Source organism: Malurus melanocephalus, unplaced genomic scaffold (genome assembly GCF_030028575.1).
Source record: "Malurus melanocephalus ecotype Western Australia unplaced genomic scaffold, MMel_1.1 scaffold_482, whole genome shotgun sequence".
In the NCBI taxonomy this organism is placed as follows: domain Eukaryota; kingdom Metazoa; phylum Chordata; class Aves; order Passeriformes; family Maluridae; genus Malurus; species Malurus melanocephalus.
Genome location: NW_026623714.1, coordinates 16,291 through 158,575, shown reverse-complemented (window position 1 = coordinate 158,575; position 142,285 = coordinate 16,291). Strand labels below are relative to the sequence as shown.

Genomic DNA, 142,285 nt, shown 5'->3' with positions numbered 1-142,285 from the left:
ACACAAGCTGTTGGGAAAAAAAAGGAGTAAACACAGCACAAAAATGACAGGGAGCCTGTGAGCACATATGGAGAGAAGGCAAAGCAAGTTCTGGGTTTCCCACCCCTGCTCTCTTGAGTGCTGTGTTAAATTCCCAAACCAACTGCAGGCAAAGCCATCCAAAGCCCAGATGTTTTGCAGCCCCGCAGTGGGAATTGTTCTTGTCCCCAGGCTTCCATCACAACATTTTCATCTTTAGATCTTAATTAGCCATTTCATCTTTTGCCAAACTCTTTTTGGTTTTGCAGCCTGCACGTTGGGATGGGGCCGCCCTGGGTGCAGAATCCCAGCATCCCTCTTCCCACAGGACCATTCCAGTTCCCTCTCTACCCTCCAAGGAAATACACAGCAGCACATCCCTCCAGCACCCCAGTATGTTCTCCAAGTCATTAATTTGTATGGCCTTTGCAGAGGCTTAAAACTTTCCTTTTTGACTCCATAGCTCCAAAGCAGCGATGATAAAAACAAACAGCAAAACCCCAAAGCTCTGGGCAGAGGCTCCTCCTTCGGGGTGATCCCCTCTGGAGCCAGGCTGCTCCTCAAAAGATCACGGGGCACCTTCAGAGCTCTGGGAGGGCTCAGGAGAGGCTGCACATGCAAGGAAAGGGATGGGGATGTCCCTGTCCCACTGACCTCCAGCTGAGGAGGGAAAGCACAGGAACAAAGCAGGACCTGAAGCATCACTGAGCTCCTGAGTGACTCAGAGGAGGAGCAGCCAAACAGAGCTTTCTTTATTGATTTATTTATAGGGAATGAGATATTAATGCAGGACCTGTTGTTTGAACAGGTTTCTCCTGGCTGAGCTCAGAGAGAAGCCCTGCAGTGAGGGGAGGTGTGTGTGGAGTGTTAATCCCTGCCCGGTCCCCTCGTCCCCTCCTCGCTCCATCTGTTCCTTCAGATCATTCACTGCCACTCCTCCACTCCCTATTCCCCTTTCCCCACCCTGAGCAGGGAGTAGCTGGCAATTAAAAAAGTAGCAGGGGGGAAACGCTTCGTAATGCACATGATTATTCCTTAGTCCAAGGAATTTTAATTAGCTGTACACATGGAARACCAAGTTTTGCAGGTCAGACCCCACAGCCTGAGACCTCGCTGGATGCCTTCTCCTGCCCACAAGGTGCCTGGGATGYTCTGTTATTGCTGAGCTTGTGCCTCCAGCTTTCCCTGCAGCTTTATTATTATTTTTATGTCTTGAGTTTTACAATACACAGCTTTTACAGCAGGGTACTTTTTGCGATTTTTTTTTTTTTTACCTCAGCTTTGGTTTTTACTCAGCAGCATAACAAGGTGATGGGATTTATGGGCAGCTCTGGGTTTTCTGTTACAGCTTTCCTCAGCAAGATCATCACTTTTGCTGCTATCCTTGCTGGCCTTTTTCYCCAGCTTCGGTCATCCTCAAGAGTCACAGCCCACATTAGTCTCCAGCTGTTGTTCAAGCAGCCCAARCAGGGATCACACAGGAGCTGTTGCAGCCAAATAAAAGTTTCAAGAGCAGCAGGGTTTTAAAAGTCTTCTGAGCTCTTTCTGCTGTCATCTGTTAACACCAGTTTGAGCAAAGTGCTGCTTACTGGGGACAATGGCAAAAAGCATCCTTGGCTGGAGGGCTAAGGACTGWTGCAGCAGTCCTGGATGACCAGCTGGGGACTGAGAAAGCAGCCAAGAACTGCACAAAGCCAGGAGCTATAAACTGGAGAAAAAAAAATAAAATAAAATAAAAACAACCAGGGTATTATTTCTTAAATATGCCAAACCCAGGAAAGGTGTGAGCCAGTTCCAGTGTGTGCCTGAGCTGCTCCTGGATGAGCAGGGAAAGCAAAACCTCCACCCAAATGTGAATTTGGGTTTGTGACTCTGGGGACAGCAGCCCAGGGATCCTCACAGACCATCAGGGATGAAGCTCCCTGCAGTTTTCTCATGAAGGGAAGCAAAGAGCATCCTTCAGCCTGAATCAGGGTGAGAATTTGGGAGGTCTCTCTGCAGGCTGAGTGTGGATCCAGCCCCATCTCAGGAGCGGGAGTCTCAAAGCACAGCCCCATCTGCATTTTGCTGTAACTGGGCTAATGAGATTCACCACCAGCCCACCCACCCACGCACAGAGAGAGGACGAGCACCCACCAAAAACCTTTCACCCTTGATTTTGCRGAGTTAACACTTGAGATTTGTGATTTTATTTAGCTGGGCACCAAGRGGTGCTGGCACTGCAGCCCTGCTCCTTCAGCATCCTCCAGGAAAGCCCAGGGCCACAGCTCCCTGCTCACAGCCTCATCYCTGGCAGCTTGCAGACATGAGGGCATTTCGATGCTTTTGCTTACACTTCACAAATATTTCTCCCCATGTTTGTCCAAACATTGCATTTTTTCCCCTCAAGGGAAAGCCCCAGTAGCAACGTGGTCTGTGACAGTGYTGAGGCAGGTGCACAGTCTGGGGGYGTCCCTTAACAAGGGTGCATTTCCTAAAGCTGCTTTTTAGCTTGGCAAGCACAAGATYATCATCATCTTGCAATTCCCTGCCTGGAAAGGACCAGGGAGGAGTGGCTGGGGTTTCACAGGGGTGGCACAGCCACCACAGGCAGCAGTGACCCTGTATGGGATGGGCAGCTTTGCTCACCCTCCTCGTGGGCTTCCCCAAGCTCTGCTCCCCTCAGTGCCACTCCTCTCACCAACATCTCCATCCTAACCATCAAAAAAAAAACATAAAAAATGGGGAAATTCTGGAGGATCTGATTGCAGGGCCATGGAAAGCCTTTCCCATAGCAGGAGCTCCCCTCCTCACAGCAGCAGGGCACGGCAGGGCCGAGTCTGCCCTCTGGCAGGGTGAGAAATTGTTCACTGGGCAGTGCAAACATCCATCAGTTCTCTGCTGTGTCTCAGTGCCATGGCCATCCCTCCTAATTCCAGGGGCTCTGTGCAGGATCAGGCTGCTGGAAACCATGGCAGGGACACACTCAGTGGGCTGCTCACGCTTCCCCAGAGCCCCTAAACCAGGGAAAAGGGGAAGGGCTCAGTTTGGAGCAAAGGAGGTTGAGGGGAGATGCTGGGATGTCAATCCTGGCTCCAAGAGAAGGGTAAATGGGAGGATTGAGAGCAAGGGAGGGAATATTGATCAGCCAGGGCATTGAGAGAGCTGATCCTGCCCCAAAGCTGACAGCAGTGATCTCTGTGGTCCCTTCCTACAAAACCTGCCTGTGRAAAATAAAAAAGGTGATACCCATCTGAGATTCATTGGCAGCACATACCCTACACCAGCAAGGAGCTCCCAGCACATCTCAAAGCCTCCCTTCCAAAAACTGCAACCAGCCAGGCCAGCAGGACACTATTGCATTGTATTTGGGGGCAAAATGAGACATCTTGTGTGATTTCCCTGCAAAGGAGAAAGGAATTAGGGCTCGTTTTTGTGGCAGAGCCACAATGAATGCCAGAGGAAGAGGAGGGAGCCAGCCTGAGCTGGGAGCAAGGGATACTGATGGAGCATGGCAGAGGTGTCTGCAGGACCAAAGCCAAGCTGGGCTGGTGCAGTGAAAATCAAAAATTATATCAGGAAAATGACACTTCTAGAGTTAGCAGAGACTTGAAGGGAAACCTCAAAAGGGTGCTTGTTGTTAGCAATCAAAAAACAGGGGGCAAGGATGCGGGGTAGAAGCAGAGCTGCAGGGGCTGGTAAAAKAAACTCATAATTGGTATTCATCTTTTCCCAAACTGGGGACTCAGTCTGGGCTGAGCATCTCCGTCCTTCATCCCACAGGAGAGTCACAGCAGCTCCAGGAGGAACTGTGCCTGTSCTCAGCAGCTTGTGGTCAAAATGATAATTAAAAATAAGAGGCAGAAAGCAATCGCAGCCCAGGTGAGCGAGGTGAATTTCCTACCAGRAATTTCCCATGGTTACAGTTTGCTGCCTCTAATGCCACTCTCATAAAAATGAACATTTTTAGCTTGGGAATATTTCAAGATTGATGAAAAAATATGAGTTTCCTCTGGGAGAAAGGGTKGGAGAGCCAGAGACATTGCCTAGTCCCATTTCTGCCTTCAGGGAGAAAACAAAATTAATGGGCACCGGTTGAGCAGTCACAYGTTGAGCTGAGAAACCCCACTGAGCTCTCCTAAAGCTTTTTCCACATGTGCTGAATATCTCCTCCCATGAAAAAAAYAAAATCTGATATTGCATTTCACCCCAATTCAGGTATAAAAATCGCTTCAAAACCACATTCTTGAGCGTGGGGTGGGGTTTCATTTCCCAGCTGGCAGCAGATGCCTTCTGTCAGCAAGACCTCTGCTCTCTGCAGCCTGCCCCAGTGTCACCAGTTTAATTAGCTGCTGCTCCCAGTGCCTGTGGCTCAGCTTAACTTCATGGGGACAAACCCTGCTGTGCTGGATTAGCTGGACTCCTGCTTGCACCAGGGAGAAATCAGGGCTTTTTCCCCTGGTTTTTTTTTTCCCTAAACTTCATGCCTGGCAGAAATTAAAACTCAGAAGCTGGGCCCAGTTGGATTCATATACACCTTGGTCACTCAATCTTGTTTTTTACCTAAGGCAGAAAATAGAAATAAAAGGGACCTAAGGGAAATGAATCCTCCACTGAGCCTTGATGTGCAGCTTTCCAGGCTGCTGATATCTGCCTGGGAGTGGGGTTAATACCCATCACGGGGACTCACAGAGGGAAGAGCATCCTCACCAGGTGCAGGAGGGACAGAGAGGGGCCAGGAGGGCCACATGGGGTAAAAACCACAAAGACTGGCTGGGAAAGCTTTTATGTTCAAAAGGAGCCAGTTGTAATGAAGAGAAAATAGGAAAAGTGATGTCAAGAAAGAGAGGTGCTTGTTCTTCGTCTTCTGCTCGCTGGGGCAGGGTGGGAGGGACTGAAGAAGCAGCAAGAACATTTGGGGCTAGACAGCAGGGAAAGCCTTCCAGAGAGCAGGGAGAGCCTTCCAGAGAGCAGGGAAAGCCTTCCAGAGAGCAGTGGAACCCGGGGCAGTCTGTCAGAGAGGAGGCAGACATTGTCACCTGGAACAGCCCCGCTGTGCTCTCTGTCCCTGGGCAGGGCAGAGGGAGCTGATCCTGCCTGGACACAGCTCTGGACCACACAAACAGCATGCTGAGGTTACAGTGGCTCCAATTTCCACTGGGTCAGCCCCTGCCTGACTCCTTGGGGGACACATTTACAGCCACTTTTTATCACTTTGTCACTTGGTTTCCCAAAGAGCAGCAGCACTCACCCAGGGCCTGGCATCCTGTGAAGGGAGCTAGATTCACTGAGCTGAGAGACAAGGCTGTGCAAAACTGCCTGCAAATCCTTCATGGGCTCAGACAGCAGAGGGGATGGGGAAAACACCTTGGAAAGGTTGGCTGAAGTGGAATTTTTCTTCCTTGGCTCCATGAACTGGATCAGGAATCTCATAGCACTAAAGTGATCTCATCCTCTCCAAAAAGGAAGAAGATAGGTGATGTCCTTTTTCCCAAGAAGAAGAGCAGCACCAATGGGCCCAACTGCATCCATCAGACTGCCCTGCATTTCCCTGCATCCCACAGCCACGTCCTGCTCCTTTCCCAGCCTCAGCCACCAGCCAAACCTGCCTCAACCACACCAAATCCCCCAAAAACAGCAATGAGCAGCAGTGACCTCAGGAACAGGGCTTCATCTCACTCTCAGGATAGGGAGGGATGTGCAGGAGGGGGTCACCCTGCTGCTAAGGAGTTTACCAGCTTTTTATGGTGCCTGATTTTTGTCATCTGCAAAGCTATCAGCYGAAAACGTCAAATTAGTGCTGTTAGTCCACTGTGCAGCTCTTATCTGCGTCTCTCAGGATGGAAGACACTTCAAGATGATTATTGTTCCCCACTGCTCCTGAAATGAAATTGGCCCTCCCAGAGTGCTAAAAGGGAACCGAGAAATTGTTTGCCTGAATTTGCATGAAAAGCCCTGGAGATGTAATGAAAACGGGTGACAAGCCCGGTGTCACCTTCTGCCAGCCAAGTGACAGAAGGAAAAAATTCCCTTTGTGTTTCTGCTTCCCTCTAGGGCCTCAATTCCCTCTCCTGCCCTTTTCCCCCAGCCTGTCCCCAAGCTCCTGAGCTCCCTGCATGTCCCTGCCCCATGAGTGACTTGGGGCTGCTGGTTTTGGAGCCTGGGTCATATTTTCCCACCCAAAATCTGGGATATGGACCCTACTCCCAGACCCTGTGTGCCCAGGGTTCAGCTCTCCCACCTTCACCCCAGGCACAAAGCGGGATCCCCCCTGTTCTGGCACACCTGCTGTAGCTTTTCCCCAGTTTAGGAAGTCTTCCCCAGTTTGGGAAGCCTTTTCCCCAGTTTAGAAAGTCTTTTCCCCAATTTAGGAAATCTTGCACCCTGAAAAGAGATGCAGGAACACAAATTCAGGTCACAACCACTGCAGTTTGATATTTTCCTTTTGATTCACCTGTTTGGCTGTGAGAAGGCAGAGTAACCTTTTCCTGMAGGTCAGGCTGTGCTTCCTGGGCTCCTCCTGATTGCCATGGGACATCAACCCAAAGCTGCTGCACTTTGGATGGGACAGGAGCAGCACAATGGGGCTTTGCTGGTAAAAAAAAAAAAAATCTCCCCAGTGCTGGGCTCAGGGCAGTATTTCAGCAGCCAGCAGGGCCCAGATGGGCTCCAGACCCCAAGGCTGGCCCAAGCAAGCTCATACATTTATTTGTGTGTGTGTTTGCCCAGGCTGGGCAGGCAGCTGGCCCGGGCAGAGCTGCAGCCAGTTTCCAGCAGGGAATRTGCTCACAGATCCTGGTTTGTGAAATTGCTCATTCCCACCAGCCTCGTGGTGCTGCTGCCTTCATCCTCCGGTGCTGGTTACTCCTTGCCTTGTGGCTTTGCACCCASAGCACCTTTTTAGATTTCATATTCCAGAAGGAGGCATGGCAATAATGATGCAAACCGAGTTGAAAGCTCAGAAACCCAAAGGAAAATAGTGAGATCACAGAAAATGTGAATAAAATGTGGAAATCYATGGTGTGTTGAGATTGAGAGAGGAGACAAGATCTCTGCCTCGCCTTGCCAGGGCAGTGCTGAGCCATCTCCACCCTGAGGGTTGTGCAAGCTGCTGTCTGACAGTCCAACCTCATCAGCTTCTCTATCCCAAAACTTCAACCCCACATGGTTTTTGCCTCTTCTGCCTCTGGCCAGAGGGCTGCTGGAGCACTGGTACAAGATCTGCATGGGTGGAAATGCCTGGAGGTGCAGGGAAGAGCTGTTCTGCAGAGCCCTTAATCCACTTTGTTCTCTTTTAATCCATACACAAGGAAATGTCCTGGAGGCAGGACCGAGTTTTCTTCTCCTCCCATCAGCAGGGGAGGGCAGACATAAGCCCCTGCCAGCAGATGGGTGGGAAAAACTGTTTCAGAGGTGGAGAGGCCAGTGGTGAACCCCAAAACAGTGCCAGGGCAATGCCAGGAGGTGTTTCCATCCCTCTGGATTGCTCCCACAGGATCTGATAGAGGGCTCCCACCATGGGGACCAGGTGGGACATCACCATATCCCTTCCATCCCACACCCTGACACCTCTGCCCCAACCCCAGCACCATCCCCTTTCCCAGATGACATCTCCCAAGTGCAGACACCAGATCCCACGGGGTGTTTTCTCTGGCTCTGTGTCTGTCTCGAGCTCCCTGCCCATCTCCACTGGCCACGGGCTGTGGAGCATCTCACAGGAGGCAGCACAGCCACAGCCACGCCAGTTCTCTGTGCTGCTGCCTGGAGAAGCTGTGCTGACACATTTTCCCCCTTCCCTGCTTTCCCACCTCCAGCAGTGGGAGTTTTCTTGCTGCTTCACCTCCCACAGCCAGTGAAGGTGGGATGTTGTGTGACAGCAGCACTCAGGAAGGGAAACTGAGTCACAGCACAGTCAGGCTGGTCACTGGAGGGGGACATGGGAGGGCAGAGAGTGAGTCCAGCTCGACTGGGGCTGGAATGGGCACAGCAGGGACCTCCCTGAGGCAGAATTCGTGTCCATGGAGGGGAATGAACCTGCCCGGGGCGAGGCAGGAGGATCTGCAAACAGCCATCACAACCCTGGGAAGGTGTCTGTGCTCCGGCTGGCTGCGAGGGGMAAAATCAGATGGAAAAATAAACAGCTGGGAATCAGGGGGGATCGTTCAGAGTCAACAAATGGACAAAATGGACCGGTCACAGAGTCAGGGAAGGAAGCTCGTGGGTCAGTGGTGCAATGAAAGCAGTGGTTACAGCAGGAAAATGTACAGACGTGTATAGGGCCAGGGGAAATCAAACAGTGGTACTTATGGAACATATGAAATGTTAAGAATTCAAAAAACAACAAAAATACCAGGGAAAAGGCATACCCAGAAGGGTTAGGGGCAATAAGAACAGAGTTTTTTWAAATTGTATTGGTATTGTTACAGGCAAATGCTTAATAGAGATGACAAAATTGCTAATGATACATAACAGGCAGAAACAGGCAGCAAATATTTCTGTTTGGTATTTGGAAATGAGCAGGCAGCTATATTTGTCTCACGTCAAGCTGCTGAAGCACTTTCTAGTTCATTAATTATGTGGCCTTATTAAATATCATCTGCCAGGAATAAACACTGGAGAAGTGGCAGGCCAGGGTGCCTGAGCTCTGTGCCCTGCCTGAGCCAGATCCTGGAGAGAAGCCCAAACCCAGGGATGCTGCAGGAGGAAAAGGTGAGCTGGCTGCTGGAGAGGGAACAYGGGATGACCCAGATCGGTGCTGCCTGCTCAGCCTGGCTTTAATCCCACGCAAAGTAAAAGGCGAGCTGATGTAAGATTCAATTAATAAAGAATTAAAGGATAGAAATCTAATTAACGCCAGTCCGCACGGTTTATGGAAAACAATGTCTTGTCAAACAAAGCTGGCTCGTTCCGTGCTGTGGGGYGATGTCTGGTGAGCAGAGGTGACTGCAATGCTGCACCAGCCCTCAATTCATGGGGTCCCAGCTCTGAACTGGAGGCTGCCTGGTTCCCCACAATTGGGGGTAGCAGACTGTCAGCAAAGGGTGTGCAGCCAGGGTGAAATGTGGGGTGTGAGCAGCYCACAGCATTGCAATGATTCCTGCCCTGCAGAGCCTGGCTCCTGCCCCACAGGCACAGTGGGGCTGTGGTGGCATCAGAGGGACTCTGCTGCCACCTCTCAGCTCCTCATGGCTGGGGTTTCCAGTGTTAACTGAGGCAGGAGACCCTCGGTGGCTGCTCCTCCTGCAGGAGATACCCTGGCTGTCCCCCTGACCATGTGTGAGCTGAAATGACCTCACTTCAACTCCTGCTCTTTGTACAGTCAGCCACCAGCTCATTTCCCGCTTTTTCTTTATTTTTTTTTACCTTGTTCCTTGTTTCATTATTGCCTTGTTCCTTGTTACGCCTCAATTTCTTTTTTCCCCTTTGTTTCAATCAGGGCAAACCACATATCGCAGATGCCTGCATGGGGAGGGAGCTGTGAGTTTTTCAAAGCCAGGAAGATGCTTCATTGAACTCTCTGGGGTGCAGAAGAGGATTTGGGGTGCAGGAGGGGTGTTCTCTTTCTCTGGATGTGGAACTGAGGTGCAAACAGGCGCTGGGTGGAGGAAGCTCTGATGATGGAGGCAGGGCAGATCTGTTCACAAACAGCGGTCAGTCCTCTGCTCTCCCTGCCCTGCCAGCACACACACCCCCGAATTAGACCCCAAACAAGGCACAGGGAAGGGGACAGGTGTCTGTGTCACATCCAGCAGTGCCATGGGCCATCCCCCAGCACAGTGCAGAGGCACTCAGGGCTTTATGGGCTCTGGGCAGGGATCACTCACACGCCAGGGCCAGGGGATTTATCATTCGTATTTCTCCCAAGCTGCACATCACTCCGCTTTCACTCCCGAGCAGGAATTACCCTTACAGAAAACACAAACATGTTCTACGAAGGCTGGCCCCAATCACCTGTGCATCACCTCGAGGTGCAGCAGCAGAGGGGACAGCGAGAGCCGCTTGCAGGGCGGGATGGGCTGGAAAAGTCCCTTTATCACCGGGAAGGAAATGGAGAGAATCGCTTCTGCTCCAGGCAGGTGAGCAGAGGGACGAGGGAACCACCGGGACATCCCTGGTGACTCTGGGGCTATCAGGCTGGCTGGCCACATCGCTGCTCAGCTGTCCCCTCCCCGGGCACGCTGTCCCCAGCAACCCGTGCCCCCCAGCGCTCCTCGGCATCACTTYTATCGGCTCAGCCCGTTCCAACCTCATTGCGATTCCCCGTCCCCGCGGCTCCTCCTGACACCGGATCATTTACAATGCCCAGGAGGCAAACACAATGACTCATTATTATTAGTTAATGAAGCATCCAAGCACTAAACCCACAGTCTGCCGAACGGATAAAGAGCTCAGGCTGAATCCGATTTAGCACGCATCTCTCTGGCTCCTCCGGCAGCGATGGAGCCCCCGGTCCTTTGCCCGCCTGTGGGAACAGGCAGCAGGCAGGGAGAGGGGTCCAGAGCATCAATCCCAATGCCAGAGCTGCCGAGGGATGCTGGCTGCTCCTGCTGTGTCACCTCGCAGGGCAGAGACCACCAAAAAWGCTCCGATATCCCTGCTCCTGCAGCAGCAAATCCCTGGCACAACGCTGGCTCCAAAGCCACCAGGGGACAAGGGACCTCAGGGGACAAAGGGATCCTGATCCACATTCCAACCCTGCACCGAGGGGTAAGGGCAGGGGGAGGCAGGAAGGACACGACACGTCCTTGTCTGGCAGCACGGATAATGCAGAATTTCTCAGGCTGCATCTGCCTTCCCAGAAGAATAAATATTTGATAACAAATTACTTTGAAGATAATCCACTTAATCCTTTGCCATGTCTCCAGGTTTCAATATAATTAAAGCGTGATTAATGTTCTAAAGAAAARCTAAAACCCCATGCCTCTTCTTGCCCCCTCTCCCCAGGCTGCAGGGGATGGGCTCAGCCCATGACAGGGATGATGGGGTCCTACCAAAATCGCTGCTGGTGGCCAAATAAAGTCCAGAATTGGAGCTACACACATCCTGCATGGATCAAACCACCGAGCTTGGAGCAAGGACAGCACAGCCAGATGTGCTCCTGGCACAGGCAAGGGCTGACACAGGCATGCAGCTCCCAGGAGCTGCTCATCCAGATGTGTCCCTGGATTGGGAAGGGGCTTCTGACCCCATATCAGCTCCTCTCAAACTCTTCCCCCATCCTCTCACTTTCATTAGCCCTTGTCCCCTGCCCAGGGCAGCTGCTGTCCCACTGGTGTCCCAGTTTAAGGCTGTGGTTTGCAGAGCTCTTCTGCATCTCCCAAGGGCTGATGCAGCTCCAAAGCAGGGCTTTCATATCCTCAGTCCTTTAACCCCACCTCCACAGAGGCAAAAATGCATCATAATGGTATCTTGGCAGGGAAACACACGTGACAGTGCAGAACCGTGTGGGCTGGGGAGCAGCAGAGGGGAGATGTGTGGGCTGTGCCCTGCTGATRGAGTGGGATCACCTTTCCACTCCTCAGGCACTGAAACCAGGGTTGACTCAGTTGATTAAAAATAGAGAGTGAGGGGAGGTGTGAAAGCCAAGGGGGAAAAAAAGGAAAACACGAGGAAAATAAAGAAAAGCCAACCAACCTCACTAAGACAATCTGCGTTCATGTCCCCAAAGGTCCTGGAACTGGGAGGTGGGGCGTGGCAGCTGGGGTATTTTGGAGCTGAGATACCTCCAGGGAGCCATGGTGGCATCTCCCTGATGCTCCCAGACGTGGCAGCAGTGCTCCCCATGGGGATGGTGGCAGCTCTGAGCTGTCACACCCCATAGCACGCAGCAAAGGGGATCCCAGGGATGGGTGTGGGGGTGCTGGCAGCAGGKGACACCACTGGAGCTGGAGGACAGGACCCTCCCTCTGCTCCTCACTTCCCAGCATGGCTATCAGGGACTCAGACATTCAAAAACACCATGAGATGAGGTGCATCCTTCACTCCCARCAGTGTCCCTTGTCCTGGAGCTGTTTGCAGCAAACCCAGGCTGGATTTTCTGGATTTTGCTGATCAGTGTTGAACAAAGCTCCCTACAGACCATCACCACAATGTCCCTGGGGCCACATGTGTGTCCCCTACCATCTGGCAGAGCAGAGGGGAGGTTTAGGGTTAGGGAAAGAGGCAACCCTGGCTGCTGACACTTAGATATTCCACTTCTCTCAAGCAAAGCAGCTTTCCCAGCCAGCACTGGGAGGATGGATGCTGCTGCATGCAGCTCTGCTCTTGGTCCTGCACGACTGGTGCCACCACCTTGTCATCCCCAGGGAATTCCCAGTTCCAGGAGAGTTCCTTTCCTCCTGAATTCCAAGGCTGGATGCCCTGAAGAGTTCCCAGCTCCAGCACAGTCTCTGCAGGGAGACAGCTGAGCAGCCACAGTGGTAGAGCTGAATTGGGGTTCTTGTAGGAGGTGATCCTGCCTGGGGACATGGCAGCATGCCATGGGCACACAGCCTTGGCGCCAGGCATGGTAAATCAAAGCCCAGCTGTCCATGCCAGCCAGGGGAATACCACGCTTTGCCAGCATCTAATGAAGATACGGATCCTGGCTAAAATTAACACTGTGCTTTCACTGCACCAGTCCTGGCAGGGCTTTTTCATGTGCCCCGGGATAGTTGCGTCTTCAGGTCAATCCTGTTAAGAGAAGCTTTGGAGCTCAGCACCATTCATCATAAAGTTAAACCCACCCTGAATTCAGGGAGCATGGGAGAGCAGCACAGAGCTGCACTTATCAGACAGTCCAGCTCAATCAGTGCTGGCTCTAAGGACCCAGACAAAGCTGCAGTACTCAGAATGTGAGCTTTAGCTATTGAATGTCAATAGYTGGCCAGAGCTTTCAAGCATCAAACACAGCAGGCATCTCTCTGCAAGTCAGGACACTGCCCTGGAGCTGCTTCTGCAGCCAGCATGTGGGCAGGGAGATGAAAACCTGCTGAAGGGAAGCAGCCAGGTGTCCAAGCCTGCCAAACTGTCAATGGAGAAAGAGTTACACTGCTGAAGGATCAGTGATTYGACAGAGATGGCAGTTTCATGGCTGGGATGAAGCACAGAGCCGTGGTGGGGGAGCTCTGCCGTCGGGGTCCRTGCTGCTGGAAGCTCTCGGTGTGATGCCGTGCACCAAGAGCAGCGTGGGTTTCCAATAAAACACTGCCAGTTTCTGCATCACAAGCTGCAGGGTTTATATTGAATGATAATGATAATGAGACGGGATAAAACTCAGCACATTGCCAGTTTTTCTCTCGCAGGTGCTCAGCTCTGTGCAGTCTGCAAGGCAAGAGAGCTCTGCTCCATGTGTTTTGCTTTTGCTGTACCCCAGGGTAGTCCTGAGGGAGGGAAGGAACAATTTCTTTCACATGCCTTCCTCCCTGCCTCTCTCCTCCTTCTATTTTCCCCATTGAATTTGGATCCCCAAACAGAACCAGGCGAAAGAAACTCCCCTGGTGGTCTCTGACTGAGCTCACTGCAGCAACGAGAGTCTCTTAGGAGCATCCTCTGGGCTTTGTCTCTTCCTTTATCCCACCTGGACAGCCACAGCGCAAAATACCAACAGAAAAGGGGCTGAAAACAGCCTCAACCAGCACCTCCCAACACCACCTGGCAGTGCAGGAACCCCAAAGTCCCTTCCCTGGCTGCCCTTCCCCACTGCCCCCAAGCCCTGGGATGCCCCTGAGGGCTGTGCCCACACTGAGGCACACTGGGGCTCACCCAGAGCAATGCCAGCAGGCAAATTTTGTATTTATTTCCCTGGAAAATACGTCCTTAACGGGCAGTTAACATTATGCTTAAGTGACAACGAATTACACATTTCATTTAAGAGCAGGCACAAGGAACAGTGTAATTCCCTATAGACTAATGGTGCATTTCTCCTCACAGACAGTCAATTAAATATTTAATCAGCACAATAGCCAGTTAAGTATTGTATATGGCCATAAATACAACCCAATACATTTCCATGCCACATTAAGCTGAAGCTTGTAGACACTTGTCTCCCCAGCATCAGGCACGACAGCTCGGTCAATGCATCCTTYGGAAGCAGATCCTATTTATTTTCTGTCATATTAAGCAGGCATCATTTCTGTCCTGTCCCAGACAAGTATATTAACTCCTCAGCAGCACCGTATGAATAATCTGCATCAAATTGTGGAATGGGGGAAGATTCCTGCCTTCCTGCTCAGCAGCTGTTTGTGAGGTGACTGCAAATTTATTTGGATAATTTCTCTTTGGGTCGCATCCTGGAGCTGCAGCAGCGGCTGGAGGGACACTACTCTGTGCTCATCAGATGCTTTACAAGAGATGAAAGATTCAGCAATTAAAAACACAAGCTAGGAAAAAAAAAAAAAAGGGGGGGGAAGGAAGAGAATTCTGCTTCTTATTTAATGGAGAGGGTTGAGGTTAGAAAAGCATTAAAAATTAGGCTTGCAGACAGGGTACTGCCAGAAGGAGGGAGAGAAGGAGGAATGGAGCATAGGGATGGCTCCAAGGACACAGCAGAGCACAGGGTGTGGGTTCTGGGTGGTGGCACAGAATGGGCTGTGGGCACAAGTGGGGTCCCCATGGGGAATGGAGCTGGCCCCAAAGCAGAACAGTGCAGGATCTGGCATGCAGGGCCAYGTCCARGGCAGTGCCCAGAGAGAGAAACACRAATMCCCCTTTCCCACSCTCCAGGAGCTGTGCTCATTCCACCTGTGTCTACWGCCAGGCTTGATTTCTGCTCTGCCTGCCTTCAGCCCCCACTTCCCAAGCTCTCATCGGCTCAATTATAACGGTGAGAATAAACCTATTTACGGTGCATTGTTGTAAAATGAATCAATAAACCTGCAGCAAGCACAAGGCCACATCCTCGACACCCTGAATGGTTTTTTTTTTTTGTGTTGGCTGCAGCAGGGGCTGCCTCCCACATCCCCCCTGAGCCTCTCAGGCAAGGACTGTTTGCCAGCACAGGGGTCATTCCTGCTACAGAAAGTTAAACACACGGGTTATTGACAGATGATTTTCTTTTCTGTCTTCTGAGCAATTTCAGACACAAATTAAATCCTGGTTTTAGTTTTGCCAGCCACAGTGAACAGTGCTGGTAAAGCAACAGGAGGAAGATGAACCTTTGTTTGTGGGGATAAGCTGCACCTGGAAAAAGGATCTTTGCTTGATTTCAAGAAATGCACATAACAAGAGCAGGCTGAGATACAGCACCTAAATATGGTGCAGAGCTCCCAAAAATCAGGGAGCATTTAGCTAGAGGAGTACACCTGGGTAAATCCTGCAAAATATCACTGTACAAGGCTTTTCAAGGGTTGTGAGCCACCCTTTGGAGAGCTGGARACTGTGAAAAGGTGGTGTGCAAGGAAAGGTCAAATTTTGGGAGGGACACCAGTTTTTGGTTAATTTTACCCATTTTAGAGCAGTTTCTGCAGAAATCTGCTACATGACACAAAGGTTTTGGGAAAGTGGGGACTGTAACTTGCTGGAGACCAGACAAGGCACCCCGGGCTGGGTGGGTTTAGAGCAAGCTGTGGTGGCCAGGGCTGTGACAAGGGGCCTCACGAGCTCACAGGGATTCATTCTGCCCCGTTATTCCATCCTCAGCCAGGCTAGCAATGTGCTTGTGCTGACTGCACCACCTTGGCTGAAGCACAGCAAGGCTCTAAACCACAAAAACACCCTCAGTTCTGTGCCCCCCACCTTAATTAAAGCCTGAATTCCATCAAAAGCCAGTTTGATCCTAGGCACGGGGAGAAATGGAGCTGGGAACCTGCCCCCAGCCACCCCCACTGGCTTCCTGCTAATAAATCCCCTTCCATTAGGAACCAACAGGCAAGAGCCAAGGGTGGTTTACGTTTTTCTGTCTCTGTTGCTCTCAGCTCAACCTCTGCAACAGCTGCCAGGAGCCATAAATCACCCAGCACAGTCCTGGAGCTGGGGATCAGTGTCTTGTAAAACAAACATCTTCCAGATTTTGTWGCACCTGATGCTGGTTACAAACTGTTGGTTGTCAAGTTCTTCCTCTTCCATTTATTTCCCAGCCCCTCATCTCTGCTGCTCCTTGTCTGCTATATATCTTCCCTTTATTGTTATTTCTTTCCCCCCTTTGTTTTAATAACTCTTTTACTGTGGATTCTTGTAAAAACAGCTGCTCCAGCCAGTAAAAGAAAAAAAAGAAAATATTATCTCGAAACAGATGCCCTGGCACTGCTTCAGCTGAAATATCTTAGATTTATAATTCCTCTTCAGTTCAATATTGATTCAGAATAAAGCAACTCAAAACACACTGGCAGCTCACATCTTTTTGTAGCYTTCTCCAGCCTTTCTTCTTCTCTGCCACAACATTTCTTTTCTCTTCATCCACACAACTAAAACATGTGGAGGAACAAACCAATCCAAGCTGATGAGGTACAGCCAGGTGCCTGCAGAGCAGAGGGTTTATGTGTGTGGAAGCTCAAAGGAACGATGTCAGCTCATTTTTTATTGTTTTAATTTCTTTCCTCTTGTCCAGCATCCCTCCCCGAGTCATTGCCCTGCGTTTGAGGGACTTTGGGAGTCCCCAAACCTCACAGGGAGGCAGTGGCAGCCTGGCAGCCCTGAGCCAGAGCTCAGAACTGGCCAGAGGAGGTAACTGGGGCCATTCTCCTCGGGATCTGGGTGCAGGAGCCCAGGGAATGGGCACTGAGGCTCCTTCTCAGCCCATCTACCACTGAACAGCTGCACAGGCATCAGCGAGGCTCAGCACCACACTGAGAAGGAAACATCAGCATTTCCCTTCTATAAAGTGCCTGGAGAGCTCCCACGGGACAGGAGAAAGCTGTCTCAGGTCACATGTCTCAGTCTGTGCTAAAAAAGCTCATTTAGGATGCATGTGTTAAATRCAAGGCACCAGATGTCCCTAAAGCCTGGCTGTGAGTGGCTCCAGGGCCACACCAGCCATCCACCAGCACACAGATTTCTCTTGGCTGACCCCACACCAATGAGAGACTATACCTAAGTGCTCAGTGGAAGGGTTGTCTGGAGCCTAAAAGAGGAATCTGTTCTTTTGAACATTTTCCCAAACTTTAGGCAATGGCACCTACCTTTACATCTCAGTTTCTCTCAGGACTATTTGCTTTGGGACTGGTTATACCTGGCCAAGTCCAGGTGCCTTTGCTCACCCCTGAGAAGGCTCTGCCAGTCCCACAAGCTGTGTCYTCCCAGTGAAACTCTCATTTGGGTACTGTACATTTATTCATTTCTTCTTTAGCAGAGGTAGCCTGGGCTCTCTTCAGCTTGTGAAAACTCAGATGGTCTCCAGTGTCACATCTTCCCCAGATATGGCACCAGCCACACTCTCCAAGCCCAGCAGAGCCCTTTGGGATCCCCCTCAGGTTCTCCCCTGCATTCTCTTCACCCCCTGGCTGCCTTTCCCTTGGAGGAATTGGCCCAAGCCACAGGCAGCACACCAAGCCCAGCAGCCACATGTGCTCACCTCCAGCCAGGCACTACAGAGGCACAAATTCAGCAAGAAAGGCGTCAGTCCTATGCTAAGGTGGGAAATGTCACTTCTAGCAAAGCCAGACTGCTGCAGGGGTTTTGATTTGGGGAAACAGCTCCAGCCCACGGCCAGGCTGTCTGAGCTGAGCAGGAAGCTCAGTGATTCCCCCGGCTCTGTCACACGGCAGAGCTGACAAACCCTCGAGCCATCATTTGCATCCCTGTGCCTGGAATGGCAGAAATGCTTCTAGAGATGCTCCCAGAGGCTCTACATGACCAGAAGGGCTGCTCCCCGTGCTGTCTGCCTGCAAATTCCAAGACAGAGCCTTGTGTCAGAGTGGGTGATTTCCCCAGCAGACAGGAGGGATGGGAGGGCGAATGTTTTTAGCAAGCTCAAAATCCACCTTCACTGTGTTGGCCCAACCTGAAATACATGCTAGCCACAGAAAATACCACTGGCAGGAGCAGCTTTCTGTGCTGAGAGTCCCCAGCTGGATGCCAGGCACAGCCTGCTGTCACCAGCCAGCCGATGTCCCCTGCCCTCTGCCCCGTTTGCACCCCAGCAGAGCACATGGACAGTTCTGGAAAGCCATCAGAGAATGGCAGCAGTGAATTTCCCTGGCTCTGCTCAGCTCTCAGCATCTCTGGTAGGGTTTGCAGCTTCAGTGTGTCACATTTTCGGTGACACAGGAGCAGCCCCAGGACTGAACCCTTCCRTGAGGTGTCAGACCTGCCAGCCTGGGAGGTGGGGCCCGTGACCTGCCTGAGGTTTGTCACAGCGTCCTTGAAGTCTGCTTGTGCAAAACAACTGGGATTTAACAAATTGGCAATCTGTGAGAAGAAAAAAAAAAAAACAAACCCTGTTTTGTTGAAGCATTTCCAAGCAGCTCTGCGGTCGCTGCATTTTTCTTTCAAGAACTGATGTGTTGGCAGAGATGCACAACCCCTGTGCAGTCCCCCAGGGTGGCCTCTCCCTGTCTGGCATCTCCTGCCTCTCCAGCTCATCCCCAGTTATTCCCTCTGCTCTCCATCACCACTGTGAGCTCCTCTGCCACTCAGCAGTTCCAGGAATGTGCAAGGGGCAGCCTGTCCCAACGCCCACARCAGGGACTGGGGCTGTCCAAACCCAGGGAAGAACAGGGTCCCATGGGCAGCAGGATGCTGTGGGAAAGGCTTGTGACCCCACAACCACTGTGTCAGGAGCTGGCAGAGCCAYTGCCAGCCAATCTGGGATTGTCCTGATTTGATTGTTTGCTGGCAGCCTTCAGGGTGCCAGAGGATCACACACACAGCCAGGACACGCTTAGGGGCTCGGTGATGGAGATTCATTAGGCTTWTTGCACACCCCATTACACAGTTATGGGGCTCTCTGCGGCTCTGACACAGCTCTCTGGAATATCTGCAGTCACACTGCTCTTCCTTGGTCTGTCTGGGTTTATTTCAGGGGGGAGAGGGGGAGCTGGGCATGATGGTGGCTGGAGAAACAGTCCATGTGGAACTACTCCCATAGGAGAGTCCACGCTTTTGTGATCTCTGTGCAAGGAGCAGGGAAATGTGATTTTCCAGATGAGAGCATCTCTCCTCCAGCACTGGACCCATTTGCTGTGTTTTCCTTCCCCTCTCCCTTCTCAGGCAGCCCAGCAGCAAAGCAAGATGTTGTTCTCTCAACCCCGGTTCACCCGGCTCCTCCCTTGCTTGCTTTTCTGGGCAAACCGATGCGTCAGCTTCAGGCTGAAATCCAAGAGCCCCAGGACTGACTTTCTTTCTCAGTTTCCAACTAATGAAGCAAGCAAATACCACAATTGCATGTGAGTGTTCTGGGGCACTGCAGAACATGAGCCCCTTGGTTTGTCTCTGCCCTGGAAATAGGGGACCCCCCAACACCACCCACTGTACAGTGACCACACAGCTCAGGCCAGGGCACTTTTCTGGCTGTTGTGTCCCCTCTGCAGCCTCTCTGGGATATGGACAGCATCAGCCTCAGGCCTTCCTGGGTGGAKGAATTTTCCTGTCTCCTCTGAAACATTTTGGTGTGTTTCCCAGGAGGGCAAGTCTGGGKAACCCCATGGGAAGTGCTTTGCCTCACAGTGCTGTGTACTCCGAGAGGATGGTTATTAGCACACTCAAAGCAGATGCCAGTTATYTTTCATCCTGCTGTATCCCCCGGGAATGAGGCAGAAAGCTCTGCACAGGGTTATGCACAGTAGGCTCAAGTCTTTAACATGGGGCTGCTGAATTAACAGCCCACAGCCCCAGCAACAGCAAAGGGATGTGACAGCCACAGCCTGGGATGGCTCTGGTGCCTCATGTCAGCCCTGCAGACCCACCTTCTGAGGGACATGGATATGAGATTGGCTTTCCAGGCTCTCTCCAAAGGCAGCAGCATCTCCCCTCTGTTCCTGCTCCCACCCCAGCCCAACGCTGGTGCCTCCACACTGTCCTCCCTGCAGAGCCCAGGGAGCACTGAGAGCCTGTCACAGTGAGTTTTCCTGATGGTCCCAGGTTAATCACTGCCTCTCACGCACGCAGCCACTTAAGGCTGTTGTYTGCTGCCCCAGGAGACTCATTACAGGCTGCCTCACAGGGCAGGGGGACAGGAACAAGGAGGATGGGAGGGATGAACAGCAGACTACAGGAGGAGAAGAAAGGACATTTGGGATCTTCAGGTTGAAGGCTGCACTGAACCTCACCTCTCCAAGTGCGAATGTCTGGTCCAAGCAAGTCACTGCAGCATCTTCTCAGTCAAAGAAGGGAAAAATTCCTCCAAAGGAGATGCTGCCTTCTCAAAATGCCTCTTGGGACTGGGCCTGCCTCTTCATTGRCCTCCAGATAATCTCTGTGTACTTCTGTACATCAGAGTTAGTTAAAATGTAACAGAATCTAGGTTGAATTACAAGATTCAGCTGACGGGAGGTGTACAATTCCTTACACAGTGCCTTTGTGTGTCTCAGAGGCCAGAAGCTTTATCAGGCTCTGAAGCAATAGAAAGAACAAGAGCAGCCCTGGGGATGTGAATAAGAAAACATGAGGTATCCAGCCCTCAGATGATAAGATAGGAATTCATCTCTAAAAGATCAACAATTGGTAATATACACTGAGCAGCTGAGCAGCTCCATCCCTGGCTGAAGGCTCCCTGCAGCCACAGGGCAGCCTGGAGGAGTGAGGCTCCTCGGAGATGCAGAGGGCAAAGCCTTTGAGACACAGCTGAAGGTCTGCCCTGACCCAGCAGAACTCATCCCACAGGCCTGGGCAGCTCTGGTGTCACGGAGATCTTGGCTGTCCCTGTCTGTGACCACAGATCAGCACCACAAATCCAGGGAGTGCCTCCCCTCCCCTCCCCTCCCAGCCTCATCCTCTCCTCCCAACCCACACCACGTCCGTCTTCCTTCTCTCCTTCTCAAACACAGCTTTTTCTGCCTTTCCTTTTAGAGGCAGAATATAAAGGACAGAGGTCCTGGTTTCCTTCTGGCTCTTGAACACAAGAGCCCTTGGAGAGGACCTATTTTAAGAGAGGAGAGCCTTCCYACTGCTGGCAAAGCAGCTCAGCAAGGGCAGGCTCAGTGCCGTGCCCTCCAGTCGGGCACTTGAGACACCTGCTAACAGCCACTCCAGCTGCCAAATGCTCCTCCAGCAGTGGCAGAAATCACTGTCTGCAAGGCAATTTCTGGCAGGATCCATGGGGAAGAGGGGGGAAGGTGAAGCCCCCACTGCACACCCCCTGCACTGGCTCATAGCGTGGGGACAGCAATGCCACCTCGTCCCTGGGGTGGGCAAAAGCTCCTGCAGGGTGGCTCAGGCCCCCTCTAAGGCTGGACATGTTGTGTTCTCAGTCCCGAGGGCTGAAGAAGCAGAAGGCTCCCATCCCAGGCTCCCCTCACTGGTGGCAATCTTTTTTTGCTCAGTATGAAAAATCCTGAAGCCGGTTTTATGTCAGATGCAGAAGGCAGGGCAAGATTCCACTGAGGCCACTTGGCACAGATTGTTCTGTGCTTGGAATCCTAAAATCATTCCGGTTGGAGAAGACCTTTAAGACAACMGAGTCCAACTGTTAACCCAGCACTGCCAAGTCCACCTCTAAAGCAGTCCCAGGCTGGTGCTCCAGGGTCACATCTCATCTTGGAAAGCCCCAGTGTCCACTCCAGCCTTGCCTGACAGGTCATTCCCTGCTTTTTTGATTCTCCACTTGGGAAGGYGCTTCTTGACATCTGTTCTGAATTAGATTCTCCTCTATTTAGGTTTTATAGCACTTGTTCCTCTCCCCTTGGTAATTCAGTTATTATCTGTATTGCTTAAGTTTTTAATCACTTCACCTAAATTTTCTTATAACCAGCTTTGTTTACCCCTTCTTATATTTTTTTAGCGCTGGGTTAAGCATCTTTATCCTGATTTCTCCTTCCCACATGGTTATTTTTTAGTGGTGTAAACAGAGTCTATCACACTAAGAAAATAATCTGTTAAAAGAGAGCTAGAGCATTTAAGTCTTCTTGATGCACTGCAGATCCATCCTAAAGAACACTTTGGACCCAAGTGATGTTTCTCTCATCCCAGAATGCAACCAGCAAGCTGGAAGAAGAGCAGACCTATCCTTCAGGTTCAGCTCAGTGATGCAGAAATGAGCTCTGCTCACAGGAAAACTGGAAACCTTGCCTGAAATCAGCTCTTTGTTGCTCTCACATATGTGTTGGAGAGTCTCTTTAAATTCCTCYTTGTCAAAACCATGCAAGCCCATGGCGAGCCCGTTTTAAGAGCTGGTACCTGATCCAAGCACTAATGGCTGCTACAAGAAACAGAAAAGTGAGGCTGAAGGCTACGATATTCASAGCTGCCTTAATTATTAGAGCGTGAGCTTGCAAATCCCTTGAGAAGCACGGAGAGTGTTGGCCTCAAAATTCACGGTGTGCTCAGAGAAGCCAGGGAGTTTTGGGGACATCTTGACTGCAGTCTGTCTGCCTGGCTCCACCGGACTTGGAATGAGTCCGATTCATTGCAGCAGCTCTGAATTCAGAGCAGAGGGAGCAGACAAGGCTCATTGCCTATTCCAGCCAGAGAGACTGCAACATTTGTGGTTTTCGGTTTTTTTTTTCTTTAAAATAAGGTTACTTGAGTAGAGAGCCAGGAATGGCTCCTCATCCCTAAACTGAGCCCCACTGATAATTATGCACAAACTGTCAGGGCTGCTTTGGAAAAAGCAGTTCTAGAATTAAAGCAGCCTGACATTTGTGCAGAGCTTTGCCTGCAGAAGTGTCCTCGATGACCACCAGAGTCCAGAGGGGAGAGCTGGGACCATTCAGACTCTGCACAGGGCAGCAAGAACTTCTTTTCTCAGCCACTAGTGTTCCTGAAAGTTGGGCAGTCTGGCCAAGAGGGCATGGATTCACGTTACTCCTGAGGAAAAATACAATTTCTGTGCAAAGGAAATCTCTGGATGTGTAGGAGCATCTGTTTGCAATGTGGAATGCACGAGGGTGACATCCCTCCATGCTTCATGTTCTGCTCTGGTATTTATCCTCTCAGCAAGCCATCACTGCCTCATCTTCCAGGACTGTGCTTCAGCTTAGACATCAGCAATTTCCCCTGCCACGGGCAATCAGTGAAATTACCTGATTTAAGGCCAGAGGAGTCAAAAATGTTACACTTTGGAAAACTCTYCTCACAGCTTTATTGCTTTTTCACCTTTCCAGGCTGCAGACCCAGTCACTTCTTTCATTTTGCACCAGGCTGGAGGAGAGACCACTGGTGCTGGCACCACTTTCCAAGCAGCACCCTGAGCATCCTCCACCAGCTTCAGCCACCCTCTCCTGCCCTGCACTGCTGGGCTCTGTTTGYCCAAAGTAAATGCAGGCAGATTTCTCTGTTGACCGTGGGGATTTTGCTTGCTCAGGTGGATCACCATTTTTATTTTATTTATTTTTCTGCTAAAAGTCTGTTCTATGCAGATAAAACCCCAGGTCAGTCACAAACAACTCCCAGCCAGGACACAAGGATTCACGGATGTTGGTGCTGTCTCTCCATTTCTTGGGAGGGATGGGGAGATTGTTGGATGCTCTCCCGCAGTGACAAGGTTTGCAATTTCTTTTTAAAAGCCTGTAATCATCTCACTTCTGTGAGCTATTCAGGCATTTACATTGTTTTGCAGCATCTTGAGTGCTGGCTGGAAGCAGCCCCAGGTTTTGGGGGAGTGCAGCAGGATGGCTGTGGGGGCTGTGCTGACAGRCACCCCCACACTGAGCAGAGGAGGGCTTGCTCCTGCCCACAGGTGAGCAGGTTCCTGAGCATTGTCTTTTATCGGGAAAGAAAAAAAAGGGGAAAAAACCCCAACAAATCAATTCTGTTCACAGGAGAMTCGAGCTGAACTCCAACTAATAAACACCGAAGGATAAAGAAATGCCACAAAAACAAAAGTCCTGTTGTGACAGAGCCACGGCTGAGGTTCATTCATTTTTTAGAGATTGTTTTTCCTTTTCTCCTCCTGGCTAAAAATGATGTTTTCAGAAAAGAGAAAGCATCACCAGCATACAAACACATCTCAAAAAGGCATAGGAGCTGACTTTCCCTGCGGGTGCAGCCATCTGACACAGGACACAGTGTGGGCACAGAGACCTGGATGGGAGCTCCCTAACTCCATCCCCTACAGTGCTAACCTGTACCTGCAGCACCTGTGAACCCAAGGAACAAAACCTAGCAGGCTCTTGGGTGATGTTTTTCCCCATTTCCCCTTGCAGGTAAGCCATCCCTCTGATGGGTGATGTTTTTTCCCCATTTCCCCTTGCAGATAAGCCATCCCTCTGATGGGTGATGTTTTTTCCCCATTTCCCCTTGCAGATAAGCCATCCCTCTGATGGGTGATGTTTTTCCCCATTTCCCCTTGCAGGTAAGCCATCCCTCTGATGGGTGATGTTTATCCCCATTTCCCCTTGATAAGCCATCCCTGTGACAGTGTTTTCTCCCCCTAACCCATGCTGTGAGGCTGGCAGAGCACCTGGAAGCATGGAAAGCCAGCTCTTTTCTCACTTAGAACCATTTAGCACAGAAAGGAGTGATCCTATAACAGTTCAGCTCACTTGCAGGGATGCAAAGGACTCCCTGCTCCCCACAGCCACCCCTGCACAAGTTCCAAGGTCGAAATKCAGCCCTTCACAGTGAGTCCTTGCCCTGAGGAGCTGCAGTCGGAGGAGACCAGAAGGCAGGAGAACACTGATTCCCCAAGTCTGTGCCATCTCGTCTCCATGCTGTCATGCCATCTGTGGGCTTTATCCCAGCAACTCCTGTCACATCCACTCCCATTAGCATTTTTCAATGCTCTCCTGCCCTTTCCCAGCATCTGCTGACCAAATCCCTTTGGTCAACGCTGCTCCTCATCCTTCATCAAGGCTTTTAATTTTCATGATGCCGTTACCCACTTTTGCTGCACTCTGCCCTGCAGGAGGCTCAGCACACGAGCTGCAAAACAGGCAACCCAGCTCGCTAGCAAAGAGAGCTTCCAGACAGGGATTGAGCTGCTATTAATTTAGCCTATATTTGTTTTCAAAAGATGCCTGGGGAAGGTACAGCATTTCCCTTTCCAGCTAGAGGCTTAACAGCCACAGGCTTTCTCCTTTCTCAGAAATGTAAATCCATGTTTATTTTGCATGTACCCGATTAATCCCCAAGGCATTACATCCAACAGGCCAAAATCAGAGCTCTGTCTCCACCAAAACACTTCAGGATAATGAAGAGAGGGAGACATGCTTTACCTTTACTAGAGGAAACATCCATTTATTTGGGACTGAGGCAGCTGCACAGAGTATAAATTATTTTAATTGGTAARCTCAACAGGACTCACTCCCCTCTTAAAGCAGAAAGGAAAAACCTGGAACATCCATTTCCAGAGTGATCACTGAGGARCAGCCAGACTTCAATTCCTACGAGGCTCTTCAGAGGGTTTGRTCGTTCAGGATGCTCTCACATATACAAAATACTAATCTACCTGCAGCACCAGCCATAATCTGTTCCCAGCTAAAACTTGTGCAACTCTGCTGAAGCCAATTTATGAAGCAAACATTTAATTTAGCGAGCAGGCACACAATCCTAAATTTAAACATATGTCAAGCCAGCTAGTGGCTTTGTTTTAATTAACTCTCAAACTTTGTGGTTGTCATTTCTTTATATAAATGAGGATGTTCTGCCAAGGGCAGCCTGTAAACCTGTGTGCATCCCGACWAAACCTCCTGCTATTTCACAACCACTTTTCAAAGAGCTCTTGCAGAGGCAAGGGGATGTGGATGTTATTRTAAGGGTCCATATGGCAGTACACTGGCACTGCAGTATTAAATCAGAGGTATTGTAGCTTTCCAGCCCGGATTCTCACAGTACCAGGTAATGTATATGTAGCTTTATTGTTGTACAATTTTAGTGGCTATGCATTATTCAAGAGCAGCCTAAGTCTCTGCACTGCCGGAGGTGATTCAGCGATGATAAAGGGAATACGCTTTGCTCTAAAGGCGGGAGTGARGGGATTTCACGGGTCGCTATCTCCTCCACCCACGGAGAAACAAAGGCAGCATTAACACTTCTGGTAAAGAAATCAGCTGGCGCCAAATCCTCGTCGATAATTAAAATGAAGGTACAAGCTGCCTTAACGTGYAGTCAGACTTAGGAACTCTAACCTGCTCTCTAAATTAAATGCTTTCCTTGATAATTTGGCTCTCGCAGCAGGCACTGAAATCTGCTGGAAGATGCCATCTAGTGGGTTATGGAAGTTTATTTAAGTTTAAATCCACTTGCTGGTGTGGGGCGAGGGTGGCAAAGACCTGCAGGTGCTGGGGTGCAAAACGGTTTCCGTGGACTTCTTGTTGTCGCTCTAGGAAATTAGACATTTCCCTGCGGGGCTTTGCATTGGAAGAGAACTAATATTTATTTTAGCAGAGCCCAGCAGGGCACCGGATTGTCACAGCTTTGCTGTTGACACAGCCGAGCCTCACGGCTGTTGTGCTGGCAGAGCATCTTCCTGAGCGCTCTTCATTGAGGAAACGGATCCACTCCCCGTTTTTGGGAAAGCTGTGCCGCCATTGATTTTTTCCTTAAAAAAAACCAAACCCACAAACATTATTCCGTGCCTCTAAATGACGTAGTTTACATTATACAGAAACCCCTTAATTGGTATTAACCTTAATTGGTATTCGAATAAACAGCACTGTTTTTTTAATGCGCACTGTGGATGGGGATGGATTTGGAGCGATCCCGGCTGTCGGTGAGGCCGGCGATGGCATCTCCAGAGTCTCTGCTGGCCACTGCCTCGTCCCCCGGCTGCCGTGTGTCCGTGGGGCGAGCTCCAGCGCTTCGGGGACCACCCGGACCCTTCGGGGAACACTCACAGCCCTTCACCTCCAGGCTGCTGTGCTTCCCCCAACCCAAGCCCCGGGTCCCCTATAAGGGGGTCCCTCCCTTTTTAATGTGTTTTAAGCCAATTAACCACCTCGACTCGCACACCGCCATCCCGTTCGAATGCAGGCACCCTGCCGTGCCGCGGCACCCTCGGAGCGCCGTTCTCAGGGAGTCATTAGCGGGGAGTCATTAGCAGGGAGCAATTAGCGGGGAGTCATCAGCGGAGGGTCATTAGCGGAGGGTGATTAGCGGGGAGGAGGCGGGGCTCGGCGCGGGGGCGGGGCCTCCCCGGGCGGTGGGCGTGGTCTSGCTGGCCCCGCCCCCGCGCGGAGCGGAGCGGAAGTGCCGGAGTTGCCGCCCGGCGCCGCCGCCGAGCGCGGGCGAAAGTTGCGCTCCGGGAGCGCGGYGGGGGCGGCCGGACCGCGCTCCCTCCTCACCCGCGGCTCCTCATCCCCATCCCGCTCCTCTGCCCGCTCCCGGCAGCCGCTCCGATGCGGCGGAAGCAGAAGCGGCTGCTGCAGGCGGTGGGGCTGGCGCTGGCCGCCCTGGTCTTTTTGCCCAACGTGGGGCTCTGGTCCCTGTACCGCGAGCGGCAGCTGGAGGGCGGCGGCGCGGCCGGAGGGGACGGGGCGGCCGCCGCGGGGGCAGCGGGCGGCGAGGCGCCGGTGAGTGGCGGGGCTCGGGGGGCTGAGCGGCCCCGGGGGTGCAGGGGGGGCGCTGGGTGACGGTCGGGGGGCTCCCGTGGGAGCTGCCGGCTCACGGGGCTGGGCGCGACCCCTCCCCATCACATAGGGGAGCTCGGCACGGGAGCGGGGCCAGGAGAGCCGGACATCCCCAAAAGAGGAGGGGGCAAGGGAGGGAAGCCGCGGTGGGCTCCTGTGTTCCCCCAGGAAGGAGCTGTTCTACGTATCCTGTGCCTGGGTTGGAGSGGGAGCGCCAGTACTTTCTTGGCAATTCACGGGTGCGGGGACGGGAGGSTCTGCTCCCCTTTTTTTGGCTTAGSTTGGTAAGGGAATAAAGCCAGGTSTTTGCCTCTTGCGCCAAGGAGTGAGGAAAGGGAGCTTATCCCATCCGTGCGCAGAAAAGAACGCGGTTCCGTTTCCCAAGGGTGTGCCTCCGTGCCATTTGTCTTTACCTGCCTTGGGAAGGTGTGGGAAGCAAACATCACCTGTTACTCTGAGTYCCCGCAGAGCTTAGGGCGAGGGCTGGCAGAGAGTGCCGGGTGGAGCTGGAGGATTATGTCAGTGTAGGGATGCTCTTTTGGGAAAASAGAAGCGGGTAACTCTTGCTGAGAGGCAGAGGATGCCCGCTGGATACGTGGCCTGAGGATGTTGCAACACATGACTGCGTTCCTTTCTTGTCCCACTGGTGTAGTAGTAAATTTTAAAGCCAAACCTGTCTGTGTAGTGTGTGAGTCAGGRAGGCTGGATCACCCAAATTAGGCGGTTGGAAGCACGGTGTAGCTGCACTTACTTTTGGCTGCGTAATTGCTTTGTCCCCTTCTGGGTTTAGCTTTGTGCCATTAAGAATGATTGGGACTTGAAAGCTTGAGATGTCATTGTTGTAACTATCAGTTCAGCTGCCACTCTAAAAGGCTCTGCTTGTTCAAAACCACTTAAAACTCTTAGTTGTCTAAWTCTTTCCCTCCTTGGAGACTTCCTGCTGTAACTGCGCCGTAAAGGTGGAGARACCTGCTGTGACAATTTCTGCTCTGAGGGAGAGAAGGCTCTCAAAGAGCTGTAGTCAAACTGGGACTGGGCTCTTCTTTCCCACAAGAAACGCTTTTTCAAATGCAAGCTTTTTTTAAAATCTGGATATAACCAGGCTCGTGTCCCATGCTGGTGGGGAAAGGGATCAGCTGTTGCCTGTCATAAAACATAAATTTGTAGCAGATCCTCAAACCTGCACAGAAGTCCTTTTGACGTGATCGCACAGTGATCRTTCTGAGCCTGGAGTTCCTGATGTTACTGCCTTATGCTTGTATTTCTGTGGGATGCAGGAAATCTCTTTTGCATGACTGGTAAAAATCAAGTCCTGCTGCATAGCTTCACGTGCTGTGGTGTTAGGGCGAAATGAAGACCTTTGTAAAATTATAAATTCTCCAGTGGTAAAGAGGAGAAAGTTGGCAATTATTCTTAGGAGGCTTCAGARTGACRAGTWGACTTTTATGGTTTTRGTCTTCCAAAATTGTCCTTGTGCTSTGAGCTTTGGGTTGGTRTAAGGCTGGCAGTACCACTCTGCTGAATTTTGTGTCCTTGCAGCATTCTCGGTGTTCAGATATCCTGAGCTGCCCGTGTGGTACACAATGCCTCCTCCATTTTTCTTTATGTCTCTGTAAAGTATGGCAGCTGTCAGTGAATTGAGATCTGCTTTTGTTTTGATGGTGTGTGGAGCTGGGCAGGAAACGCCTGTGCGGCTCGCGGGTGAATTCGCAATAAAACCTCTCTGCACTTGTGTAAATCAGAGTTGCTGGGTTTTAGGCTGAAGGCTTCATCTTCCAGTGTAATTAACRTGGAGTTATGGGCTGCAGGGGGTCTGTGAGTGAAGATATATTTGTGTCATAGGCCTTTTTTTTTTATGATCTGGCCCTGAAATAATAGCTCCAGTTATACTGAGCAAGGGAAAACATACCCTAAAGGACAACAGGCTGTCTTGGTAAAAATAATTTCAGATGTAGCAGAATAAAAACAACTCAAATGTGATTTTGTTTTTCTGTTTAGYTGTGTGGGTTTGTTTTACTGTTGTCATAGAGGTATTTGCCAGCTGACTGCAGAGAGTTTTGTGGGCATCCTCACAATCAATGGTTCCAGTCTCTTTTCCTTGGTCTCAACAAGCATTCATGGGTTTTGTACTTACTAATCAACTTCCAGCTTGTAAATGAATATGTTGTTTGTCTGCTTGTTCCTGAAGCCATTTGGAAGGGCTGACTTATTAGTATAAAAACTCCAGATGATAGGACAGAATATAGTGAAAAAATATATTCASAGCAGTCAGGAAAGATTTTCTTCTGTTTCTGGCTTTAATTTGCTTTTTTTTKGTGCAGGSTAATCTTTGAATTGAGGACATTTCSTRTGTATTACAGAACTGAGCTTTTCAATGAAATCTCTGTCCAGGCTCATTCCTTCTCTTTAAATGGTGTCTGCTGTTTCAGTGAGTAGTTTTCTTCCTCAGAGGAACAGCAAAAMGGGAGAAATGGTTTTAAGAAACAGCTGAATTAAAGCTCTAAAACAATTCCTAGAACACTGAGTTGTGATGCTAAAATTTTGAAGTTTAAAGCTGCCTAGGAGTTTTTGTTGTCTGTCTGTGCTGCATGTTACCTTCAGTAACATGGCAATATATCTCAGTAAGGTGATTTGGCCTTATTTAATCTTTCTAGTGCCTGAAACAAATGTGTCAGAAAATTAAGCAATCAGAAACCACGTAAATGTATTCTAGGAAAAAATTACTCGAAACGGTTTCTGTGGAAGTGCCTAGGCAGCTAATTGCTTCTGTATTTACATGTTCAGGGGAAACATTATGGTGGCTGAAAATAGTGTATTGCTTTAATAAAGAGGGTGAGGTCTGTGCTCTTTCCTTCTGCCTTTGGGTTTGTTCTTTTGCAGCTCTGTGGGTGCTTCTTGCTCCACAGAGGAGAGATGGAGAGAAGTCATCAAGGTCTTGGCCTCAAGGTCGTGCTGCAGATCTCAGTAGAAAAGCTGAAGCTTTGAGTTAGTCCTCACTTAACTGCTGTGTGCTCAGAAGTGGCCTGTGTCACTGAACACAGTGGCTCAGCAGASGAGATGATCTGGGAAGTCCTTTTTTTCCTGGGGTGTGTAACAGGTTTGGCTTTAATGGGGATGGTGGCGTCGTGGCACTGAAGTATTTCTGCTGACAGCTTAGAAGCTSCTCAGACTTCATGACTGTACTGTTTGCTCACCACTATGTGTGTCTCGGCATGCTCGTGGAATGCAGATTGACTTTTCTGTAGATTCATCTTTTTGGTTTTTTTTTTTTCTCACAACTATTCAATAAGTAAAACCATACGATCTGTGGGTGTGGGGGTAGGAAGAAGCGAAAGGAATGCAGCTATTCCTTTTGTCTCTTGGATCTGTGCTGTCTGCCTCGGAGGCTGCTGAGCATCCTCAGCCGAAATGTTTAATTGATGTGGATGTAGCTTTGCAGTGTGTTACCCGTGGATGAGTGGGACTCTGGGCTGGTTTATGCTCTGGCTAATACCAGTATTTACGTGGCTTCCAGTGCTCTGCAGAGCTSCTGCTCTGCACCTCTGTGGTCAGGCTGGAGATCCGCACTCTGTGTGAAACCTGCTGTTCTGGGAACGTGGCATTTGAGCTCGCAGAGATGCTGAGCTTGGATGGTTTTCTTTGAGTCGCTGGCTAAAAGCACCGTGGCAAATTAGCTGCCTTTGGTGGCAGGGCTTTTTTTATCTGATATGATGAATGCTTTATGGAGTCGCCCTGTAGCTTGTTGTAGCAGTAATTTGTGCTCTATAAATTAACTCGGGAGCGTGATGGAAGTGTATAAATCACATCGGTGATTGTGTGGTGCCCTCTGCTGCCGGCCGGCTGGAGCGAKGTGGGGTACACCCTCCTGCTGTTTCCTTGGCTCTGAGAAACCAACTGCAGGCTTGGAAATGGCTTGGGAGGATGCTGCTGTTGGAAAGTTTGGGCTGATAAACTTTGGCTTTAGTGCGATTGAGATTAAAGTTTGCAACCAGCATTGCTGACAGTGCAGCCCTGGTGATGATCTGAGTGGGGAGCAATGCTGCTCGTGTCCTCCTCAGCTCAGGAAGGGATGGGCTTTGCCACTCTGTCACCCCCTGTGACATTGTCAGCGTTTTTCAGTGCCATGGTAAAAGCTAAGAGGGAAAAGGATGCTTGTTAAACAACAGGCTCAGTGCTGCCAAGGCTGGGGAGAGAAGAGAAGGGCTTGGGAAGATGGAGAGGAAAAACCTCTGCCAGCCAGAGGCAAACAGAACACCCAGTTTGCTATAATTCATAAGCAGATTCCTTGGGCAGGTAGGCTGGTTGTGTCCTGGACCTTGCTGCTGCTCCTGTCCAGGGCCTGGATCCTCGCACACCTCTTGGAGGTTGCTGTGTTTGCCAGGCACTCAGCTGRTGGAAAAGGAAACTTTGAAAAGCTTGTTTTTGTAAGGATAGTGTAAAACAATTGGCATCTAAGGACTGGAGTGCAAGTACTACAGCTGAACAAGCCTGTTTTAATTTAAGAATGACTGATTCCCAGTGTGGGCTGCTCTGAAGTTTATCACTTCAGTGCACTTGTGAAAAAAAAACCAGCATTTCCTGAGCTGGATAAGTGTGTCCTGTACTCCTGATTGGCAAAGTGAGCTGAAGTGAAGTGTCTAAGCCATCTCACAGCCGCAGAGTGCAAAGTAAAATTTGAAAATATGTTTATGAAGAAACCGGAGCTTTCAGTGGCCTTAGTCAAGGTCTCATTGTGGCAACACAGAGCTGAATGAACAAATGGGCTGTACTGTCAGTTTCCTATGCTGTGTGAAAATAAAAGGTTTATCATCCTTCTTATCATGGAGCAGGTCCTCCTGTTATTGGAAAAGTGGTTCTGTTTCACTGTTCAAACATGTTCCATGTGTACTTAATTGCTGCAGTGGTGACCTTTATTCATGGAAAGAAGATTTCTGCTGCAAAACTTTTTGACTCCTGGCTAATCTCTACTATGCTTTAGGCCACTGGTGAAAACCATAATCATGTGCTGATCTCCAGAGCTGTGTCCTTTTCCTGTAAGAAAATTAATCAAATTGAGAGTGACAACAGATTTAAGAGCAACCACAATTGTAAATKTCCTGGCAGATAACTGCCAGGTATTTGACTTAAGAGGACTGAAAAACTAACAGGAAGTTACTTATTACCGGTGAGSAGGGCTGGTGAAATTAGGCAGAAAAATGTTATCAACCAGACTTTGTTATATGGTGTCACCTTCCACKCCCTGTTTGAATACAGGTACAGGTGTGCCTAGAAAAAGATAAAGAACTTCAGTTTACCTTCCTGTCATTCTGTATTTGCTTCCTTGCAGAGCCAACTGCAGCCTTGCTTACACTGTGTAAGAACAGACCCTGTCTGACTTTGAGGAAATTGTATCCAGGTGTTAGAACAATCTGCCCGCTGCTCCTGGTTTTTTTTTTCAGCCTTTTCCCGTGCCAGGTGACACAGGCAGGCAGCTTTCAGCTTCCTTCTGGGGACTGCAGAGCTGCTGGGGTGCGTTCAGAGTTGGTAGGAGGGATTCTGCTGTGTGCTGGAAACGTCAGTAAAACAAAAAATTGTGCTGCAGGAATTTGTTTTGATTCCCTGTGAAAGCAGCCGTTTTCAGCCAGTGAGCTTGTTATCCAGTGGGTTTTTTGGGTTTTTATGGAGCATACCTCACTTGGAGTGCAGTGTGCAGAGTTCCGTGGCTCTTCAGCATGGCGTAAACAGAGCTGCTGTGGGATTTGCCATCAGAGGACACTCATTCTCTGGTGTCCATCATGCTTCCCCATCCTGTTAACTCTGTGGAGTAAYCTGAGTTAACAGGGTTTTTGTTCAATAGTAACGTGAATAATGCACGATTCTGTGTACGCATGGGGAGAGAGGTGGTTGCAGTGACTTGGTGCATATGACATTTTTTAATAGCAATAGGTACTCCCAGATCAAGTGATCTGAGTGTATGTGTAGATTTTTTTTTTCTGGATCACCTTGTTTAGAAAACTAGAAAGGCTGAATGGATTAACAGCTGGCTGTTGTGATAGGATACAYTGTGATGGCAAGCAGACATTAATGATTATTTTAATATTCATTTAAATATTATTTAAATATTGCTACAGTCAGACTGAGCTAGATTGGGAATTGTTACTTTCTGTTAATTTAATTTACTCTCTGTTCCTATTCTGGAATCAAATCAGGAATAGGCTTTCTACCTGACATTTGCACTTGGTCTTAACCTGATCTCTTGTCCCTGGACAGAAAGGTTTTGGTGAGTACTGGTGTGATTTGGCCACTTGTATTTTCCTTCCAGCTACAGGCTGGCCTGGGATTCCTCTGCTTCTAGAGAATTGTGTAAAAGGCATTCTATCTTGCCTTCAGGCCCCAGATTGTTTGCAGAACCAAAAGCTGTCGGTGGGGGTTTTTAGCAGTTCAGGGATAGTGTGAATCTGTTTATCATTTTTCACAGACTCCTGAACRAATTCTGGTGCCTGAGTCACTTTCAAGAGTGTAACAGTGTGATGCTTAATTTCCAAATCCAGGGATAATAGCCCCCACTTTCTAATTTTAAATTCTCATGTTCTGCTTTCAGACTGCCTTTTGTCTTGTGGGTGATGAATAAAACTTTCACATTCTCCGTTATCTCTTGAAGAGCCTGCTTGTGGTTTTCCCTTCAGGTCTGGCTGTTTTCATGACTTCTTGCAGCTCAGGGAGCTAGGAAATTCTGTATTTGACACGAAGCCTGGCCTCTCAATGGCAATGGTATCTGTTCTATCAGTGTAACCAACACCCGTGGTGGTATTTCCTGTGTTTGTGTTACCCTGGATGGGTGATGGATCGGCAACAAGGGATGGAGTGTTTATCTACACAGCTTTGTTAAAGAGTATAAGTAGTAGTGGATATCAAATTATGGCTGACTTGTCAGACTCTGCCTCTTTTGTTAGATTTAGAGGGTCTGGCAAACGATTGGAGAAAGCTGCAGATCAGTAAATCAATACGAGCACAAAGAGTTGCCAGGCAGCCCTCCTGTTCAAATGCCTGGGTAGAAGAGTAACTTCTTCTGTGTSTGAGATCTGCTGGCAGCTCTGCACCCCCTAAAACACAAGAAATGGGTTACTTGACATGTCTCCTTATTGTTCCATATATAAACTTGATAAAGCTGTAACTTGCAGCTTCAAAGAAGGGAGTTCTACCATTTTTTGGTCCTGAAATTTGCTTTTCTTTCCAAATAATTACCTCYCTTCTCTGCCCGTTTGCAGTTTCTCCATTTTCTCTAATCTTAGCTCTGGGTTATAAGAGAGCTCCCTAGAGCATATATCTATAATTAAGGCTTTTTAACCACTGTTACAGCAGAGCATCAGCAGTGCTCTGGTGTGTCCAATATCCAAGGGAGGAACTTGCTTCAGCAGCAAAGTTGGTCATTTTATTACAGCAAAAATCTCTCCTGTCCCACTCATGGAACTTCCTGTGACATTGTTTCATGCCTTCTCACATTGATAAGTTATCTTTCCAAAGCTGATGACCATTAATGGCTCATCTTGTGTAGCTCACAAGAATAAAAAGGTTTTATTTAGTCCGCCTGTCATTTTCTGGAAACACAGGCTGCCAGCTACTGCAAATCATGTCCCTCATGAGTACATTCAGAGAACTTGAGGGTTTAAAATGGAAACCCTGTTTTAAGCAAACTCGTGTAACTCATGTGGATATTTTGATTCTCTCCTTGGCCAGAAATAGAAAGCAAAGGAAGGGAAGTAGGATGGAATCAACGAAGGTTTTTCTGTGTTGTGTTGCCCAGCTTGGTGGAGGAGTTCACTCTTAATGTCACCAAATAAGGTGRCTGTGTCTTCCAGTCTCAACTTGTTATTCGTTTCTATACTTTAATAGTTTTTTCCTTTGCAATTAGCACAAGTAGCAGAAAGCAATTTCTAAAAACTCTTTCAAAACAGTGAACGCTGACATCCTTCCTTGTTAAGCTGGGCATTGCTTCTGCCCAGAAGTAGCCAATTTCTGATGAAAGCATCTCCCCTCACCACTAATGTGTATTTCCCATGTCTGTGCCATGTGTAGCTGATGTAGCAGTGACCTGACATCTTTCCCTGATGTAGCTTTCGAAGAGAGAAATTGTCCTGTTCTTCCATGTTGCAGATCACAAGACAATTGCTGAGGTGAAACTTCCRAAAGGCATTTCAGAATACTTCTTAAAATACACAGAAAATGCAGCAAAGGGGTTAAATTTCAAACAAAAAGAACTCGMATCTCAAACTTGGATGCCTGTAAATGAAGTCTGTCTTCCTGCTGTAGAGCTATTTGGTCATAAAAACAAAGGATTCACAGAAYAGCAGTAAATCAGTCTGCCTCCTGCGAGAATTTTAATTTTCTGGATGCATGAAATGTTCTTGTTTGAATACTCTTCCTTTCAAAAAAATCTGATTAGACTGGCATTTTGTCTTTGTTAGTCAAGGTCTTGTGATGCTTTGGGGCTTTACCAGATCTTATCTGGAAACACTGTCAGCTGTCCCTCCTCCATGCAGAGCTGCCTTGCTTCAGCCCTCCTGAACAACTGTTTGTTTTGGGTTTTTTTTTTTACAAGCTTAAGTTGCTATGAAAAGTTCTGCTCTGCTTGATCTCTAAAGCCTGAAATCCTTTGCTTGCAGTTATGTGTGCAAGCTAAGGTGACTTTTCAAAGCAAAGTCACTTTGTTCTCTGCTTATGATTATTCAGAAGATCTAATATTTAAAATCCCTAGTAGCCAGTGGTTTTTTTTGTCAGTGGAAGATCACATAGGCTTGTTTTCCTATAAATTATCTTTATGTGTGCTTAGATTCATTTGGGAGCTTACTTTTACCTAGTTGATCTCACTAGCAAGGAAACAATTTTTCTCCATGGTTGCAAAGGTAGTATTTTTTTTCTTTCTGGAGCTTCCCTAACATTTCTCAGCCTTCAAATGAAGTCCAAAGAAGAAATGTTCACAGGGACTAGTAAGCATGAGCKGTTTCTTAATAAAAAAAACAGGTGAAACAGAGTTTGAGTGTTCTTAACACTYAGACTAAAGTTTTCAAAGATGTCTTAGAGTATGATGTTCCTTTGAAAAATAAGAGTCTTAGTGACTTTGATCTAVGGTAGGATATAAAAATAACCACAACCAGGACTAGCATCCCATAAGATTTTTTTTTTTTTTGTTTTCTGAGTTTTTTAATAGTATTTTTTAAAGAGTAAGCAGCTCCTTCACTTCTGCTCAGACTGACTTTAATCTTAACTCTGCTTCCTTGGAAGTGGCTCTCTTTAGAGACTGTACTTTCAGCTCAGATAAATACAAGCAAAATATATTCCATCCCTGAAGAAAATCAGAACCCCAAAAACTAGATAAATACAGACATAAAGATGTTGTAAAAGGCTTTCATTGGGCAAGTAAGTAATTTTCTGTAACATTACAGAAGGTCACTTACATTTAGCCTGTCAGTCCRTGTTAGTCACTGTGCAACAGCTTATTCAGGATCTCAAAAAGAAGTGAACCCTGTGATGATCTCCTGTCTTCTCATTTATCTCCCAGGTGGCCTGTTGCCAGTGTTTGGTGTGTGATAGCCAAGKCAGAAGGAATAACTCCTTTTTTTCCTCTCCTGCTCATGTTGGTTTTGCTGATCCACCAAATCCATTCTGGGCTGCCACTTCCCTTTGATTCTCAGCCTGTGGCTTACTGTGTCAAAAATATTTAAAACTCCTATGGATATCTTGCTGCTGCATGCTGCCTTTTTTTTTTTTTTTTATGTCTGTGGCTGTTTTGAAAACTGATTCAAGGTACTAATTTAGCCTGAAAAAAACCCTCTCCCTTCAGAAAACCAGAGCATCTGCTCACAGGTCTTATTTGCAGCAGTGAAGAAGTTATATTRGTGCAGTTAAACTGTTTGCAGTGAGATTTCTCAAAATTATTTTGCTTGCTTGTACTGAGGGCATGGAAGTAAACTGTAAAAATATCTGCAAAGTATATTGGAAGTCCTGGGATTCTAATGTAGAAATTTCCAGAAATGGACCTGGTTATTTGTATGGAGACCAGACAATTATCCAGGATTGTTAGGATTGTTGCCCATTTCCTGCTGTTGCTGCTGATTTTTGGAAATGTGGTTCTCGACCCGTTGTGCCCCAGATTGTTTCTGATCTTGGGATGTGAATTGTGTGCTGTGCTAATGGGGAAGTGGAAGATTGGAAAAGTCTCGCTTACAATGTGTGAAGGTCCTACTTGTGTTGTCCTTGATTTTGATTGCTGCAGAGGATCTGTGCATAAAAGATAACGAGTTTTCATTCATTGTACTGTCATATTTTCTGCAAATAGGAACTTGRGCCGGCTGATTACAGAAAAAGAGTCCTTGGCAAAGCAATTACAAACTAACAAAGTGTCTCGAATCTCAGTCTGTGCCAACATCCTTTTCTGTGCATCTTGGCCAAAGCTGTTATCAGCATTAACTAATGCTGGTCACCATGGGTGAAAGGCCTAAGCTGTGGAAACAGTTGATGGTTTTTGGTTTTTTAAGGGCTGATATTTTTATAATAAGAGGCTGCTCCTAGTAGAAATGCATCTGAGAAGCTGTGAATTGACATACATGATCAGAGAGCACTGCAATTGCTGATAAATTAGCTAGGAATTGTCAGTTGTGTAAAAGAACTCAAATATTGGCTTAACCTGAAAAYGTGAAATTAAATAGAAGAGGACAGATTTTCTCTCTGGATACTTGAAAACAATAACAAGTCATGTGAAAACTTGCTTTAAAAATTATTTCTAGAGGGTATGAGTTTTCAAGCCTAATGCAGTGAAGTCTATTTTTATAGTCCTTGAAAACAAAACCTGACAGACCATATTTGCCAGCACTTACATTGCTCTGGTGACAGTGCTTCTTTTTAGAGCATGCCAGAGGAAATACTCTGTGCTGGAGCATATGTCAGTGATTAGTGGGACCAGTGCTGCAGGATGAAGTGGAAGAAATATGGTTGTGTGAAGAAAAAGCTGAATGGACAGAACATGCAAAATGTAGCAGTTTATCGGTTGAGTTTAGGGTAGGAATGGAAAACAGTTATTTTTAGGGAGAGCTGTACGTAGCTGACATGTTGTCTTCCAAATCATCGATGTTTAACTGTGAGGATGACTGGTGCCTTTCTCTCTGTGTTTCCTTTAATTTCTTCTTCATGTAGAAAACTGTTTTCCCTTTGAATTGATCACTGTACCATGCAGRTGTTATGTAATGCAGGTGTTTGTGTGCTCAGGGTGAACTGAAAACCTCAGGAAGTGGGAGACTTTGGGACCCAACTCCTTTTGTGAATTTTAGGGCTGAGGCATAGACTGATTCTGAGAAACCAGCTGARTCTCTCCAGACCTGACATCCTGGCTCCAGAATTCTTATCAGTCAAATCCCTGAGGTGTGTGGTGACATTTTGGTTCGGGGTGGCATTTGCCACCTCCTTGTCCCCCCAGCAGCATCCTTGGCTTCTCACACCTTGCAGAGGATGCTGAGGTCAGAGCACAGCTCTGGACCCCAAATTCTGCACGAGCCATGTGGGACTGGGTCCTTGGGTTCCAAATCCTGGGATGAAGGGAAGAGGAGGAGGATGGAGCCCTGCTGCCCTTCCTCAAGGATCATTGGTGGCTTTTACTCAAGAGCTACAGCTCTCAGTTGACTTTGCCTCCCTATTTCGACCATGCAGAATAACAAATAACTGTGTTCTCTGCAGGCAGCAAAGCTGCAAACAGGTACAGGTGATTCCTGTGCAATGCAGAGGCCCCATTATATATAAAACATATATCAGGACCTGGAGAAATCAGGTCAAAAAGCTGCCACACCCAAATGTTTTGAATTTGATCCTGCAGGTGACCACAGACCTCACCTACTCAAAGCTGGAAGCTGGAAGCCTTGTGATTTTTAGGTTTCTTGTATATTTAGCCCTTGACATCGTAGGTTAGTCATCAGTCAAATGCTGTAAAAATGTTCTGCTGCCTCACCCTGTTTTTCGTATCTTGTCACTTACGTTGGAGTACTCCAAAATTTTTGCTATTCAACATAAATGGGAGCAAAATGAAAGTGCTCTGTTCCCTTTATCACAATTGATGCCTGTACTTGAAYTTTGCTGGCATTTGTTTATGAAAACTGCTTGTTTTCCCCTCTGAAATGTTTTTGTCGGAGCAGCTCAATATAACTTGGATTGGGGGAAGTTGGAAGAGGTTAGAGAATCCCTGAAAACTAGAAAAAGGATGGATTAGACTGCTACACAGAATTACCCAGCTAGTATCAAAATTAGACTGCTACTGCAAAGTAGGCATTTGGCTGTTTATATTTAAAAAAATAATGCAAGAAGTTATGTTCAGTTAAAAGCAAGTTATAAAATAATAGTCTTGAGCTCACTGCACCTGTGACTTATCTGACTTAGACTTTTTTTTCAGAATTTTCCCTCACATTTGAGAGTTTTTAAAGCAATTTTAGGTCTGTTTTCTGTTACCCTGTAAAGTTCTTGCCTTTGAAAAACTCTTCAGATAATTGGAAAAACAGAATTAAATTCTTTGTGCCCTTTAGGGAAAAGTGAAGGCTTCATGAGGTTTGATTTGTATTTCTATAGCACACAGGAGGCCTAGTCAGAAGTCTGCAAGGAGAAAATAAAACACCCAAAGGCAGACTGCTTCCCATAAAGTAACTCCAGCTGAAAGTATATATTTATTTTCCTTCCCTAAAGTTKCTCTGTAGAAAACGTCTTAAAAATTGGATTGTTTGCTGGTATTTGTACCAAAAAAAAGGAGCTTCTCAGCTGTGCAATAATTAGATTTTGTACTGTGTCACCAGTACTTTGTGGATTTCTAAAAGGGACATCTGGGTTTTCACTGGTGACTGCACCCAGTGTTTTAAGATCTTGATRTTTTCAGTCTGATGTGTGGTGTCTCAGTTCTGGAATTGCTTCATACTTGAATGTGCTGTCTCAGGCATGAGATTTATGGATCCACTTTCCTCTTCCTTAGTTTGTCAGAGCTGCGAAAGGAACTGACTTTGAAACCTTGATTGTAGTTAATCTTTTTGGCTTTTTGCAACTGTTAAAGATCTAAACATTTAAGAGGAGCATAGTTCACCTCATTTGAGTCACAGCTTCACAACAATAGGGTGTCTTCAGCAAATGTTTTCAATCTTGTGGAAGTTGGATCTAAAACCTCTCAGCAGCTCCTCAGAAGAGGGACCTGGTTGGCAGAGAACACCCTGAAAACTGACTGGTTATAAAGTACTCTTAAAATTTAATGAAATGTAATCTAAGGTTTTAATTGCATGTCTGGGTTTATGCATTCARTGTTGACTTTAGCAATTCCACATARYACCTAATGGAACTGAACTCTTTGTGTAACAGTGAACCTCCTCCAAAAGATCTTCTGATTAAGAAATACTTCAAAAAGCAGGGAGGGAGAGACAGCAGTTGCAAAGATATCACCTGGTTTCTTGAAACTCCTTGAGTTTTAAGTGTCCTTTGTGGTTCAAAGTTATCTTGGCCTTGGTTTGTTATGAAAATATCCTCCTCACTGCTCTGCAGAAGGGTTTGGGCAATCCATGSYGAGTGTGGAAGAGATCCTGTGATCWGCAGCCAGAGCAGTGGAAGCATCATCCAGTGCTCTTTAGCAAACATACTGCAGAGCAGCTTTCCAGAGGGATTTAGAAACATCCCTTTCTTCATSCTCTGCTCAGGCAGCATCCTAATCCCAAAGCCAGTGGACAGAGCGGGCTGCGATGGGCAAACATTTGGCACAAACTCAAGGAAAGCTGATGGGCTGTAGKAYTAGAAGYTGGCATCYCATGGACCTGACACAGTGCTTGGCATGACTCTTTATCTGTGTTAATGGAATTGCCTGAGTGGCCTCAGCTTTTCCTTGCAGAGTCAGCAAGGTGGATGTTTCAAGTCTGTGGGGTTGAATATTTGCTCTCAGCCAGCTCCAGGGTGGGTACCACACTCTGGCTCTGCAGGTACACTGCTGCTGATGCAGGAGAATGGAAGCAGAGCTCTGAGGTGATGATTGTGTGTCTTCTCTCCCTCTTTCATGTGTCAGAATAGCTCTGGTTTCTCTCGTGGTGTGCAGTTTGAAAGGAAATGTCTGTCATGTAAACATTTTTGTGTGTATGTAACAAATTGTAAACACTGAGGTGTTTTGGTATCTTACTGCATAAGGCATCATCCAGAAACAGTGACATTGGTTAGATGGGCAGCTTTCAGCAAGAGGAAGGGGTCTCTGCTRTAATTTTTGCTGCTCCATCTATTTCCATCATCATTTCTATTGCTAGAAAGGGACTGGCTGTGCTTCAGAAAGGTTAGAGTTGAAAGAAGTTACAAAACAGCACCCCAGCAGGGTATAATCTCCTCAAAGTAATCTCTCGGGAACTGTACATACTTGATAAGGCATTTCAAGACATAAGCCTTCTCTAAAGAGTAAAGGAAAGTTCATTGGTATCCASACAAAGATCCTTTGGCCATCTGGACTTGACTTACTGTTGTCTGCTCTGCTCGTGGGTGAGGAAGTGCTGTCTGAGCTGTGGATATAAGGTGCCATGCAACACTTAAGCTCCCTTGACCTAATTCACTTGCTTTTTTGCCGGAGCATGGATTAGCAGTGGCTTGCTGGTGCAAAAGTAAGCAGCAGTTAATTCTTGTAAGTCAAGTCCTGTGTGACTGTGATTYGGGTAATGCCATCTCTGTGGAAAAAGCAGGGCAAACTCCTCAAATGGAACACGATAAAGGAATGGCAGGGGTGGTCCTGGAGGCAAATACAAGAGACAGACAAGTTGTGTGTTCAGGTTTGGATGATGCTGGCCGCTTTTGACTGCTGCTTTCCCTCTCTAAGTCATGGCTGATCTCAGCTCAGCCAGAGCAGACTTCCTTGGCGGCCTTAACACATTCCTCAGGATTCCAGATTGTTCTGAAAATGCTTTCTAAATGCTCTCTTAATTAAAGATTTCTCCRAGTCAGAATTAAGTTATTAAAATGTTCCAGGCATTTTCTAGAAGTCTTTTGAAAGCTGGCTRTACATTCCTTTCAAAGTTGATCTACTGCCTATTATGAGTTACAAAGTAATATTGTGCTGCTTGTGGGTTGTGGACAAGTTCAAATAAACAGATGATGACGGTTTTTTGCAGCGGTTTGCCTTTTTGTGAACTGACTCTGCCATTGAGTAACTCTTTAGGATTTTGCAATTGTATGCAACTGTGTGCCCTGCTAATTCTTTAGCAGTAATGGAAACAAATGTCTCGTGTTCCTGGGAGGGCAGTCCCAAAATCACTGTGTATGTCAGAGCAGGTAGTGCTGCATAAGACAATAAATTAACAGGCATCTAAAATGCTTTTGTTTTCTTTTGCAGAACTTGTGTCTGCTTCTAAAAGACTGGATGATCATACACAATAGATTTTTTACTATACAGAAAAATTGCCCTGTGTGGCAGGTTTTGCTCAGCCAGCTGTGGTGCTGCCAGTATTCATTGTGCTGCTGAGGTGATCTGAAGGTGATGAGTKCTAAAGACAGAGAAGTTGTGCTGTCCTGGGTCTGTCCCTGCTGAGGTTTGTGAGAACAGATGGCAAAACTGTGGTTTTTGCCTCAAAGCCAAACCCTGTCCTGGCTTCAGATGTTTGTACTGACATGGACTGAGTGCTGTTGTTCTGGGTTTAATTATGCTTTTAGTGTTTTAAAGGCACACTGCAAGTGTAAGTATTGTGTGTATCAAACTGAAAATGCTGTGTATTGGAGGGAAGTGGATTTCTGTAGCAGTAAATTGGAGTGCTTAGCTTAAAATATATCTTTGTAATAGAGCTCTGGTTCTGCTTCCTTTGCAAATCCAAGTTCTGCATAGGTTATGTTCTTCCTTGCATTTTGCAGGTAGTTTGGAGGAGCTTCAGTGGAGTTGTCACCTTTTCCTGGCACATGTAGTTAACTTCTCCATGATGATACTCAATCTACACTCAGCCAGTGTTAGGAAACCTTGAGTGCTGGTTCCAAGATAAAATCAGTGCACAGGTGTCTTTCAGAACCTGCAGGTGGCTTTGGCATTTTGCTGCTCAGTTCTATGAAGTTGCAAAAGGTTGGAAAAAAAAWTGAAATCAGAACCTTGTCAGTTTGTGTTGCCTCTGCTGAGACCCATGGGCAGCTGTGAAAGAGYTGATAAAGTTGATGTTCCAATTTTGTGGAATTTGGAAGAGCATGGCAGGTTAGAACTTGGTCTGATAGCAAATTAGTGGTTGTAGAGAGCACCATTGTCATGTACATCATCCCAAAATATTTTACAGGGAGTGAAATGTTAATTGTTTTCTGTTTGCTCTGCAGTCTTCCGGTGTATCAAAAGCTGTGCAATTATCTTTCCTTATTAAAGGTTCAGCAGTGGGAATGGATGACTGTGTCCATATTTGCTGTGCAATTACTGTTAAGTAATGGGAAAGCCTGCTGAGGGGTCAGTCAGCAAAAGCATTACTGGGAAACTGCAGCCATGGAGCACTTGGAAGCAGAAGACAAATCTTTAAGTGTCTTCTGTGTACTGAAAGAAGGATGGGAGGCAGCTCTTACAAACTTTGCACTGCAATCAGAGTCTAAGCAGCGAAGGCAGCGAGTGCATTAATCCATGGGACCGAGAAAAATGTTTCTTTTCCTAAGATAACAAAGTTTGACAGGGCTGTTTATCTCCCTTAAGTTTCCCAGGAGGTATGAACACAAAATATGTTGTGCTCAGCCTCTTCTATCACTGTGCTAGATAATTCCTTTGTAAAACATCTTACCCAGAGAGGTCAGGKTTTTAGCACAAGCCTTGCTCCTCTGTTCCTGCTCTGTTTTTGAGAGCGTTTTGCAGGTGTGCCTGGTTGGTGAGAGGTGCTTTCTCCAGGGCACCAGAGGTAAAGTGAAGTTTAGAGCTGCTTGAATTTAAAAGACAAAGCAGCATCATGGATGTGTGAACAGTGGCTGCTCTCTAACCCGCAAAACAGCAATTATTGGGAAGATGCAGTTTTTGGGGAAGGTTTGCATAGTTTTTGGAGCTTTTCACTACAATCTGAATTACAAGTTCTGTGTTCAGAGGATTTCCATTTGCAGGACATCACTCTCCCAATGCTCTTGCACTGTATCTRGCTGGTGGAGTGTCCTTAGGGACGTGGGGCTCTTCCCAATGGCCACAAAGTTGTGCTGAACTTTTGCTATTTGAATTGAACATTTTTGCCTGTCTCTAGCACAAGTTGTTCCAGCTACCTTCAGCCTTTCCATGCAGGAATGCTGATTTGGGCCATAGGAGCAGCAGCTCAAGAAAGCAAGATTTTCTTGCTTCTTTGCAGCAAGAAAATCCTATCACCTTGTTTGAATGGCTTTCATTCAGAGGGAATGGAAGACCTGGGTCAAAACTGAGTTCTTGACTGATTTGAAATCCCTGCTCTCCTGTAYGTCGTTTGAAGCAGTAACCGCTATTTATCTGAGATGAAGTTTAAATTTAAAACCCACAATGTAAATTACTTGGGAAGGGATGTCATTTCATGCACCCATAATGGTGATAAGCTGAATRAAATAATTGCAGGAAACTTAKTTCTGGGGGAGAAGCCAAGGGAGGTATTTTAGCYGTGGCACTTTTATGATAACTTCTGGAGCTTACTCCTCTTACCAGAAAGATTATGGATGTTTGAATGATACAATCAAAACCAGCTGGATTTGGGAAATTTTAAGGGGTTGTTTTTTAAAGCATTTTTTTTTATAAAAACCCAAGAAGTCCAATTAATAGAATTCAATTCATAGGAGCTTAAAAATTAATGGTAACTTACCTTATAAAATGTAGATCACTTGAGAGTAAAGTAAGAGCAGACATATGGTTTTGATTTTATTTTTTTTCCTTTAAACACTGGCACGGTACTAAGGCCAGACAACTTTATTTTCCTGATGCATTATAACCAGCTGCAGATGTTTTAGAYGTTATCGCTTCTAAATGGACTCTGACAAATGTCTCCTGGAAGCCAGCAGCTCTAAATATTACATGCACTGTATGCCGAGGAAATGTTGAAAATAAAAGTTTTAGGAATTAAATGTTCAGTGTCTGAATCAAGAAAATTTACTTTCTGCCTTTCTCAGGGGGATTTGCWAGCTGAAAACATTCTTTTGTGAGGCAGGCACAGATGTTAGTCAARGCACACGTGGAGACTGGAACAAATACTGCCACAGATGGTCTTGCACAGTGTGTTATTTACTGGCCCTCTGTTGCTAATACTGGAAGGTGGACACTTGAAAAGGTATTTGGGCATCTTACTAAATGCTGACCTGAAATCTGTAACAGGTGTACAACTATTCAGCATTAAGGCAAAAAAAAAAAAAAAAAATTGAAGTGTTTATTAAAACATATGGAAATGTTGTGTTTTGTGCATCAGTGAGCATGGCATGGCCCTCTGCTATAGAAACTTTYGTGATATTTCAGTTAGTCTGTTCAAGATTAAATGGTTTTAAGTAAAGATTTTTTTGGTGCTGCTTGTCTTTTCTGCATAGCTTTGAATCCTTTGAGTCACCCAGAAGGACATCTTCACATACATACAGGATACAAAATGTTGCTTGCATATCAGATATATGACATTGTAGGGGGAGAGGGACCATATGAATATTGACACGGGAATTGCATCTGATGTCCTTGACTTGCCAAATTCAGACAGCTTGATTCATCACTGCATAAACCATTCACATTCATTTTTCCATAYCCTGAGAGAGAGTGGGAAAATATCTGTGCTTTGCTGTAGACACCTCATTAACATGTGATTCCATATGCAGCGCCGTGAGTTCTCAGGTCAACACAGAAGAGGAAGGAGGTGTCCTGAAAGGACAGGCTGAGTGACTAAAGGCTGCAGGCTGAAAACTGGGTAGTAGAAATACCTCTTCAGGCAAGGATGTGCCAAACAGGCACYACATCTGATAGGGCTTGTTCATTTGTTAGCTCACCAAGTAATGGTGGCAGTGATTGCTTGAAATTTTATTTGGAGTCTTGCCAAAGTAGAGTTTTAAAGGAAAATGGGGATTGTTGCAGTGTTATAAAAGGTATTTCAGAACAAGGTGTGTACTTATTTTATGTATAAAAGGTTAATGATGCATCCAGTTTGTGCCACACAGGGCGACCAAAGGGAATCTCCTTGCCTGTCTATGTTACCCCTAAAGATCCTTGCTCCAGCTTTGGGCAGTTGAAATATAAGCCAGCTCGTGCTCATTGGAATCCCTGGAGTCTGCCTGGCACTGGGGAGCAATTCCAGCAGCAGATTAGGGCTGGAGGCATCAATGGGTGAGTGCTGAGCAGGGACCCGCGTGCTTTGCTGGGAGAGCCGTGGCACAGTGCCCTGGGTGGGAGCMGAGCCCAGCAAATGCAGGTCTAATGATTGGGATTTTGCTATTTCACATTAGTGTTTAAAACTGCTTAGATATAATCCCCCCAGMAAATCTCTCCATGCTCAGAGATGGCGAGCATTCGCTGCTGCACGCTGATTTTTAAGTATGAAACTGGCTACACTGAATTCTTGTGCAGCCGAACAAAGGCTCTCGCTGGTGCCTGGCAAAGAGGAGAAGTTTTCATGTCTGATTCTGTTTGTACAGGARCATAAAATGGGTCTTTGTGTTGATGTGCTGTAACAAATGAAACATTCAGGCAGAGGTTTGGGTTGATGTTCTCCAGTTGTGTGGTGACTCTGGAAAATCAGGGAATGTATAGATCAAATCCTTGGCAAGGAGGAGAACTTCTGCTGAATTCAAGGAGTCCAGGGCTACTGGTTGCATGTGTTGAGTTGGACATGTTTTGTTGGCTTACAAATTATTAGTAAGAAAGTTTATACATTGAAGGTTGATGTTGATTATATAAATCTTTTCTTAGTGGTTGCACTCCTGAGCTACAAAGAAGTTTTTTCCCTTGGTCACCCAGGATATTTCTACTGTCTCCAGAGCTTGCTATGGTTTCTTGCCATGACTTCATCAGAAAAAMATCTCAAAGATAGTACATGCCCCTCAGCTGCAGCCATCTGAATGTTCTTATGCTCAGAGGTCCCTTTTCTCTGCTGTGTATGGAGCCTGAATCCCTKGCATTTCTGATTAAAAGACAAGCCACAGTTCATTTTCTGAAACATCAGTCAAAAGCACACAGTATTTTTGTGCAGCTCTCAGAAGATTGATCTGAATACTCTGCAATCCACAGAAACTATGAACTTGCATTTTCTTCAGGAAAAGAAAATGATCCCACCTTTGATGGAAGCTAGCAGAAAGTTGGCTTCTATTTGGCTTGAAAGAATTTGGTGTGCTTTCTCATCTCTGTGGTCTACGAGGAAAATCTCAGCTCGTTTGAAACAACTACTGCTTTTCTAAAATGCATTTRAAGGAATTTTGGAGGTTCAAGTGTTTGATTTTCCCCTGTCACTCATCATGTACTGTAGTTTCTTCAAACTTTCCCCCTCTTGGARGAAATGTTCAGCTTGCTGCAGGGAGAGCTGCTACAGAAAGTGTTCCAGACGGTCAGGAGAGTTCTTACAGAGGATAGAGGATTAAGTGATGAAGGCTTTTATAACTACATGAGCATTGAGTTGTTTTTGGCTTTTTGGGTTTTGTTTTTTTGTGGTTTTTGGTTTGTTTTTTTTTCATGCCATGATCTTTCTGAAGCTTGCAAAGAAGATTAAATAGAACGGTGTTACTGTGGGGTTGTTGTTTAATCGGGCTCTTCTTTGGTTGTCACTGGGATTAAAATGTTAACACAGGCTTGATGCAGTTCTGGAAACCAAAGCAAGTGCCTGTTGAAGTTTTATATGGGGAAGGTGGCTTAAATTGCAAGAACTGATTAGACTCAACTGTTTGGAAATGTTAAAATAGGTGTACTGAGCAGACAGAAATGTGTGGAATTTCCCACCTACTAGTAATTATTTATTGATTCCTTTAAGGCTGGCACTGAGGTTTCCCTTCTGTTTTTACAGAAACAGCTTTCTGCTTTAAAAGGTTTTAACCTTTTTGGTTTGATAAGCCTGAAAGTTAGGGGGAGGTGGAGATTGATACATGTTCCTGTATGAGGAAGCATGAAGGTGTGAATTTGACTTAAAGCATGGTAGAGATGGCAGGAAGAATAGTAAATTAATTGCCTGAATGTGCTTTGCTGCCTGAAAAACAACGATCCAGTAACCAGGGTGTGTTAAGGAGGGCTTTGACAGGGGTTGTCTCAGTAATAGAGGCGATTTTATGATCTTGCCCCTGTTTTCCAGCTTGGTTTGCCCTCCATTTGTGCTACTACAGCCCTGGATGGGCTCTTACTGCAACCAGATCGATGAGATAAACTGGATTTGAGACAAGAAAAAAGCCTTTAAACTGAGTTTAGCTTCCGAAGATGATGGGTATAGAATAGCAGTGTAATTCAGCAAACTGGTTTTGCTCAGCTGCRTAGAGCAGACAGACTGTTGGTCTCACCTCTTCAAAGAATTTGCAGGGATTTACTTCAGACCATGGACAAAAGTGTCAGGATTTATCAATCTAAGATTAGCTTTACTTGAAAGTACAGAGCAGCCTTGATTTTTGTTTTGTTATGSGAATTGGAAACTAATTCCACTAAATTTCATGTATTAAGAATCTTACTTTTTACTTTTTGGYAAGATTGACATCTCGTCCTTGCAGTAAGAGTTATGGTCCTTCCTCCTCTTAATGTAATTTGTGAAAATCCAGTCCTACGTAGGCTCTTCTGAGCAGCCATCCTAAATGGGATTACTGGAACACTGACATTTATCTGAGCTTTTTGCTTTTATAATTCATAATAGCCAACTGCTCTGGCTTAGGCTTTTTGGGATGGTAGACTTGTCTTGCCTSTTTGCACAGTTGTAAATTTATGGAAATACATAAATATTTCCTAATCTGGGAGCCTCATATGGACACTTAAATCTTGAAGTCTCTTTGCTTACTTCAAGTTTCAAGAGATGTTCTTAGAAATAAAAAAAACACTTCATGGGTGACCTCTAGAATGTTTTATAACATGAGGCATGGGRAAATAGGTCTGGTTGAAGTCAGCTGTGAAGAGGTACTGAGGGAGAAGTGGCACTTCTCTCTTAGGTGGGTACTGAGGAGGGGTGAAAGTGTTTCTTTGCTCTGTCTGTGTGGTGAAGTGAATTTAGATGCATCTGAAAGACCACTCTGGTTGGCAGCTTGCTGTGAAATAGCAAGGCTGACTTTTAGTATGTGTTAGATATGAATTATGAAGTGATCTGGGTCCATATTCAGTGTGCATCTCTTAATAGTGTAAAATTATTCAAAGTTGACTTGTTTCCATGCATTAAATGTCTGGCATATTTATGATTCACTTGCCTTTCTAGCAAAGGTGGCAACTTTAAAATCTGACATTTTTTCTTGCATTTTGGGAAGGCAGTTGCTTTTTTTTAAAAAAAAAAAAAAATTACTTTAAAGTATGTAGCTTTTCTCCCAGTGGTCTTGCATGTGCTGACACCCAAAACTAGAACTGAACGTAATGGATTTGGGATCCAGGCTAACGTTCTTGGGCAAAAAACACTTGCCATGTAGCATCATGTTTCATGATCTCATGGGGAGAGACTGCTCACGGGATTAGGTGTGGCTGGCTGTGGTTTGGGCTGAATAATCTGCCTGTTTATTACTACTATTTTTGGTAGCCAGTGTGGTGCTTTTTCCCCTGAAACTTGACAAAGCAGCCTTCCTATTGCAGCTCCACTTTTACTTAAAAAGCCATCTTTCCTACCACAACCTGTCTCATCCATGAATCCTTACCCCGAGWGCAGCACTGCAGAGATGATGTTTTCCACAAGAGGTTAGTTGATTAAATGCTATGACAAATTATTACAGCTACTTGAAAGCAGTTGCTGCTGTCTTTAATTTTACAGTGTCAAGTCACTCTGTCTTACTTAAGCACCAACATTCTCCAGCTGCCTTTTGTTGAGGTCACTGTGCATGGCTCACCTGTAAACATCTTCTCTGGGAGGGGAGAACAGATGTTTCTGCCTCCAAAAGATGCTCCAGGCTTTTTGCTGCAGGAGATGGTCAGCAGGCTGTCAGAAGCAATCTTTATGGGCAGGCTGGTCTTTCACAAGGAGATGTGTTTACAGAGCATGAAATGAACATTTTTGCACAGAGGCAAATAATTGCTTACAACGGAGGCTTTAGTAGCAGATTTGAAGCTTGAATGGTTATTAGTAAGGTCAGCTGGAGCACACACGATGTCCATCTCCTGAGCAAAGTCGTTCAGAACTTTTTAACTGTTCTTTTATGCGGAAAGGTTTTAAAATGTTGTAATGTTCACGCCTTGAGCTTGTCACTTTCGATAAAAACTTGTGATACGCTGTGTTGCTACATCTATAGATATGGTATAGCTCCTTCAAAATATTTTTTTGAATAGAAAACTATTTTTTTTTACTTGTATGAAGGGAAGGGGGAACCCCCATGCCCATTATCTTAGTCTTGAATTATTTTCTAGCAGTACCTCAGCACTGGCAGGGCTTTTAAGAGTCTTTGCACAAAGTGTGTGTGAAACAGGCTGTTGTGATGAGCAAAAGGGATCTCTGTGAAAGCTTTCTGTGGTCAGGAGATGGGTCTGAAGGGCAACAGGTCTCAGGTGGTGCTGGCTGCCCCAAAATGCTCTGGTTAATGCTCTCACTCCTCAGGTCAGAGCTCTTCCTTGGGCAGTAATGAAAAATGGTTTCCRAAGAATGGCTATTGGCAAAATTAATCAGATTGATTCTTCACTTATGACACAGATCAAGACTTGAACTTCAGTCTTCCATGGTAATAAGACCAGTTCATCATCACTAATTGCATCTCTTTGTTCCCGGCAGTTTCTTCAGCCTCCTTACTCTCCTTCAAGGTCACTTCCTCACTCAACAGATGTGCAAGCCTGACAGAGCGTTTAAATCCCACAGAGCTTGAGGTAGAGGAAGTTTTTGTTGAAGCAGTTCTGTTTGATTGCAGTTATGGTCACAGAATTGGGGAAGTGACTGATGTGAGCTGTGAGTGCAGACAAACGTCAGAGCACAGGGAGCCTCTGGACACCACAGCWGGAAATGCTGCTTAAGGCTGGAGTGCTCCATTTTCTAAACATCTGGGCTGCTTCAGGAAGGGAAAAAATTGTCACCAAGGCTGTCGTGAAAGCTTCTTTAAAATGCTGTGTGTTACACCCATGATCTTCCCTTTGCTTTTCTATAGGGCATCATTCTCCAGAGGCAGTGGCTCTTCTTCCTTTGCTCACATTGTGCAGAGCAGCCTTCACCATAACCCCTTCCAGCAGATTTCTCCTTGTCTGTGCTGAAAGCCAGTGAACATGGCTCTTAAAAGGAACATCAGAGCATTGCCTGAATACTCCCTGAACAACTGTCCTTGAGTGCAGGGGAATGCACAGAATCTAGGATACAAGTGGTGTCTCACTTCCTGTTCCCATTAAAAGGAGGCTTTAAAWTAGTTTATGCTACTCTGTACAAAGCTGAACCAGAGATTCACCTTCAGAATTCCTCCAAAGAGGTGAAATGGAGCTCCCTGTGYGAGCTGAGCAGCAGCACTGTTTTGCCAGCGCTGTTTTTGCCATGAGGTGTTACACCATAAATTTTCAGAGGACTCCAGAGAGAGGAGCACACAATGAATTAGTCAGGCGCTCTCCAACACGACCTGCTRATAGCCTGCCCTCTCTGCAACAGCCCCAGCAGTGGGAACTTAATTCTTTTTTCCTGTTTAATGAGACTTGGTAGAACAAACACCTAAGCAAATCTGAGGAGTTWGTAGCTGTCATTCTCTGCTGCATCTCATGTATAACCATGCGTTTTATTTCTTTATTGATTTTTTTTTCCTTTTTTTTTTTGTCGATGCTTAAGCAGTATTCTTACAATATGAAGCAAGACTCATAAAAATACCAGATATAACATGTTCCAGTCAAATTGGGTACTTCTTTATTCTGGTATGAGAAGCTACAAAAACTGTATTTCAGAGGATGTCCTGCTCTACAGCAATTTTTCTCAGTCCCATGGAGCTTCATTATAGCGAGGTCAGATTATGCCGTAGAAAAGAGAATTTATATTTTATCATAGGGCTAACTTCTACGCTCTTGTAATGACCCTGAAGGACAGTAAATGCTCTAAATAATTCAGCTTCTTTGGAATTTAGTTCCACCATGCTATAGGAAGTAGAATAGATGTAGGAAAATAGAAAATATTGCGGTATGTTTTAATGTGATGCCTGAGGGATGCTCATGAGGATGTTTGGCTGCCATAACCCTATTCAGGAAGTGGACACTGAAAATTTCTGGAATTCAGTGTGTTCTCAAGGGAAACACCTCCCTTAAGATCCTTGTGATGAAATGAGACTCCTCACAGTCCAATTGCCTCTTGGCCCAAGGATATATTAATTTCTCATGTAGTTGAAGAGCCTCTTCCATAATTACATGTGTGGTATGTTTAATTTCATGTCTCTGCCTTTTCTTCTTTGCAGCAGTGTGGACAAGTGTGAGGGCTGTTTGTAATGCGCGTCCTTCCTTTTCTGCCCAGTCATCTCTRCCCTCATCAGCATTCATTATTTTGCATTTTTCTTTGTGTGATGTTTTTGTAAATATCTCAGGATGAAATTAGCTTTTTTCAAACAGCAGGACCAAGTTCCATACCGTCAYGATGATAGAACAGCTGCTGAACAGCTGCATAAAAAAATCATTGAAGTCTCACATTTGTATAGTTAATGCCTTCTTTACCCTTTGAATTGTATCCTAAATTTTTGATGCTTCTTTCTGTGGTCAGGACTGCCTTTGAATTTTAATCCCATTCTCCAGTTAGCAACATCAGCAGATTTAACAAGCCTGTTTTCCATTCCAGCATGGAAATCGATAGATAATTTTACAGGGTCTRGAAAGATTCTGGCACAGATTGTTTTGACACATGACCTGAATGTTTGCATCAGAATGTGTAAGTTTTGATTAGATTTGAGCGAATTCCAATTTGGATATTAACAGCAACAAGACTCGGTTTTACATCACTGAGTGACACCTCTCTTTCCTCTCCTGTCTCCCTGGTTGTTACCTCTCCCACAAAGGAGCTGCTTGTTTCTYCCTTTCTAATCCTGACACTGCTGTAGTTAGCAGCTGTTTGTCACTTTTGAGATGACATCCAAAAGTGATTTGTCACCTTCTAGACACATGCAATGTTTTGGTATCTGCATCCCCAGCCCTGCTCTTCCTCAATTCCCCAGAAGTGCTCGGCATCTTGCAGTTATTATTATATTATATATTAATATAGATTATCTGCCTTTCACAGGCAGCCTGACACTGTCAACCAGCTTCTTCCCAGACCCAACCAATTTATTTTTCCAGCCTCTATTTTCACCCAAACCAGGCTCAGTGGTCACTTCTAGAGGTCATTTCTAGAAGGAACCAATGCCCTACACAGAGTCCAACCCTCGATTCAGAACTCCACTGTGGATTTCTCCATCCTTTCCTGGCCTTGGGCAGCCTCACCCCATCCAGGGTGGTGGCATAGACAGTTAAACATCTTGGGATAGCATGAAGATGTGTGATAATCACAATTTCGTGCTGAGTTTGAAAGGAGGACAGTGAAGCTTCATGAGCAGCTTGCTTGGGAGGGGAGTTTGAAACTTGGGAAGTGCGATGAGATGATGCACAAACCGTGCCCAGGAATGAAAACTCTGCAGGGAGCTCTGCCAGGGCTTTTTGGGGAGGGAGGAGCAGGCAAAGGGTGGCAGACACTCTCTTTTGCTGGATACTTTTTTTTGGCACATCAGCTTTTAACTGCTGAGAAGCCTCTAAACATTTCTGGGAATGMAAGWTGTTTWTAAGGTGCCCAGAACTTGTCCATGRGATAACCTTCCCCAAGTGGTTCCTGGTGGGTTTTTCCTCCATGATGTGTGCATTCTCCAAGTCATCTTTGTGACCCAYCAGTGGTGACTTGGTTTCCTAGAAGAGGCTGATGACTGAATTGGGAATTTTGTGCAGTAACTCTGATTTTTGAGAATTAGGGARTTTTGTGCATTTGCTGGATGCCACATAGTGGTTGTCTGAGCAACAGTTAAAATAACWCCTTGGGAAGGAGAGGCCTGTCAAATGCTTTTTAGTGCTGATGTTTTCAGTTTAACRTAACACTGTCAAGAAGCATCAAGTTTGCCAAGAAGTTGGTAAGAAATGTAGTTTAAAATCTTCAAAAGAGCTAAAAGGGAAATAGGGGGATTCTGTTGCTGGAAACCAGAAAATTGTGGTTTTGCTGCATTGCTGCTAAGAAAAAGCTGTGCTGAGACTGATGCTGTTGGTGGGAATCAGGCAGCAAACCTGTTTTGGAGCCCTACCTGAAGTAATAATAAAAATTTATTGAAAACAATGATTTTAGTCTTTTTTTCCTAAACTAAAGCTGTCACGGTGGTTGTTRATTTCCCAGTGTCTGCAAGGCAAGTGAGCAGTGTCAGCACTGAAGGTACTGCATGAAAATAAAATAGAAAAATGCTTGTGATTCTTTTTTTCTTTATTGGAATAAGTGGGAACTATTTGGTTCAAGCTATGTGTAAGTATTATGCAGGCAGGATAATTGTTCCTGGTAGCAGGAGATATCCTCTGAAAATACCTGTAGGCCTCTTGATGGCTTAAGTTCTCCCCAAAATCCTTTTGGCTGGGTATTTATTGTGTCACCTGTCTGCATTTCCAGGGACAGTTTAGGGTTAAACCGCAGTCAGTCTGCTGAGCAAGGTGAGCTGGTACAGCRTGTCTGGGGATCATTCCCTGCTCAGGTGGATGCTCAAGGTGGATATTCTGACATCCTCTGGTTTTGGGTCTGGCTTTTCAACTATCTGGTTGGAGATATTTCAGTGATTTTATATGTAACTCCTAATGATGAGTAAAGGCTCAAGGGAAAAATAAAACTAAAATACAGATTTTATTTTTTTCCCCAATAGCTTTCAAAATTCGTCAGGGAAGGAACAGTTTCTAAGCATGAKATGCAGCTTGCAGTGGGAAGCACTGTGTCTGCTGACATAAAAMACACTCTCAGTACCTGGCACACTACAAAGTGGCAGCTACGGTTCTTATTCCAGTGTTTGAGTCATATCTGTCACGTAGGTTTTGTATGGATTGAATGTWTTTTTCCATAGCAGTGAATGTTGGGGCTTTTTTTTTAACTTTTTGGAGATTTCAGAAGAGCAGTATTAACCTTTCTGAAGCCAGTGTACTCTGCATGCTGACAAATCCTCACCCCTCACCAGGCATCAAACCTTCCATCATGTGCCCTTGAAATTTGTTTGTGTAGGTTTGGCAGCAGCCCAATTTCCATGAGGAAAGGTAAATATCTGATCTACACTGTCAGCTGTTGCAGACTGCAGCAGCTCCGTCAGGCTTATGGATGCCTTATGGTGCTCTGCCTGCTTTTTTGGGCAAAATCCTGAGCATTTCTGTTTACTATTATGAACTATAACTGTTGGCAAGCTTTCAAACTTCCTCGCTCATCTTGCCTCAGAAAACATGTTCTAGTGCAGTCTTGCTTGTGCCTTTATCACAAAGTGCAGGGCATCCTGACAGTATAGCCTGCACATTGGCAAGCCCCAAATGAAGTGTTTTTCTCTTGAAATGTCTGTTTCTGTGGAAAGTACACTGAATTCTTCCTTTGCATGTCTAGCAGGTAGATTTTGTCCTGTCCTTGCTTCAGAGATTGTTGGAGCATTAGCAGCCTTATCTTTTTTTTTTTTCTGTTTGATTTCTTTTTTTCTTTTTTTGTACCAGTTAATGTCAGTATATACCAGGACTTATACCCGGATTTCCCAAGGACCTTGTACCCAGCCAGGTGGATTTCATTGGACAAAGGGCACAAACTGCCATAGTTTCTTTCATCATTCAGATTTTTTTCTGTAAGCTGAACTAAATCAAATTTGCAGTCACACATTTGCCAGGTCCACCTACGTGCAGCACCACCTGAGTCATCATCTTATATTGGTGAAGTGCTGGGAATTTCACATCTGTGTAGGATTTCTGTGTTGAGGATATTCAGGATGCTCATTGTGATGTATTTTTAATGAGATTTCTGCTAATRTGATACAGGGTTTGCTTCTGTGCTTGTGTATAAAATATTTGGAGGTTGTATTCATCTGAGCAGTCCTTGATTGGCTTAACATTCCTGTAATCTGATCTAGAGTTTATAGCTCGAGTGCAGGGAATTCACCAAAATGATGGAATTAATAGGTTTTGTATCCTGCATTTTTATTAAATCTTAATGCAGATTATTCAAGTAYTTCTGCATATGCGACATAATCTGTAAGTCTTGCTGGAAAGTCAGATTTCAAAAGCAGTKCTCCAAAGTGTGTCCTGACAGGAATCCACTGCACCTTGTGGGCTGCTCAGTTGGGTTAAATGGGGTGTGGGTATCTGCAGACACATAGAAGTTTCTGCTTCAATCTCCAAACCAGCTTGCTCTTCCTTTCTGTGAATCTAGGGTTGTATTTAAGACAGCTTCAGCTAGCTCTGGATTCTGTGGAGAACACAGTGCATCTCTTGTGCCAGGAGTTGCAGTCCAAAACCCGCTCAAGGATGTGATAAAACACTAAATGTACTCTGGTTCCTTGGGAGAGCGCATCCAGTTTCAATCTTGCAGCAAGCTGTAAAGCAGAAAGGGAAGGAGGGAGGTCTGTAATCTTATTTTGAGAGGCAGTTCAGAGATAACTTTAGTCTACTCTTCATTTTKTGTGTTTGTTGTCTCCTGGCTGCTGTACCTCAGGCAAGGTGAGCGATGTGTTCTCTCCATCTCACCGGAGGGGAGCCCAGGGCGTGATGTATTCTTTGGGAATTTTGTGAAGTGTTTTGCTGTATCTTAGAGCAAGGTCAAAGAGATGTTCTCATTGCTTAAGGGGGAAACAAGGTGGTTCACCCCAGYTAAATGCCTGCAGGAGCTTTTTCCATGCTGTTCAGCACATTCCTGGGACAGGCTCAGTGTGGGAGGTGGAGCTGATCTGTCGATGGGATGGGCTGTAAACGTTTTAGTGAACAGAAAAGACRAGAAAGCTGCTGTGGGCAAATGAATTCTAGAACTAGGCCAGCTGGGGTTTTAACAGCTYGAAGGAAAGTCTGAGACTGAAACTGCTGTGCTTTCACAAGATGTGCTTCAATTCAGGRAAGAACTCGCTGCTTGGTGCTCTGTGCTGACCTTGGAAGGTGCTGTGCCTCTGCAGGCCTGGGCTGAATTAGTSAAACAGTGAGTTCAGAACAGCAGACATCCCAAAACTATAATACTGTATCTAAAGGTAAGCAAAGAACAAAGTGTGAGGTGTTTGGTAGAGACAGATGACTAAGCTGGATGTCAAATCACTGTCCTCAGCTGATGTATGCAGACTTCAATCACTGGTGAATCATGACTTTTTGCTAGATGATTTTTTTTTTTTTTTTGTGCTAAGGGGTTTAGAGCAATTGGTGTTGAATAAAACCTGTTAAGTGAAGGAATTTGAAGGGATGGGGGGAGTCTCAGTTCAAACAAGTACTGTTCTAGCCCTTGATACACAAAGCTTTGTGCATGGAAAAGCAGAGTCAGCTGAAAGCAGCAGGGTCCCATCCACGAGGAGCTGGCATTCTGCAAGGAACAGATTCCTTTAATGGCTCTGCAGTTCCCAAACATCCCTGGGCATTCCGCTCTGCTCTGCCCCTGTCTGCACTGATCCCTTCAGCTGGTTCTGCTCCAGCTGTGGTTTCATTCCCTGACACGGAGTAAGGACTAATCCAAGAGTGTCCTGAAAGAATCAGGCAGGATATTTCCGTACTCCAGAGCCTGGCTTCCTCAAAAACAGACACAAATCTGAATTTCAGTGTCAACTGGAGTTACAGGTGGRAAAGAAAATRATGGCCAGGTGGCAGCATAATTGGGGAAGTTTCAGGTCTGGCTCAAACCTGTTGCTTGGGTCTGAGTCCCAGCAAGCTATGAAGATGAACTCAGCTTTTTTGTCTTTGAAAGCACTTAAAAATTCTGCATGATGTGGTGTCATTTAGTACTGCGTTGCCTTTTAATAGTTCCTGAAATGTTGAAGGTATGGATTATGTTAATGTACCTTTTAAATTTTTCATGGACTGCAATAGCTTCAAAAATTAACCTTTTGAAAACACTTGGGTAGATCATACAACAGGCTTTTTGCAGCTTTTTTTTTCTAGTGTGCTGCCTCCTGTTCCAGTAAATGGGGAGCTTTGATTGACTGAGGTTKTGCTCAGCTTCCTGACCCAGGAGCAGCCTCCAGCTGATGTTGGTGATATTTTTATTTTTCATTAGCTCATCTGAAAGTCTCAGCTGTTTTCCTGCCAGCACAAAGGATGGAGGCTGTTTGTGCTGTGCGAGTACTGTACCAGTTTGTTGTTCAACACATGCTAATAGAGCTCTGGCAAACCAAGAAAAAAACTGCATTTCTTCATGGTGAAATATTTTTTCTGCCTATTTATTCATGAAAAGGTTACCTGCATTTAGCATGGATGGTCCTACCATCATTAAAACCTGCACTGCTTGCTGCAGTGATGGTGGAGTCCTCCTGGTTTCTGCTAGACCTGGCTTCCCTCACATTTTGTTTCCAGGAACACCTCAGGAATTGTAGGGTTTGGAAGATTGGGAAGAATCTGCCTGTAGATGTTTTCAGTTTCTGCTTTGCCATTGTCACAGAATGTGACAATGAGGTTGTACCCAAGTGTGTGCTCTTGAGTGTTCCACYGAGTTCACCTCAGGTTGCAAGTTCCTTTAATAAATAGAAGAATGGTTCCTATTTGCTCTGCTTTTCACTGTTGTTTTCCTTATTTTGGCATCTTTAACATCTTGTTGTAGGATATAAGTGCAAAATAGACTTGCTGAGGYGCAGGGGTAAATGAAGAGGTCTGKGRTGGARCAGATGTTCCCTCTGACACTGTCTYMRAAGGTCATGGGTCTGATCATAGCTCCTTGGTTTGAAAGAAAATAATAAATCAGCCAAACAAATGCTTGAACAGGGTTTGAGATCTGTACAGCATTATGGTTAATGTATATGCTTCAGCAAATCTTTTTTCCTCTKGTGTAGAAAACTCTTGGCTTGTGTCTCCATCCACACTTTTTTTTTTTGGCTGGAGCCAGGCACACTAAATAGTGATTAAACAAAAAATTAAAATTCCATTTTTGTGCATTTGGCGTTTGAACGCTGATCAATTGCTTTGGCGGCGCGTTAAGTAACAGCGTGGTAGACAACAGAAGGGGCTTATTTACAGCAATCTGTCTAAATCCATTTTCAATGTATTGCTTAATATGCCTTTCTACTTTAGTTCATTTTCCGTTTTTAAAAAATGAAGGCTGGAAGCAGGCAGGAGAACAGTTTAAGATATTGCTGGAGAAGTAATCACTCCTTAGTGGTAAACAACTTCCAGTTCTTAAGTAAAAGAAAATGTGCTGGAGCTGAAATAGAACTTATGGGCTTGTTGTAGGAGTTAATGGATGGAATTCAATGGCTGCTGCACTTACACAGCCTGACTAGATGATCATAATGAACCCTTCAYGCTTTAAAATGTGCTTTTTACATGTTGTTTACAATTGACCATTTAAAAAAAATGGTATTTTTGCAAAGTGGGAAGCTAATGCAAAGATGAAAATTGCTGACCTCTTTTATAGGGACAGAAATCTGGTTCCATAACATCAGTTTACCCTAACCATGCAGAATGGACAGCTGCAATGTTCCAACAATGGTTAATGCATTCCACAGATAAAATGTACATCAGCAGGGGTATGGTGAAGGGTTTGGACAAAAATGTTCTGCCTCCTAGGATGCAGTTAGAATTAATGAGAAATTAGATAAGAGTGGAAATTGAGATGAAATGCAGCATTACATGTATGACATAGCTCCCCATAAATGAGATGCTTGTTTAAGAGTTAAAGCAAAAGTCAGGCCTGGGAAACTTGCTGTGTTTTGCAGATTSCTGTGATATCACAGTCTAGAGCATTTGTTGAAGGAGTATCATCAAGTTATGTAATTTGCATAATTGAGTYAAATCCCATGCAGCATCCCTGAAGGAAACCACTAAAAAAAGCAACATTCTGGTCCCTGTATGCTGTGTCTGGATTTCTAGAGCTCAGACATCTTTCACAAAGAGAGAGGGGGAAAAAAAAAAGTCAGAAAGAAGGAAAAGAGCTTTTAAGATCACATCAATGTCAGCAAGCTGCCCGTTTTCCCAGTGAGAGGACTTTGAGGACATATGTGCACATCTTCCCTCTGCCCGTGGTGGCATTGTGCCCGCAAGCCTTACACACAGTTCTGCTGATAGTGGTGGCAYGAGATAAAAACTGCAGTCGAGGAGGGGCAAGGCAAATGTTTTCTTATTCCCACTTTTTGGTAGCCTGCTGAAATGAGGTTGGTCTTGAGAGTGTGGTTCTTAACCAGAAATACGATGCTGATCAGGCTGCTGCAGCTGCACCTTCCCTCCAGGGCTGTGTGGATGCTGAGGGCTGGCAAAGTCACCGAGGCAAAGACACTGATATTCCTTTCCTAGCACTGAAAGTCTCTTCAAAATTAATGTTTGGACACTGTTGACRGAAGTTGTCAGTGACTCACAGCAGACTTTTCAGTTAGGGTGTTTTAATAGCAACCYGCAAAACCAGTGTAAGCATTGTGTGTTTGCTTGCGAGGGATACAGTTAGAAATATTCTAACCTCTTAACATTTACCCAAGGTGAATTAAATATAATGGAGGATTCCAGTGTTGCATAAACTAAGGTAAATTCTCTGCCCATGACCAAAGAAAACTCCAGAATGCAGCATGTCTGCCGTGACCTGGAGTTGTGTCTACCCTTCAGGATTCTAAAAGCCATGACTTTGGAGGTTTATGTTGATCCAGAAGAGGTTCATGTTGTGTTTGTCCTCTTTTGGTGTTAGTTGTACAAGGCAGAAACACCATGAGCACCTAATACTGGCTCACCCTGCACAGTTCTCATTTCACTTTGTCCATGSCAGCATGAGCAAGTGTTGATCCTTGTTGATCCTCCAAGACTGAGACTGGACAGAGCCTGTTCCCCAGGACTGTAGGATCAATAACTCTTACTCCTTGTACCTCTGAAGCCCCAGAGAGGTCTCATTAACTGGTGTATGTGTTTCATGGCTTTCCCTCTTGCTTAATTTAAAGTTTACAAATTACCAACATGTGTGGCCTTGACAGGGTTAACTTAACCCAGCTCACGGGTGCTTTTGTGTGTAAATTTATCTGGGACTGAGGGAAGTAACACATTTGTGTGCTTGACTTTGCACAGTCCATCTGCCTGATTGCTACTGTGTGTAATACACTGAGAGTCTGTGATTTTTTTTTTCCTTTTTTTTTTTGTTTCCCTTTGTTTTAACAGCCCTGGAGGATGGTGTGCTGCTGCCTGCTTTCCCTCTATCTCCGGGTTTAAATTGCTTACATTAGGTTGTAGCTCGCTCTGGGGATGTTTACATGCACACTGCTGACCCCTCTGAAGAATGGCTTGAAGCTGTGCAGAAAATTCACTTCCCTGTACACATTATCCTACACGGAGCACACAAACACAAGGATCAYTCCAGCCCAGAGCCTGGGGGTGCTCTCGCTGAGCAGGGATGGCTGCAACTGCTTTTTTATGGCTTTTAGGCTGCTTTGGCAGTACAGCTGTATAAAGGTGAGAGATGCCTTCTGAAACAGCCCAGCGTGGCTTTCTTCAGAGGGTTCTGGAGATGTTGGTGTGAATCCTTTGGGGGGTGTTTTAAACCTCTCCTGTCTACTGGGAGCTGTTGTGGGGGGCAGCTCCAGATCCATCCCAGTGGTGTGTTTTGGCAGGAATGTGTGCTGCCATCTGGGACACAGGCAGCTTTGTTCCATGGGGTGGGGGTGAGAACTGAAGTGAGAAAACTCAGGGGTCGAGGTAAAGAGTTTAATAAGTGAAGCAAAAACCACCCAGAGCAAAACAAAGCAGGGAATCCATTCCCAGCTTAGGTGGGCTGGAAGGTGTTCAGCCTTCCCAGGAAAGCAGGGGGGATAAATGCCATCACTGCAAACAACCCCTGCTTTATGTGACCCCACATGGTTTGATATGTTCCTGGGGTCAGCTGGGGTCATCTGTCCTGGCTGTGTCCCCTCTCAATTCCCCATGCTCTGCCAGCTTCCCCTTTGAGGGCAAAACAAAAAGACCTTGACTCTGGGTAAGCCCTGTAATGAAAACATCCCTGTTGTATCAACACTTTCCAGCACAAATCCAGATCACAGCCCTATTCCACCTCCTGTGAAGAATATTAACTCTACCCCAGCCAAAACCAGCTCAGAGAGCAATCCCCATGGACATCTGCAGCAGTGGACACGGGTTTTCCAAGGGATGTTTTCAGATCAGAGTTCAGAGGGAGGGGAGCTGCCTCTGCAATTCTAATTTAGGTCACCCAGGTCCCAAGAAGCAGTGGGGTTTTAAAGACTCCTAGCAATGCCCTGTTAGAGAGATTGGATGTGTTTTTGCTGGTGGGTCTCAGTTTTCCCCTTTTTCTCTGGGGTGCCTGAATTCCCCACTCGCTTTGTGGGGGTTTGGTGTGGGGTTCTGCGTTCCCATGTGTGCAGTGGGTGCTGTGAGGTTCAGAGTTGTGCTCTTGTTCTTCCTTTTGGATCCAGTCCAAATTGGACACTCTGGCCATGCTCTCCTTTGCAGGATGGTTGGTGTTTCCAGAGCAGCTGCCTTTAAGGGATTTTCACCTCAGCAAAGGGCAGGAGGGRCAGTGGCATTGTCAGCAATTCCCCTGGAGTGTGCATTCAGTCCAGAGCATTATAAACAAGAGACAAAAGAGACTTAAAATATTGAGATTTCAGACTTGCCAGTTGTTCCTGTGCCCAGTATGATTCTTGTGCACAAGCCTAGTGCTCAGAAAGTTGGCAAAACTCTCCTGGCAAGGAGGTGCTCTGGTCTGTGAGAGCTTTCCAGGACTTTTCCTGGTGGAGGAGTATCCTGGCAAGGAGAGTGGTCAGTGAGCTGGCCTGGCAAAGAATTGTTCTTGCAAAACAGGCAAAAATTTCTCCCAGAATAGCAGTGTGCTCGTACTGGGAATGATTAGAAGGGTGGCTTTATCTCCAGGCAGGAATGAGCAGTAGTGTTTAATGGGACAGCTGGAAAATCACAGGGCAGGTTAAACAAATCAGTTTGATATTTATGTTTGGTGAGTTATGGTGAGCTCTTCCCTGACAGAAGAGTGTGGTTCATCAGCAGCTCTGCTGCTCTGGGGCTGCTCTTGACTTTTCCTGCATTATGTGAATCAGTGAGGCTTTAGCARTGCCTCTCATGAATCCTCTTTCCTCAGCAATTGTGAGTTTCCAGCCCGTGCAGTCAGAGGTGAGCTGGAAATGTTGGATTACTGGSGATCTTCATTTCCTGACTTGTTTTCAAAGCACGCGTGGCTTTTGAATTTCAGGAGCAACRTAATGAAATAGAAGCTCTAATTGGGTTCAGCAGCAAGAGTCTTCACAAATGACCTTTTAAATCTTATTTTGATTTTATTCAGGTGTAGTAGCATCTCATTAATAATGATCCTGCAATAGGTCTCTCATTACATCCTATTTAATTAACAAAAAGGCTGTAAGATGTATTGGATGTTTTCAAAGTGAAAATGGGAGTTTTTAATAGATTCCCTGATTAAGAAATACTGTTCTGCATACATGATGGTGCCCTGGAAAAATATCACTTAACAGCCATAGATAAAGTACTGTTCTGAGACAGGCAAAACTCACTTCCTCCCTYACCCCTTTCAGGCTAAAAACCACTTGCTTGTGATGATCCTGCCTTAAGGGAGATGTTTAATTTCCTCCTACAGGAAGGGGAGGAAGCTAAGGAAAGGTTTCATGGTTGTGTATTTATTACAAATCCAACTTCTTGTTTAAAAGGCATCATACRTGAGGCTGAAGAAAGACCCTTACTTTGCTGATGGACAAAGGAAAAAGGACTGGCACAACAAGGAAGCCATAAGGAGGGACTCTGAGCGTGTAGGTATGTGATATTGCTGTAAATATGTATTAATTCAGGTTATAACTTAGTTTGATTTTATTTGGTGGGCTGAGTGTAGAACAACATGTTCAGCTTTAGGGTCAAGGTGATGTTCTTGACAYGATGCAGCATTAAAGCCAATTCATCTGTTAATCTTTTAACTGTGCTAATCCAAATTCAATTCCTTTTCCCCCAATTCCACAATAACCATTTTGAGGTGAAAATGTATCAGTTAAATCTTGGTGGTTTTATGACAGGTGGAAAATTGATTTCTAAGAAACTACCCCCCCCCCCCAAAAAAAAAAAAAAGTACATATTCCTCTCCCAAAAATGGGAGATCTAGAAAGGAAGAATAAGAAAAATGTTAAAAGGAAGACTTTTAACTTCTATGATTTTCACAGCTGAGTGGTTTGTAGCAAAACTGCTTATCAGGTAAAATGGCTAAATTGACATGGTTGACACAGAGCACAAAACTAATAAAGGAATGTTCAGAGGACTATAAGATGCTGTTCTTTTTTGCTATATGGATTAGTTTCTGGCCTGTTAAGCACTAATTAGCAGTAATGATCTGTATTTACTTTCTGTCTATCTGTAGGAAATGGAGAACAGGGAAAACCTTACCCAATGACTGATGCAGAGCGAGTGGACCAGGCATACAGGGAAAATGGCTTTAATATCTTTGTGAGTGATAAAATTTCTCTGAATCGTTCCCTTCCAGACATCAGGCATCCAAAGTGAGTATACAATTTGCATTTCTACGAGTGAAGGTTTGAAAGCCCCTCCTAAATTAACACATCTGCAGGAATGTGTTCTTTTTAATTATGGACTGTTGTACCTTTGCTCATCAAATACAATCCTTGCACAGCTGGGTCCTGATGTTTCCTTAATAAAGGACAGTGTATAGTAATTTCAGTGGGAAACAGAAGAGATCCAATCTGGGGAAAAAAAAAAAATTTTTTAATTCCAAAAGACTTAAAGTTACCACAAACTTGCCACCCTGCTCGGAAGAGATCTTGAACATAACCCAGAGGTTCCAATTCTTGTGTTGGCCATTAGCTGGAAATGACCATGGGATGCTCAGGACCAGTACAAGATGTGAGTAGCTTCACTCAACTACATATGAGGAGTTTTATCAGGTTTATGGATTATTTTCTTGGACATCTTCCTCATAAAAACAGCCTCATCAGGGTTTACAAGCAGTTTACAACTAGTTGCAACTCAGTGCTGACTTTGGAGTTCACCTGGTTTTGGACATTGTGCTGTAGGATGGTGTTGAACTGGATTTTGTTYGAGCCAGAAGTTTTTCAGTAGCAAAAGTGCTTTAAAAAGTGTATAAACCCTYGTTTATACAAAGCTGAGAGGTTTTTAAATAGTTTGTGAGGTTTTTAATCTGAAAGCATTGTCAGACATTTGAATCTAAGCTGCTTTTGTAAAGCTGTGTTTATCACAATTTASTAAATCTGAATTCAACATCTACTTTATTCATGAGATACAAGTTCCAGAAGTCAGGTTTTATAATTTGTTAACTGCACAGTTGAGATATTACCTCTTCAGCTGTCACAGCAAACTAATCAAATACCCTGGCTTGACACCCTTTCTCARTATACACACATAAAACAAAGCAGTGAGTGTAGCTCCATAAATATTTTAGGCATGCAGCTGAAATGTTTAAACATTGGGATAAATCAGATAACTGAAGATGTTTGTGGATCAGCCCATGCTCAAGTTCTAGGAAATACAGTTTGAGTTTACTAATCTRAATTCCACCTGGCCTTCATTTACAGGGGCTGCCTTGGGCTCTGGGAACTTAAACATCAGATAATGCCAATATTTTGTTATCTGAGGGTTTAATGTGTTACCTCACATGCCCCAGTGTTTCCTGAAATTGCTGACTCGGTGTTCTGCTATTTAAACTTCTTTAAAATGTGAAACTTTTGAACTCCAGCCCCAGATAAAATTAATAAGTGAAGTGTGTGGGACACCAGCGACTTAAGCTGTGAATAATGATGCTGCTGCAGTGGTTTGCTTGTTGCTTGACACATCCTTTCCCCCAGTGTAGCAAGTTGTGATTTTGGGGGCCTGGAGAAGAGGATAAACATGTGCCTAAGGAATGCTAGAATTAGCTGGGCAGAGTGCAGCGTCACCCATAGTGGGGAAATGCAGTAAAGGAATTCACGACTGAAAGAGCTGCTGTGCATTCGCTGTGCCCATTAAAAAAAGATACACCATAATGGTATGGTTTGTGTTAGTTGGGAGGTTGATGAGGGCAATTTATTACAAAGTTAGGCTGAGCCCTAGTCATAAAGTCACAAGGCCATAAAGGGTATTCCAGAACGAAGGGAACAGTGTTTTAGAGCCTCTTACATTCAGTGAGGTGACAGAGACTCTGGAGATGTGCCCACAGACAGCAGTGAGTGTGAGGGGAAGGTGTGCTGGGGAAAAATGCATCATCTGTCCTGCCCTGAGCTTTGGGGCCACAGCTGGGCTTCTCCCTGGGGGGAAAGGACAAAGATGTGTGGGATGGCTTGTGTGGAYTTTTATATAGCAAATAATGTGTCACCTCTGCTTTCTGTTAATTGTGGGACCCGAGGAGCTGTGCTGGATCTGCCTGGTGCACACATACAATTGTTTGTTCCAACAGTCATGTCTTCCCCTGATAACATTTTCTTTAAGTGCCTCTAGGGTTTTTAATATTAAATACTAATTTTGCAGGTCTTGTAAAGCAATTGTAGATACAGTAGCTGGAGGGAAGCAATTTCTCTCCACGCTTAATGGTTAAACTTAATAGCTAAAGTTTCCCACTTGTTAAAGTTAGTCAGAAAATGAGAATTCACATTTAGGAAGAGTTAGAAAAGATTCAAGGGCTTTTGGTTCATATTTGGAATAGAAGTGTAGCTAGTAGCTGTTGGGAGAAGGTGAGGATGGCTGGATGAGAGCAATCCCTGCAGCTTCACTTTSCATCTTTCATCTGTGCATTGCARCCCCAGCCTGCAGGCTCTTGGCAGMCCCCCAGGACAATTCATTACACCCAGAATAAGTTACTGTCCTCTCACACAGGCACCAGAGGAGCTTCCTGTGGCCACAGATGTATTGAGCTTGTGTGACATAGGTGCATCCTTTCCCTGGGAAAGGTACCAGGAAAAAGCTGCCGCTGCCAGAGCYGCTTTCATTCCTGCCTGCCCTTCCGGGGGCCAGGGGGAGGGAATTGCTGAGTGCATGGAATTGTGCACATAGGGACAGCCTCCCAGGGGCCTGGCAGGGCAGAGCCTGCACAGGAGCTTGGTGGCTGTGCAAGGGGCAGACTGGACACAGGGCAGCTTGTSCTGCTGGCACTGTCACTGTGCCCTCCACACACCCCCACTCACACTGCCACTCCTGCTCTGCTCTGGACACAGGGGGCTCCAGGAATGGAATAGATTTCTGATCCCTACTGAACAGCTATGGGGTGGTGTTTAACCACAGTAGGTTATTATGGGGCCTTAGATGTTCCCTGTTTGACAAGGTACAGAGTCCACTTATGGCCACACCTGCAGGAAAATAAACACTGCRCTTCACACTGCAGGGTTTTCCTTACCAAACTACCTTGAAACCAACCCTACAAGGCAGGGTTCATTACTCCTGTTTCAAAATTAAGATAATTAATGCGCTTTGCATCATTTTGAGGAGTAAAGAATGAACTAAGTCGCTTGCTGGTCATTAATACAGAAGTGCTGGTGTGTTTTGGCAGCACCTTTTGACTTGCTCTGTGTGTGTGTCCAGCTGCAGGAACAAGCTGTACCTGGAGAAGCTCCCAAACACCAGTGTGATAATCCCCTTCCACAACGAAGGATGGTCSTCCCTCCTGCGGACGGTGCACAGCGTCCTGAACCGCTCCCCTCCCGAGCTGGTGGCAGAGATCGTGCTGGTGGATGATTTTAGTGACAGAGGTACGAGGGTTTGTGTGTCACATCCCCACCGTGTGATCAATGCACTTGCAAATCTGTGTACAATGACCTTGGTCCTCTGCGTTGTCTGCAAAATATTCTGTATTGTCTGCAAAATATTCTGTATTGTCTGAAAAAAAATCTGTGCTTCTGTTTCAAATAGTGGTCCCATGAATTTGTGGCAGCATCTTCCTTTTAAAATTACAGAATCACTGTTGGGCATAGTGACAGCAGAGGCCACGTTTGAGATCAGAGGGGCACAGTATGRACMGTAAATGTCATCTCCTTCCCYGAAGAGATCAGTAAATAGTCGCCAWAAACTCCAGTGAAAAGCCAGAGATGGAAAGGATAATCACTCAATAAAAATCTCCTATTAWTTTTTTTTTATCGGGAAGTTACTCTGACAGGATAAAACGTTGGAGATCTCTGCTGWACCTCACGCTGGCCTTTCACTCAAGGGTTGTCTAAACAGACCTCTAGAACTTTAATAACTCTTTTAAAGAATAATCTTCAACAGCTTGACCTTCCCTGGCAAGGAAACGCTCTCTTTTTCTTTTGCCAGCATTTCTTGTGTGCTGACCTGTTCTGGAGTTAAATATGCTGAGTTTTGCCAGCTGCCCTTGAGGTGCTGCTGAGGTTTCTCCCTTGCTCTGCTATTTCACTGCTTTTTGGGAATGGTGATACTGGTGCTGATCCACCAGCTTCTCTCACCCCTGTGTCTCATAGATGGAGAATCTTTGCTGCACATGAAATAAAGAGGATTTTGGTAATAATAGAAAYAGTAAATGTGGAAACCTGGCTACTGCAAGCAGTGTTTTTCCTGACAGATGTTATTTTCATATGTTTTTCATCTGGTTTTAAGCTTGAGAGCAAGGAAATTTTTGGTGTGTCTACGAAGAGGGCTGAGGAGTTGGCTAACAAAGTGACAGTAGAGTGAAGACAGATTTCTGGGTTAGTTGGTGGCTTCTGTGGTCTGCAGCAAACCTGAGGGGCAGCTGTGGCATTGCATTATTGGAGCTCCAGGACAGATGAATCATCATCTGCAAGTGTCAGCAGCCATTTATTTCTTAATTTGTTTGAAAGAGACAACTCTGTGACCTTTAGCAATAAACATTTTTCATCCAAAAAATGCTGTCCCGATGACAGCAAATCTTAACAGGGAGCAGCGAAAGCTTTACGAGTCATGTTTTTTAAATGTTTCCTTTGCTTTGTACTTGGAAAGTCAAAACGTGCTGGAACAACTTGCTGTCTGGAATTTTTAATTTTTTTTTGTATGCCTGCAGTATAATACAAATGGTCCAAATCTAAAAAAAGTCGAGAGCCTTACCTCACCCAGATTTTGTGCTGGRTTCAGCCAGATTGCTGTGGGAAAGGCCCCTGGTCAGCGGGGTCAGTCGGTGTGGTGGCTCCATCCCCTTTGCCTTGAGGTGCAGATGATGTTGTCACCTCCAGCAGCTCTTCCCTGACACTTCAGTCTTCCTCTCTGGGGATTCCCTTGGTAGGCTTGGATTAAAAGGAGCTGCTTTCCATCACGTGCCCTTGGTCCCAACAGAGGAGATATTGCAGGGCTGGTTTTGCTTTCTCTGTTGGCAGCCTCTGCTGTCAGTGTAACACTGCATTAAGACTGCTATAATGCCTTTTTTTTTCCCCCTACAAACTTAGTTGAGATGTGATGTAAGAACTTCCTCCCCAGTTCAAAACAGTCAGGGGTTTTCTGTGCAGAAGAATACAGGTTATATTGAAAAGAGAGACACTAATTCAATGAAGTGTTGTTGGAGAGCAAGAATTACCCTGCCCAGGGTTGCTGCTTCTTCCTGCATGGTTCAGCAAAACTGTTGGAGAGCCACACATTGACCTCCATGGGTTTGATGAACCTCAGCTGGTGCAGGGTGCTCCAAAATARTGCTTGCCCTTCTGGATAAGCAGAAATCAGAATGCAATGCATGTGAATTACCACTCTAGAATTCCTGATYGTAAAAACTCYTAGCTGTRGCAGTCCTGTGTGARTTTGTGGCTTCACTTTTAATTTCTRTAGYTATTCTTTAGGTCTGAGCTCAGTTAAATGAAGCCTTTTCATATGCTGGCTTGCAGGGAACTAATTACAACCCTCAGAGCCTGTTGTTACCAGAATGGCCCTAAGTAAACTAAACTGGTTTCTCCATGTGTATCAGTTTACTCCTGGGGACTGTCATGTGAAATTTGTTTGCTTTTGGAATATCTAATTACCATGCTGCTGAGTGGGAATTTGTTTCTCTTCTGTCCCAGAAATGGGAGGAGGAGAAGTGGAATTGCAGGTCGGTTTGTAACCCTGCAGGTTTTTCTACCAGCTCTGATGACATTTCACTATTGATGGCAGGCAGCGAGTAACAGGCAGGCAGTTCATGGTTCTTCAGGGTCTGCTTCAGTCCCTGGACCTGCAGCCTGAATTGCTGTGGTGAGAAATGGAGCTGTTCAGCTCTAGTGTCTGTCTTGTACAAAATGAATTGTTGGCCTCCACCTAATTCTTGCAGCCTGTGGACGCCTGTGCTGTAAAAGCTGTCTCTGTGTCTGCATGAACAGATGTAAAGCTGTCCTCTGTYTCTCATTAATAAATGATCAGCCTTAAGCTGGAGGAACAGAGGATAGCACAGCCCATTGCAGGATGTTTGTCAGAATGTTCTTTTCTCTTCACCTGGTGTTTGGTAGCACAGCAGTGGAACATCAAATGCTCCTGGTGAAAGGCAGAAGGCAAACCCTTTGTTTTGGAGGAGAAGTCTCTTACAGGGGCAGGTAGGACTGCAACAGGTACAGGATCACAAATGGTTGAGTTTGGAAAGGACATCTGGAGATCATCTGATCCAACCCTTGTGCTCAGCTACAGCAGGTTTCTCCAGATCATATTTATTCACTCAAATTTTGATAATCTCCAAGGATGAAGATTCCATAATGTCCCTGGAGAACCTGTTCTGCCGTTCAGTCATTCTGTCAGTGACTTAGTTTAAAAAAACAAGTAATTAAAAAAAACCCTGTTTAAACAKCATTTCCTGTGCTTCAGTTTGTGCCCAAGGTCTCCCAGGTCCTTTTCTGCAAAGCTCCTATAACTTATCTAGGAAACACCTGTAAAAGAGTACCTCTAAAACAAACTAATTGTTTGCATTTATGTACTTCTGGAGCAAACTGATATCATGGATTTGTCAGCCTTTCCCTTAATGTCAGCCATAGTAGGATTTTTACCTTTTCRCCCTTTGCGGCAATGGAAATTTTAAAATTATTCAAGACATTTGAAGCTTACTGTGTGCAGGAGGCTGTGACTTAATTGCTGAATGTCATTTAAAAGAAACATCTTGTGGTGTACTTGGGACTGGCTGTGTGCACAGAGGAAAGGGTGCACACCACACAGGGTTTATCTTATTTTATGGCTGAGCTTGACAGAAATCAGTGATTGTGGCTAAGCGCTTAAATTTCACATAAAAGTCACGTTTCAGCATTCAGTTATTTGCATATTGAGTGACAGCCTGTTCTTACTTGTTTTTAAGATTACTTTGGTATAAATGACAGTGTTTTAGAACAAATGTTGTCCCTTGTTGAAGAAGAGAACTGCAGCATCAGTCATCTCCAAAGCATGAGTTACATGCAAAGCACTGTGTTGGTACAGTAATAAAGCTGGATGTGGCAGCCCTGAAAATACTGCAGTCTCCAAACATCAGGATTGTTCTGGAAGTGCTAACCCAGCTGGGCTTTCTGCCTTATGGTGTTGCATGCTTGTGCAGTGGCAAGATGTGAAAAYTGAGCATCCTTCCCAGAGTAACCAGTCAAAATCTGTACCTGTCACTGGGAGGCAACAACAGCTTTCAGCCGAAGTACTCAAGTGTATTTAGYCCAATATGACATTGACATTTGCAGAGTGAACCTTCTGGCTTTTGCATTAAACATGGTCTGGTTTAGGGAGTGGTTATCCAGGAGGCTGTGTGAACACAGCCGTGGCTGCAGTGGATTTCAAGGAGACAGTTTTGTTCTGAGGGGTGTGTGTGAGAACTCGTTTTCCCTTGGGCAGTTATTAAGGAGGTTATGGATTTCAGCTTCATCTTGCCTGTTACCTTGAACCTTATCTTAATTTGTGAAAGCTTTTTTTTAGGATTCTATTTATTTTTTCAGCCATTCAAATTGTTTTCCTGTTCCTTCCCCATTTTCCCTCCCTTTTTCCTTAGCTGTGTGTGTTCAGCAGGGCTTTGTGCAGTCAGACTTGGAGCTGCTCTTTGGTGTTTGGGACGCAGTGAATCACCATGAGCCTGGTGTGTGGCCACTGCTCATTTTGGAAAGGCTTTTAGGTCTTTTCATGGAGGAGTTCAGGAGTGTTTTCCCCAAGCAGTGTCATCTCAGCCCTGGTTTTTTTTTTTGACCAGCATCATTTGCCCTCTCCCGTCCTGTCCCTTTGTGCCATTGCACCACCCTGGACTTGCAGTGGACATTTAAACATTCTTAGAGCCCTTCCTTTCCCAAATCAGATGGAGACACAACCCAATCCAGCTTTTTCCCTGTGCAGATAAATCCCTGTGACATTTTAAACCTCTCTTTATATTGCAATACAAGTAATTCTGGAGGTACAGGATAATCTGAACGGAAAACCACATGTGAGAGAGGCAACTTGGCTGAACCATGAGCAGCATAATTCAGTCTGGAGGGCAGAAGTCACTAAGAAGTGCAGGGAAGGTGATTAATGTGTCATTTGGTGCAGCAGCAGGTATATAGCAAATACAGCTCTGTTCCATTAACCACATCTGCCAGGCCTTAATTGAAAGAAATCATGTTCTTAGTATCTGAAATAGAAAAAGGTTTAATACTTGARTTCTTTTTGATCTTTAAATGGAACAGTAACGGATTTATGCAGCTAAAGAGATTATCTTTTCATCTTTAGGCACATGCACTGTAAAAGTTTTTTTTTTTCTCTTAAATGCACTAAARTGCATCTGGTTAGTACATCTCAGAATATGGAGTGCCTGTGCTTAGGACAAAGTGATGACAGCCTTTCCTGCTGAATTATCAATATGTTTATCTTAAACCATGAAATATGGAGAAGAAAAAGCCCAGCTCTTTTGGGCCAACTGTGCTTTTCCACAACCTTTTTTTAAGTGTTGCTTTCAAGGTCTCTTGTAGAAGTTATTATAACTATTGTCCCAAACAACTGATAAAAAGATTATTTCTGTAAATTAAGTCACAGAATATAGAGGGTTGTTTTCTTGTTAGAATTCATTGCAGACCATCACTGTTTAGATTCATAAATAATATCTTTGAGGTAACAGTGAAATAAATTTCCCTTTGGGTAAGGGGGAGAAGGTTGATCTAGGTGGAGAGATGTGAAGTTTCTTACCCAAATTTCAGTGTGASTCCCAGGTAGCAGAGCAGAAGAGGAGGGATATGGGTGTAGGGGTGAATTTGTGAACTCACCAACATCTTCCATAGTGAGCACCAAGGGGAACAATAAAACAAAAGCTGGTGCAGATGTCCCATTTCAGTTTATGAGAAGAGAGTGATTTGTTATTCTCCATTTCTGGCAGTGTCATGTGGGTGTGGGATACTTTAGATAACAGAGATGGAGTCTGCTTTAGATCAGAGATTTGGATGAGATTGGATTTTATGTTTTYCTTTTTTTGAATATTCATTTTTAATGTGTCTTTAATGTCTGTACTCATGTGTTCCCTTCATGAAGGGATGTCTAAAACCTGCACTGTTCATTAGGCAATGGYTGGGGAGCATTAAAAGTTTATTCCCTGGTGTTTTAAAAGGCATGAGGGCCTGTTGTAGTTGTTTACTGCAGCTTTGTTTGTGACAGCCTAAATTAACTAACCAGTTTACTTTTCATCATCTTCTATTTATTTCTCTAAGATCAGTTGCTGCAGCTGAAAGGGTCTTCTAGAAAGGAGATGAGGTGGCTTTAAAAGGTCCAGTTTACTGTGGCCTCTTTCTCAGCTAATTATTGTGTAGTGAAGGATGTCTGGCAGTCTAAAGTTTAAAAAAATAAATAATTGAGGAGCAGAGTTTCCATTACAGCTCATTAGGTAAATCTCAGTGCAKAGCTTGCTACTAAGAGACCCTTTGCATATGGCTTCTGTTTGAGGAACTTWGCAGGAAAACAGCTTTAATTTTATTCTCCTCACCTTGAAGTACATGTCCTCATCTGCTAGGAGTCAAAAATCTAGATATCTGCCAGCTGCAGTGCAAATCAGCATTTTAATGCTTTACAGCTGCTTCTCTGTAGAAGTTAATTAGAAATGTGATTCAAACACCCTCTGCCAGTGCCCATATATGATATCTRTTACTGGTAATCATAGTTTCTGCTATTTAAACCTGCATTTGGAGTGGTGTTAACAAAGCAGCTGTTCCACATAGGGACTTTATCAAAGTGGAAACTTCTCCACTTGGAGAAAATTGGGAGCTAATGCTGCTTCAATTGAAAAATAAAAGTGGATAAGCTAAACCWCATTCCTTTTCTAGTTTTAATTGCAGTGATGTAGTAAAGAAATGCCATTTTGTCGCTGTAGCATCAATTCCTGAGCACCACAGTTGCCTGTTCCCACAGCAGGGRTGCACTGATGGAACACAGGAGTTTAACTGTGCAGAGCAGGGGGAAGCCAAAGCTCCAGATTTAAAAGCAGGTACCTTCAGCTGTCARTCCTGCCCTGTCCTCTGTCATCCAGATAAAATTAATGTGTTACTTGAGAATGGTATTGCCCACAAGATGGTTTAGCTCTGGTATCAGTACAGCTGTGAACAGGCCKGGATTTGTGCTTCAGGATTTAATAGATTTATTGACCTTTCTAACAGATGTCACTGACTTGCTGTGATAGCTTCATTTCTTGTGAGTAAAGTAAATAAGAGTGTTGGAGCTGATGGTGAAGAGGTCTAGAAGAAGAGTAAAGTGTTTGCTTCTGACACGGCAGAGTTTGTTACTGCAAATCAATTGTGTGTGTTCTCCCTGCAGCTCTATTGGTAATTTTTTTCATTTGCCAAACACTTTTYCTGTTCTCTGACACACAGACTACAAAGACAAACCTCTTTCTGCTTTGTCATTCGTGGCTGTTAATGTTTGAGCATCATTGTAGGACTGAAGGATTATCAGTTAGTTTTCCAACGTTCCAATTTGGCTGCAACCCCAAAGCAAAAACTTTGTASTTCTCTGCTATTAATTTTAGGCTTCATAGTTATCCTTCCTCACTCAGACACTTGAGATCAGAGCCTTGGGAATCCAAAAGGGTGCGTTCCTACCAAATCAAAGCCACTTTCAAGTGAGTTACATCTTGGGCCTAACGGACTATTCTCTAACAAAACAAAAGTCTGGAGCAGATTTCTCTGTCAATCTGTGTGCTCTTCCTGGAATATTTCCTTTTTTAATGGTTTGCACAGAGYAAATACTTTCAGGCCAAGAAGTTCTTTGCCTTTATCTGCACTATTCATGTACAAAGCCAAATCTCCAAGGAATGGTTTGTTTTGGCATCTTCTTTTCCTTCCTTTTTTTTTTCCTCAGCAAAAACTCTGTGACTTTTAAGGCTTTCATCTCGCAGCTTTGATATGTTCCAAAATGGTTCAGTATGAACTGTCTTAACACTTCATCTGCCTGCATCTCTTCAAATGATGGTGAGTTTTGTCCTGCTGTTGGTTGTAGGTTTTAGGTTCATGTCATCATACACTGTGCTGTGCATTACTGTCAGCCTTGGCTTTATCCTGACATGTTCAGGAACAAACTTCTGAGATGCTTTTGCACCCCTGCTTGTCTCTTCAGCACCCAAAAATCAGCTGAATTGTGCAGGTTCAAGGCAATTAAAGATTTTCAGGGTGCAGGCATTCCCTTGGTTAAACAGCTGGATGGTCAGAGCTACAGATGTGGCCTTAAGATGAGCTGAGAGATTGCTTGGGTTGGAGGCAGCACTTGGGGCAGTAATGCCCTTCCTGCCAGTCACCATGGCTACATCAAGCTTGAGCTGAATGTTAAGTGTTCTGCAAGGAATTCACCCCCGTTTTGCAGCTATAAAGGCTGTGTAGGGCAAAAAACCTGCAGCTCTCCAGAGTGTGTGTGTCAGCACAGCAGCTCTGGGGTTAAAAGAATCAGCAGGAAACCACTGAGAGTCACAGAAAACCCTCTTTGGATGAGATGTAGTCAACAGAAGAGGGAAAAACCTAAGTGGGTGCTTTAATCTTGATACATATTTAATGAAATGGGAAGGGAGAAGAGTAAACTAATGAGAATGGCTTGACTGTTTCCCCTGGGAAAGATGGGTTCTGGCAGAAGGGGAAAAACTGATCTTGTGGGTTGGCCAGGGGGTCAGTGTGCAGGAATTAAGAAGTGATGTATACACCACAGGTTGGCTGCACTGCTCCCGAGGAACAAAAGGTGTTCAAACCTTTACARCACGAGGGAAAGATAAGTAAATGGATTTTTCTGGACTCCCCGGAAAGAAGCAGTTGGAATAGGCTCCTTTACAAATTAAACTTTCCTGAGAGATTAAGAGTTTATGCTGTTACTAAGATGATTACTCGCTGTGTATTTCCCTGCTTGGGAATGCAGTCTACTAAACTTTACTTGGGGTCTGCGTGTATTTATATGCTAATGCCGGTAAATGTGAATTTTCCCACTTCAAAATCACACCTTTGTCTTTGCATTCAGTACCAGTATTTCCTGAAGGATACCTGGGCAGGGTTGGGATRGCTCTGTAGGGTGGAGGAAGCACTGAGGAAGTTCCCTTTGCTAACTGAAGGAGTAACTGATGGTACAGGCAGGACAGCAGGAGTTTGTGCACCTGAATTTATCACAGCACAGGCTCACACCTGTGGTCTCTGCCCCACTAACTCAACAATCTGCCTTATTTCTTGAGCTCCACGCTTCTGCTTTTGTGCAGTTTGTTGTACCTGAAACAGAGGCGTGGTTTGAAACCATTTAGAAAGAGAACAAAATCAGTAAGGGTTTCAGCAAACCCTTTTAATCTTTGTTAAAGTCTAACCCATGCTGTATTACCAGGGGGTGGTACACCTTCACCTATTGTCCCATGCAGAGAAACTCTTTTCCCCCCCAGTTTTTGTTTGTAAAGTTGTGCTGAGACCCAACACTGATAGACCAGGCAGTGCAAACTGGGCCCCCTCCCCTTTTGGAGTCTACCCCAAAATTGTAATCAGTGAAGCAACAAATATTAATTCTCTCCCTTCCCAGGCCTTTTCCTCTTTGTAAGAAGACTCAGCTTGGAAAGCTGTGATCAGCCTAATCAGTTTTCTATTACTGAGACTGGTGCTCATAGTACAATTTGTTAAATCAATTTATTATCCTTCCAGCCAACTTCAGTGATCAGAGCGTGAAAACATTGAAAGAAAATTAAAACTAGTGGAAGTGCAGCCTGTTTGGATAACAGCACATTTTGCTGTTTCAAAGGATTACTCATCTGCACCAAAACAGGGARAGAAGTTAATTTCAATGATTTAGAATCTTCTATTTCAAGGAGGCCTGGCTTGCACATTGTGATAGATTCAGGAAGAAGTATAATTCATTCTTAAATTGTTAAACAGCATGTTAGGGCCAAGTATCCAAGTRAAAATGAATGGATTCATTTGTAATCTTAAACAAGTCTGTGTGTGGGAGGGTGGGGATGGCAGGCTGGGGTAGCCTGTAAACAAATGCCAGATGCACCGTGGCTCTTCAGGTTYTGGTGTTGGAAAGTAGCCAAAATAACCTGCAGAGAAGAGAAATGGTCCTTTTCTGCCTAAAATAGAATTCTGCAGATCCTCCAGTCCTCTCTTTCTGTGCCCTTCAGCAGGAGGGGGAAGTTCCCTGGATTTTCAGAGTGCAGTGGCTCTCCCATCTTTATATCTGCAAGATTCTGAGTGAAAACTAAAGCCAAGGACCTCAGCAGGAGCCAGGATCCTGCAGGGCATTGGTGTCTCCAGTGGCATCTGAGTAACGTGGGAAGGTGTCTGGGAATGTTTCTGATTTCTGGGTTGGGTTGACGATGCACATATGGAGGGCACTGGAGCTGCAGATGTGCTGTRCAGTGTGAAATTCAGAAACCACAGCTGATGGTGTCACATGAACCATGAAATGTTGTACTGGACAGGAGAAGTGTTTCTCTCATAGTTCTTTCTCAGCAYATAAATCTCTATAATAGTTTCAAGTCATGGCTGATACTTCAAATTAGTTGTTTTTTTTTTTCTATGGCAAATACTGGTACTCCCTTCTCTCTCAAAATCTGCAGAGATATTACAGGGACTTTAGGCTGTTAAAAAAAAATCCTTGGAGTCTTCTGTCTTCCTCCAACTTCTGCATATGCTTGGTTTTGAATTTCTTAGGTGCCTCTTCAGGTGGCAGAGTGCAATGTTGGAATGAAAAGTTGACTGGATATGAGGAATTCCAATCTTGGAAAGTCCTTACCATGCTGYAAGAGGTCACCAGACTGGTGGCATCTGAGGGCTGCCCTGCTTGGATGAGGCCAGCAGGAAGAAGTCCAGTAAGAACCCACAGAAATTTAACCTAGGAGGGGAAAATGCCTTATTTTGGAAAGCTTTAGGACTTCTTCTGTAAAGCAGACTGCCTCTTGAAGCTTCTCTGCTCTCTTCACACAGTTTTATTTAYAGCTCAAAGTAAAGAAAGCAGTAGTTCTTGGCTGGTGCTGTTAATGTATACACTGTGCATCAAGTTTATTGCAAAGTCTGTTAGCAAACCACCAGCCTGGTTTTTAATCTGCAGATAATCTTACTCTCATTTGTATTTTGGGCTGTGTTACTTCTCCCAGCATAGGTGCAGCCATTGGAATCCATCCAGTTCACCTAACAACTTWCATTAAAGAAAATTGCCCTTGTAATAAAAATTACTCAGTGTGACAAGATTCCATAATATATTTTTTTAAAGCTTCATAAAATTTTGTAGCAGTTAATGCCGCTTGTTTGGGTTTTTTTTTTAATTTTCTTTTAAAAGCAAAATTTGGCTTAATTGGGACAATATTTGAAATAGAATGAAATARCTATTTTCTGTCTGGGTGCATAGAAGCCAGCCTGCATGGCAGGAATAGCACAGGGATCAGGAAATGAAAAATCTGTCTCTGCTGTCTCTGCAGAATATTTGCCTGGGAAAACTCCATGGCTCCTATTCCTGTTAYGCTATAAAAATGGGGAAATCTCAATTTTTAGCTGCTTGTTCATGAATAGATACGAATCACCCGGTCCTCAGTCAGTGTAGCAGAGCAGCTGTCATTGTCACAACTGAAATGGCCAAGTCCAGGRATCTGTGCTCACCTTTTGGGGTGTGTGAGAGCAGATCCCAGGACATTCTTGAGTTCAGCAGCAGGCTGAGTGTGCTGTGCTGGTGCCCCTGGAGGAGTCACCTCAGCTGCCTTCAGRACTCACCAGAGATGAAATTGCACCCCAAACCAGAACATTTCAGAAAGGCAGGTGGTGCTAAAATGGAAATGGCAAGCACACAGGTGGGAGACAAACCTCTGGGGTCTTTCCCAGTCTCGTTTTCTCATTTTAATCAAAATAAAGAGCTGTAGAAAGTCTCTCTATATTTTCCGTTGCTTTGGAGTGTTTAAGACTTTCCAGTACTTTATAAGCTTGGTTTGGATAATGTGAGTATTGTGGGGTCTGATCYTCCAAGTGTCTTCTGCTATTATCAATCTCTGGCTATTGTTAGGGAAATCAGACTGAGAGTCTGTGTGATGGTTCCCTCTTTTATTATAACAAGCACCAGCAGCCACTCCTGTGTTTATCTTGTCTTGGGTACATTAAGTAAGGTCTGCATCCGGGCTTGGGCTTAGCTGATTTCTGCTTGAAGTGAGGATTGTTTGTTCTCTGCAATGAAACAATCTTTTGTGACAAGCTAACAATGGCAAGGGATGAGCTCTGATGTTAAACAGTGGTAGCTTTTTATTTTCTTTCTTTTTTTTTTTTCTTTTTTTTTCCTCATTTTAAGTCTACCCAGTGCCTCGGGAAGAAGGCAGCTGCACTAATAATGTGTCTGGTCTCTGTGGAARGCCCTTATTTGAAAAATCTGTAATTGAGTGGACAAAATTTCTGGTTGCTTGAGAGGATCTATTCAGAAGAGACCTGAAAGGGATGAGGGAAAAGCGCACCAGACATCAAGAAGTCCTAAGAGCTTTATTGAGCGGGGAAACCTMTGTAGATATTGTGGGACAATTAGACTTGTCAGGCAAAACACTAAAATGGATCTGTGRAAAAAMMAAAAAAAMTCCTGGGGAATGTTAAACAAAGCTTTGAACTGGGCACAGAGCTTGCTGGGAATAACTCAAAAGCAAGGAGGTGTTTTTGGGTGATCTTTGAAGGAAGGCACACAATGGCTGCTTCAAAGAGCAGGCACAGAACGTGCGTTATCACAGTGGCCGTGTCACAGCTGCCAGGTCAGCACCAGGGGACAGCTCTTCACTGGCTTAGGTTTATGTGCTCCTTTGCTCTTTTCAGGGAGCTGTTGCAATGCCCAGCCCTCCCTGGTGCCCTGCTCAGGGACAAGTTGCTGCTGTTGGCATTTCCAACCCCTGCCTTTCATGCCTGCTTTGGAGCTGAGGAAGATGTGCTGTGCACAGTGGAGGGGATGAGTTCCCTGTGGAAGGCAAATAACTCTGTGTGGTTATTTGTGCCCCCAGTCAAGTTTTGTTGTGTGGGATTTTAAGAACTGCTTGCTTAGATGGAACATAGTGGGTTTTGCTTCTTTCCTGCATCAGTTGCTGATGGCAGTGGGTGGTGTGGGGCATTAATGAACAATCCCTGGCACCCTCTGAATGGGGTTTGCTGTCAAAACTTCAGATGCCTGAAAGATCARCCCATTAATGATGAGGCCAGCATCAGCTCAGCCTATTTTCGGGTTTTTCTTTGCTGCTTCRCTCTTTGATGTAAAGACAGCTGTGTTCCCCTCTCTCTTTATGTAGACCAAACTTTTTATCTCCACTTTGGAACAAGCTGTCCATTGTTTTGATCACGCAGTGATCTTTCTCTGCAGCTCTCCTRTTTGAATTCTTGTTAATCGTGGTGACTGCCAGTGTCTGTGCTAATTCAGATGTGGCTCCAGTCCRTGTTCAGTAGCATAAATATTTCCATATTTAAATGCAAATCTCCTCTGATAAGCATTTAACGTTGCTATCCCCTTGCACGCTGGGGCTGTGCCTGCCTTGCAGCTTGAAGACGTGTCTGACTGGGCTTTTGCCTGGTTTTTATTTATGCATGAGTGGATGGTTATGTTGTGTGCTTTGAAGAAACCAAACACAACTTAAGTGCTCTAAATGTGGTTTATTTCTGAAAATGAATTCCCCTGAGTCTCTTTTAAGTTGCACTGGTTCTCCACAAGTGTCCAAGAATCTTGGCTCAGGGTCTGCCAGCTGTCTTCACTCCTTTGCCTCTTCCTCTGCTGCATTCTTTCTCATTCTATAATCTTTGTTCCTCTTTTTTTTTTTTTTTTTTTTCTCCTGTTTAGTTGCTTCTAAGGTTTTGGACCACCTTCAAAACTCTTGCTTAGGCAGTTATTTTTATACCTTTGCTTTAAGAGTAGTTATTCTTATTTCCTTTTCCCCGTTGCTACGTTTGTTACGTGTTGAGGCCGTACTTCCAAAGACATCTTCTGGTCCAGACAGAGCTGCACTTTAAAGAAATTCATTGTCACAGTGTGCCAACATCTCCTTTTCTCTTTCTCTTTTTTCATCTTCAGAGCACCTGAAGAAGCGCCTGGAGGATTACATGGCACAATTCCCAAATGTGCGGATCCTGCGCACCAAGAAGAGGGAAGGGCTGATCAGAACTCGCATGTTGGGAGCCTCTGTGGCCATCGGGGACGTCATCACCTTCCTGGATTCCCACTGTGAGGCCAATGTCAACTGGCTGCCACCTCTGTTAGGTGAGTGAAGGGCTTGTTGGAATTATTCCCACCTTCTGGTTTTCCCTTGTGCTGTGAGTGGATAAAAGAGACGTAAAATGTCATGGAAGGGAGAACAAACGGCAACTTGTAGCCTTTAATACAAGATTTTTTCTTTTCTGGAGTCCTGTGCTGTGCAGTAACCCTGTCATGTGCTTTTTTTAATTAAAGACCAGAAATCATATCCTTCTGTTTCCTCATTAAATGAAATCTTAAATAATTTACAGCTTGCTAAAAGAGTAAACTATCACGTGGTCATTCAACAGCTTGCAGAGAGAAATGGCTTTATGATATAGAAGAGATCTTCACATAGAGTTTTTGAGTAACTTTCAGGGGTTTTATCTCCTATATAACTATATTTAACTCCATAGTCTGCGAGCCTGTGAAAAATACTTCTTGTGAAGAGAGCTGCTGGTGTGTATTTGTAGAACATGGGCACCCTTTTCYGAGGCAGCACTTCATCCTTAAGGAGGTGTCAGTTCTTTTCAAGGATGATTAATTGAAGGGACAGTGCTGTCTGTGTCTGGTACCTGTCTGCCTCCGGCCAGCCCCAAAATCCTTCACAGCYCTGCTGGGAGTGACCTGTCAGAGCTCTCTGAGGTGTGACTTGCTCAAACAGGCTGTGGCAACAGCAGCCAAGTGGAGATTTTTAAGAAAGAGTCAGATTTCCCTCCAGGATTGATGGTTGGTTATCCTGTTGCTTTCACTGCAGTTTATATCTGGCAATAGTTTGAAACATTTGCAGCTTTATGAGCCCCGGGGAGGGAGGACAGAATTAGCTCCAGTGCCATTTAAATGAGAACACAAAGAGGATGCTTTGATTTTTAAAGCACAGAAAGGATTTCTGTGAGATGTGCTTTGGAAGCTGAAACATCATTTATCGCCTCTGCTCTGAGAGCTAACTTCCAACCAGAGACTGTCTCTGTAATAAAGTATTTAAGAAATTCCAGATGTTTATGCAGGAATTTATCCTGTGGTGTATTATTTGGTTGGAAGAAAAGGTTAGAGKGGAGGAGGTAACACTTGCATTTCTTGAGCCTGCTGAGAGTACTTATGGCATTAGTCTGAAACATTTCCTGCCAGATYCTGGCGTGGCAATTAGGGCTGGGTGGTGCAGTGGGTTACTCCCTGGATTTGAATCTGCACAGAGGGGTTCGTGTCCTGGTCACTTGTGGAAATGGGGATTGCTCACCGAGGACAGGAGGTCTGGTTTTAGCCTGRCAGTGAGTTATCTGAGGTTGTGTGCCTGCATCTTCCTATTCTGCTTCTGGGTGAKGGGTGCCTGGTGTTTTCCTCTCCATTATTGCAGAAGTAGCAGATAAATTGATATAAATAGGAGCATCTGCTCACGAGAGAAGCAACAGGAAGAAAGCTGTCATTCTTGGACAACTTCTTATTTTGATGCTCTTTTTTTTTTTTTTTATTTTTTGTAATTTCACGCTCAAAAGAACCAACTGGTGCAGGTTTTCTAACGGGTTTCTCCAATCCTCAGATCGCATTGCCCGGAACCGCAAAACCATCGTTTGCCCCATGATCGATGTCATTGATCACGACCACTTTGGCTATGAGACTCAGGCTGGAGATGCAATGAGAGGGGCTTTCGACTGGGAGATGTATTACAAGAGGATCCCTATTCCTCCTGAGCTGCAGAAACCTGATCCCAGCGATCCCTTTGAGTAAGTTCCTGAAAATCAGCGTGCTAAGAGCCAGCTCATGAAATAACACCCTGCTGCTGGGCTGGTTTGCACCTCAGCACAGTTAAAGTCARAAGCTGGTGTTAAGCTACTTGCTTTTTTGGCAGCTGTTTGCTTTGTTGGTTTAAAAGGAAAGCATTGTACGGTAGCTGGGAACGCTCTCCTTTTCATTGCTGTTTTTTGCCACGTTAATTCCTGCAGAAGTTAACATTTCACTGCAARCTCGAATGTGTAACGATTAATGTGGTCATTTACTACCGAGATCTTTCAGACATAACTTAGTATCCCCAATGCTCTGCCAAAAACAACAAACCARTGGTGGGTTGTGTGTCATTCCCAGGTGGGGGAAGAAGAAAACCTAGCAGAATAATTACAGCAATTTTGATGATTACAGTGCATTGCAGAAGTAAATCTGTGATCAAGTTGTGCTCTGCTGTTGCTGTGCTTGCCAACATTGAGACAGTTTTGCTGTCCTTTATACTTCTGCAGTGTTTAAAAAAAAAAACAAAAAAAGCCCAAAAAGCAACAAAACACTTTTTGAGGTCAAATTCAATCCTACAGCTGAGGCAGAGCACCATGTGTGGAGCATACAGGTGTTGTCCTGTCACTTAATGGTCAACTCCTGCCTGTTTGGAGGAGAGGCATTGGCTGGTTCTGAAGGGAGCCTGGTCCATTCCTCCTCCTTTGCAAGTGGGAAATCAGGAGATAACACCAAAACAACTGTTTAATGCTCTGACAGGGCCRTAAAGGCACCGGGAACACTGGGTGGTGAAAAGAATATTTGTCAAATCTTGCTTTGTTTTTTTAAATGTTTAGCTAGAGATCTGTGTCTTTGAATGTGTTTGTAATATGGAGTCTGGTTTTTCCTTAAGGTCTCCTGTAATGGCTGGAGGACTGTTTGCAGTCGATAGAAAGTGGTTCTGGGAGCTGGGAGGGTATGATGCAGGTCTGGAGATATGGGGAGGAGAGCAGTATGAAATATCCTTTAAGGTGAGCCACGTTCTCTGGAAATTACTTTTGTTTTGCAAAGTAAGCGTTTGTTTCGAGGCACAGAGTGTGAATGATCGATCTTGTCCTTGCTTTTGCGTGTGACTAAAGCTGAAAGAGCTGGGAGTAGTGAGACAGTGCACACACAAAGCAGCACTGATGGGARCAGYCMCTTGTGAGGGTCAGTTTTGGAGCAGGATTAGCTGGGCTGGCCCCATCTGTGGTCACAGCTCCCGATGTGTGTGCTGGTCCCAGCGAGGGTAAATCAGTTTGTGTGCAGCTCCCTGACTCCTGGCTGTTAGTGCTCATCCCAGAAAGGTGGTGAAATACTCTCCTCCTCGAGGCATGGAGGATTCCAGTTCCAAGAGGACCTCAGTCCTCAGCTTGAGTTCCCAGAGAAGAGAACATTCTCTGTAGTTAATCCAGCTGATTGCTGGCTCTGAGGAACTCAGGCCATTACTTACTCAAGAAAAAATCTTCAACAACTGGAGTAACAACTGTTGCTGGCAGTGACTTTGGATTATTATCTGCCTGATTTAGGGACAGTTCTGCTACTTACTGATTGACTGAGCTGGTCAGTTGAGAGCTCTAACGTTAAGAGTTAGCCAGCTGACCAAAAATGCATTCTAAGAGTAACAAACCAGTGTAACCCAGGATTGCTGGTACTGTGTTATGTTGGAATACGGCACTCTGAAATCCAACTTGGCAAACCCATCAGAATGTCCCAAACCCCTGAAGGCAGGTGGCCAATCTTCAGTGGGCCAAACTGAGTAGAGATTTCCACCTTAAGCTGTTTGGAATTTATTTCAGAGGTCGAATATTTAATTTTACGGGTGTCTGGATGCCACTGATCTGAGCTAGCTGACCTCAGCACGGGGCTGGGAGATGGCAGGGATGCTACTGTAGTGCACAGTTTGGCTTCAGCAGCTAMAATTCTGCACAYCTCCCCTGAAMAGTCACAGCTAATCTCTTACAAACCAGATTCCTGAATCTCCATGCCTTTCAAAGGATATCAACCCTCAGCAAGCCTTGTTGCCACACACACACCCCATGTGCTACTGGCCAGCAAGCAGTGGGAGAAAAGACTGATTTTGAGACAGTCTCTTCTTCCATCATTTGCTCACAAGAACCCATAAGTCACCTCGGATGCCCCTTGTCCTCTGTGGTGGTGGCAGGAAGGGAGGGGTTTGGGCACCCTCTTTGGGGGTGTCATTATGGTTTGAGCCGTTCCATCTCTGTGGTTCATGCAGTGAAATTGTGTGAGTGAGGTGCTCATTCTCTGCAGGAGGGGCAGCATTCAGCCTCTTCCTCTCAGAAAATGCTGGTTTCCAAGAGTGATGACAGTGGCTGGGCAAGCCCTTTGTCTCCAGTGCCACAGCAGACAGTCACACTGCTTGATCTGCAGGAAATAAGACTACTTCATTCATCTGTTTGCTTATCCCTTCTGAAACACGCTGTGTTTTATTTCAGTCCAGAGCTGGTAATTTATGGAGGGATAAATTTGCTTTAATTAATCTCTGCAAAGACCCCCTTTTCTCTTTCATTGTGCAACAGAAAAATGAAGTTTTTGCTGAAAGAGGCTCAGTGTATTTTCAGAAATTAAGATAAATTGATACATTCATCTGTGGCTGATAGATTTAATAATTCTGCTGGAATTGCAAGAATAGAAGGTTTGTTCACAGAATTTATGAAGCTATGACATTTCCTGGCAAGCTTAGAGCTACGTTTTTACCTTTAGAAGCAGACTGAGATTTTGTAGTTAAAGGTGCACTGTCAAATAATTTAAAGCTCTGGCTTTAGGTGTGGGGTACCCACTTTCACATTATTTATTATCTCATGGGAATTCAGATTCTAAGCATGCCAGATTTACAGCACAGYTTTAACAAAGAATCCATTCCTATCCCTGGGGGTTGTGGGTGCAGATAGTCTTCTCTGCTGCTGGTCTGTGATCCATTGTATTGCATCTGGCTTTCTCCATCCTCACCAGGAGTACAGGGCTTTTGGGGGGATATTTTGTGGTTTGAGGCTTTTTTTTATCTTAAGCATATTATCTTTTTTTGGCCATTCACGGACTATGCTTTGCTGATTTTGCCTTTATTTTAAAATCRAGGGCTCTGTTGCTGAGAGACTGGAAATAAACAAGTTTATTTAGGAGCCTCTTGCCTTTCCTTTTGGAAATCATACGTATTTGTGTTATCAGCTGGCTCTGCTTCCCTCTGAGCAGAAATATTCAAGCAAGCCAACAGAGAAAGCATCAGCGTTTAACACCTCAGAAAACATTTAGCTAGAGGGTGGATCAAATTCTAGAAGCCTTGCACCTTGTATGAAACATGTACATCAAACCCCACTAGAAAACATTGCATGTAGGAGGAGAAACATAAATTAGGTGAACTTTCTAACCTTAACTGGTGGTTTTTAGTTTTCTGAGTCTTGCCAATCCCTTAGAACAGAAATGTCTCATTTAGAAATGAGGGAGTTGACCTATCCATTCCTTATTCAAGCAGAAAACAGGCACTGCTTCCTTCTGTTGGTGTGTGTGTATCCAGAGCAGCTCGGTGCCTCCGAGCCAGCACTGCTGCAGGTCAGGCTGCTCCTGTTTGAGGTCACCCCCAAACACAACAGAACACAATCTCCAGTGGTGGTTACAGGTGAATTCCCAGGTGCTGACCTTGGAGTGTGTTCTTGTATTTTGGAAAAAGGTGAACAAGTGTTCACAACTGTCTCTGAGGGGTCTTTGTCACCTTTCCTTTCTGCTGCCTCATGGTTCCCCTGTTCAGTGGACTTCACTTTTTGCTTTTTTTGGAGTCCTTTCCTTACTTCTCCTCTCTTATTTTTCCGGGATTTTTAATCTTTCTGATCATATGAACAAAACTGAATGCTTTACCCAAAGTTACGATGGGCCTTTCCTCTTCTAAACRCAGTTTAATAGCTGCCTATGTAACCACTTCATTTTTTTGACAGAAATGCATTTAATTTGGAGCAGTGTAAGTGAAGCATGTAAACTGTTCCTCTCTCCAAGTGCTACTTTGTACAGCACTTATCTCTGCTCAGTTTTATTTGAGATCATGTTGCCTCTTTTTCTGTGTTTTTGTGGCTTCTGTTCTGTTTGGCTTACATAATCTTCACTCAACTGCTTCATGCTCTCTTCCWCAAATATATAGTCTAATTTTTCTGGTTATGGGGAAGCAGAAGAGTAAAAAGGGATGTCTCTTGTATGGGCATAAATATAGATGTACTTTGTATCTCAGATCTGAGTGCTGTGGTCCTCAGTCCTTTAATTGCACACTGTACTTGAAGAGCAAAGAATGAGAATCCGAAATGTCCCTCGCTAGGTGATAAACCATTTCAKTTTTAGAAATGTTTGTCTTGTAATTTAGAGATTGCAAAGCCTTCATAAAATTCAATGGGCTCAGTGCAAAAAAGCAAAATTGACAGTTGCCCTGAAAAGAACAATTAGAGGGGAGATAAAAGAGAGCTGCTCAGTATTTGTGGTCTTTACTTCTTGCTTCAGCAATTGGAAAGAGCCATTGCACTTTTTCTGGTGATTGTAGCTCATTGCCTTTTTCCAGATCCTTTTCCCAAACCATCAATGTGGATTCCTTCTGATTTCTATAGCATGAAAAATGTTACAAGTTTTCCAACAAATCCAAGTGCTTCATAACTTCTGTTCCCGTGTCTAATGCCTGCATCTCCTTTGCCCATGCCAGCAGYGTGTTTCTGATTCCCATTTTGCCCCTGGGCTCTGGCAGGTGTGTAGTTGGGGTGCAGCTGCCAAGGGATCCCTTCTGGCAGCGTTTTCCCTTGTGCTGCTGAAGTTAGTGCTGATTGTGAGCCTGCACTGCTTATTCCAGGCACATCCTCACACCACTTTCCAGCAGCTCACGTTTGCCCACACTGGAACAGGCCGGGCATTCTGCTGCTTTTTTTGTGGGTTTTTTTTTTAGCCGGCACATGCTGCTTCATTCTAAGGCTCTCAGCTGCAGTACAGGGTGGTTTCTTTCTCCCTTCCTGGTGATGCACAGATCAGTTTCAGACCATTGACTTGAATTTTTTGCTACTGTTCATCCTCTGCTTGGTTCAGGTTCCTGAGCAGCCTCCCACCAAGCAGCAGCAGGGAAGTGSTCCCCTCCAGTCCCTGAAATGGGATTATTAGAAAGTGCTGTCATTGCTCTCAAAAGCTACAGGTGGTGAGGAGGRGCTGTGCTGGTGTGTGAGAAGGTGCTGTGCAAACACACAGATCCCGGTGCCTCAYGAGCTGCCTTAATCTCTCAGAGAGCACCAAGTCCCAGCAGCAGGAGCAGCTGATGCTTCCAGTATAGAGGATTACAATTTTGTTGAATTATTGCCCTTGCTTTCATCCTCTCACCTACTTTGTGATGCAGAGAGCCCCCCTGACTTATCCTCTGTGTCCTTTTCTTCCCACCTTTCAGTGTGTGCTCACACAACCAGCCAGCTGSTCTCTGTTGGTCCATCCCATGGTCCTCATTTCTGTTGTGTCTTGCAGAAGCAGCTTYATTTTCAAGGCTTAACTATCCTTTGTGTTTTTTGCCCCTCTTGGGAAGCATTGACTCATCATGGTGCAGTGTTTGGAAACCATAAACCTTGTATACCCAGATAATTTGTGTTCACACACCAACTGCAGCATTGTATTGTGTGTTTGAGAGGAAAGGTTCAGCTGTCTTACCTGACATTGTTTTCTGAAATTGCAGAAAGGGAATTGGATCAGCATAACATTCCCATGTAGAGAATAGGTGGCATATTATCTGCTGCTTTCATAGCACACTGACTGAATCAAAGGCTCTGGAGTCGCTTTATGAATATGGAGTTACAGCTCTCCAGGCCTCTGGGAAGATGGAAGCAATATCACCAGTGTTACTTTATTTCCCTTGTGTAGTTTTTATTATTAGGGTGAGATTGTGGCCTTTGCTAAATCTGTTCCTTGTGCCCGTTGACCTCAGCGTAGCCAGGTTTTCTCTTAATTCTAGCAGATCTGTCAGCTGCTGGATTMCAAACCCAAAATGAAGATTGGCAAAATTGTGCCTGAGGAGGAAGAGAAATTTCCTGTTCCCTCTTGATGAGATCTGATTAGATTATTGTAAGCAGCACTGTCTGCCTGACCAGCTTTAATTCTTGTTCTTACGGCGTAAATGGCTGTTTGAAATCAGGTGCAAGTTCAGGCTCTGACGTTTTCTGTCMTATCAGCCAGGGAGTGAGGCAGGATCTGTAAAACAGCCAGAAGGAGCTGGTTCCCCTGGCCTGAGGAGAAGGCAGTAAGTGACAGTCAGTGCTGTGRGAAGGCACGAGGTGCTGCCCCACAGCCCAGCACCGATTCAGCTGTCTGATAGTGTGGTATTTTTAGCAGTGTACGTTCTGCTGTGCCCTGCCTGGGAACTGTACTCCTGTTTAAAAACAGCCAAATATCATAACTGAGTGGAAGTGTTCCCTCAGCTAGCACACAGCTATTCTAAGTTTGCTTCCCTTGCAATTACTCCTTGACAGACCCTTGGATGCAGTTCCCTGACCTTTAGCTCTGGCTTTCTAATGCTTTTGTCAGCTGTGCTTTACCAATGCATATCACGCTCCTTCCCTCTCCCCTTTCTTCCAGTTGTATAGATAAGGACTGGTAATTGTCTTTATGGAGGTTRTAATGAGTTCTGTCACCACACAAAGCAGCTCACTAATAAAATAAATCAAAGCAGCAACGAATGAATGGAAAGCATGCCTTTAAAATTAGATTTGTACTGCGGGTGCCATACTGTCACTTGCAGCGTGAGACGACGTTAAAAAGGCACTGAGTTGGCGAAGTACCTTGAAAGGGTCACTGAGCTCTGCTGGCAGGGATTAGGAAGCTTTCCCTTGCCTCCATTGCAGCATTTGGAAGTAAATATTTTAAAGCATGATTTGGAAAAGTGCAAGTCAAACTGATGTTAGATTTTACTTCAGTTAAGTGGCTTTTCTGATCACATCGCTGCATGTGTTCGTGTAATGTCTTCTACACCTGGAGTCTTGTATTTGCTCTTGGAGCTCCTGCCCATGGGTTCTGTCCAGCTTTCCCCTCCTGCTGCCTGTCCAGTGCAGGGCTCCTTGAATCAGTGCTTTTAGCTCTTCACCAGCTCTGCAGCACAAGGACAGCACTCTCCTCTCCAGCKGTACTGACTGCAGGGCTCTGCTGCTCACCTTGCACAGGGACATCATGTTCCAGGGAAGGGTGGGCTGATGAAAGCCTTTCTTGAGGCACAGGTGAGGCATCCTATGGGCAGGCAGCAAGAAAAGCAGACTGGTGTTTGCAGCCAGGCTGGTGTTACTCTGAAATACTGAGAGTCCCTCAGGCTGCCCTGCTGCAGGATGCTGACTGTGTGTATCTGTGCACGGAGCTCTGGGCTGCTGCTGCTGCAGCTTTTTACAGTTCCCAGACATTTGCAGCTCTTACAGCCTCACACAAACCACTTCTGTTACAGAAACACAAACCATGCCCAGATTATTGTTTTCTCAGCCTATCTTAATTTCCCAGCAGTGAAATCACGCTCTGGCCCTCTGCAGCCAAAAGCACAGTTGCTGCAGAATAAGAAGCATTTCTAATTCCATAAGAAACTTCACAGAAGCTGAGTGCTAGTTCGTTTTTCATCTCTTCTGCACCAGCCCTCTTAGGACACAGCAGGGACAAAAGGAATGAAATGCTGTGGAAGGAGTATTTGTCAACTTTCTTCTCATCTCTCTCACCCTAACCACATGTAATTAAGTACCTTGAACTTTAGAAGTTGCCTGTGAAAAACATTTTTCTAACTGAGAGCAACCAACCTCCATTAAGTTATACTCASTCAGCAAATGAGTGTAATTATTAGGGCCAGCAGACAGAGCTGAAACTCCAGAGGACTTTCGTGTCAGAGCTAATAATTATGCAGCAGTCTTGGCCAAATATTTCTCTTCCGAGCTAAGTATTTAATATTGTCGCTGTAGAATATTAATGGAATTGCCTGCTATGTATGAAGCTGTTGACTAAGCTCATTGTACAGTGAACTGTGGTGGTTCAAATTAGCCCCAGTGAACAGGGAGTTCAAGAGCACTGCAGCACCAGCCTGCCCAAAATCCATGGCCTTCAGGGCATTCCCGTGGGATCYGGGAASAAACAGAWGGGCAAAGGCAGTGCCTYRCTTCAGGAATTCAGAAAGTCATTTRTTTGGCATTTTAAAGGGTRCTTTTTCTTTAAGTATTGATTGGATATTTCTGTGGAGYACAGAAATGTTTCTTACACCTAATGAAGTAGATTGGTTGCTTTAGAAGATGTCTCCTTTTGTTTCACTTGTATGAAATTATTACATCCATGCTATAAATAAAGAATAAAAGTTGTTGCAGAGAGCTGGCACAAAGTGGAATCTTTCCAGATGGGGAAGGAAGCTTTKGGGCAAAATCTAGACATTAACCAAGCATCAAGGTAGTCATCTCCAGCTAGAACTGTGTTCTAGTGACTTCCTGAGGGCTTTTTTAAAGCTATTTCTGTGTTCACTAGGCAGAGATTTCCACTTAATTGTGARGCTGCAAAAGCAATGAATGAATGTMRGCAATGAAACCATAAAAGAGCAGTGATAACCACGGGAGAAAGTAGCAGTTTCTTCTGATTTCTGGCACTTGAACAGGCTCATGAATTCCCTGGAGCCTTTTGCATAACACATGACCACCTGTACCAGGGAGATGGCCTCCCTTTTACAGCCTCGTTACACAACCTACACCCAGGGTTTTTTATGGCAGSCCAGTTTAACTATTGTGGTTACTATTGCTGTAATAACATACATCAGTTTAAAGCGAGGTGTGTGCTGTTTTCTCAGCGCTGGGATTTTTTTCCCTGTTCTTTTCTGTATAGAAGGCTTGAGAGCTCTTGTGCTAAATCAAGGCTTGCTGCATGGCTCTAWGCGGGGAGTTACAGGATTTGGGGCTAAGGCAAGGAGGGGAGGGGATTTGGGAAGAGTGTGCTTTAATGTAAAAAATCTGGGTTTAAGTTTTTTTTACTACTTGGAAGTCTTTTTCATTTTTTTCCATAAAGCAAGACTGARTGTGTTTCTCCACTGTTCCACAGGTATGGATGTGTGGGGGTCGCATGGAGGAYATCCCTTGCTCTAGAGTTGGTCATATCTACAGGAAATATGTTCCATACAAGGTTCCCACAGGAGTCAGCCTGGCAAGAGTAAGTGGCAGTGACATTCCCCTCTACAATAGTCTGACTGCAACGTGACCGTGCTGTTGTCTACTCCCACCCCACAGTGGGAGGCAGATGGAGGGGTTTTGTCTGTGATTTGCACTGGTGAGTGCAAGCTGAGCAGTTTTGCAGTGGTGGATGCATAGCACAAAGGGAAGGAGAGAACCTGGGGAGCTGCAGAGGTGTGTGTGAACAGCTGTCATGTTCAGACATCAGCCACTGCTGGGTGCTGGGCAGGGACTTTGTGATCAGGCACTGGCTATAAAAACAAGATATGGCTTTATTTGTATAATACTTCAGTCATTTTATAGCTGTGCTCTCTGAGAGCAGCAGGCTTCAGCGTGGTGATTGGTTCTGGTGATTGAAAGACCTCTCAGCTTCAAGCATCACAGACCACTGAATGGGCAAGCTGTAATTTTCCACAATGGAATGTTCTGTGCCATCTTATTTCTTAATCTAGTGTAGCCCAAAGAGGAAAGAGCTTTCGCCTATCCTGCACTGGGTTTCTCCAGCTAATTTTCAAATTGAGGAGGGATGCATTGCCCTCTGGTGGGAGAAAAAAATCATAGGAGCTGGAAGGCTGCTAAACTAAAAACCTCAGAGAGGTGCCCTGCTGTTCTGCAGTCTTATGGCTTCCCAGTTTAATAGCATTACCCCAGTTACAGATTTGGATTTATTCCTGGGCCCAGCAATGACCTGTCAGAGCAGCAAAGCACTCTCTTGTCTGTGCCATCTCTTCAGGAGGGAGCTGGGTTTCTTTTGATGGAGTATTTGGCTCTTGTGTACTCCCATGGTGCTGGAAGGAGACAGCAGAGGTAGCCAAGRCTGTTTTATGACAACCAGCATCACACAGACACCTGGAGAGCAACACCTGCTCCCGCTGGGTGGAGGCTGCATTTGGGGCAGGGTCAGCACACTGCTCACTCTTGGCTTCCTCATTTTTTGGGAGTAAATATYTGCTGGCCTGAGCAGCTTCACACAGGGAGTCACAGCTGCATGTGGCACTTTACTGTGTGCCTGATGTTGCCAGAGAGCAGCCCAAGGTACAGCACTCTCAAGGGCTCTGTGACAAGCAGGCTGCCTTGAGAGCGTGGTGTTTGTTGCTGTCCTGGAGTTGCACAGTGGATTAAGCTTGTCAGTAGTACATGAAATGTGCTGCTGCCAGGAGGTAAAAACCCTTTGCTTCTGTTCTGAAGGGTCATCATTGCCTGCAAGTTCTGTATTCTCAGAGTTGTACCCAAGAAAATGGAAAGTAGTGCTAAGGAAGAGTATTGTGTACTGAAGCTTTCCAGAAGGGAACACTGCAAATCCCATTTCTAGATGAATATAAAAGATGCAATAAGAAGGATTTAARAAAGCAGCTTTTTGTCAGAGACCTTTGAATGTCCAGTGGTATTTACCAGCATCATGTTCTGACTAGTTTCCTTACAGAAAAAAAGAGGAAAAAAAACAACTTTTGATTAATGTTGTTTTTCTTAGCCACAAGGAACTAGATAAAATGGCCAAGTGCCAGGATTCTGTTTTGACCTCAACTGAAAATATCTTTCAAAAAGTCCCTTGGAACTAGAGAGTAATAAAAATAATCTTTGTCCTGAAGCTGGAGAGAAAGAGTGGATGTGAATGAAAATCCTCTTTGAGCAAAAACACGCGAGCTGCTCTGAATGCTAATGGTGGTTTGTGCAGCACTCTCAGGTGGTTTCCTTTCCCCTCTCGTGGTGCCCCACAGAACCTGAAGCGGGTGGCTGAGGTGTGGATGGATGAATATGCAGAGTACATTTACCAGCGCAGACCCGAGTACCGGCACCTCTCCGCGGGCGATGTGGCTGCTCAGAAGGAGCTTCGCAACAACCTCAACTGCAAAAGCTTCAAGTGGTTCATGAACGAGGTCGCCTGGGACCTGCCAAAGTTCTACCCACCCGTGGAGCCTCCAGCAGCTGCCTGGGGAGAGGCAAGTTTGTGCTCTGGTGTCTGCAGTGGGCAGGCAGGCTGTGCTTGGGGTTTGTGGGGTTGCCCGTTTGCCCCAGTTGCTGTGGGTAAGGTGTGAGAGAGTGTTTAAAGATCTGCTTGATGTTTCAAAACCCAAAACTCCTYTAGCATTGCACTGGCCTGATCAAAGCAGGCAGTTGGGCAGGCAGCTGCTTCTGTTAGTGCACAGCTCCAACGAGAATACWGACTTGGCTTGTTCTGCATGTTGTGCATTTAGTAGAAAGCAGAACATGCCAGAGGGAGGACTAGGGAGAGGCAGCAGCTGAGCAAGTGAAATCCTGTATTTCCAAAGGGCTTCACAACTGTGTTGAGCTACTYGTGTCCTCAGCTTTCCCATGTGAAAGCCATCCATATTCTTCAAAGTTAACTGTGTTCTGGGAATAGAATCACCCCAGGAGCAAGGCTGTGAATTGTTACACACAACTCTCATGGCCAAGTGTTTTGGGTTGCTTAAAGAATCACTGGCAAAGGTGTCAGCAAAAGCARSTTTCATATAAAATTGAAAGYATTGCAAAGTTTATTGGCAAGGTTCACTTTACTGCTTGCTAGATGGTTAAAGCACACAGAAAAAAAAGCAAAGTAAAATGTAAAATCAATCCATCTAAAATTAAAATAAACCAAAAATTACCTGGGTGAAGGCTGGCAATGGATAAAGGGCAGGGATAAAAAAGAATAAGGGAGATGCTCACAAGGTTGAGAGCAGACCCCTTTGCCAAACTTAGCCCTGAACTTGACCAACAGTTTAGGCCTAAAGGTTTAATTGCACTTAAGCCATAGCTTAAATGCTGTTAAATTTAARTTAAACAATTTAGCAAAAGATTCATGTAGAATTTACTGAAGCACAACAATAACTGACTTCCAAGCCCAACTTCCAAATCTTAAGTGCTTAAGAATTGAGGAGAGCAACATTCACTGTACATTTCCGTAGTAAATTCACTTTTACTCCTCAGGGAGGATGTGTAAGGTACAGACCTGTGAAAAATGGCCCCACCAGATAACCCCACACTGGGAAAAACTATCTTCATAAAAATACTGCTGCATTTTGAGCCAATTTGAGCCTTCTTTCCTGGTAGGAGTAGGAGTTCAGTGACTRATTAACTATTTCAGATACGCAATGTAGGAGCTGGACTGTGTGTGGATACCAAGCACGGAGCCCTGGGATCTCCACTGAGGCTGGAAAACTGCGTGAAGGACAGAGGAGARGCAGCGTGGAACAACGTGCAGGTAACAATCAGTCCTGAAAATCATTGACCTCTAAATCTGGGAGGGAGAGGTTCCAAGAGCCAATTTTTAAGGAGGGCCATTGCAGAGCTGTCAGGTACCCCAAGGCTCACGTGCTGGTTGTATTTTGGTACAGAATGTGGCTTGTGCTTGTGGCACAGGGTTGTCTGGATCCTGGCAGAGCTGTGCTGAGCTTTTACCTCTGCTTTGAAGTTCTGGAGTGAACAAAAGAAATGACAAGAAAACAGCGTGCCAAAACAATAAACCAGTAACAAGGCAGCTGTAATATGTAACAAAGTGAATATTAACTTCAAAGGTTGTGCTGAAAGAAGTGATAGAGGAGCATCATGCATATTAATGAGCCTGCAGGAGCATTCAATAACTGTTCACTATCATCCTCCTGACAGGAGGCAAATGCATTATAAACACCCAACTATTGCTGGAGAGAGATGAAACCAGCCAGGTTATAGATTCACCCTCTCAACATATGAGGTGCCAGAAACGACAGCTTTATTGTAACAGAAGGGAGGAAAATATTAGTTTGTCTAAACTGTAGCAGCTGAGCTGAGAAAGGATCAAGAAAACAATGCCTCTATTACAGAGCCATGCATAACTCTTCAGGGAATGGCTTCAGTAGTAGGAGACAGAGGGCTGTTGCATATCAATTTGATGTGTGAAAAATAGAAACAAAACCAATTTACTCAGGCACAGTCCAAAACTAAGCCTCCGTTGTGTCAGGAGGATCTTGAAAATTAGTTTTGGCTTATGTTTAGGAAGAGAATGTGGTTTGAACTTCTGTGTAGCATTGAGCCTAAATGATTGTGGTAATTTCTCTCTCAAGAGGGATTTAAAAGACAGCCAAGAACAAAGTAGTTTCTTTGTGCAAAAGTTTTTGGCCACATTGCTTCTAATAACAGCACCCCGATCTTTACTGGCCTTTCTGGCTGCCCCATGAGAGACCTCTGAAGAGAGAACCATTCCTCCAGCTGAGTCCAGAGGGGCGTTTTTTCCTCAGGGACTGAGAGGGAAGCATGCAGGCTGGTAGCCCTGCAGAACCACGTGGGCCAGTGCTGGTCACAGGGGACACCTTCATCAAGGCACTGCCAAGCACAGGTTGTGCCCAGTTACTGGAGCTAAAACTCTTCCTCTGCTCTGGAGTTCATTGCAGGGTCAGTAGAAAGGAGCATCAGGCAGCAATGCCCAAGTGTTTGCCCTTCCAACACCGTGTGGATGGGCTGGGAAGCTCTGGACTCCTGTGACTCCTCAAGGTGACTGCAGGCTGCCTGTGCAGACTCGGGTGTTCACTGACAGCGTTAACTCAGAGCTCCTGAAGATCTCTGGCTTTTTTCTGGCTGGGAAGGGCTGTAATTGGTCAGCTGCTCACTTAATCCTTGATGTATGTCTGCATTGCAGAGATGTCCAGRRCTGCTGTAGYACCAAGCTGACCAGMATGTAGCAGCACAGTCTCCTTTCAYGTGCTGTGTGACAGCTGGAACAGAGTCCCCTGGTCAGCAGTCCCTGTCCCCAGAAGTGAGAGGAGTTTTTCCTCTAGAAGATACTGTCCTTTCCCTGAAACCACAGGGAGCAGCATTCTGCTGGTGAAATCAGCCTAACACCAGCCATCCTGAGGGTCCTGTTTGTCCTGACAGGTATTCACCTTCAGCTGGAGAGAGGACATCCGTCCYGGGGACCCTCAGCATACCAAGAAGTTCTGTTTTGATGCCATTTCCCACAGCAGCCCTGTGACCCTCTATGACTGTCACGGAATGAAGGGGAACCAGCTCTGGAGATACCGAAAAGTGAGTGTGTTCTGTGTGTGTGGGCGTAGGCGTATTCTCATCTAAGGTGTCAAATTGCCTGAGGCGCTTACATTTCCTGAAAATGTCACCACTCGTGTTTTATTCCTTCCCTTGGTGTAGCTGTAATAAGAGAATCTGCAGACAGCTCGTTGTCATTGTAGCATTGATTAAAAAGAGGTGACTCCCCTGTCCCACTGGTTAGAAAGGTGAGGACCCCAGGGCTCCTGACACTCTGTGCAGTGTCCCCACAACTGGCAGTGGGKTGATGCAAAGCCCCTGTGCTTGCAAAGAGGAGTTCTGAGCACTGGAATGTCCTGCCAAAGTAGATAAGGATTTATTCATCCTCCTACTAAGCGCTGCTATTGTGGGCCACAGGTAAGTAAATTCTTGYCTGAGTGCCCTGTCCTAGTCCTTGCAATCTGCTGGCACAGTGCCCCGAGGGATGCAGCAGGATTCCAGCCTGGAGAGCCCTGGCTTTAGGTCAGCTTTAGAGTTTCCAAGTGCAGGTGTGAGGATTTGGCTGAATTCTGTTGGAAGGGGTGGGAGTGGACCCAAACTCTTGTGTGGAACAACTTCAAATACACCCAAGTGACACAATAGCTCACCTTGGGTTTTCAGACTTCTTTCTGTTGGTTTTAAAACAGCTTTTCTTCTCCACTTAAGCAACCTCACATCAAATTTCTCTCCTCCAGGACAAGACCCTGTACCACCCAGTCAGCAGCAGCTGTATGGACTGCAGTGAGAGTGATCGAAAGATCTTTATGAATAGCTGCAATCCTTCATCTCCAACACAGCAGTGGATATTTGAACACACAAACTCAACCATCTTGGAAAAATTTAACAGAAATCTTGATCTTTAAAAGACTGAGAAAATATATATATATATATTTTACAATTATAGTTTTTACTGGGGAGGGTTACAAAAGAAATTTTTTTAATACTTTTTTTTAAACACTTAATGAAGGTAAAAGGGAGAATCTCAGGAGAAGGTTAACTAGCAGGCCAGTCTTTATTGTGAAGATGCTGCATCCTTCTCTTCTGGGGATGGTGGATTTTAAAGGCTTTGCCAGAGCCACTTCTGTGCTGAGACTGAACAGAAACTCTGTTTTTAGAGGAGTCTGAATGTGTTTCAAATGGCTTTTTTTTTGCCTTTTTTGTTTTGTTTTATTTTCCACTGGGGYCTGGTGTTAAATGATTTTRTTATCCAGGACCCTYCAGGACTTTTTGTAGCTGCTATACCACCCACTGAATCATTCCCACATAGGTGCTTTATCTTCCAAACTCCATAAAAGTAAAATCTTGAAGATAAGATTTAAGCTTCCAATCAAAAAAAAAAAAAAAAAAAAAGCCATTATTGTAAAATGAAATGAGTATTTTTTTGCCCTGAACCAAATATATTTCAAACAGGTTGAATATTATTACTTTCCAAATCATAGCTCTGATGAAGGAATGAGCTCTAGTGGAAGTGCAGCCAAGTGTTGGGAATATGGCTGTTGTTATTAGCCATGAGGAATCTGGGTTTCTGGTCCATTCACTTTGCAGTCAGTTTGTCACTCGCTGTTGAATCTTCAAGGTGAAAGATTAGCAGAGGGTTTTTAAGTAATTGCAGTTCTTATAGGTGAAGATTTTATGCTAAGAGCCCTTGGATATCAGGTTCCAAATTTGCCTCTTACAACCTTTTTAGCACAGACACCTCCAGGATTTCTCAGAGTTAAATCTACTGCGTGAAGACAATTTCCATTCTTCCTTTAGAGGTTTGAAGGCTAAGTTAATTCACAGTCCGTGTGAGCAGATTAATTCATGATAATTAAGTCAGGGCTGAGATTAGCCATTGGTCTTTATCCATTTGTTCATCAGTCTGTAGTTTCTTGAGTCCTGTGGTCAGTAGTGTTCTAGCCTTGTGGAAATGTGCTATTAATCTCTCCTCCCAGCACCCACAGCACCATACAGTCTACTGTGAATGGAAATCTATTTGCTTTAGCAGAGATGTGGGAMTGATAGACCCATTTTACTGGTACCCTCTCCCTTGTGCAGTCAGTGAGCAGTGCAAGGTGTTACCCTCCTGGTTTGGCCGTGGGATCTGCCAGATAGTGAACCACGATTTTCTCATCCCAGGAGCTGGAATGTACTGACACTGAAGAATGAATGGAGGACCACTGGTTCAAGYCCATCTGAAGCAAGTATTTTTTTTTWAAATCTGGTTTAAAATGAAGCTGTTGCAAMAACAGATTTACTAGTTCCCCTGACTTAGTCTTGTACTGAATGGAGCAGTGGCATTTCCTGGTAAAAGCTGTAAATGATGATGCAGTGAACCTTGTGCATAGGTGCTGTGTGCATTAATAAACAGGATTCATTTACCAGGAATTGCCCAGCTCCTTGGTTTGTCTGGCTGCCCTCGGAGGGCATTGCAAGGGTAGGTAGCATGCAGCCAGCTCTGGGAGTGAAGGATATGAGACTCCTCTGGGATGCTTGATGAGCGTGGTTAGTGGAGTTCCCATCCTCACAGGAGCAGGGGAGCTCTGCTCTGGGATGTTCTTCATGTGAAAGCAAGGAAATGTTTCCCTGGTGTCCCAAAACAGGCAGGATGGCTCCCTCTGCAGAGCTCCTGCAGCAAGAAGCCCTTTGTGATGTTGCCAGTTGTAGAGTTGTGTCCCATGTCCCAGATGTGTTTGAGGCTGTGTAGTGCTGTGTCTGGCAGCTGGAGCAAACAAGGACACAACTGTCTGCCCCTTGAACCCTCCAGTCTGAAGTTTTGATTGGGAGGCTCAGAATCATTTCCACCTCTCTCATCCACACAGCTGAGGCCATGCCTGACCTTTTCTGCCAACTTACCTGGTCCATGCAGTCACAGAGCACAGGAAACATGAGCACTGCATCACAGCTGGGACCAGGCTTCCCAAATGCGTTGATGTCTAACATTTTAGGAGTGAAGAAAGAAAAAAAACCCTAGACTTCCTTTGTGACAGTTCTGCAGCAGTATTGGATGGAAGCGAGACCAGCATCAAGCAAAGTTGACATCTTAAGTTCTCAATTAGTACAATACATCTGTCATTAGAATCCCTTTTCATTTCTGTGAGAGACAGAGTCACCTTCCAGCGCTTTGTGTCTGASTGCTGCTTTCCTTAAGTTATTAATGCTCTCATTAGCTGAGTAGTGCTGACTGTGGAGCCACTAGATGGCCTGACTAGATRTCTTTATGAATGTTTTAATGCCTGTGGAACATGCAGCTGTTTGTCCAYGAACAGTGCTAGTTTTCTATAACTGGGACACAATCAGCATATTCTATAAATGGACTCTAGGTTGTTCTGCTTGCAGGTTGCAGCTTTGTGTGTCTTAGTTTTCTAATGAGAGGATTAGTTTCTGTTTCTGAAATGCACGGCTTGCTTTGCACTTGGGCTCACCTTGTGAAGAGAGCTCTGGCTTGGCTTGCTGGATTTTTGCTTCAGAGAGAGCTGCAGCAATGAACAGGTTTTTTCACCACTTGGTGATCTTAATTTAGAGAGAAAGGTCAGCTCTTAGCAGCTTGCACCAAAATATTAGGCAATACTTGAGGCAATTCCTGTTTGACAATGCACCACCAGTACACAGAAACCAGAGCTTTCCTGTGAGTGGTTCTGCCAGGTCCATCTCATTATGGTTGATCTGTTTTTTGAAGGTTTGGGATCTGATAAGAGCCTCACAAATTCTGTACACTGCTGACTAGCTCACAGGGCTTTGAGCTATTAATTATTTGCATCAGTTATACTTTTCAGTACCCTACAGGCTTTGTTAACTAATACAAAGACTTAATATAGCCAGCCATCCACTGATTGAGAAATATAAGCTGTATGTCATCATCTGCATCTTAAACTGAGCCTTTGCTGGGCAATCTGGTTAATTATTCCAATTACTTTTGGTTATTTGTAAGCAAAATTGCTAAAGCATGAATACATAAGCGAATCTTCACATCTGCATGCAAGCCAAGACTGGAGATTAAATACTGATGATTACCTAATGCAAAATAAGTTTTCATATTTTTCCTCCCAAAAGTATTGAGACCACCCCTCTCTTCGTGGCTGCATAAGTTTTGTTGTTTTTAAGTATCAGAATCCCAGACCACGGGGTGTGTGTTATGTTGCATAAAAATACTTTGATTTGCTCTYGAAGCTGTTGTTGATCTATACTGGTGCTAATCTCTAAGGCCTACAGACAGTAAATAGGTTTGGGGCTCTCATGTGTGCAAGGTGTCTTTTCTCATACCTAGGAAATTACTTTCTTTTTCAAACCACAATAGAAGAATGTGTGAGCCTTCCTGAAAGGGGAATACAGCATCATTAAAATAAAGATGTGCCTTTTTAAATGTAAATGTACAGCAAATGCTTAAACTTGAACCATTTCCTAGTGCCTTGCTGGACAAGAGAGGAGAGGGGAAGGGGTAAGGATGAAGAGAAGGCTTGACTCGTGCAGTGTTTGTGTGTGGTTTTATTTTTTAAATGTCTGATTTTTCAGTGTAAAATTTGCGTGAACRACAGTAATTCAGAAGCTCTTGGGTTTCCTCTGTTAAATCGATCTTGTTAATGACTCTGGGGAGGTTTGTCACTCCTAATAGGAAGACTTGGAAAGGTTGGCAGCTTCCTCCTGGTGTGCTGTAACAGCTGAAGCTGTGCTGGAGGATGTCTGGGTTTGCTGCTGGATGTTTCACCTCCTGGTGAAGGCTAATAATTTCATTGGTGTGTGGGATCCTTTATTTCATTTTCTAAGTATTCAAATCACAAAACAGTCCCAAAAGCATATAAAATCTGTAGCAAACGTGTCTTTTAGAAGAAATTTACGCCCTCCATCACTRGGAAACTTTTTCAAGAGTGTGTTAAAATTTCTAATACAGAAGTAGCAAGAAAGCAATTTCTCCGCCTAACTTTCCTCCTGGCTGGTTTTACAGCAGTCTGTGCACAGGGCTTTGCTTTTCTCTGTTGGAGTGTTCCAGTCAGCAAACTTTCCTTCTCCCAGCTGCACTGAGATCAGTGAACTGGGAGTCAGGCWGYACCAGCATTGCAGGAGCACAGTGCYCTGGCTCACATCACCCAGGGGAAACATTTCTAATAGTCGTATTTGGCAAGTGTGCAACTGCCAGGTGAAAAAGGAGAAGATTTTATGTTAAATTGTCTTTGAATATACAGACAGGGACGTGAATTGATTGGAGAGAACAGTCAGCCCCTGGCAGTCAGCCTGTCATGCTTGCAGTCCAAAGAGCCTTGGTAAAGCCATGTCAAACAGCCCAAGTGATGCTCGTGTATCTTGCATCCCACATCCACTCCCAGCTGCTGGAATTCATGGATACACTGTGTGATCTCACAGGATACACAGCAAAGGGGAGCTGGCYTGTGACTCAGGAGCRTGGGGTTCTKCTCCCAGGCTRCCATGGCCTGTTACTTGATTTTAAKCAAGGAAAGCCTGTGTGCTGCAATTTCCCAGCTTATGTAGGATTTACCTTTAAGTGCTTCATTTTCTGACCAAATGAGTGTTGAGTCCAGATTTTAAAACAAGCTGCAMATCCTCACCTGGTTTGAGTGGAGAGAGATGCAGTGGGTGGAGAATGGGAAATGAGATCTGAAATTTCCATCAGCATTCAAYGTAGACTTGTCAATTCATTTCATATTCCTCATTAACCAGTCAGATTGATTTATTCACATTATAAATTTCAAGTGTAACCAAAATAAGATCACCTCCTGCWCTGATTGCTACTTTGTAGTGCCATGCTTTAGCTTGGAGAATYTGTATGGAACTAGGCAGTGATAGCTCATGGAAACCCTAATAAAAAGCCYGTGTCTGTTTTTGACACTGCCCCTGCTAGCTGAGTACACTCCTTGACTGACTGCATTTGAGCTTTCTTGATGCTTCTGTATGACCCAAAAGGCTTCAATGATTCCAGMAGTTGAGAGGGATTTGGGAGTTTTATATAAAGCCACTGCATCTATGTGATCTTWAATATACTCGTTCAGCTCAAGGAAAAAAGTCTTAATCCCAGGTAGTAAACAAGCAAATGTGAACTTCAACCACAAAACAAGATAAAAACTGATCAAGCTAATAGCCTGAAACCTTAGCCCTTACGATAACAGCAACAAATAGCTTTAGCCTCCAGGGTGGAGAAGGGAATTGGTTTCAAAATGCATTCTCTAGGATCTCGGTGATTAGGTCTAAGTTTGTCTGTACCTTGTACTGCATGCATTTTCTCTGTAAAACTGGATGGTGCCTCTTGAATCAGTGTGTGTTTATTTTGTGCGTATTAGGACCAACAGCCTAATATCTGGGGGTGGTAAAGGACTTGTAGCACTTTAATGTAGTAGCTTTCATAAATTGGGAATCATTGATAGAATGCCTAGTGTTTTTAAAGTTGAATGGACTTCCTTTTATAATATATTTAAAATAAATTTTTAATGTGTTTTCTGAAAACTGTGTATGCAGATGTGACTGTCCCTGCCTGTTTTGCTCCAGTGATTGATTTCTATTTATGARAATAAGCTCAGCTACCCTGGTGTGGTGTTTCCCCAGCACAGGTTTCCTGTCACTCCATGCCCAAAGGTGCAATCCTGAAGGAACCACGGCTGTAGTGGATGATTTGTGCCCAGGACATCCCTGGGGAATGGCAGCCTGGACTGTCCTTGGTAGGGCACACTGGGAAACACAGAGGAATGGAGAAAACCCAGATGTCATTCTGCTTTCTCTGCCTGTTTGCCTTGGGAGATCCATCCCATACCTTGGTTTGCAGGGGAGGGTTTTAACAGCTCATGGCCTTGTTTGTGTTCTGTTCTCCGTGTTGGGAGAGTGGGCTCAGCCCAAGATAACAGAGGAGTATCAGCATTGCTCATGTTCCCACTAGGACCCTCAGTGCTTCTTGCTGTCACCACTTCATTTCTTCAGTGGCCTGCTCAACAGTCCTTTTTATTTAACTGCACTGGGTGAAAAACAGTGCGGAAAAAAATGTATGGGAGACAAATAGTGAAATGTGTGAAGATCTGTGTGTGGGAAAATGAGCCGTTCTGGGGGACCAGCAGATAACTGCAAGGCATGATCCCCAGGGGAGACTCTGCTGTGATTCTTGGCCACGGGAACATTGCCCAGGGTAAGTATGTGCCAAAAGCTGTGACAGTTTAAGCATTTTAGCAAGTTCAATATGTGCCACCCTAGAAAAGTGCTGAGCAGAGTGGGAGTCTGGGGGAAGGTGCCAGAGCAGTGTTTTCATTGCCCCCCCAAGATACTGAGAAAGGAAATGGTCTGATTTCTGATGAGAGGTATGCAAAGTTTAAAAAAACCTTCCCAGGACATCTCCAGCAGCACAGACCGTGCTGATAGAACTATTTCTGTTCCAACCCCCCCGAATGGTTCCATTAAAGCAGTAAGTTCCGGATGACAGCTACACCATGGACTTGTCTTTAGAGGGTAGTGCTGCTCCAGGTGAGATTTACAGGCCTGCACAGGTTCCCCTAATTTGATTAGAGGCTGTCTGGGATGGCCAGGCTATTACTGCTTCAGAAGCACTAAAGCTGCCTGGGTACTGATGGGTTTATGAAACATTGTTTCTCACTTCATTGCAGCTCCCACAAAGAATTATTGGATCAGGTTAGTGATAGATACCTAATAAAGAATGTCTCTATGAGGCAGTTTATTTTGCAGCAAGCTTGTTCCAGACTAGCAGACTGTGAAATCTGGAGGTTCCCATGAGGATAAATATGCTGAAATAAACTGCAATTATAAAAACACCTCCGTGCATTTTTTTTTCTTTTTGAAAGACTGAAAAAAGGTGTGATGGTGTTAGCCTGAGCAGGAGGTAATTAGCATTGAATTAGCAAACAGACAGTGACAAAAGCAGGGTTTTTTCCTCCCAGTGAGCATTGCAAAAGGACTTAAARCCTTTTTATCTGCAGGGATGAGAGATTGCAGCCCAAGATGAAATACAATCTCATGGTCAGCACCAACCTGTTCTGGCACTTATGGTGCCMGATTCTTTCCAAAATATAGTCAGGGAGCACCTGCTCAAGGGGAGAGGAGGAAGTTCTGCGTGGTATGGTCATGTTCCCTTTTATCTCATTGTTTGCTGTTATTATCATCTGTCCCTACAGCCTGTGGTTTTGGCTTCCTGAGTGTCAAGATAATCCTTCTGCAAGATTTCCTCAGCCAGCCATTTGATTTTTATTGGTAAYGTTAAGATAAAGCCAGAAAGCTTGTTATCAGCAGCTCTGAGATCTCTGTCAGCCCCTTGGTGTTTTCCCTTTCCCCAAAACAAGGGAATATCTGTATAGCTTTGCCAGGAGGGTATTACTTCAGGCAGGCAGATCCCAATCAGTTTGGCCTGGGGGTTTTATAAGTCGTGGTGTTTTGCTTTTTGAAATCTCTTTGCTAACTGCTTGTTTGGTCTGTGGGTAAAGTCATTTATTTCCACCAGCTTCCCGTGAGAACAGCCGGCTCCAGGGAGCGTGTCCCCAGGAGGGWGCACTGTGGTTCTCTGCTGGTCACATGCACAAACAGAAATTACTAATTGCCTGAGGGCACCCGCAGTAAAAGCCATAACAAGAGGCAGAACTGTTCAAGAGTGTTAGATCTCTGCCCTCCATATTTATTCTGAGGCTTGTTTGGTATTGCAAGGAATGCCTGGAAAATACAGATTTTGGCTTTTCTCGRTCGTCTTGTGCAGAGCAGGCAGAACAGGTTGTCAGTGTTACGGTGGAGCAGCTTGAGCTGATGACCAAGGGCTTTCAGGAGTCTCTTTCTTGCGAAGGTATTTCGTGTGATTCAGCACAGTTCACCCAGTGCACACGCACATTGTTCTGTGTGCAGGATTTCAGGCTTTGAAGTCATTTTAGTCTATAGAACCTTTCTTCTGTCTGTGCAGAAAGTCTTTTCTTCAGGAAGATGAAATCCTTTTCCCTTTTAGAGYTGCTCAGGCACTTCTGACAACAGCATTTGCTGTCTGGTATTACAGAAGTCAGAGCATTTCCAGAAGTTAAATCTTTTCTTTACAGATAAGTAGGAATTAGATTCTTCTCCCCCTTCTCCTCCTTTTTACTCCCCTTTCTTTATTTTTTGGAAAGGTTTGGGGGTTGGAGGTTTTTTATTTTTAGGGATTCTTTTTGGGTTTATGTTGGGGTTTTTCCCCCGAATATGAAAGAAATGTGAGGCTTAAAGTCACAGTGCTTTACGAAACACTCCTCCATGTCCCATCTTTTCACTATCCCTGTCTTGTCATTGGTTAGGGGGAAATTATTTCTTGTAATATAAAAAATTCATCAGGAATTCCTGCCTAGGTGACGACCTAAGAACAGGCATTTATGGCTGTGCCAMCCCGAGTTCTGCACGAAGCCGGGTRGGAGCCGCAGCTCCAGGTCTGTGACGGGTTCAGGTCTGTCACAGGAGCAGTACCGGTGCAGCTGCGGGCGCCTGGAGGAACCCGCGSTCCCGCGGCTGGATGCGGATGTCCCGTGCGCTTCTTGGGAGCAGGAGCAACCCGAAGGCCRGCGGGGCCGGAACATCCCCCGCCTCCTCCCGGAGCGAGCAGCCCAGCAGCGGCAGAGCAGCGCCGGCACAGGCCGGGTCCCCTCAGGGTCCGGGCGGCCGGGGGGGCCGAGGCGCCGCTCCCTCAGCGCGCCCCTCACGGCGACCTTCCGGCTGCGGGGGCCGGGCGGCGGCGGCAGACGGACAGCTGCTCTGACCAATCGGCGCTCAGAGTGGCGCGGGACGCCCCGCCCCTTCACCAGCACAGCCCAATCAGAGCGTCTCCTGCGAGCCGGGGGGCGGGACTTCCGCGGCCGGGGAGGCGGTTTTGTGTGTGCGAGAACTGCGCGGTCCCGGCTCCCCGCGGGCGGCGGCGCTTGGGGGGCCCGGCCCGGCCCGACCCCGCGGGCAGCGCTGAGCGGCGGCTGCGGAGGGGGGYCCCCTCCCCTGCCCTAGTGGGGGGCCCCCGCGGGAGCGGCGGGGTCCCCCCGAGGGCGCGGYAGTGACGGCGGCTCGTCCCCCGGTTGGTCCCCCGGTTGTCGGCTCCCCGCGCGGGGTGAGGGGCGGGCAGGTGGGCGATGAATGGGTTCAGCACCGAGGAGGACAGCCGGGATGGGCCGCCCGCCGCCCCCTTTTACGGCCAGAGCTGCTGCCTCATCGACGACGGGGACCGTTGCGTGCGCCCTGCCAGCAACGCGTCCTTCAGCAAGAGGGTCCAGAAGAGCATCTCGCAGAAGAAGCTGAAGCTGGACGTCGACAAAAGTGTGAGTGCGGCCTCGGCCGGTGCTGCTGGCCGCCGCCGAGCCCCCCGGAGCGGCGGCCGGGCCGGCCCCAGCCGTCACCGCAGTGCGGTGGCTCCGGGGAGATGCGGTTCCGCCCGGCGAGTTGAGCTCCCGGGCGGCCGGGGTGTTGGCGGCCCTGCGGGGCTGTGTGCGGGGCTGTGTGCGGCAGGCACGGCGCCTCCGGACCACTTTTTCTCATCCTCAGCCTTACAGCGCTCGGGAAGGGAAGGGAAGGACGTGCCTGGGTGGACCCGGCTGTTCCCCGGGTGCAGAGCCGGCTTTTTCCTATGCACTGCCCGTCTGGTGAGGCATAATGAAGCTAAAGCGCTAAACCCCGCGTTTGGGAGGCAGGTGGAGAGCAGGGAAGGAARGGAGCGAGCTGTCAGTGCTTGGGAGGCAGGGGTGCTGTTCCCATTGCGGTTTCGGGTTGGAAAGGCTGCTGCTGTCAGGTGAAAACAGCGCTGTGGTTACTGCTTCAGTCAGGCGGCACTGACGTTACTTCTTTAATTGGTAAGAATTGGTGTTGTGAAGCAGGTTGAAAGCCGAGCTGGCAGTGAGATGTGTTGCTTCTTCAGCACGGCTTATTCGCACACAGAACAGCCCGGTTTGCAGCCTAATGGCATTAAGTGACAGCTGTCAGCTCGAGATAGAAACGGATTGTTTGCCCAGCAGAGAAATAGGTAGAGGAGAGCAGACCTTGAAGATCACAGAGGGAATTTTTTCACTTTCTCAGAAGTGACTTGGTTAACGGAATTCAGCTCTGCACGCTTTTCTTGCCTGATCTGTAAAGATCAAAACCACTGAAAACAAAGCAAAGGAAAAAAAAGGTGAAGTTTTGAGTCAGTCTGTTTGGCAGCTCCCCCAGTTGGTTAGGTCCCTGCTGCACAGCCGAAATGAATCGTGTCACGGGAAGAAAGTGACTCAATTTGAAACGTATTCTTAAAAAATAGAGTATTTCTCCCAGTTGTAGTGCTCAGCAGATTTGTCTAGTGGTGTAGTAATTTCTTGCATTTTAGAAATGAGTCTTTGTTGACAGATGCCAGGCTTTAGAAACAAAAAGGGGAGATCAGACTAATGAAGTCAGAACAAAGGGAAAGTGCAAAGCAGGCTGCGTGGAATGATTTTAGATGCCTGTGTTATCYGAAGATATTTTTACAGTACAGATAMCAAATAATTTTGATAATTTGAGGTCCTTTGTTTTGCTAACTCTAGTGAGATAGTGTTTATTAAAAGACAGGTTCTGTGGCTGAACAAGCAAGAGGAAAGAGGATATTCTGCATTTGGTGTGTTTTAATTGAGGTTATCAGCCCAACTTTTATTTGATCAAGATTTTGAARCACTTGAATTAATAATCCTCTGTACTATTTAAGCCAAAAAGTTCACAAGAGTGGAATAGAATAATTTTTTTTTGTAGTTACCTGCTAGTAAGTCCTGAAGTGAATTCACTTCCTCCAGACAAGCATACATTTTTTTTCTGACATATGATTGCAGCCATAAAAAAAGAAATACATTATCTGCAGAGGGTTCAAGTTCAGCTGGAGCTTGAGTTTTTCCCTTTTTTTGCCTTTAGTCTTTGTAAGGTAAGTTATCTCTGAATGAAGACTGGGATATCAGACCTGAGGTTTAAGATTAGAAATTCCTTGATKTCAGTCAGTCATGCCAGTCATGAGRAATGCACTGTCCCTGGTGTCTTAAGTGGCTGTTTGGATGCTGTTTCACAGGATCTGTTTTGATTGCTTTTTCGCCACTTCTGGTTCTCAGGTGAGACATCTGTATATTTGTGATTTTCACAAGAACTTCATTCAAAGTGTTCGAAAYAAGAGGAAGAGGAAGACGAGCGATGATGGAGGTGACTCTCCTGAGCACGACACRGATGTTCCAGAGGTTTGTGGGCTGCTTTACCAATTCTGAGCGTGTTGAAGATTCACTTGAGTGTTCTCATATATCAGAAAATATTTATATTTTAAATTGCAACTCCACTGAAGCTGCTGTGGAGTTACTTTCACTTTCCAGGAAGACTTCTTTCTGTGGTGTGGTGTCCTRATTTTCTTCTTCATTCCTGTATGAGTTCTTTGCCCACGTAGAGTGTTCTATAAAAAGAGGTGTGATAAGGTAACTGCACAGCTTCATGTATGTACAGTTAAAACTGTATCTGATACTAATTTTTTAAAGGCTAAAATTAAAGTATTTTTGGTGGTGTCTGAGGCCCCAACATAATTCTTTGTTACCTAGCATGCATCATTTTGCAAATACACTACAGAATCCAAGAGGTCACTCTCTTCGATTGGATGTTTGGTATTCAGGGATATTGAGCTGCTCCAGATATTTGCATATATGATATTTTTTAGCACTATTTAAAACTACCTTTAAATAGTTTGTAACACATTTTTATTTTCAGGAGATAGGCCTGGGGGRAGTTTTCTGTGATAGAGAACTCTAGAATAATCCCTTCTCTGTGCCATTGCRTGCTGCACTTGCTTCAGTGATGTTTCTGGTGCTGTTGACACCGCAGAAGTTGTGCAGAGGTGATGTTGTGAGAAGCAGAGCGTGGCCACGTCAGCAGAGCCCTCTGCTGGAAATGCCAACCCAATTGGCAAAAAGCCTTTTATTCTTAAAGAAAAAAAAAAAAAAAAAAAAAAATTTTTATAAAAAAATCCCAAAAATGAGATAGACAACAAAGCCAGCCAAAAAAAAAGAAAAAAAAAAAAAAAAAAAAAGCCACCAAGAGTCATTTTGCCAGCAAAGCTGTGTCTTGGTGCAAAGTCTGTGCACACAGCTCCTGTGTGGAGGTGTTGAAAGACTAGCAAGTTTTTGGTGTGTTTTGGGTTTTTTAAAGATACCTGACCTTCTGTTATCACTGTTCATGTTTCCATTCTTACAAGGTTCTCCATCAAAACTTTTCCTGTTCAAGCTTTGCAGTAGTTGCCAGGGTGATTGCTGTAGACCCAGTTGACATCTAAAAATGCTGGTTCTGTAGAGCACAGAGTATTTGGTGACTSAAACCTGATGGATGTACGACACCCAGCTGAACAGGGAACTCTGCACCCCGTCAGTTTTAATGTCATTTTCCTCTCAGTTTTCAGCAGAGATTCCCTTTGTCTTTGAAACTTGGCATTTCCCACACGATCTTCATCTTCCCTGCTGTAACCTTCCCACCACCCCCTTTGCTTTTAAACTGTGCACTTCCCATTTAAGTATTTGAATTTCATTTCATCTCTGTACTCTGTTTTATGTCACAAGCCATTTGTTCAGTGCCTGCTAAATTGTTGTTTCATGTGTGAGCTTTTTAAACCTTGTGGGAACAAAAGGTTCCCCTTTGCTTGGAGGTTGCAGAGGTGTAATTGAGAGCAGAAATTGGCCAGCAATTCTGTTGACAGCATGTGAACCAGAACAAAATTTTCTATTTCCCTGAGGCTATTTYGGTCCTTTAGCATTAACAAATACAAAATATACTTAGATTTGTCAGTAAGACAAGCCAGTGGGGTTCTGAATGCAAGCAAGGAGCAGTCCTGTTGAGGAGAAAGTAGTTATTTTTAGGTATTTTTAGATAAAATAACTACTCAGGGAAGCTAAAGGTAGAACTCATGCCCTCTTCTCTGCATCACTTCCAGGTTGACTTGTTCCAGCTCCAAGTGAACACCCTGCGACGTTACAAGAGACATTATAAGTTGCAGACTAGGCCTGGACTCAACAAGGCTCAGCTTGCAGAGGTGAGTGACAACAGAGGTGCTGTTATCTCTGTTACAGGAAAACTTTATATCTCCTGTGTTCAAGTGCACGTGTTGTGGACACTCAAACGTGTGTGACTCACCAGCATGGACCGAGTGCTCTCTGAAAAGGGAATGATGCCAGCAGAAAGCTGCCTGCTTGCTTTCACCTGGGACAGGCTTGGGAGGCATAGACACTGGCTCTTGAAAGCCTCTTTTAGGAATCTGCTTGTCTCTGCTTCCTTTCCCACCCTATTCACAGTCCCAATCGGTGCCCTTTAGGGAGCAGAAACAGAACCTGGATTTCCATGGCCTGGGTGTTACCTAGGGATGGTTGCTTGGCTGAAACTCAGACTTAACCCCCTACTAGTCTCCTTAAGTGCTGCTGTTAGTTTTTCTCCCCTCACAGGTACTTGAACTTGTTGGAATTGGTTATTATTAAAGGCAGAATCACTGTTTGTGGCTTCAGATTCTTTATTTTCCTCCCTTGTCCTGATGATTCTGTATTATAAAAGGCTTTTTCCTTAAAAGCCTCTGCTGCTTTTTCACCATATGGGCTACTTGTTCAGAAAGAACTCTCTGTATCTCTCTGTTATTTGGGCGAGTTTTGCTTGCCATTCTTCTGCTCTGCTCTCTTTCCTGAATCGATCTGAAGGCATGCTGTGGGAAAAGTCCTCTCTAAACTTGGAAAAAGTAGAAGTTACTGAATGGTAGCAAGGTTGATTTTGTAAGCTGTGGCTTTCACAACTGTCTGCTTAAAACTGTCTGGTTTGCTTTTACTTTTGCTTTAAAGAACGAAAACCTGACAGGCCAAAAAAGTCAGCAAGACACTGTCTTTCTGTTTCAAAGTCAAGCAGGGAGTGAATATACAGAATATAGAGAATGTGTAGTGCATGTAGGAGTAAGTTAAACGAAGCAGGATGGGATTGTTACTCATTAGTAGTCTTGATTTGTCATATTCTTACTAACCAGTTCATAGTCATTCAGCTGTCTCCTACTGCAAAAGACTGCCTGCTTAAAGAATTTACCATGAATGTTCCCAAAAGGAAAAAAAAGATCAATTACTGTGCAGGCGGAAAATAAAAGGAACCTAACTTAAAGAGTCACACACTTCCCAGGTTTCCTGTGAAGCCTGAGCAGCTTTGACTCTACACTGGATCCTCATCCAGCTCCCATGCTTGAATCACTGCTGTCTGAGCTCCTACACTCCTCATGCTATCTCACCATAAGGAAAACTCAGACTTCCATAGATCTYCTTGGAGTGACTTATTGTTCAGCCTGCATCAAAATCCAGTTCTGGATCTGTGCTGGGTACCAAAGTAGACCCTCTTTTATGTGAGAAGCAGACTTTGTCCAGCTCCAGCATGTTTTCTACATTCATTTTGTGAGGAACAGGCAGCTAATGGTTCAGGGTTTATGCTGTTCTCAGAGAGGGGTAGCCTTAACCAAATCCTAACCCTCCCACTACAAACTCCCCGATGTTCCTTTCAGTGAAAAAGGAAAACACTCTGGATAAAACTTTGCTACATCTGTTTCATACAGCAAAGTGCTGCAGTGTTTCTGACACTCTCCTTTGAAACAGTGAGGTGCAGGGAAAAYTTGCTCGCCAAATAATCTCGGCATGAAATGTCGCTTAGGAGAAGCTGTGCTGCTTTGGCAGGAGGACATTCTGGCTTCCAAATTCCACTTGTAGGTTGGCTGCGAATCCTGCTGACATAGCAAGGCTATGCAATGTTCATACACACATTCCAGCTGTAAAGAGAGAGGGAGGTAAATGAGGACTGACAGTTGGAATTGGTGCATGTTTCAGTCAAAGGATAATGCGCTCAGTGGCCATAAAATCGGTTTTGGAAAGTGAAGAGAAACCCTGTTCTGATTATTTCTAGTTTTTAATTTCAGCATTTCTGTCTCTTTACCTGTCGTCCTTCTAGACTGTCAGTCGTCACTTCAGGAATATTCCAGTGAATGAGAAGGAGACACTTGCATATTTTATCTACATGGTGAAGAACAACAAGAGCAGGCTGGACCAGAAATCAGAAGGCAGCAAGCAACTAGATTGAAGATTAACAAGGCTTGGAATAAGAGAGACCTTGAAGGAACATGTGGTATTGTGCATTTTAGGTATATAAAAACTGTTGAAGTATATTGTAATTTTTTTTTAAATGCAGTGTCTGGATGACAGAAAAAAATATAGACATTCTTATGAGGAGTATTTGAAAACATGTGCCCAGCATGTTTCCGAAGACTTCTTCCCCTCATTTCAAAGTCATATTGGAATAAAGAAATGAGGATAATGGGGAAACCAAATAAACCTGTAGAACTGTGGAGTTTGTCAACTTGGTGTTTTAAACCRTTTCTGGAAATCTACATCTCAGTGCAATTCAGATCCCAAATGGAWTTTTTTTCACTGAATTCAGGCTGCATCACAAACCACCATGCAGTTTGTCTTGGTACAGGACTGGAAGAGCAGCAGAGGTAAAATTCATTGTCGAGGTGCATGGGTCAGAAGCTTGTCTGAAGCTTGCTGCTCACCTACACATGCTCTTGCCTTGAGGCAGTGCTTCAAGTCCCAAGCTTCTACAAATGCTCCAGCTCACCAGATCTACTCCAGTGAATGCAACTTGACCAGTCTGAAATTGATGTATTTTTTTGCCGTTTTTTCCTCCCAACCCAATCCAACATGGATGCCAACCAACTCTCTGCAATCTTGTTTTCTAATTTCTCTTATTTAAGAACTCACTAATTAAATTTTCTGTAAGCATTTAAAAACTTCTGCATTTCTCTGAATGTGGTATTAAGACAAACACAGCTTATTTGSTAGGTCTGATCATGTTGGTAGAAGTGCTTGTTTAATTCATTKATGCATATTTCAGTGATGGTAGGTAAAACAATAGCTTGAGACATCAGTCTCCTAATTTCTGTGTCAGGTCAGTGTTGGTCACAAGTGATGTGAATTTTATCATGAAACTTTAGCAGGTGTCACAAAACTGCTGTGTGGATTCAGGGGCTATGTTTAGTATAAAGCAGATTTATGGGTGAGATACCCTAATCAGGGCAGTGATCTGACTGGAGCATTTCATGATAACATTTCATCTCTCCTTGCAATGGGCAAGAAGCATCAAAGCATTTGCTTTCCATGACCATTACATGTGYTTTCATGAGAGCTGCGTGAGTGAGGGTGGCACACTGGTGCTCCCTAACAGGGCACTGCAGGAGGAGATCACCCTGATTTGATTTAAAACCGAGGTGTCCTTACAGATAACAGTTATTTTGGYGAAAGGAGCTTATAAAAGTGTTGGTTGTGACTGACTGTTCTCCAGTGACCTCAAATTCTCTTCAGGGGATCTCATGATTTAAAGCACCGCTCTGTTTCTTCGCTGTTCTGACCAATGTCTCCATTCTGGTGCAAGATGCCAAGACTCCACATAGAGAGGATATTCTTATCAAGCCTTAAGCAACAAAATGAACAGTAGAAAACTTTGGCTAGCATTTTGTAAATGGCAGGTTTTATTATTTCAAAACTGGATGAAGCTTTGTTGAAGAGCTAAACACACAGGTCATGGTCCTAGCTTAGTACTGCATCGTGTTCTRTAAAGCATGAAGGGTTCATTTAGTGAAGCTCTTGTGGAAGCTCTACCAGGTTCTGTTTAAAATTCAAGTCACAATTTAAAACAAGTTGGTCACATCACTCTGAATTGTTTGCTAATACTTCAAAAACATGTTCAACAAACTTCAATGTGTCTTGTGTCCTGTGTCATAGGYAGAAATACTCCGTTATGGTACACATCCCATTTGTGACATCTGGGGAATGTGATTGTTCCAGCATTTCCTTGTTTGATTCTGTATGGATTTTTAGAACACCAGACAACAGAGTGGTTCAAGGAATGAGGACAGAATGTCTTGTGTCAGTATTTCATGAATGTTTAAAAATTTCCTAATTATGATGGTCCTTTCCTTATTGAAAGGGTGGAATAATTCCCACATCAGTCAACATCATCTGGCTTCTCTCATTCAGGACAGAAGGTTAGAAGGGTATGTTCTCTAACCGCCTGTTAATCTTCAAAGTGCTCATGTAATCAGAGATCGTACCAACAGAAAATGAGTTTCTGAGTTGGGAGTGATTGTTCCCCTGTCCTGGGCACTGGTGAGGCCACGCCTTGAGTGCTGTGTTCATTCTGGTCCCCTCAGTTCAGGAAGGACATGGAGGTGCTGGATCAGGTCCAGAGAAGGGCAATGGTGAAGGATCTGGAACACAGGTCCTGTGAGGAATGCCTGAGGGAGCTGGGCTTGTTCAGCCTGGAGAAGAGAAGGTTCAGGGGGCACCTTCTCACTCTCTGCAGCTCCCTGACGGGTGGGTGAGTGTTGGCCTCTTCTCCCAGGSAGTGAGCAACAGAACAAGGGGAAATGGCCTCAAGCTGCACCAGGAAGGTTTAGGTTGAACATTTGGAGGAATTTCTTCACAGAAGGGGTGATTRAATAMRGGAGTGGGCTGCCCAGGGAGGTGGTGGAGTCACTGTSCCTGGAGGTGTTTAAGGAAAGRSTGGATGTGGCACKCAGTGCCATGGTATAATTGACACAGTGGTGTTTGGTCATAGGTTGGACTYGATGATCTCAGAGGTCTTTTCCAACCTAATTGATTCTGTGATTCTGCGATTCTAGACCAAAACTGTAAAAATGTAGTTTGTTTGGGATTTACTTTTTTTTTGTGGTTGTATTTTATTTTGTTTTATTTTTAAGAGTATATAAATTTGTTGGGGTGTTTTAGTAGCCAACAGTAAAATGATTCTTTTCAAGGAAATATGGTGGCAGGTTCCATCTGTTCAGGTGTGTTCACTGGAATGCTTTTGTGCCGAGGTGGTATCCAGGAAACTTTTGCTTTTTTTTTCCTAAAATAGTCAATTGATGTTAAATGTGATCCTTGTTGGTTTCACTTCTAAAGCAATTATACTTTTTTGAAAAAAATTCTTAGTGAAGCGTGATGATGAAGAGATGTTTACCAGCCATTAGCAGTTGTTTATAAGGTGGAAAGCTTGGAGGCAAGACACCAAAGAAACAGAAGAATCTTTGGCTGTCAGACCCCATGGCCTTATAAACCCCTTGCAAATGCCTTATTACCTTGTTCTCAACTTAGCTAGAGCAAAACACCTTGAGCAACAGAAAGCTGATGGTCTTGTTGGAAGGGTCAGCCACTTGCTGGCTCCTGTGCTATGAACTGAAACCACACGTCAATTCAGTAGCAATATCCATGTTCAGGGTGCCTGTGATTCTTGAAAAGCATTTAGTGTCTAATAACCAGAAAACGCAACAATGCAATTGTCGTTGTGTACGATACCGTGCTGTGTGTTCGATTCCTTATGCTGCATGCCAAGTTAAAAAGAAAAAAAAAAAAAAGACTTTCCAACTTTTTATTTTAAATGTCAAAGTAAATGTGTTTGAACCTCACACTTGTGAAGCCATGAGGTGGGACATTTTCTCAGCACTTTTAGATGGGACTTGTTGGAAAGGTGTAAGACCCAAATCGCTTTGGCTGGTATAAGATTTTTTTTTTTTTTTTGCATTTTGCTTTTCACAGATGGGCCTTAAATTCTGTCTAGCTTTGAACCATGGAGCACAAGCCTTGGGGGCATGGAGGATGACCAGATGTCATCTTCTATTTRTAATAGTGGAAGCTTATTTCTTACAAGCCTGCATAGGTGACATTCACCCTGGGGCAGAGGAATTGTCTCTGAAGGTCTCCAGCCATTATATAGCCTAATGCAATTCCATAGCCTAGCTCAATTCTCATTGCAGAGTTCCATTAACTTAATTAGAGTTCTGAATAGATCCAAAGCCATTAGTATGCAATCCAAATAATGCAGATACATCTCTTCTGGGGTTAATTTCATCCTGTATGCTGACCCTCTGCTCACTTCAAGGGAAGAAGAAGAAATCRTTGCTGGTAGTTATTGGCTTGAGCTCGACTCAGGGGAGTTGGAAGCATGCAAAGACTCGAGTCAGKAGCAACCTGATGGCTGAAAAGTGCAAATACATCCAAGGAGGCTCTGTTAGAATGGAGTTTTCAAAATTGCTGGATCTGAAAGATGATTGTATATCAACCTGAAGTAAACAATGTTTGTTTTGCCAGGCATTTTAGGTGCTCAGCCTGAGAAAAGCAGAGGTTTGTACCACTTCTCTCCAGTATTCTGGTGTCCCAGTTTTCCCTAGAAATGGCTGTAAACTACTAGATATCCCAGTGTGCAAGACTTGACCAGAACATGTCAAGCYTCRCATTTCAAGTTAGTCTAAAGTGCARGCTGGGTTCAGAGAGGCTTTGAACACAAGAGCCAAAATAATCGACAGTAAATGGGGGTTTTCATGAGGGTCATGGTGGCACAGAGAGGATGAAGCAGGACATGGCCCACAGAGAGAACGAACAAAACACACTCTATAGCAGCAGCGTGGAGGGAGATTTGTTCTGTGTCACTCTTGTGATGGATGTTTTATGAGAGGGGGAGGAGAGCGAGCTGTGCACTTTACATCTTTTGGTTGAGCCAAATGTAAATACCAATGGGAGATTTTCAGCAGGAGCTGCAGTTGGAGGGGGGAGGAAGGGTCTGCTGAGGGACTGTTTATTTAAGTTTGCAGGTCACTGGACATCCCTGGAGCACTAGAGTCACTTTGTCTCTACAGTTTAGAAACATGGGTAATACAAGGTGGCCTCCCATCCAGAAGGAGTCCTTGTGCTGCCCAGAGCATGGACTGAAGAGTCCCAAAGGTGAAGGAATGTTATTGATGCCTCACTCCTCATGTCACTGATGCCCTTTAACCATGTCTAGCTTACCAGGTTAGGGAGTTCTCATTTCCCACTTTCAAAGTGCAAATGAACTGTTAGGATGTAAGATACACCTTGCACTTTTCACAGCTATCCCTGGTCTCGTGTTTTTGACTTGCCTGTGAACACATCTGTTTGGGATGAACTGAATGCTTGAAGAAAGTGTGGGGAGAGGGGGAGGCTCCTGCCTTAAACCTGAACTTCCCTTGCAAGCAGCTCTGCAGGCCGTGCTGTACATCAGCAGGCTCCAGGAGCCTCTGGCTTATCTGAGCCCCTCCAGGGCTGGGTTGATTCCTGTCCTACCCACAGCTCTGCTCTGCAGCTACTGCAGGGGAGGTGGGTARCAGGTAACTTGCAGAATGGTTTGGAGTCTTTTGGCAGGCTTAYTGGGAGAGAAAACTGTTCCCTCTTCGGTTTCTGGCCTCCATGTGTTGTGCTGATCTTATGCCAAATGTTTTGGACACCTTGTATTTTTAACTGTGTAATATAGMTGTGTATTGTTAAAGCAACTTAGTAACTTATAGCAAAAACTGTAGAACTCATTTCTCTGAGGTGTAGGAAATGTCCTGCTTCCACTGTGTATGAGACTTCAACTCTGTACTGTCTGACAAAGATAAAATTCTGAATTTCACTTTAATAAATGATCTATCTAGCAACAAGGCCCACATTCCCTTGTTTGCCTTTCTGCCCTCAGCACTGATGGCTCCAGAGCCAATGGAGTTCTGCTTTGTGTGCATGTTTTGTGCCAGGCTTCTCAGATTCACTGTCTTTTCCCACCCACCTCTCCAGGGCTGAAAACTGCAGACATGGAGCAGAGAATGGCACTGCTGAGTTGGGAATGCCAAGGTTGCAGCAGAAAACTCAGGGATGGGATATTTTGTGACAAATCCATGTGGGTTGCACAGGTGCAATTCAGGGAGCCTTTTGAATGTAACAAAAAGACAGCTTGCAGGAATGATGGGGATTGGAGAATTGGACCGACCACGTGTCCTGGCATTTTGGGGAGTGTTGGACTTTTCTGTGATAGGAATTCCCCCCCTCCTGTATCATGAACAGTMTATTTAAAGTGCAGCTTCTCATTTGATTCACGTTTCCTAATTAATCTTCTTTATGTCAGGTTCAACCCCATGCTCCTGCTCCCTTCTCAAGCACATCCTTGGCTCCATTTCATGCATGATTTATAGCTCCTGTTGTCCAGACTCAAGCATGCTCAGCTGACAAGGTGGSTGCAGTGCTGACATGGAGCATCCTAAAATTCAAGATCCTTTCCCATGAAGTGCTTTGTATTGTTTCTTTTTCTGGTATGCTCTTTCCCTGACCATCAGCCTTACAGGCAAAGGTGCCTCACTTTTTTGCTGCACTGAGAAAGCAAATTAAAAAACTGGGACTTGAGTCCTTGTTCATCTGAACCCTCTCATGGTGTTTCCAAAGGCTCTGCTGGCACTGGTTGAGTCATGCTTTTAGCCTTGGTTTTTAGCCAGGAAAGAAGCTGCAGCTTTTCAGACACTTGGGCTCTCACAGAGGAGGATAATCTGATGTTGAAAGCTTTACACACAAAACAGATCCCAGTGTCCCCAGTGCCTGCCTTTGTGGATGTGTTTGGAGGCCTTTGCAATGAGGCAGAGTATTTTTACAATGTGCTGCTGTGCTACCAGAGTGTTGTCCCTCCCTCAGGGAGCTCTCAGTTKAGGAAGGCAACACCAGAGGTGGCACAGCTGGGCACCATGGAACAAGGATGGATCACAGCACACAACCTCTGTGTTGTCAGGGGGTTTTAGGAGGTGGAGAAAATCTTCTGGTCAGTACAAGGGCAGCATAATCCCAGTGTAAGGGGGAAACTGTGTCATTTCCATTCCCAAATTGATGAGTGGGGKCTCTTCTGCCACCACAGTGAGGAGAGGTAGCAGGGCTAAAGGAGGATGGCTAAAACAGCAACCTGTTGTGCAGGTGCTTACTTTAGTGTGAGAGGGTATAATGGAACCTTGTGATAGAAATAAACTCTGCTAGTTAATCTGTTATTTGTACAGAGTAATGAATAATGCTACTTAATCTTGTGTTTGCACCCTGCCAAGAAACACACAGAAGATTTCAAGCTCAAAACCAAGGCAGAATCTGCTCGGTCTTTTTAACGTATTCACACTGAGAAACAAAAGAAGCAGCAGATTGATGGGATGGGCTGAGAACTGCACATTCCTCCCTGCACTCCTGGCTGCCGTGCGAGGGCAGTGTTAGCTCAGGAACCCGAGGGGGGATCGCTGCCCCTCTGAGCCCAGGGCAGCTGCCGGGGGCACCGGGGCCGTGTCCCCATCCCGAAAATGTGTCCCCATCCCCAAGATGTGTCCCCATCCCCAAGATGCTTCCTTGGCAGGAGCTGGCTGTGCTTGTCAGAGACCGGAAGCGGGATTATGCTGTTCTGGGATGTGGAGATCATAAAAACGGTTTGTTTGGGTTTTGAGGRKTTTTTTTCCCGGTTGGACATTGAARTTGAACAYGTCCGATCCTCTGCGTGAGCCGTCCCGCGGTCTCCTTGCAGCCTTGATGGAAACCAGGCGTTGCTTCCCCGCTCCCCAGCAGAAAGGGCAGCACACAGGACCAGGGAAAAATGTGAATGTGGATTTAATGGTTTTGTGTCTTAGAGATGTGGCTGAGCAGGAGGAGTTTGTGGGGGAGACTCAGGGCTTGCTTTTCTTTCTTTTTTTTTTAATTTCTTCTGTATCCAATAAGGGATAACTACACAGCTCCAGCAGCACTCAGCCTCACTTTGCCTGGAACTGGAGCCCATTTCACATCTTTTATCCTTTCAGACAGTGCTGGTTTCTTCCCTAACTACCTGAAAACCCCTCAGTGTGCTTTTACTTAATTACTTTTGGAACTTTCTGCAAGATCTGTTCCCTTTACATTTTACAGTCCATAATCACCCAGCACCCTCAGCAGGAACACCATGGGTCTAAGGAGAGGAAGGAACTGTCAGGTAGCTGAGGTGGCTCTGCTGCTTCTCCTACCACAAATATGGACTGCCAGGGACCAGAGCCCACAGTGGAGGGCACCCCATAAGCCCTGTGTCTCTTCCTGGCCTTGACTGACACCTGTGGGAGCAAAGCCTGTTTTATACAGCCCATTTGCACCTCCCTTGGGTGTCTGGGTTCTCAGCACGGCCCAGCCCTGCAGCAGTGGCTGGGAGGAAGCCCAGGTGAGCAGAGGAGGGAGTTGCAGGGTTCCTAGCTCAGACTCTTAACTCCTTCCCATATCTCACTTTGGGAAGGAGCTCCTGGCCAAGGCAGTTAAACCAGCCTGCTCTGGCCCCTGTTTTCCCCTTTGCTGCTCCTGCAGGTCAGTCACAGGCCATGAAAATTTTGTCAAGGTAGCTGCAGTTTTAGGAAAAAAAAACTTTTCCTCTCAATCCCTCAGCTTTCAGCTGCTGGTGATGCCATAAATTCCCCTACTTCTCTGGTTACTGTAAAGCTTTTCAGGGTGGTCGGGACCTGAATTTCTCACACAAAAGAAGCAGCAGGGCAAAAGGGAAAAGCAAGAAGGGCCTTCCCTGCCTTGGGGATCTGTCACAAAAGCTCAGCAAGCCTCCAAATGTGTGCCTGTGCTTTGCAATTCCTCTGCTCTAAGGCAACTCCCTCTCACTCACCTCTCACCAATGAATCCCCAGTGAAAATCCAGAGAGTTTGGATTTGGGTTAGAAAATAAAAGCAAGAAAGCAAAACCAGTTAGTTTTCATCTTCATTGTGGCTGCAGAGTCTTCCCGTGCTTGGACATCATTTTTGCAGGTATGGATTGGAAATGCATCTTCTCTTTAGATGGGTCTCAATATCACGTGACTCCAGGAGCATGGAGATTTGGGGAAGAACTGTTGCATGTCATGAACTTTGCAGCTGGGCGGGGCCTTGGTTGGGCAGAAAACCTTCCCACCTGAGCAGTGCTCCCAGGAGACAGTCTGACTTAGGAGCCAGCAACTGGGCTGAGAGGCTCCGAGTGCTGGGAGAGGATCAAAAAGCTCCCCTGGCAGTAAATCTTTCACCTGCCATGTGACTCACTGGGGCTTGTGGCCATTCCTCCGAGGTCGGCCCCGGGTCAGGATTTCTCCTGTCTCTTTAGCCCCCAAAYCTGGAGATTTTTGTCTTATCTTTGACGCCATCTTGACACCGAAAACAAATTATGGCCCAATTACCCTTAGTCAGCGGGGCTGGGGCTACCTTAAATGGCCACAASTGCCAGGCGCTTCCTTAAGAGCAGTAATTAGTGGGGCGTGGGGTGGGGAGGGGGCACGGACTGGGGGTACCCCTGGCATGGCCCTGGCCCCCTGTTCGCCATGGCAGGAGGGACAATCCCATCCAGCCCCATCCCATCCTCTCCCATTCTGTCCCGTCCCACTCTGGCCCAGCCCTGCTGCACCCTTGGGCTCCGGGGAGGCCAGGCAGAGGTGTCCGGGCTGGGGGCTGCCCTGCCCCCTGTGTCACCGGCTGGGGCCGGCCCAGAGGGGCCCCGTGACGGGAGGCAGCAGCCCTGGCCCTGGCCGTGACCTTCGGGACGACCTCGAGTGAGTCCCTGCCAGGGCTGGGGACTGCCTGTGCCTCTCATTCCGAGCTGGGACATTTCTGTGTTCCGCCCAAGGAAACACGGAACAGCAGCATCACAGCTGAATTGCTGTAACAAGCGAACTGAAACTTCTAAAGTTTATTTTTTTTCCCATCTTTCAGCGTTATTACATCACCCTCTCCTCTGCTCTGTCCCTGGGCATTTCTTGCCCAGGGTTGTGCTGTCTGCCTGAACCCCACAGCTGTTTTGGGAGCTGGCAAATCCACCCTACAGCCTGGACAGTGCTCATGGGTGATCGTGTGGCTGGGTCTGGGTGTTTCTTTCTCCCCCTTTTTTTTTTTTTTTTTGTCAGATTGGTATTTTATTTGGCTCCATCCTGTCTACCGAGCTGTCCAGCGTAACCCTTCYCTTGCTGCTTCTGAGATAAGAATAGGCTCCCCCGAGATCAGATAAACAGGCCCATAAATACCTACAACAACAAGAAGCAGGGTCTGGGCTTGGCAGGAAAGGAGGAAGGGGAAAGAGGCAAAAAAAAGAGCCATTCCTTTGCACCACAAACCCGGGGTGCAGAGCGAGGGGTGGGAAATTCTCACCAGCCTCTTTGCCCACAGCACTGGCCCCCTTGGGCAGACCGGGAGCCAGGGGCCAAGCAGGGCTGGCAGAGGGTCCCCTGCACGGTCCCTCGAGGCTGGAATCCAGCGGCAGGGAACTTGGCACGTAAGATGCTGCCCCGGGGCCAAGCGATCCCTGCGTGCGCGTTCCTCTGCCTGGGCAACTGCCGGCCGCAGCCTGCGTGCCCGGAGCCGGCTGCTTCCCAACGGCATCAAGTTCACGGCAGGGTCGAGCCGAAGGTATGTGCAGGGCCATGTCCCCTGACCGATGAGTTAAGCTTTTTGATAGCCAAAAACTCAAAGCTGGTGGCCAAACCGTTCTGACAGTCATTTCTGGAGAGCCCGGAGCTCTGCCGCTGCCTGCCGGAGGCTGCCGGGACGCCGCTCCCAGCCGTGTTCGCTGCCGGAGGAAGGGAGGCTGTCCTTCTGCAGGGCTCCCGTCCCCGTTCAGCTCCTCTCCCTCTGGGGGTGAAGGCGGTGACCCCATCCCAGGCTGGAACGAGCCCTGAGCTGGATCCTCGATTCCCTTTCCCGGCTCCGGAGCGGCGGAGCCGCCTAAACCGTGCCGAGCTGGGGACGGAGCTCGCTGCTTGCAAATACAGCTCTTCCAAAGTATTTTGGGGAGCGGGGAAGCCCGAGACCACGGGAAATGCTTAGTAGGGTTTTTTAACCCACTCTACCCCCAAATGCTGAGCCAGGGAAACTCAGGGAAACCCCCTTGCTAGGCATGGAAATCCCGTGCAGCCGTGGAAACGGAGAGCGGTTTCCTTTGCAAAATCCCGAAGGAACAGGGGAGGCTGGCACTGGGGACACTTTCCGCAGAAGTTTGCAGCCAGCAGGTACCACCACCAGAAAGCCGTGGTAAGAAATGCAAAAATCCCGCAGATGCAGGCAGAACATCGCCCCGGCTCTGCAGGGCGCCCTTGCTGTGTGCCGGCACCGAGGACATGATTCAGGGCAGAGTCAGATTTGCCTCACAGCAGAGCAAGTCCGAAGTGCCCATTTAACCCTTTCCCTCATMAGATGCCGAAGGGCAGCCCCGATTGGAGCTGTATGGATGCAGGGATACCGGCTGGCACGTTTAAGCAGGACCGGGGCTGGACACATTTATGGGGTGCTGTTAGTGACAGCTTGGGAGCTTTCCCATGAAAACCCAACCCTTTAGGAGACCGTGAAACTTAGACATGAAATAGTACATTTGGGGCTGGCTTTCTGTACTTTTTCTTTTTCTTTTTTTTTTTTTTTCTCCTTGAATGGATTTGGTTTCTTGAATGGATTTGGTTTTGGTAATGCCCTACTCTACTTCATTCATGGAATTGGTATCATATTAAACTTCTTACAGCTCAAAAAATGTGCCATTGCAGGCAGGCATTGCTCTTCTCAGGCAGTTTTCATCACAGCCTCACTCAAAGAGATCAGAAAATAGATCAGGGGCAGGGAAGGCAGCCGTGAAGCAGATCCAGAGTCAGGGAAAGCTGTTTCACACAGCCGGATCCTTCTTCATCGAGATTTAATTACACTTACTGTRCCCCCCAATGTTTGCGTGTCCCTCCGTCTGCATTTGCACCCATCCACAAAGTGGTTATAAAACCCAAACTGCTTCCCCACGGGTGAGCTGGGGTATTTTTGGTGTGTGGGGCTGCACAATCACAGATTGATCAAATTGTCAGTATTTCACAGACGTTGCATCATTATTTCTATATCTTTGGTCGCAATCAAAAGCTTTGTTTTAAAGAGAAAACGTAAATGTCCCTGCTGAGCCCTCAGATTAGCCCTGGAATAAYGTACAACTTTTCTCTGGCTGTTTTTCTTTGTCCCAAGCAGCCGCCCGAGTGTCAGGATTTATCCTGGGAAGCACAGCGTGGCCAGGCTGGGAAGGCAGGATCAGGCTCTGAGCCCGTGCACGGATGTCTTGGAACTTTTAGGAGAGAGCACCATGTGTGAACAGTATAAAGGAATGAAGATTTGGCTTTAATTACTAAGGATTRTTAAGGATTTATGCCTGAGTGGTGACAGAGAAGACTTTGGGCTGCGCGAGCCTTGCTGTGTCTGGGGCTGGTGGCATCCACCGTGTTCAGATGGCGAGGAGGGGACGCTGCTCCTTCAAAATGTGGCCGAGGCAGTGCCTAACAGGGGATCCCAGTGAGAAAGTGCTGCCGGTGCCAGAGCCGAGCGAGCTGTCCTGGCCGGACAGGGGAACCGAGCCCCAGTTTTCTGCGTGGCAGCTCTGGGGCTCCAGAGCTCTACGGTGCCATCCACACCCTGGGAAGGCCTGGTCCCGCCATCCTTCCCCAAGACAAATAGAGTGCAGTCTCTCTAGCAGCTCTCCCGGGCTGGGAGGGAAGGGGTTGTAGGGCAGGGGCAGAGTTCGTGCCCCGGGGTAGGCTGCGGGTACACCTTTGCAGGGCTCTACCAGCGGTGAGAACACGGCATGAACAAACCTCAAAGGATCCCGAGCGCCGCAGGGAGGAATTCCCTCACACGGATCGGCCCCACAGCAGAGTACTGACTTCAGGGATGTCCTGAATCCCGCAACATTCCCATCACAGAGGATCCGGCCAGAGCAGCGCGATTGCCAGAGCAGGAGAAAGCAGAGGGCTCGGAACCGAGGCTATTTGCATAAAGTTTAAATTTTATTTTATTAATTTTTTTTTCTTTAGCTATTCAGTTTTAAATACGTGGTGTGGCGMGCTCGGTCCCTCGGGAAGTGGTCATGCAGATCTGAGGTAGAAAACCCGGCACAGGAGTGTTCCCAAATGCACCTCTAGGTAGTTTCACCGCAGCCACACGTCGGTCAGGCAGCGGACGGGGAGAGGGGACGGGGGGCTCTATTTACAACAGCAAACGAATCGAACCGGCCGGTCCGGCAGGGCAGGAGCCGCCGATCGCTGCTGGCAGCGGGAAGGAGCAACGATTACTGCAAATGCGGGAAGGGGACAGGGGGAAAGGGCCCGGCTGGTCCCGCTGCCGACGGGGCGGGCAGGACCCGAGCCCGTAAAGAGCTCTCGCCTTTCTCCCGCGGAGCATCCCTCCGGGCGGGGGGCAGCCGGGCCGGCTCCCCGCATCCTGCGCCTGGATGGGCTCCGGGGCCGGGCTGGGCTCTCTCCGACATTGCACATGGAGGGGCGGCGGGGCAGCTCTCAGGGGTTCAGTTCCAGAGCCCAGACCTGCTGGGGCCAACCCGTCCGGCCCTTCAGCTTCTTCTCGCCGTGACCCAGAGGCTGCGAGTAGACCTCGGGCTGCTGCGGGAGAGGAGACGGGGAYAGGAGGGAGAAAGGAGCGGTCAGGAACGGAGCGGGGTCCGGGTCGCCCGCCCGCCCCTTTCGCCCGCCGCAGGGCTGCAGCCGGGCCCGGCAGCTCCGAGCGGCTTTGCCAGCCCGAGGACAAAGAGGAGCTTTTGGGGTCCCCACCCCACCACCCGCCCGCTGCAGCGCGGGGAGAAGCGGCCGCCCTTGCACCGAAAAGTTCCTGCGTCCACTCGTCCKGGGAGAGCGCCCGGGAGAGGTGAAGGACAGACCGGGGGAGAACAGACCGGCCAGCCCCGGTCCCGGGGGCTGATCCATCACGGACAGTGCTCGGAAAAACTCCCAGGCCGTCGGGAGCCCTCCGGGCAACTCGGGCAGACTATTCTCCACCGAGTTTCTTTCCATAGATTTTAAAATTATTATTATTATTATTATTATTACTATTACTATTACGCTGCAGTGTAAAAAAAAAAAAATTAGGAAAAAAGGCTCCAGCGAGGCCAGGAGAGTTTGGAGGTTTTTCCCCCCATAGACCCGGCTTTTTTTCCCGCCCGCTGCCGGCCCACGGAGAGCAAGGACGCGGGTCCCGATCCGCCTCTTACCGTCTCCCTTTTCCTCTTGTTCTCCCTGCCGTCCGCCTTCTTGAGTTCGGCTTTGAAGCCCTCGGTGTCCCCGGGCTGGCTGTCCTTGGCCAGTACCTCCATCAGGTAGGCGATGTAGCTGGTGGCCAGGCGCAGGGTCTTGATCTTGGACAGCTTGGTGTCGGCGGGCACGTTGGGGATGCACTCGCGGAGYTCGGCGAAGGCGCTGTTGATGCTCTCCGTCCTCCGCCGCTCYTTCTTGGGTCCCCCGACACCTTTTCTCCGTCCCAGGCGGCCGCTGAGAGCCTCCAGGCGCCCCGGGCCGGCCGGGCCGTACTCGGCGGGGCCGTAGTTCGGGCTCTGCCCGGCGAGCTCGGGGGTCCCCTCGGCCGGGTTGAGCACCCAGCCGGGGAAGTAGGCGCGCTCCTGGTGGCACCGCGCCGCCGGCCCGAAGAGGAAAGGGTCGTGCAGCATGTGGTGGTGATGGTGGTGGTGGTGGTGATGCTGGTAGCCCCCCACCAGGTTCATGATCCGCTCCGCTGGCCCCGGGGGCCGCTCAGCAGCGCTCCATGGCCGGGCGGGAGGCGCTCCCCGCCGGGCGGGCTCGGCGGGCTGCGGGGAGCGCTGCTCCGGCGCGGGGCTGCGGTGGCGGAGGCGGCTGTGGGCTTYGGGGATTTGGGTTAGTTGTTTGGGGTTTTTTTAACCCCTTCTGGAGTCTCCCGACCCTGCCTTTATATAGGGCCGCGGCCCCCCCGCCGTGGAGCCAATGGGCAGGGGAGGATGCGCGGGGGCCCCGGGGGGAGCGGGGCGGCGGAGGGGGCGTGAGCCGTGCTCCGGGATCAGGGCTTTGGGCTCACACCTCCGCCACTTGCCCTCTGTCCCGCCTGCTCCTTGCTCTCAGGGACAAGGGGGTGAGGAAGACCCGAGGGGCACCCCAGCCCCCGGCCCGGAGCGCTTCGATCCTCGCCGAGGAGCCGCGGGTGTCCGGACCCCCGACGGCGGGGCAGAGCCGGGCCGTGTGCGCGCTCCGGGACCGCAGTGACACGGGGACTTCTCCTTTCCCAACGCCGAGATCCCCGCGGGGCAGGCTCGGGTCCGTGCGAACGGAGCGAGGGGAGCGGCGGGGCCRGCGGGCAGCGAGGGGTGATCGGGGCGGCGTTTGGAGCCGGGGAACGGGGAACGGGGACAAGAGGGGCCAAAGGCATCAGACTGAAGCTGGGCCGGGTACTCCTGGAGTGGGCACCCTCCCTGCACATGGGGATCCTGCCCCACGCCTGCTCCATGCGCTGCACAGCTGCACACGGGTGTGCACTGCATGCGTGTACAGCACACGAGTGTACAGCAATGCACGCTGCACGAATCCCCACTGCACGTGTGTTGGTTACACCGCACTGCACACGTGTACAGCACACGAATGTAGAGCACACACATGTACAGCAATGCACGCTGCACGAATCCGCACTGCACACGTGTACAGCACACGAATGTAGAGCACACACATGTACAGCAATGCACGCTGCACGAATCTCCACTGCATGTGTGCTGGTTACACCACACGCTCTGCTCACACCCGTGTGCTGCACACGCTGCCCACAGGCACCATAAAATGCTGCTCACAGCACATCACAGCACAGCACACCATGTCACAACACACCATGCCATGCCACGCTACGCCACGCCACACCACACCACTCCCTGTGTCACACACACACCCCACAAACATGTCACACACATTCACCCATGTACGGCAGCAGCAGGGGTGTGCTGCACACACAGTGCCACATAAGTATGTTACACACACACACACGCACACACACACACACACGTGTGGCACACACAAACCTATCAAACGCATGGCTTATGTGTGTGCTGCACACGCAGAGTGCATAGATACATAAATATATCAAAATTATACTATCCATGCACAAAAACTTATTTAYAATAGGGAGGTGRGGACCTGCCCTGCSTCTCTCTGTCCCAGTCTGGGAATCWGCTGGGGTTGGGAYCTTGTACTTCACCAGTGCCCCAAACCCAAGCCCAGCGTGGGGCCCTGAAGCAGTCAGCACATCCTGCTCTCCTCCGCACCCATGGGAGACAGATCCCCAGGAGGATGTTTCCCAGAGCCCCGGCTTCATCCCCAGCGCTGTCAGGTCACTGGGACCGACCCCTGCTGTATCTCCAGTGAGTCCCAGCGAGGACAGGCTGGGCACGGCAGTGGTGATCACAGCACGGCGGGGCAGGAAGGGGCTTTGGGCCCGAGGTATGTTAGCGATTAACGGCGCTTTCCAGCGATTCATCTTGCAGCGGAGGGTGGAAACGTTGGAGGGTTGTTTGCAGGCGCTTGTATTAATCATCCGGGCTAACACACCATTAACGTCCTCCTGCATTTTAAAGATGACAAATTTTATTTGACTTCTCTCAATCACGGTTCCCGGGCGGATTCGGGAGCCACTTAAATGGCTCGGATTTTCCATCGTTAGCTGTTACAAGGCGAGTCGCAGAGGCAGGAGGCTGGGGGGGCCGGGGCAGGGTGCGAGCGGGTCTCGGTTTCTGCCGTGCCGGATCTGCCCAGCTTTGTTCCCCCCTGCTTTGTTCTCAGCTGCTGCAAAGACCCCCCTTCCCCACCCCCTTTAAACAAGCGCCCTGCAAACATTTGCTAGTGATTACTGTCCTGTTAGAGCCGGGCCTTGGGTAGGGCGTCGTGTCCCCGATTTCCTTCAAAGCAGCCGTGGTTGGGTGGGATCCCCGAGCCCGGATCAGAGCTGGTGGGAGCCAGTGCCCACCTGGGAGAAGTTCGGGGGTCCCACTTCATACCTCAGCCCCTCTATGCTGCCAGAGCATCACCCGTGGAGCTCTGCTCCCCCTTACAACACACCCTCACTGAGCTTCTCCCCAATCCTACAAACTGCCAGGTTAAAGCCCATGCCACTGAACCCCATCTCTAGAAACAAAAATACCCCTCAAAAACACCCCTTTCATCCCCATATCCCTGCATGGCACAGGCCACTTACAGCCACATCCAGCTGGGAGCTGTCACCTCGAGCTGCACACCAGAGTCACCTCCAGCTGCCGAGCCAGGTAAGTCCAGCCCAAACCYGGGCATTATCTTGCTTAATCCACCCCCTGATGGAGGTCCTTGGACCCAGCAGAGTTTGGAAGTGCTCAGMTGAGCAAATAGCRGGACCAGAGGGTTGATTTTCCTTTGGAAAATCATTCTAATCTTTCGTGTTTTAATAAAATAATAAAACCAGASCCCTTTTCGTGCCGACACTTTCTAAATCAAACCAGACTGCCTTTGTCATGGCGTCCAAATTTAGCACTTCTCAAACTTTTGGTGAGTTTCTTTAATTTCATATCTTCCCAATCGCATGGGGGAGAAAACGCCGAGCAATTTGGATTTACAGCTGGCATGGCAAGAGGAACCACRTTTCTCTCCACCTGTTTTCCTTCAAATCCTTCCCAGAGAAAAATTTCCTGCCTTCTCGGCCAGGTGATGATGAGGGGGCCAATGCTGTGTGTTGGGAGTGGGGTTATCCCAGGTGTCTGTGAACCCCAGCACCCCAAAGCCAGCAGGAGCCACCAGGCTCTGCCTCCATCCCCATTTCTGGGACGGGAGCTGAGGTTTTGGCCCCGGCCCCTGAGCCACCTCCTTATCAGCGCCCAGCCAGCGGCAGCCCCGGGTGTCCTGTGACTTTGACGCCAGCTCAGCTCCCCCCCTCCGGCTCCCTTATCTAAATAGGAGCGTAAATCAGGGCCTTGGCAGATGCCCTGGCAGGACAGGGACTCCATAAAAAGGGGCTCTGCTCCAGCTCTGTTTACATTGCAGCCCCGTAAAATATTCCCCTTGTCTTCCTTGTTAGCGTCTCCCTGCAGCATCCCGGCACCTTCTGCACCCGCATCCCCCCTGCCCCAAGCTCCACTGGAGCCCAGGGTGCAGMCAGGAGGGTCCCAGCCCTGTCACCCCACAGCCCCAAACCCTGTCCCCCATCAGGTTGTGCCCAGGGTACCTCCTCACTCAGCCACTGCCTTCGATCCCCTCCTGAGCCGCTGCGGGCGCAGAGTGGGGCTGAGCCAGCTCCCCTGGGCAGCTGGGTTGTGTCTAAAGGTGCCCCTGGGTATTTATAGCACTTGCCTGGAATAATGCAATAATAATCACTCAGCACCTTCCTAACGGTTCTGCTCTCGGAGGCCTGGGGGGACGGTGGCAAAAAACCTTGGGAAACTGAGGCACGAGCAGAGTCTGCTTCGAGGAGAGCTGCAGAGAGCTGCTCTGGGGGATCATTTTCCTCCTGGAGATGTGAGGACTGAGAGAACCTGCGGAATTGAATAAAATCAAGTCAGTTTGATCACAAATGAACTCAGCCCTGGGGTCACAGCCAAGGCTGGGCTACAGAAGCCCACTCAGGGCATCCCTCACCCCAGCAAGGTTTGCCACACGTGTCCTGCTGCACCAGGAGGGGTCTCTAAGGGCTGGGGGGTGCTGGGGTGCAGCAGAGCTCAGGCTTGCTGATGCTCATGCTCTCCTGTGCTCACAAACCACCCAAGTCTCCTAGACTGCACCACTGCACTGCTTGATCCCACATCAGCACCACGGGAGCAGCTCCCAGTGAGATTCAGTCTCTCAAACCCCACTGAAGGAGCAGGAGGAGTTGGGGCTGAGCACAGTCTGGATGTTCCTGCTCTCAGTAGCAACCACAGCATCTTCTCTGTCCCCACACCTCCCGTGCCACCCCTATGGCGACACACAGGACTACTGCAACCATTGCCCCTCAAGAAATACCATCTATTTATGGCCAAACAGCCACWGCCTTGCGTGGATAAATCAAAAGGAAAACAAAGCTTTACGGAAAAAAAGTATTAAATTTTCCGTGTGCTCCTGAAGGGCTGGGCCAGGCACTCGCTGTTTATTTTTTGGGCTCTCTCTTTGCTTGTACTGTAAGTGACACTGTGTTTACGAAAGTTTTTATGTCATCAGAGCAAAGTCACAGCTCAGCTTCCTCTCCTGTGTATTTTATGTAGATGGATGTGTCTGTGAGGAACATTCAAACTAAACAGAGAGCTGGTTTATAGGAAAATGTATTTATTTGAAAAATCGTAACTCACAATTTCGGCAAAACCGGGCTCCACGTTTATTGCCGCTAATGGGGTGTGGCGGCCATAAATTAACCTGGAAAATTGCTGCGGCCATTTCAACAATGGCTCATTGTGCTGATGGAGCAGCAGCTCCCCAAAGATGGCTCATGTCAATTTGCAATTAGGTTTGGATCCAAAGAATAGGTAAAAGGAAGGTAACAGCTGCCTCGCTGCTGGAGCCAGCCCCAAAATCATTGCTTTTGGCTGGCATGGGTGCCCTGAGTCTCACTGAAAATAGAGCTGTTCCCTCATCTGATTGCCATGGAAATGAGTGGAAGGAAGCTCTACCTGCCATAAGGGGAATTTCTGTTTATATTACATTACCTGCCATGGACACGCAATTGGAGATGACAGCAAAACCCAGTCCAKGAGCTTTGACTGGCAGCCCAGGTGAGCCACGGGAATGGAGAGCTGGTCCAGCTGCCCCCTGGTTCACCTCTCTTCCTGAAGGAAGCTTAGCACTGAACCAGGAATGATGCTCCTACCCCAAAACCTCTTCTCTCCCCACCCACATTCCCTGCAGAGACAAACACTGACCCCCAAAGCCTGAGGCTGGTTGCTGACCCTCAGGTAGAAGCTGCCACTGTCATTCTCCCATCCTTGATCCCCTGGCTTGGGGCAGGGTTTGGCTGCTCGTGGAGGCAGCTCTCCACTCGTGGGAAGCAGTGAAGAAGAGCTCCCAGATGATTCAGGTCCCTGACAAAAACCAGTGCCTTTCCCTCCTCGAGCCACTTTCCACTCCTGAAGCAAATTTACAAGGGCTCTAAATGTCCTGCTCCAGGGCATGGGCCAACTGCTAATGGCTGGGGATTGGGAAAGACATTTCCTCTGCCGAGAAGGRTTGCATAAGCGCTTATTAAGGCAGCTCCTGGCGTCTTGGTCAAAAGCATCTGGTTTGGGGCATAGCTGGAGACAAACTGCTGGGTCTGATGGGCAGAGCTGGACTCGCTGCTTCCAGCTTTTCCCTTGGTCAGGCATGAATGCAGGTTTGGGTCATCTCCTGTGTGCTGGTGGGGAAAGGGAGGGGGTCATGAGATGAGATGTGTCCTTCTCCTTCTCCCTCTCCCCCTGCTCTCCATCTCATCCTGGTGGGGATTTCTCTTCACTCTCCTTCCAGCTCCAGGAGCTCAGGGACCTTCTAACCCCAGATGCCACGACACCCCATGTGCATGAGGGATTTCCCTGTCACACCACCATCCCACATTCCTTGAAAGAGGGGCTTTCCCCCTGTCCCACTGCTCCTGTKCCTGGCTCRGTGGCTGAGCTCCTGTTCTGCACCRTGTCTGTGTGACATTGCAGGTAAATGCTTTGTTAGAGGGACAAGGCTGCTGAGCGTGGTCCAGGCCACCAAAGCAGGTTGGGATTCTTTCAAATGCTGTGTCACAGGCTCAGTGTGATGTGCTGGCACTGTGGAGCAGCCAGAGCTTGGGAAGAACACCATCCTGTCCGTATTTCCCTGTGGTGGAACCATATCCTGGTATTCCCATTTCCCACCTCCCTCTTTGGGTGGATCCACATGAGTTTTTTAATCATTTTATCTCTAAGATTTTCAAGGCAATTCCTTTTCTCATCACACAGTACTTCATGCCAGGTCTGTCTATGTCTTCCTGACTGTGCCGGGGCAGAAGGATGAGGACAATTAGTGATGCCTTATTATCCTGGTCATAATCAGCTCTCTCAGAATTCCAGGGTTTCTCTCTGCTCAGGTGCAGGAGTTACTGCTCACTTCCATGGGAGCAGAGGGACTGATTTTCCCTTGGCTCCCCCAACTGCATCCCGAGATGTCTGTGCAGMTGCTGGGCTGGCCATTCCAGCAAGACTCTCAAGATGAGTTTTCCAAGGTTGGGTTTTTTTCAGATTGGGATGGTTTGAAGAATTAACAAGCATCTGTTAATACTTCTTTTGCAACTGAAAATTATTTGCGAGTTGGGAGTTTTAAATAATTTTAATGCTTTTTCCCACCCTTTTCCCCCRTTTTATAAATGGGAGGTGGTGGAATGAGACCCATGGCTCATTATTCCCCATCCCAAATTGGGATCCAGCACCCAGCATGGCTGTGCTGCTGCATTCATAGGCATGGGAGAAAATGGGGATATTTTGGGGCAAAAAGGCACAGGGACACTGAGTGTCCTTTTGTAAGTTTGGTCCATGGTGTCACTGTGGAGATTGTACCTCCTTTGCTTTCAGGGAATCACAGGATGGAGACATGCTGTAAAAAATGAATCCAGACCTCCAAAGAATAACGCTTTTATTGTATATCAATACATACAGTAAATATGTGACTCCTCCTAACATGCTCTGCAGAAAAAAGACTGTCTGAAATGGAGCTTATTGGAAGGAAATAAATTGCTCCCATAAAAATTCTGATCCCTCCCTACTTCTCAAAACTGAAACAAAATCGTTTGCTGTGAGCTGAAGACATTTCTTCCCTTGGCTCCTGGTTTTCCAAGAAGAGCAGGGAACATGAAGGAAAAACAAGCCTTCCCCATTAAAACACGCTTAAGCGAAACTCCAGTTTTCTCTTAAACTTCGCTTGGAAACATTTGAGGCAGCTTCGTGCGAACCAGTTCTGCTCTTTGAAAGGCCATTAAAATAAAAAACACCCAACCCAAAATAGCCATCTCTGCAAGAAGCATCTTGTTTGGACAAAAGTGGTTTGTTTTACACCGTAAATCCAAACACTCCTGGGGAAACGTTGTGAAATCCGCCGCGCTGGCGGTGCAGCGGCTCCAGGGATGTTTTGTGGGATGTGGACAGAGCTGCTTGCATATATAATTCAGTATTTTAATATATAAAAATAAAATAAGTGTAAGTACAAGTATAATTAAGATTGTAGTTGTAAATATAATGAAATATATATTGTGYRTGYGCATATATGTGTGTATATATATTTATGGTGCTGKTTTTTTTCTGCTAGTGGCATCAGGGTGTGATTTAGGTACAAATATTTCTATCCCAGGATCTTGGGCAGTGAATTTTGCCGTGCAGCATGCCCAGCCTGSTGAAGCCACACCAGGAGCCCAACACCCATGGAATTAGGGAGTTGTTACTCATGGGTTTGCATKAAAATGCCAGTTTATGAGAGGGACTGGGATCCTCTTTATCCTCAGCCTCATCTACTCGGTGTGATGCCCAAATTTTGGGGTGGGGGGTGGTGAGCCCCCAGTGCTGCACCCTCTCACTCAAGAGCTGCTGCCCCTGCCTTTACTCTAGAGGGGACGGGGGGAAAGAGGCTACACTGGCGTGAAACCACAATTTTAGAGAGTGGTGGTTGTTTTCTTGGGTTGAAAGGACAAAAAACATCACGTCTAAAGATGACAGGCTCGATTTGCTGTGCCATTAACCAGAGCCGAAACTCTAGATGGGCTGGGTCTCCTGCGAGCCGCCGCTGCCGAGCTCTGGTGCTGCCAGATAAAGGCCTTTGCTGGGGCATTTCTCTTGCTCAGACCTTGTTTTAATTCCATGGATGCTATTGTGCAGTGCACGGGCTGTGGAAGTTGTTTCTCCCCCTCTCCCACACGCATCCATATTGGATAAATGTGTCCCCTAAAATTCACCAGCTCCCAACACACGTGTGCTCACCCATGTATTCGCAGGGGCTTCAAACAAGCACAAAGCATAAATYCTCCTTCTCACCAGGAAAAAAACCCCTCATTTCCAACCGTGAGATCTGATGGAAATGAGCCCCGTGAGGGGTGTGGTAGCACTGATGTGAGGTACAAGCGGGCAGCAGGATCGGGAAGCCCCACTAAGGCCCCGTAACCACCCATCTCTGCCATGGCTCTGCTTAAAAAACCCCATTCCTGCTAAAAGCAGCTGCTGGGACCCCAAAGTGGTGGATGAGGAGAGCATCCAGCAGCCAGGCAAGCAGGGCTGATGGGGAGAGCATCCACCAGTCAGGTGAGCAGAGCTGCAACATTCAGCCATGCCAGGGGCTCTGCTGCTCTTATGGACACCAACACCTAAACACAAAGCATTTTTTTTAATGAACACGGGTGCTCCAGGCTCTGAGCAGCCCCTGCCTTTGCAAGGGGAAATCTGGAGATGACAGAGCTCACATGGACCCTGCTGGAAAGGGAGCAGTGGAGCTGTGCACCGTGTGAGCAGGCTCAGAGCACAGTAGGAAAAAACACCGCAATAGGCAAAGCATCTCCCATTTGCCCCTAAGCCCCGGCTCTTCCTGTGCTGATAACAAGCTCAGTAAATCTCCCTACAGCAGTGAGACATTTTTTTCCTCTCTCCTTCTCTCACAGCCCYCATCAGACAGCGCTGGCTGTGGGAGCGGCAGTGGGGCCGCCCTCCTCACCCCTCTGCGGGGAAAAATCCCAAAGCATGCGGCTCCCCGAGCATCCCAGCGGGGTCCAGAGGCTCCGAGCCCTGCCCTGAGGTGCGGGAAGGAGCTGGGTGCAGGCAGGAGCTGTCTCCTCTCTAATTGCCCCCGGAGCCCTGTGGCTGAGCCACTCTCTTCTATCTCAGGCCATCGCTGGGGCTGGGCTGAGTCAGGGGAGATGCAGACAGATACAGACCCTCTGTCCAGCTGACAGGGGTGCAGGGCAAGAGTGGAGGAAAAAACCCTTCAGAAGGAGTATATGTATCCAAAATCTCCCTGGCCTTAGTGCTTTGGCTGAAAGAGGGAGCTTAGGGAGTGAGCAGGTTCCCACCAGCAGTTTGGTGCTCAACCCTGGGCTGTGTTATAGGTTGGGCTTGGTGATCTCAAAGGTCTTTTCCACCCTAATTCATCCTGTGATTCTGTGAGTCTATGGATGAGCCCCAGCTGTTAGGTGTAGCCCCTGATTTGGGAGAGTTTGAGTCTGCCCAAAACCAGGCAGAAAGAGCCCTGCTGCTCTGAAAAAGCAGCTCTGGCTGTGCTTGGAAGCAGGGTGGGGTTTATTCAGTTTAGGAATTGTGGTGGGACACATTTCATCATTTCCATGCAGGAGATGGCCCTAGAGCCTCCCTCCAATTGCTCTTTTTATATGGCTGAGGGCCCTCTTGGTCCCACCATGCTGCTGTTCTCTCCCCACAGCCAGGACCCTGCCACCAAACTGCCAGTGAATGCCACCACACCATGGCTCAGCTGCTGCCCCGGGGACCTTCCTCCCTCGTGCACCAGCAAACTGCTCATTTTCCTCTTCCTCTCTCAAATTCCTCATAAATYTCCCGCCGCCGGCTCCACCAGCGCCACGCTCCCATTAAACCTCGCAGGCTGATTGCATCTGTCAGTGTCACTGTCTGGGGCTGGAATGTGTCACCCTGCTGCAGAGGAGTCGTGTTTGCAGCCGTGGCAGAGCATTTCAGGACAAAGCGCTGCGTTGGATCACGGTGGGACAGTTTTCCTGCTGATCCATCTCGCGGAGCGGGAGGAAAGCACCGCCGCTGGATTCTTTCCTACTTCTTTTTCCTAAACAGAGGACTGAGAAGTGCAGGAGTCACCTACCAGCAGGATCCTACGTTTTGCTGGAGCGTCCTAAAGAAAGGGAGTTTGCTTTAAAAAGTCTCCAAACCTCGTGAGTCTGGAACAGGCGTTTTTCCCACTGTCCCTGTCATGTCTCACTGCTTTTGTCCAGACTTTTGGGGTGCCTGGTTGGTGGCAGGGGTGTCCCCAGAGCTGTGCTTTGGGGTCCCTGCTATGTGGGTGCAAGGACTGGGGCTTATAGGGTCTGGGATGTCCATGGCGGGGGGGAGGGAGCAGGTACAACCAGCACCCCCCAGCTCCCGTGTCCCTGCAGGCAGTGGGGACAGGGGAATTCTGGTGGTGACAGGGCAGTGACAGTGGGGAGCAGCCAGCTATGACATTCCCATACCCACACCACACACAGCAGGTCCCTAATGCTGAGGAGGGAGATATTGCGATATATTAGATGTGATAATCAGACATTCAGGGTTAAAACATAAAAATAAATCATAAAATAAAATTATGCTTCTGCTCCCACATTCTTCACACATGTAAGTGTGCAGCCCATGTGCTGGGAAATATTTCATCCTGACCTTCAGGAACTTCATGCCCTGTCCCTGCCTGGGAAGATCTCACGCTGTAAGAGCAGGGATGTGTGTTTGGGTGGGGCACAGTGTGAGATGAGGAGCCAAAGGCACAGCTGGAAACCTTGAGGACAGCCAGGATGGTACCATGCCACTGCTAACAGGTTTCCACAGCTTTTCCCCAGCTACCTGTGCTGGTGTCCTCTGAAGGGGCTCTGATGTGCTGGGAATCTCCTCTCCCCAGGGTGCTGCCCGCTGACCTGCGTATGGTGAGGGTGGAAGAGACAGTCAGTCTGTGTTGCTTTGTTTATAAGAACATATTTGCAGTGATTGATGCCTGAGCTGGGGAAGTATGCTTGCAAGTGGGACTTTAAAACATGAATCAAACAATGTTTGGAATATGTATGCTGCTCTGTCAAACATTTCTCGGCGTTTGGAGTCTGCAGAGCCTGCGCGTCCAGAGGTACCGGTGCCTGCGCAGAGGTGTYTGCAGGGAAAGCATCCACCCGGCTGTGAGGGCGAGTGTGGGCATCCTTCAGCCTCAGCATCACCWCTCCACACCAGCAGGCTGCTGGGAACAGGTCGGGGTTTGCACYGTGGCCACTCRGACCGGGGKWGCATGYRGAGGTGTCCCATTAAGCGCCGTCCATCACGGGACATTCCTTCTTGTGAATGCTCCTTACTGCCAAATCATCCCTTGGGCTGCTGAGGAATGAGAGCGGCCCTGGAGGACAGAGTCAGCTTTCAGGCTTCCTTCCCCTCCAGATAACCCGACTGCCCGTGGAGAGAAGAAAGGTCTGGAAGGGGCRGACCCTGTCCAGATGTTCACTGAGTGCATTAAGACCCTCAGCCAGAGGAGCACATGCTTCAGGTTAAGCCCCTGAGCAGTCCCAGCTGCAGCAGCATTAATAAAGTCTTCACTTAATCGCTTACTGGATGCTGATAAGGGCTGGGGGAGTTTATAGTGGACAGGGAATCTATTTCTCAGGGTTTTCCTTTGCATGTCCTGCTTGGGAAATCCTCGATGGGCACCCCTCCATGTTGGCATCCCTCCAGGCTGGCATCCCTGCTGCCATGCCAGCTCCTTTGCCCCCAGAGCGATGTGGGTTCCCAGTTCAGAGACCTGGCCAGCACCATAATGCAGGGGTCATGGATCTGGCCCCATATTTCCTGGAGCTCTGCTTTCTCTTGCATTCGTAGGGATGTTCCACTTTTTGTTGTCCATGGAGTGGGGCTGGACATGGCTCCTCTCAGCAGAACCAGCTGTTGAAATCACTGCCAGCTGTTGGAACAGCTCTGTCCAGCTCTGTGGCTTCACCCCACTTTCTCCAGGTCCCAAGGGATACCTTATTCTCCTGGCCCTGCAATGGCTCTGTGCCACTCCTCACCCCACAGAGAGAGGATCCAGCCGTTCCTCCATCCAGGTGGGGTGGGTGATGAACTCTGACTCAGGACCTTTCACACATGACCCGAGAGCAGCAGGTGATGTGCCATGCTCAGAGCAGCACCCTCACCCCAATGAGCTGTCCCAGGGTGATCCAAGCCCACCTTTCCTGGGAAAGGGATTGGCTGGGARCAGCCTGAGAGGAGCCAGCCAGCTGGCTGCCATTCACTGCCCATAAATGATGTATCCAGCCCTGGACTGGGTGAGGGCATTTGGAACAGAGAGGGACCCCAGAAACTGGCCATCCCTCCAACATGGGCAGATCCTCCTGCAGGCTCTCTGCCCGCTGCTCCCCGTGGGGACAGTGGGTCTGCTTGTCTATTCCTCCTCCCAGCCATTATTTATTTATTTATTTATTTTCCCCAGGAATCCCATGAAAACCATCAGAAAGTGTCCTGTTCCTCCACSCAGGCACACCACCCTTGTGTGAAGTCTCTAACTGCGTGCATGGAAAACACATCCCACGAGCAGATCCCCTTCTCACGGGTCCGCTGTCGTTGCCTTTTAGCACAAGGGAGATTTATTCACTCCGCGGGTATTTTTAAAAGGCTTTTTTTTTTATAGCTGGGCTTCTCCTACTTAGGGGAGATTAGGAGATCGTATTTCATGACTTCTTGTGGATCCCCTTTCGGAGGCTCTAATGAACTATGGATGAGTGACCATGGTAATCCAGTCTGGGCAGGAGCTCATTAAAGTCACCAAGGCCCTTATAATAACTGGCTGCATCTGATCACGTTACTTCTTTAAATCGCTGATTCCTCTGGTATATGAGAGCCTGYTCTTAGCCCAGCACGGGCAGCAGGAGCTTTGCTCTGGGCTCTCACCTCGTGTGCTGCTAACGAGTCACAGTTTGATTAATTCACCTTGCAGAAAGGTCACGGGATTTCCCTTCACAGTTTTGCTCACCCAACCCCAGCCACAGCAGGGAGTGTCCCATCCTGCTGGAAGCAGGTGGATGGCACAGAGAAAGGAGCCAGCCATTTCTCAGTTATAAACTGAATTCTGGGGCCACATCCAGCCTGTGCCTGAGGTGGCAGCAAGGGAAGTGGTGCCAGCTCCATGCCTTGTGAAGAGCGGCCTGGAGCAGCTCCTGGCTGTCCTGAGTGGCAACCCAGGTCCTGTGCTTGTCACCCCGAGCCCCTGGCATCCCCACAGTGGCAGGACTCACAGCCCCAGAGCTGTGGGATGGATCCCAACCCAAAATTCCAGGAAAATGGAGCCCAGCAYTGCAGCAAAACAGGCTCAGTCCCTGTGGCAGTGGGGTTTGCCCTCCTGCCCCACTCTGGGGTGGTGGTCCTGACCCCTGTCCATATCCCTTCAAGCAGACATAGGCAGCCCAGCAAAAATCCAGAGGGGCGGGGGGGAGTGAAAAAAAAAAAAAAATRCCAGATGCATCTGCAAAAACCCAGGCAGAAACATTTCTTTGTCTTGGGATGTGTCAGCGAAAGAAATTCCCTTTGAGGGTAGGTTTGTGTTTGCAAGCCTTCAAACCCCTCATCTGGACAATAACAGCTCCTGTCCAAGGGAATCGGGGCCGCGAGGCACCGGCCRAGCCTGCGGTGTGAGGGTTCGGACATAATGAGGGTTCTGGCGCTGATAAGGGCGCAGAGCTCAGCCCCTTTGGGCTCTGCTCATGCCAGAGCAGTGAGTGTGCACCCCGGGCTGGCTGTGCAGGGCTCCAGGGGATGTAAACAACCACGGCCAGGGAATCCATCCATCCATCCATCCATCCATCCATCCATCCATCCATCCATCCATCCATCCATCCATCCATCGCTGCCACCGCTCGGCACTGGCACCGTGTGCCCAGCGAC

General features: G+C 46.6%; 3 protein-coding genes across 3 annotated transcripts; 2 read left to right on the top strand and 1 right to left on the bottom strand.

Moving 5' to 3' along the window:
- The first annotated feature begins 27,191 nt into the window (after nucleotides 1-27,191).
- Nucleotides 27,192-100,089, top strand: GALNT10 (polypeptide N-acetylgalactosaminyltransferase 10). Its single transcript, XM_057380917.1, has 12 exons — nucleotides 27,192-27,518; nucleotides 64,398-64,500; nucleotides 65,093-65,231; nucleotides 68,257-68,423; nucleotides 82,087-82,272; nucleotides 83,783-83,966; nucleotides 84,857-84,974; nucleotides 93,043-93,150; nucleotides 94,889-95,110; nucleotides 96,256-96,372; nucleotides 98,019-98,168; nucleotides 98,861-100,089. The coding sequence occupies exons 1-12, from the start codon at nucleotides 27,345-27,347 to the stop codon at nucleotides 99,026-99,028; spliced, it is 1,836 nt and encodes a 611-aa protein (XP_057236900.1). The 5' UTR covers nucleotides 27,192-27,344; the 3' UTR covers nucleotides 99,029-100,089.
- Nucleotides 100,090-107,952: 7,863 nt separating this feature from the next.
- On the top strand, nucleotides 107,953-116,341 carry SAP30L (SAP30 like). Its single transcript, XM_057380916.1, has 4 exons — nucleotides 107,953-108,397; nucleotides 110,177-110,299; nucleotides 112,027-112,125; nucleotides 114,054-116,341. The coding sequence occupies exons 1-4, from the start codon at nucleotides 108,212-108,214 to the stop codon at nucleotides 114,180-114,182; spliced, it is 537 nt and encodes a 178-aa protein (XP_057236899.1). The 5' UTR covers nucleotides 107,953-108,211; the 3' UTR covers nucleotides 114,183-116,341.
- Nucleotides 116,342-127,229: 10,888 nt separating this feature from the next.
- Nucleotides 127,230-128,443, bottom strand: HAND1 (heart and neural crest derivatives expressed 1). The gene is made up of 2 exons (XM_057380924.1): nucleotides 127,937-128,443; nucleotides 127,230-127,331 (listed from the first exon to the last, which is right to left on the bottom strand). The coding sequence occupies exons 1-2, from the start codon at nucleotides 128,441-128,443 to the stop codon at nucleotides 127,230-127,232; spliced, it is 609 nt and encodes a 202-aa protein (XP_057236907.1).
- Between the last annotated feature and the right edge of the window lie 13,842 nt (nucleotides 128,444-142,285).